Source organism: Nerophis lumbriciformis, linkage group LG29 (assembly GCF_033978685.3).
Source record: "Nerophis lumbriciformis linkage group LG29, RoL_Nlum_v2.1, whole genome shotgun sequence".
NCBI classification, from domain to species: domain Eukaryota; kingdom Metazoa; phylum Chordata; class Actinopteri; order Syngnathiformes; family Syngnathidae; genus Nerophis; species Nerophis lumbriciformis.
In genome coordinates, this window is record NC_084576.2 from 12,988,319 (window position 1) to 13,132,497 (window position 144,179).

General features: G+C 39.9%; 1 long non-coding RNA gene across 1 annotated transcript; it reads right to left on the bottom strand.

Moving 5' to 3' along the window:
* Nucleotides 1-57,482: 57,482 nt before the first annotated feature.
* LOC140676709 (uncharacterized) lies at nt 57,483-104,140 on the bottom strand. Its single transcript, XR_012048601.1, has 4 exons — nt 104,045-104,140; nt 103,642-103,765; nt 71,604-71,669; nt 57,483-57,530 (listed from the first exon to the last, which is right to left on the bottom strand). It is a non-coding gene; the product is annotated as an uncharacterized lncRNA (long non-coding RNA).
* Nucleotides 104,141-144,179: the final 40,039 nt, after the last annotated feature.

Consider the following 144,179-nt stretch of genomic DNA (forward strand, 5'->3'; position numbering starts at 1 on the left):
TTGGCGGCGTCCGTGCACTCAAAGGGCTCCTGGTGCTACGCTAATCACGGCGATCAGTGTTCTTTAAGGCTCGACCGGCCACAATAATCTGTTCACATCAACGATTGTGCCTAATGGCTCTTAAGTTCCCCCGCCAGCGTCCAGCTCTTCTAAACCCTGCGAAAGCTCCAGGGCTGATCAATTAAAACGACTACAACATTTAAAGGCCCATCAATAAACACTCCCCCATGACTCAACACAACCTGTTGACGTGTGGATGGGTTTGAGGCACACGCACGCACGCACGCACACACACACGCGGCCACTGCATCTCAATGCCGTAAATACCATTACGGACGATTGGTTCTTATTAAATGGGAAATTGATTTTATGTTGTTTGGAGAGAAATGTCACACGGGCAATTCAAATTAGAGTCATTTAAACACGTCAGTGGCCACAGAAGTTAGCACGCCTTCCAAATGCGGGAAATAATGCTCGTTTATAACACAGCATTAAATTACAGTAGAGCAAAAAGGCCATGAGAGGCGGATGCATAAACGCAATATCATACAAATCTGTCATCAACATTCACACGCAGGTGGTATGAAGGATCCCCATTAAATGAATCAAGTCAAGGGAGAGCTTGCACGCATAAAAGTTGCCTTAGACGGAGCGAGCTTTTATGGTCACCTCTCTGTTGTTGTTGCAGAGGAGATTGAAGTTGATGCTATAAATGTGCTGAGGAGCTCCCTCAGGGGAGCATCAGGTGACATGAGTTACTGAATCTTATGGAGATGCCATCTGCCGCCTGCGCTGGCTACTGGGAATACTGACCTCTGCAGACCTTCTCAGCTGATCGGACCCCCGAAAACAAGGTCAATGTCAGCTATACAATGGGGATCATGCAGCCTGACGGGTTTAATACGGTCGCGATCAAAAGTTTACATACACTTGTAAAGAACATAATGTCATGGCTGTCTTGAGTTTCCAATCATTTCTACAACTCTTATTTTTTTGTGATAGAGTGATTGGAGCACATACTTGTTGGTCACAAAAAACATTCATGAAGTTTGGTTCTTTTATGAATTTATTATGGGTATACTGAAAATGTGACCAAATCTGCTTATTATTTTTTTTAATGTTTTTTTTTTTTGGGAGGGGGGGGCTTTTATTTAAATGTTATTGACATCCCTATCCATTACATTATATTTGCATACATCATACATAGAGATGTCCGATAATGGCTTTTTTGCCGCTATCCGATATTCCTATATTGTCCAACTCTTAATTACCGATACCGATATCAACCGATACCGATATATACAGTTTTGGAATTAACACATTATTATGCCTAATTTTGTTGTGATGCCCCTCTGGATGCATTAAACAATGTAACAAGGATTTCCAAAATAAGAGAACAACTTCAACTAAAGTTATGGAAAAAGTGCCAACATGGCACTGCCATATTTATTATTGAAGTCACAAATTGCATTATTTGTTTTAACATGCCTCAAAACAGCAGCTTGGAATTTGGGACATGCTCTCCCTGAGAGAGCATTAGGATGTTGAGGTGGGCGGGGTTTGGGGGGCGTGGTTGAGGTGGGGGGGGTGGGGGAGGGGGTAGCTGCAAAAGGTTCTGGGTATTTGTTCTGTTGTGTTTATGTTGTGTTACGGTGCGGATGTTCTCCCAAAATGTGTTTGTCAATCTTGTTTGGTGTGGGTTCACAGTGTGGCGCATATTTGTAACAGTGTTAAAGTTGTTTATACGGCCACCCTCAGTGTGACCTGTTTGGCTGTTGACCAAGTATACATGGTATTACCTTATGAGTGTGTCAAAAGCCGTAGATATTATGTGACTGGGCCGGCAGGCAAAAGCAGTGCCTTCAAGGTTTATTGGCGCTCTGTACTTCTTCCTACGTCCGTGTACACAGCGGCGTTTTAAAAACTCATAAATGTTACTTTTTGAAACCGATACCGATAATTTTGAAACCGATACCGAAAATTTCTGATATTATATTTTAAAGCATTTATCGGCCGATAATATCGGCAGTCCGATAATATCGGCAGTCCGATATTATCGGCGGTCTGATATTATCGGACATCCCTAATCATACATCTATTGTCTGCCCTAACTGTCAAAATATGTTTTTTGTCTATATCCCAACATGTTTTTGGAGGTGGGAGGAACTAACCCCTGTTCCACCGTGCTGCCCCAAAACAAACCAACAAAAAAAATATGATATTAGCAATACTAATACTAAAAAAGAATAAAAGAATATAAACAGATAGTAAATAAATTAATAGAAAAAAAAAAGTATTGTTTTTTTTAACCTTTTTTTCACGAGAAAGTTGCACTGAGATTAGGAATCCATTCTTAAATTGCTGGCCATCTGAGCCACACCGCCACCTTGCAATTTTGTACAAATGTTGTTAGGATTGTACTGAAAGATTCTTTCGAAAGGGATGTGCACGCTCAAGGAGACAAAATAACATTTCCATATTCCTTGTTACACAGGTGCAAGAGTTGCAAGAATTCCAGGATGGAAGGGTACGTGTCTTGCCAGAACACCGGCTCGAATTTGAGAGCCAACTGCGACGTGTCGTCTATCCACAGTGCGGATCCACTTCTAAGTTACTACTCCTCGCCTCCATGGCGTAAAATAAACTTGTATCACAAGTACATTATCAGTGGAGGACTACGGGACATGCTACACTATACACCATAGGAGGATACAAGAAGCATGGCTAACCGCTAAGCTGGAGCTCTCAATTGTAAACAGGGTGGGCGGGGAATACAAGCATTGACAGTGAAAATGATGTATTGGTACCAAAACCCAGGACGGGTGCTGACGTAAACGGGAGTAACCATACCATAAAAGAAGAATTGTAGCTACCGGTGACGCATTTTGGTGCTCAATGAGTGCTTGGCGGTGACAATGTTAAATTTGTTGACATTCTGTGTTTTTGGGGACTAAAGTTACAAAGAACGTTAACATGTAGGGATGTCCGATAATGGCTTTTTGCCGATATCCGATATTCCGATATTGTCCAACTGTTTAATTACAGATACCGATATCAACCGATATATACAGTCGTGGAATTCACACATTATTATGCCTAATTTGGACAACCAGGTATGGTGAAGATAAGGTACTTTTAAAAAAAAATTATAAAATAAAATAAGATAAATAAATTAAAAACATTTTCTTGAATAAAAAAGAAAGTAAAACAATATAAAAACAGTTCAAAACTAGTAATTAATGAAAATTAGTAAAATTGATTGTATTGATATATATTGATATATAATGTAGGAACCAGAATATTAATAACAGAAATAAATAACCCTTTTGTGTGAATGGGTGTAAATGGGGGAGTGAGGTTTATTGGGAGTGGTGCACTAATTGTAAGTGTATCTTGTGTTTTTTATGTTGATTTAACAAAAAATTAAAACAAATTAAAAAAATTAAAAAAAAACGATACCAATAATTAAAAAAACGATACCGATAATTTCCGATATTACATTTTAACGCATTTATTGGCCGATAATATCAGCAGGCCGATATTATCGGACATCTCTATTAACATGTTGATAAAATCACAAGCTAATGCAATGAAATAAAAAACATATAACTAGCACAACTTTATATAAACATTACAAAATCAAGCATTGTAGGCCGGAACGATCACAGAAAAATCAAGCAAAGCCCTTGAGAGACATTGAGCTGATCCCACTAAACAAACCAAAGACACAGACCAGCGTTACATTACAGCAAAGAGCATGAAGAAATGACAAATACATAAGCGAAAATCAAAGTAGGAATGCCTACTGGCACTAGCACAGTTTTGGAAAAGTGGAGCCTAACTTAACTTGCGTTGGAGCGTTTTTTTTGAGTCAATTTATTTGTTTGCATTTTAAAAATTGCATCATTACCCAGAGGTAGTCTGGCTGGGTCGGCTCTCAGTGCTTCTGGAGTAGTGCTGTCCAATATACCTATATTTTAGTCCCGGTACCAAAATGTATTTCGGTACTTTTTGGTACTTTTCTAAATAAGGGGGACCACAAAATGGCATTATTGGCATTATTTTAGCAATACATTTTAGTGTACATTAAACATACGTTTCTTATTGCAATCAAATAACAATTTTGGCCCTAAATAAAATACTGAACATACTAGACAACAAGTAAACAAACAAACAAACACTCCTAATTTGTCTGCTGACATATGCAGTCATTTCTCATTCTATTTTGTCAAAATCATGGGGTACAAGCTGTAAAAATTGAATATGAATCCATTCTTCCATTCCATCCATACTTTCTGTTTTAACATGTTCTATCTACACTTCTGTTAAAATGTAATAATCACTTACTCTTCTGTTGTTTGGATGCTTTACATTAGTTTTGGATGATACCACTAATTTCGGTATCGATCCGATACCAAGGAGTTACAGGATCATACATTGGTCATATTCAAAGTCCTCATGTGTCCTGGGACGTATTTCCTGAGTTTATAAACATAATATGAATTTTAAAAAAAAGGAAAAAAGATTCTCTGACGATAAAAAATATCGATGTAATTATAGTAGTATCGACTAAATACGCTCTTATACTTGGTATCATTACAGTGGCTGTCAGGTGTAGATCCACCTACGGCATTTGTTTACATTCAGGGTGCTAGCTTGCTGTTAGCGGTTAGCTATCGTATCCTCCTACGGTGTGTAGTTAATCATGTTTAGCTATTCCTCATCCTGCAGGGATGATACTTGTAAGAAACTTACTTTATTTGTCGCCATGGAGGCGAGGATTAGTGATTTAAAAGTAGCTAAAACACTGCCGACTGCAGATGGACGTTCGCCGCTAGCTAGCTAGCCATGTCTTAAAGCACCTCTTCCTGAGGGCGTTTCAGTGTTATAACTTCACCTTTATCTTTAGTTTTTAGACCAAAATGCGTCTGTTCTCCCTTTTTTTTTATTCCGGCAGACAGACATATGTCGCGATCAAAAGTAAATGAATTACTTTGAATGAAGTAATTTATTCAAATTACTTCATCACTCTTTGTAATTTGACAGATATGCAACGGCACCCACCGAAAAGGGATATGGGAAAAGAGCAAGAATGCTTATCCATGTCCCGCCCCAAATATACAATCAACTTATATGTTGGTTATATAGTCCAAGTTTCAACAGCAGATTTGATGGATACGTGACAATTTCAGAACAAGTATAACATATGATAATGGACGATAATGACACGTTGTTTTGTTAGTTTTTTGTTGGTTTCTTAGTCCACATGATGTCCAATTCAGGTTTCTTCTTGTTCCAGCCGTCCATCGTGTAGCCGGCCAAAGGTCCCATCAGGACAGGTCGGCTCACCCGGGCCCACACGCCTGCTGGAAAACACTTTGTCAATAGCATTGAGCGACCATGAGATTGCCTGGGTATCTTTCGTCTTCTGAAGCCTTGTCTGGTGTGTTATGTCCCTTATTCCACAGTGAGTTCTTTTGCACCTGTGTCCCACAGTTGAGATAGTCCAAACAACTAGTCATGTTTTTGATAGTTTCCCAACAACACATTTCTTACCGCAAGGTTGAACACTCTTAGGCTAGAAGACAGTTTAATTGTTCTGTCTACACACTGTGTCTGTTTGTAAAAACTCCGTGATTGTGCGCTGTCGAACATGATCTTCTGCTCGCAAAACCAGCAATGACACGACATGACGACGCGCCGCCATGCCCGGGGACCGGTACTTTTCAAACAGAGTATAGTACCGTTTTTGATTCATTAGTACCGTGATACTATACCAGTACCGGAATACCATACAACCCTATTCTGGAGTAGGGTTGTACGGTATACCGGTATTAGTATAGTACCGCGATACTAATTAATCATTTTCGTTACTATATCGACTCTGAAACGTACCGGTCCCGCACCCCCCTTCGCGCCCGCGTCGTTGTCACGTCATGACATTGCTGGTTTTATGAGCACAGGAGCATATTCGGTAGCACACAATCACGGAGTACTTACAAGCAGACACAGTGTGTAGACAGAAAAGGGAGAACGGACGCATGTTGGCCTAAAAACTAAAGATAAAGGTGAAGTTATAACACTGAAACGCCCTCGGGAAGAGGTGCTTTAAGACATGGCTAGCTAGTCGGTAGTGTTTTAGCGACTTCTAAATCACTAATGCTGGTCTCCATGGCGACAAATAAAGTAAGTTTCTTACAAGTATCATCCCTGCAGGACGAGGAATAGCTAAACATGTTTCACTACACACCGTAGCTCACCGGCATCAAAATGTATGGGTGGATCGACACCTGACATCCACTGTAATGATATCAAGTACAGGCACATATCTAGTTGATACTACTATGATTACGTCGATATTTTTTGGCATCACAACATTTTCTTTTATTTTTTTTAAATGTATATTATGTTTAAAAACTCAGGAAATATGTCCCTGGACACATGAAGATTTTGAATATGACCAATGTATGATCCTGTAACGACTTGGTATCGGAGTGATACCCAAATTTGTGGTATCATCCAAAACTAATGTAAAGTATCAAACAACAGAAGAATAAGTGATTATTACATTTTAACAGAAGTGTCGACAGAACATGTTAGAAGAGAAAGTAAGAAGATATTAACAGTAAATGAACAAGTAAATTAATAATTATTTTTTTACCACTTGTCCTTAATAATGTTGACTAAATAATAGAATGATAAATGACGAAATATGTTATGGCATACGTCAGCAGACTAATTAGGAGCCTTTGTTTGCTTACTTACTAATAAAAGACAAGTTGTCTAGTATGTTCACTATTTTATTTCAGGACTTAAAGGCCTACTGAAACCCACTACTACCGACCACGCAGTCTAATAGTTTATATATCAATGATGAAATCTTAACATTGCAACACATGCCAATACGGCCGGGTTAGCTTATTAAAGTGCAATTTTAAATTTCGCGCAAAATATCCTGCTGAAAACATCTCGGTATGATGACGCCTGCGCGTGACGTCACGGACTGTAGAGGACATTTTGAGACAGCATGGTGGCCAGCTATTAAGTCGCCTGTTTTCATCGCAAAATTCGACAGTATTCTGGACATCTGTGTTGGTGAATCTTTTGCAATTTGTTCAATGAACAATGGAGACAGCAAAGAAGAAAGCTGTAGGTGGGAAGCAGTGTATCGCGGCAGGTGTTGTGCTGGATAACGCACCCCCGCCGTAGAATGCACCCCCTGACTGTTGTGCCGGAAAACACAGCCAGTGTTTCATTGTTTACATTCCCGAAAGATGACAGTCAAGCTTTACCATTGGCCTGTGGAGAACTGGGACAACAGAGACTCTTACCAGGAGGACTTTGAGTTGGATGCGCAGACGCGGTACCGTGAGTACGCATGCAGCTGCGGCTTCCAAACATTTGATCGCTTGCCCGTACGTGCGTGCCGCTATGTGCATGTCACGTACGTAACTTTGGGGACTTTGGGGAAATATATGTGCTTTATTAACTTTGTGGAGGTGAACTGCACTTTGGGCTGTGGGATTGAGTGTGTTGTGCAGGTGTTTGAGTTGTATTGGTGGGTTATATGGACGGGAGGGGGGAGGTGTTTGTTATGCGGTATTAATTTGTGGCATATTAAATATAAGCCTGGTTGTGTTGTGGCTAATAGAGTATATATATGTCTTGTGTTTATTTACTGTTTTAGTCATTTCCAGCTGAATATCAGGTCCCACCCGCCTCTCACAGCATCTTCCCTATCTGAATCGCTCCCACTGCCCTCTAGTCCTTCACTCTCACTTTCCTCATCCACGAATCTTTCATCCTCCCTCAAATTAATGGGGAAATCGTTGCTTTCTCGGTCCGAATCGCTCTCGCTGCTGGTGGCCATGATTGTAAACAATGTGCAGATGTGAGGAGCTCCACAACCTGTGACTTCACGCGCATATCGTCTGCTACTTCCGGTACAGGCAGAGCTTTTTTATCAGCGACCAAAAGTTGCGAACTTTATCGTCGATGTTCTCTACTAAATCCGTTCAGCAAAAATATCGCGAAATGATCAAGTATGTCACATAGAATGGACCTGTTATCCCCGTTTAAATAAGAAAATCGCATTTCAGTAGGCTTTTAACTGCAATAAGAAACATGTTTAAATGTACCCTAAGATTTTTTGTTAAAATAAAGCCAATTATGCAATTTTTTTTAGGTCCCCTTTACTTAGAAAAGTACCGAAAAGTATCGAAATAATTTTAGTACCGATACCAAAATATCAGTATTGTTACAACACTATTCTGGAGTGATGGCCAACCAGGTGTGAAGTCCTGGATTCAGTCTGTGCCAAAAACGTACCGGATTTGGTACCAATCCCTAATCAGGCCACATTTGTACGCACATTCAGCCAGAGTCAATGTCAGCCGTAAAAAGTGTGCTTCTGTTTCTGTTTGCCACTTGAAGCGGCTCCAGCTACTAAAGTTGACATGGGACCAGATATGAACTTCCCTTCTCACACTTGATGAGCGTATTCACAGCCCACAGTGCTGGCTTGTGCACGGCGATCCCTGTCCAGACCGCGTAGCCGACACTACGGAGTCGGCCGTGGGCGGACACGCTGGCCTGCGGCGTGAGGTCGTGACACTACTCCCGCTCTGTCCTTAGCAGCGAGCGACACGAGGAGGCGAGCTCACGGATTGCCTTTCACGTGGGAATCGCAGCTTGGAGCAATATTGAAAACAAACCCGGCTGGCGAGACTTTGTGGGAACATTCAATTGTGAGTTTTAAAATCCCTTAATGTTTCTTCTAAAGTAAACTGCGAGTCCAAAGTTTATTAGTTCAGACTGCATTTCTGTCCAAAGAAAGGAGCAGCTGTGTTTTTGAGTCCTGCCCACGGGGGTCACGCAATACAGGCCAACTAAAAATAACTTTTTCCCAAAAACTCTTGTTGGAACAATTGATTATTTGACTTCTACAGTTGGTGTGACAGGAGCTAATTAGAGAGTAAATTCCGTATTAGTGCTGACTTTTGGTTAAAGGGGAACATTATCACCAGACCTATGTAAGCGTCAATATATACCTTGATGTTGCAGAAAAAAGACCATATATTTCTTTAACCGATTTTCGAATTCTAAATGGGTGAATTTTGGCGAATTAAACGCCTTTCTATTATTCGCTCTCGGAGCGATGACGTCACAACGTGACGTCACATCGGGAAGCAATCCGCCATTTTCTCAAACACATTACAAACACCGAGTCAAATCAGCTCTGTTATTTTCCGTTTTTTCGACTGTTTTCCGTACCTTGGAGACATCATGCCTCGTCGGTGTGTTGTCGGAGGGTGTAACAACACGAACAGGGACGGATTCAAGTTGCACCAGTGGCCCAAAGATGCGAAAGTGGCAAGAAATTGGACGTTTGTTCCGCACACTTTACCGACGAAAGCTATGCTACGACAGAGATGGCAAGAATGTGTGGATATCCTGCGACACTCAAAGCAGATGCATTTCCAACTGGACTGGACAGATCAGCTTTCAGGAAAAGAGAGCGGATGAGGGTATGTCTACAGAATATATTAATTGATGAAAACTGGGCTGTCTGCACTCTCAAAGTACATGTTGTTGCCAAATGTATTTCATAAGCTGTAAACCTAGTTCATAGTTGTTAGTTTCCTTTAATGCCAAACAAACACATACCAATCGTTGGTTAGAAGGCGATCGCCGAATTCGTCCTCGCTTTCTCCCGTGTCGCTGGCTGTCGTGTCGTTTTCGTCGGTTCAAACCGATATGGCTCAATAGTTTCAGTTTCTTCTTCAATTTCGTTTTCGCTACCTGCCTCCACACTACAACCATCCGTTTCAATACATGCGTAATCTGTTGAATCGCTTAAGCCACTGAAATCCGAGTCTGAATCCGAGCTAATGTCGCTATACCTTGCTGTTCTAACCGCCATGTTTGTTTGTGTTGGCATCACTGTGTGACGTCACAGGAAAATGGACGGGTGTATATAACGATGGTTAAAATCAGGCACTTTGAAGCTTTTTTTAGGGATATTGCGTGATGAGTAAAATTTTGAAAAAAACTTTGAAAAATAAAATAAGCCACTGGGAACTGATTTTTAATGGTTTTAACCCTTCGGAAATTGTGATAATGTTCCCCTTTAAATATCTTTGACTGCAAAGGTGCGAGCAGCGCTAATCAGTTTGTGAGCTTCTCCTGACGACACGCCTCAAAGACGCCGCTCCTATAGAACAGCGGGGGGGCTGCTCGCTGAAGTTTTTGCAGGCTTTTTACTCAAGCGGGGGTCTTTGCTGCGTTTTTTTTTTATTTGTTCTTTCTCGCATGTCCCATGGGTGTCTTTTCCAGCTGTAATGAGGCCTCCTGGACCAAAAAGCTCCCTTTTTTAAAAGCAGGGAGTAATGAGTCCATGTTGGCAGGGAGAATGAGGATTTGCAAGGAGGGTCAGAGAGAGGAGTTTTATTTTGGGAAACTGTCTTGTTTCACAACTAAAACAACGCTCAAAGGGAAACACTACAAAGTCCCAGTCCAGGAAACCGATTGTCACGGTCTAACGGCGACGCAACGCCGTCTGATGCGCGCAGGTAGACGTGACAGCTGACGTCCTGTACCTGACGGTGCTTGGATTAAATGTATGTAGAGTGAATCCGGAAAGTAGTCACATAGCGTCACTTTTTCTACATTTTCTAATGTTACTGCCTTCATTAATTTTTATCCTCAAAATTCAATAGACCAGTGGTTCTCAAATGGGGGTACGCGTACCCCTGGGGGTACTTGAAGGTATGCCAAGGGGTATGTGAGATTTTTTTTAAATGTCTGTCAAAAAGAATTGTGAAAAGAAATGCAACAATGCAATATTCAGTGATGACAGAGATTTTTTTGTGGACATGTTCCATAAATATTGATGTTAAAGATTTCTTTTTTTGTGAAGAAATGTTTAGAATTAAGTTAATGAATCCAGGTGGATCTCTATTACAATCCCCAAAGAGGGCACTTTAAGTTGATGATTACTTCTGTGTGTAGAAATCTTTATTTATAATTGAATCACTTGTTTATTTTTCAACAATGTTTTTGTTATTTTTATATCTTTTTTTCCAAAAAGTTCAAGAAAGACCACAACAAATGAGCAATATTTTGCACAGTTATACAATTTAATAAATCAGAAACTGATGACATAGTGCTGTATTTTACTTATTTATCTCTTTTTTTCAACCAAAAAGGCTTTGCTCTGATTAGGGGGTGCTTAAATTAAATGTTCACAGGGGGTACATCACTGAAAAAAGGGTTGAGAACCACTGCAATAGACAATACCCCATAATGACAATGTGAAATTAGTATCATTTTTATTTACAAATTTATTAAACTTTTTTTTTTTAAACTATTAAAAACACATGTACCGTATTTTTCGGACTATAAGTCGCAGTTTTTTTCATTGTTTGGCCGGGGGTGCGACTTATACTCAGGAGCGACTTATGTGTGAAATTATTAACACATTAGCGTAAAATATCAAATAATATTATTTAGCTCATTCACGTAAGAGACTAGACGTATAAGATTTCATGGGATTTAGCGATTAGGAGTGACAGATTGTTTGGTAAACGTATAGCATGTTCTATATGTTATAGTTATTTGAATGACTCTTACCATAATAGGTTACGTTAACATACCAGACACGTTCTCAGTTGGTCATTTATGCCTCATATAACGTACACTTATTCAGCCTGTTGTTCACTATTCTTTATTTATTTTAAATTGCCTTTCAAATGTCTATTCTTGGTGTTGGGTTTTATCAAATAAATTTCCCCCAAAAATGTGACTTATACTCCAGTGCGACTTTATATGTTTTTTTCCTTCTTTATTATGCATTTTCAGCCGGTGCGACTTATACTTCGAAAAATACAGTACATAAAACTTTGTTGATGCACCTTTGGCAGCAATTACCGCCTCCAGTCATTTTGAATATGATGCCACAAGCTTGGTGTGATGATCCATTGACCGGATCATATTCTGTTTAGTCTTCGATTTCCTCAGTTCCTGTTTCAGCACCCCTGGGTTTGTGTTTCTTGGTTGTCATGGGTGCTGATTATTTTCACCTCCCTCTGATCAGTGTTCGGGACGCTCACCTGCTCCCGGGCACTAATCAGAGAGCTATTTATTCCTGCCTTTTGCCACAATCAGTCTGGCTGTTTTGTTTGCTCCCATGCAACAAAGTTACGTTCTCGTTCATGCTCCTAGGCCGTGTTTTGACTAGCATCCTTTTGGCTAACCATTCTTGTTTTCCGGGCCATGAGCACCGTTCAGCATATTTTTGTCTGCATTTAAGAATAAATCATTCTTCTAACCTGCAAGCCGCTTCCTGACGTTCCTCTGCATCTTGGAAAGACAACCTCTGGCATCACAATGCCACAAAACCATAACACTTGGCACGCCAATCTATGGGCAGTTTTTCACAGTCCTCTTTGCAGCATATCTTAAGCTACGTCAGGTTGGATAGGAAGTGTTGGGTTTCATCCAGGATGTTTCTGTAAATTGCTGCATTCATCTTTCCCTCTATCCTGACTACACTGTTAAAAGTCATTTTGGCTTTTGGTCAGAAGGACTATTACTGTCAAGTTGACAGAACAGGTTGCCCATCACAACTAAGTAAGAAGAGTTATGACAGCTTAAGTTATAAAAAATAACATGATACCGATACAAATTGTAGTATCACTCCACTCTAAATGGGAGGCATGGCTCAGTGGGTAGAGTGGCTGTCTTATAGGGGGGCATGTTGTTAGAATAGGGTTAATGGTTAAATCCCAGCTTGGTCAAGCTCATATCGAGGCTGTGGTAATGTATATACTGAATGTGTGCATATCAGAACATATAGTGATACAGACCATTTACCATGTTAAGCCAAATTGACTTACAGTGGTATGAACTTGATCAAATATATTGAACCTACTTATTTTAAAATAATCTCAACGAATATAATGTAAAATGTAAGTTCATCTTACATTTTAGACTGAATGTTAACTCATGTTTTGAAGTGTAATGTCTGTAAATTGACTCAGTCAAAGCAACAAGATGATCTGACTGACTTAAGTCGGGTCAACATTTTTTTCTTTTACAAAGTGGTCTCCCATTTCCTGCCGCTGAAAACCATCCCCACAGCATGATGCTGCCACCACCATGCTTCACTGTAGGGAGCGCTGCCTGGTGTCCTTTGAACATTCACGTCAAAAAGTTCAATCTTTGTCTCATCAGACCAGAGAATTTTGTTTCTCAAATTCTGAGAGTCTTTCAGGTGCATTTTGGCACTCTACCATAGAGGCAATTTGGTGAATTTTTACAGAGATTCTGGAAGGTTCTCCTCTCTCCATAGAGGAATGCTGTAGCTCTGACAGAGTGACCATCGGGTTCTTGGTCACTTCCCTGACTAGACTAAGATAAATGCAGCAATGTACAGATAAATCCTGGATGAAAACCAACACTTCATCCAACCTGATGGAGGGAAAGATGAATGCAGCAATGTACAGAGACATCCTGGATTAAAACCCACACTTCATCCAACCTGATGGAGGGAAAGATCAATACAGCAATGTACAGAGCCATCCTGGATGAAAACCAACACTTTATCCAACCTGATGGAGGGAAAGATCAATACAGCAATGTACAGAGACATCCTAGATGAAAACCAACACTTCATCCAACCTGATGGAGGGAAAGATGAATGCAGCAATGTACAGAGACATCCTGGATGAAAACCAACACTTCATCCAACCTGATGGAGGTAAAGATGAATGCAGCAAAGTACAGAGACATCCTGGATGAAAACCAACAATTAATCCAACCTGATGGAGGGACAGATGAATACAGCAATGTACAGAGACATCCTGGATGAAAACTAATAATGAATCCAACCTGATGGAGGGAAAGATGAATACAGCAATGTACAGAGATATCCTGGATGAAAACCAACAATTCATCCAACCTGATGGAGGGAAAGATGAATACAGCAATGTACAGAGACATCCTATATGAAAACTAACACTTCATCCAACTTGATGGAGGGAAAGATGAATACAGCAATTTACAGAGACATCCTGGATGAAAATCAACAATTCATCCAACCTGATGGAGGGGAAAATGAATACAGCAATGTACAGAGACATCCTATATGAAAACCAACACTCCATCCAACCTGATGGAGGGAAAGATGAATACAGCAATGTACAGAGACATCCTGGATGAAAACCAACACTTCATCCAACCTGATGGAGGGAAAGGTCAATACAGCAATGTACAGAGACATCCTAGATGAAAACCAACACTTCATCCAACCTGATGGAGGGCGAGATGAATGCAGCAATGTACAGAGACATCCTGGATGAAAACCAACACTTCATCTAACTTGATGGAGGGAAAGATGAATACAGCAATGTACAGAGACATCCTGGATGAAAACCAACACTTCATCCAACCTGATGGAGGTAAAGATAAATACAGCAATGTACAGAGACATCCTGGATGAAAACCAACACTTCATCCAACCTGATGGAGGGCAAGATGAATGCAGCAATGTACAGAGACATCCTGGATGAAAACAAACAATTCATCCAACCTGATGGAGGGAAAGATGAATACAGCAATGTACAGAGACATCCTATATGAAAACTAACACTTCATCCAACCTGATGGAGAGAAAGATGAATACAGCAATTTACAGAGACATCCTGGATGAAAATCAACAATTCATCCAACCAGATGGAGGGAAAAATGAATACAGCAATGTACAGAGACATCCTATATGAAAACCAACACTTCATCCAACCTGATGGAGGGAAAAATGAATACAGCAATGTACAGACACATCCTGGATGAAAACCAACACTTGCTATCCAAATTGATGGAGGTGTTGCAAAGAGGAATGGGCGAATCTGCCCAAAGATAGGTGTGCCAAGTTTGTGGCATCGTATTCAAAAAGACTTGAGGCTGTAATTACTGCCAAAGGTGCATCAACAAAGTATTATGTACAAGTGATTTTTTTTTTTTTTTAAATAAACCTACAAAATAAAAAATACAAAAATCAACGTAAGCTGACCAACAAAATACTGAGAAGAGAAGATGCAAATGTAATCATTTAGCACACACTGCGGCCCCATGTTTGCATCCATTGTTAGTATGTATAGTGCATCTGGATAGTCCTCACAACGCTTCACTTTTTCCACATTTTGTTATGTTACAGCCTTATTCCAAAATGGAATAAATTCATTGGTGTCCTCAAAATTCTACAAACAATACCCCAAAATGACAATATGAAAAGTTTTTTTTTTTTACTTTAGCAAATTTATTTAAAAATCAAAAACTGACAAATTCACACAAGTCGATGAAAACCAACACGTCCCATCCAACCTGATGGAGCTTGAGAGGTGCTGCAAAGAGGAATGGGTAACACTGCCCAAAGATAGGTGTGCCAACCTTGTGGCATCGTATTCAAAAAGACTTGAGGCTGTAATTGCTGCCAATGGTGCATCAAAAAAATATTGAGCAAAGGCTGTGAATACTTTTCTTAATACTATTTTATTGTATTATAATTTTTTTAATTAATATGCAAATTAAAAAACATTATCATTATGGGGTATTGTGTGAAACATAAAAAAAAAATTGGAATAAAACTGTAACATAACAAAATGTGGAAAAGGTGAGGCACTGTGAATACTTTCCAGATGCACTGCATGGTAGCCTTGGGTAATAGGCCGATAAAAAACAAGGACAAAAATGGCAGGCAGGAGTGACTTAAGTCAAATATTGGTTAAATATCATGACATGCTAAAAAAAAAGAGAAGATATTTAAATGGGTTTTTTATAGGTAATGCATACCAAGTGCAATAAAAGCTACACGGTACCATGAGACCCAATACAAATACTGACATTTACAATTGTCAATGTTAAGCAATCCCATAAAGGATGTGGCACTACATGCATACTTTAACCTGCAAATAGGTGACTTTGACCCCCAGTAGAGGAGAGTGTAAGCACTAACCTGACCGCTGTGGTGGCAGCCTCACGTCATCCCTTCCAGTAATAGCAGCCCGGCTCGCCTGTCGCCGCGACGCATCCGAGCATAATTGGCCCCGACAAGAGGGCAAATCATCAACGCGGGCCTGATAAGCATTACAGCTCGATGACAGCGCGCAGAAGTGTATTAGCAACAGTGTGACATATCGCATTACCGCAGTGAATACAATAAAGGAGATACTAAACATTATGGCAGCTTCAATGACCGTCCATTTCTTCCCTCTTCTGCCAGGCTATTACGCTCTAGTTTCCATTGCTAATTCGTTGCACGGATTTGTGTCACCTTAAAGCTCTAAATGGGTATTATAGCGTACATCAGGGTGATACTGTAGATAAGCAATTAATTCATCAACCTTTAAGCCATTTGTTTTGTCACACTTTCCATTTTACTTGACTAGTGCAAGGAACATACATTTGGCGGGTTTTTAAATGACACTAAGCTCTACGCCAGAGGTGTCAAACGTAAGGGCCACAAGACGAGTTTGCTATGTATAAAAATGAGCTGCAATTATTTTAGTGAAAACAACTGCTGTTCTATATTTGTCGCAATAGCAATTCGAGTGTAACCAATGTCACACATGACGCCGTTTTAAAGATGTTGTGTCAGCTGACTTTGAGCGCGACTCCGATAAGCGCAGGTGCAAACACTCAGCTGCTCCTGTTTTGGCTGGCAGCAGATGGCGGCAGACCGATGCGGTATCGACGCATAATACCTTCTCGCAGATAAAATAGCAAAAACGATAAGATGCAAAAGACTTACCGGTAAGTCAACATGACCATCATCTTTGCAGTTAGAGTTCCATGCAGCGCTCGCAATTGGTTGACGGCACGATGCGCACCCTGGACTCCATTGTAAAAATGAGTGCTTCTACATTTGTTGTTTGTTCTATTTTATTTTATGCTAAAATCTAACATGTTCATATTGGTTAAGTTTGTAGTTATGTACCTTGATTTCGGCTATGGTGTCATTTTGATGATTGTTTTATTTATATTATAAGTATAATGATGATAAGTTGTTGATGGCAAGAAATCTGCGTTCAAAGAACTCCGGCTTATTAGTGATTCCCTGCAGGCTATAGAGCGTTTTCTATTCGGGCTCCAGTACTCTGGAATGAACCCCGGAATAAACCCTCCCGGTAACAGTTAGAGATGCTACCTCAGTAGAAGCATTGAAGTCCCATCATAAAACTAATTTGTATACTTTAGCCTTTAAATAGACCCCCGTTTAGACCAGTTGATCTGCCGTTTCTTTACTGCTCTGCCCCTCTATCCTTCGTGGAGAGGGGGGGCACAGATTCGGTGACCGCAGATGACGCGCTAGCTGTCCAAAGTTGGGACGCAGGGTGGACCCCTCACCTGTGCATCAGTTGGGGACGTCTCTGCGCTGCTGACCTGTCTCCGTTCAAGATGATCTCCTGCTGGCCCCACTGTGGACTGGACTCTCACACTATCATGTTAGATCCACTATGGACTGGACTCTCACACTATTATGCTCGACCCACTATGGACTAGACTCTCACAATATTATGTTAGATCCACTATGGACTGGACTCTCACACTATTATGTTAGATCCACAATGGACTGGACTCTCACTATTATGTTGATCCACTATGGACTGGACTCTCACACTATTATGCTAGATCCACAATGAACTGGACTCTCACTATTATGTTAGATCCACTATGGACTGGACTCTCACACTATTATGCTAGATCCACAATGGACTGGACTCTCACTATTATGTTAGATCCACTATGGACTGGACTCTCACACTATTATGCTAGATCCACTCGATGTCCATTGCACCGGTCGCCTCCAAGGTTTCTCATTGTCCCATTGGGTTGAGTTTTTTCTTGCCCTGATGTGGGATCTGAGCCCAGGATGTCGTTGTGGCTTGTGCAGCCCTTTGAGACACTGGTGATTTAGGGCCATATAAGTAAACTTTGATTGATTGATTGATAAGTGAATGTGCTGTGGCAGTTGCGGATGTCACCAATACAGCGGTTTTGGGAAAAACTTGGTTGCTTTTCCAAACACGTCATTAATGGTGAACTGCCAACATGTGAATGCTAAACAGAAAGTGCTCAAAGTTTAATGGCTTTTTTAAATACACTGAGACAAAGTATAGGTTATTTGTGTTCTTCATGGTGTTTTTGAAAATGCACCATTTTTTCCCCTCAGATTTTTCAACTAACTTGAAGTGTTTTGCAAGAGGATTATTTGTAATGTGTACATTCTCAGAATGTGCTTGTTCTATTTTCGTCAAAGTAAAACAAAGAAAACAATCTGAAGTCCTCTTTATTTTTAAGTGATGATGCCATGATTTTACCAGTCCGGCCCACGTGGAAATAGATTTTCTTCCATGCGGCCCCTGAGCTAAAATTTATTTGACACCCCTGCTCTACGCCATTATCACCTTTCAGTCTGGACCTCGGTTTTAAGGTCACAACTTGGTTCATTTTCAGTACAGTATTTTGTATGTTTTCTATTGGGATCCTCCCTTTTAGGAAGGAAGATATTTTTATTCTAAGGCTGTCAAATATAATATAATAGAATTTGAAGCTTAACAATTTACTTGACAAAAAATAAGTATGTACAAACAATAGCAATACCAGCACAGTGAGAGAGAGCCGAGTTATCTAAAGATTGGAGCAATCTCTAAAATGGTTGCCCGTCTCTCATGCTTTTGTCCATCCAGGCTTCCTTGCCTTGGAAGGAACCAAAACTGAAAATTAACTTGAGGTGTCTGCCGAGCGCAAACACATTCTTCTCCACTCTCCCTCCAGGCTGGTACTTCATGACACCATTAATCCAGGGAGAATAATATATGTGTGTGTGAGTGCATTGATAACAAAACAGGGTGATTTTATCGTGTGGGTATCTCTTTTTGCAGTTTGAAGTCTGAAATCAGTCATTTCTAAGGTGTTCTAATTCTGCCAAAAGGAGGAAAAATATTCTTCTAACAAGGCGGTGAGTTCCCAAACAGGAGTCTTTAACGACGGAAGCATTACAAAAATAACGAAATAAAGAAAAGCATGATGACAATTGAAAAATATGCTAAAATCATGGCTACTTGAGAATCAAAGTTGTGTACATAATCACTGATGGATTTTATTTTCTGCAGCTTTGTGCTACCTGCCTGCCTGCTGCCAGTGTAACTATAGTACGGTCTGCCTGTGTATAATTGTTTATGGTGCTGTTGAAGCGCAAGTGCAGTGCTTGTGCTGAATGCTGCTGTAAGTGCGTGCGAGATATAAATTATTTTTTTTACTGTTTGAAGTAGGCTATTAATGATTGTTGTTGTTGTTATTGTACCGTATTCTCCGGACTACAAGGCGCACTTAAAATCTTTTTATTTTCTCAAAAATCGACAGTGCGCCCCATAACCCGGTGCGCCTAATGTACGGCATAATACTGGTTGTGCTTACCGACCTTGAAGCTATTTTATTTGGTACATGGTGTAATGATAAGTGTGACCAGTAGATGGCAGTCACACAGAAGAGATACATGTAAACTACAAGATGACGCCAGTAAACAACACCAAAACTTTAAATGTTCCATTGAGAGTATAGAACATTGCACACGGCACTCAAAAATCTGTCAAAAAGTTTTTAGTACGACTTTGGGTAAACTATGAAGCCGCACCGTTTAAAAACTCACATTAAACATACGATTATTATTATGGTGCGTGTTTAAGGACCGCAAAATGGCACGTTTGTCTGGTGTTTTGTTTCGCAATATCATGCAAAACCAACTTTTCTTACCTTCTGGTACCTGCTGATCTGTATTTGGGTTCTGCATAAGTACTGAACATTTGAGCGCCTCCGCCATTGTAGTCGATAAGCTTCTTCTTTTTCTCTACCTTCTTATGTGGCATTCATCTTCCGCTGCTGCCATTACTAATAAAAAGTAGTGTAAAGTTCTTACTTATATCTGTCAGTGGACGAGCTATCAAAGCACTAAAAACTGTAGTGAGTTTACATAATTCACCCACGAAAATGTAGTTATTAGAAGTTTCACACATTTCCGGCGTTGTAGTTGCATTAAGGTCTTGATCAACAGCCATACAAGTCACACTGAGGGTGGCCGTATAAACAACTTTTAACACTGTTACAAATATGCGCCACACTGTGAACCCACACCAAACATGAATGACAAACACATTTCGGGAGAACATCCGCACCGTAACACAACATAAACACAACAGAACAAATACCCAGAACCCCTTGCAGCACTAACTCTTCCGGGACGCTACAATATACTCCCCCCTGCTAACCCTCTCGCCCCCACCTCAACCCCGCCCACCTCAACATCCTAATGCTCTCTCAGGGAGAGCATGTCCCAAATTCCAAGCTGCTGTTTTGAGGCATGTTAAAAAAAATAATGCACTTTGTGACTTCAATAATAAATATGGCAGTGCCATGTTGGCACTTTTTTCCATAACTTGAGTTGAAGTTGTTCTCTTATTTTGGAAAACCTTGTTACCGGTACATTGTTTAATGCATCCAGCGGGGCATCACAACAAAATTAGGCATAATAATGTGTTAATTCCACGACTGTATATATCGGTATCGGTTGATATCGGTATCGGTAATTAAGAGTTGGACAATATCGGAATATCGGATATCGTCAAAAAAGCCATTATCGGACATTTCTATCTGAATGTCATTAAAACAGTTAGCTTTATCTTTTGACACGTCTTCCATGCCCGTCCTTGCACGCTCACCGCTGTCGAAGGTGAGCCACGTAGGTAAGACCGCCCACAAAACGGCGCATCCGGAAGCGACTGTCAGAAAGCGGCTTGAAGACATAATCATAATCTATGCAACATTTTGAACAAAGAACCACCATTACATGTTATGTAGACCACAAGATTGTTTTACATTTAGAAAAAAATTATAATATGACCCCTTTAATGCGCCTTTTGTATGAAAATAGACCTGAATAGACCCGCTCATCGGCAGTGTGCATTTTAATCCGGTGCGCCCTATGGTCCGAAAAATACGGATATTGTTTGCTGCTGGCAATCTACATCTTGTCCAAGATGGAAGTTGGAAACTAGCTTCGTAGCTAAAACTGGCACATTTACAGCAATGTTGATTAACATGCGTTGTACATGTCCAAATAAACGAATAAGAATACAATAAAATAAAGATAGTTTTCAAGATATGGCTTTTTTCCATTGGCTGTGCTTTATTTCCCACGTGACACGTGAATATATCGTATAGTTGTTACACTCCCTGTTCCTCACTATATGTGCTCCACGTGGGAACTCGGTACACCTCTGTACAGTACCAAGTGTTCCAAGATTGAAACAATCTGATTAGGAATACATGAACAGTAACAACACTCCTACTATGCTCAAAAGTCCAAAGTCTGTCCAGAGTCGGGACCAGGGGTGGACCGCCCGCCTGTGCATCGGTTGGGAACATCTCTGCGCTGCTGAACCGTCTCCGCTCGAGATGGTCTCCTGCTGGCCCCACTATGGACTGGACTCTCACTATTATGTTAGGTCCACTATGGACTGGACTTTCACAATATTATGTCAGACCCACTCGACGTCCATTGCATCCGGTCTCCCCTAGGGGGGGGGGGGGGGGGGGGGGGGGGGTTACCCACATATGCGGTCCTCTCCAAAGTTTTTCATAGTCATTCACATCGACGTCCCATTGGGGTTGTGAGTTTTTCCTTGCCCTTATGTGGGCTCTGTACCGCAGATGTCGCTGTGGCTTCTGCAGCCCTTTGAGATACTTGTGATTTAGGGCTATATAAATAAACATTGATTGATTGATTGATGAAAAGTGCATTCAAACATGATGTCCCCTCATAATGGGTGTTTTTATCAGTGGATTTGGTTTATTAAAAAAAAAAAAAAAAAAAAAAAAAAAATGCCGTATGAATCTTTAGGATGTATTGTAGAGGAGCGGAAAATGGGCCATGGAGAATTTAGTAAACAATGTTATGTATGAAAAACATTGACTTAATGCGTCTTTAAGTTTTCACACATTAGGTATTGGACACTTTTTACGCATGTCTACCTTGTGTGTTATTGTGTGCTTGGCTGTTGTGTAGCTGCTCGATCCTAGTAGCCTACAGCCTACCACGTTTTTTGCTTTTGTAAATTCACTAAAATACAGAACATTCAGATGCTTGTCCACCTTTGCAGAAGTAAACATGCTGCAGGACTGCTTGTATCGCCGTAATATCAGACGATACAAGAGAATATAATCCGATACTTGTTTTTTGCTGATATTGGACCCATATAAATATTGGATCGGGACACTCTTATTTAATATAGACCTAAAAGTGAAGACAAAAAAACTAATGAAAGAACAGTTTTTCTTTTGTAGCGTTGACAGCACTGTAATTATACTGTACAAGCTGTTTGAGGGCAACCTTGATTCTGATGTAACGCATGATATGAATATTTTAATTCAATTTCTAAAATAGTCCTCAACAAGTGGTCTTTTGCTTTTTATTCATCCATACAACTTCTATGGAAGTAGTCATAGCATACAGTAAGTCAACAATACCTACCTACTCAGTGGCCTAGATCGGTAGGTTGTGAGTTCAAACCTTGGTCGAGTCATACCAAAGACTATAAAAATGGGACCCATTACCTCCCTGCTTGGCACTCAGCATCAAGGATTGGAATTGGGGGTTAAATCACCAAAAATTATTCCCGGGCACAGCCACCGCTGCTGCTCACTGCTCCCCTCACCTCCCAGGGGGTGATCAAGGGTGATGGGTTAAATGCAGATAATAATTTTGCCACACCTCGTGTGTGTGGGACAATCATTGGCACTTTAACTTTAACTTTAATAACTTACTGTAGAATGTAGCTAAGAACGTATGGTATATGGCACAGTATACTGTAGCAAGGTACTCTATGGGTTATGTGTTTCGGACATGCTTCACAAGTAGTGCTTCTCAATTATTTTCTGTAACGCCGCCCTTCGGAAAAAGCTAATGTTTTCGCCCCCCAACCCCACACATTCTATAAAACTGTTATAAGTACTCCTCTGCATAACATTGTATCCTTATTAACAATATAGAAAATAAAGTAAATTTAGATCAACTTACAACAAGGAACATTAATAACATTGTTTTTTAGCCTTAAACTGAAAAGATTTAGAGTGAATACATTTGCCCAAGATGAAAAAAAAAAAAAGGAATACTTATTTATACTATAATTTTTTTTAACCGTTTTATACTGAAAAATATAATTAATAAACTCAATAGATCAGGGATGTCAAACTCGTTTTCATTGAGGGCCACATCGCAGTTATTAGAGGGCCGCTTGTAACAGTGAATAATGTATGAATTTGCCTCTGGATTTCATTATTAATTATATAAGTTGTTTTAAGTAGACTGTCGATTTTACATTAAAACTTTACATTTACAAAATGTTACTGTAAAATAGTGTTGTTGTTGTTTTTTTAAAACATTTTACAGTAAATGGAAAAACAGTACCACTGTTTTTTTGTGGGGGGTTCACGGAAAAAGCTGGCAGCTTAGTTGCCAGAATTTTACTATTAAATTTACATTGGTTTTACAACATTATATTGTTAATGGAAAAACAGTACAAGTTCTTTTTTTATTCTGCCAACTTAGCTGCCAGTTTTTCTACCGTAAAAACATAAGTATCGTCTTACCATTTACAGCAATACACCGTTAAAAACAACAACCGTAGATTTTACAGTCAAAAACTGGCAGCTCAGTCAACAGAACTTTGACGCAAAAAACAGTAGTAGTTTTTTTCAATTCACAGTAATATGCTGTAAAGAACAATGTAAAATGTATTGTCATTTTTATTAATTTGATGGGTAGTTTGCTGTAAAGTTAAGTGTTTTTATTTAGACAAAAACATGTTTGGAAAGTAATATTTGTTGCAATATTGGTTGCTATTAAAGTATAAAAGGTATGCAATTTCAAGCAGTACATATATTTTTTCTGTCAAAATGAAAACAAATCCATTACATTTAGTGAAAAAATATTAAGTACTTTATTGACACATGTCATTTCCAGGTGTTTGCGGGCCAGAATAAAATAATGTCACGGGCCAGATCTGGCCCCTAGGCCTTGAGTTTGACACCTGTTCAACAGATAATGATAAATTGACACATTAACATGTACCACTACTGGTACACAGGCTTTATCTTGTGGTACAACAACTAATCACTTAATTAAATCTTGTAATGATGTGACTGGAGCTGTTATCAAATGTTTATCAGCCTTCAATGAAAATCAGACTACTGTAGGCCGTAGTCGATGCCAAAATAAACAATTAAGACACAAACAGAATCGTTTAAATCCGACATTTCTATCACTCAACACCTGTGTTCCTCACATTCTACGCTTACGTCCCACCTTTCCCAGCCTCCCAGCCAACCAACAAACACAAACATTGGCAGAGAAATCTGCACTTAACAATGAAACATTAAAATAAATGTATTTTGATATTTATTTTAGTACAATTTTTTACTTTAGTGTCATTTGATCCATTATTTAAGTACAGTGTTTTATTTTCCAATGTCACTGTTCAAACTGTGTGTTACTGTGGCCAAAAATATGAAACTGCTTTAACCTACAAAACAAAAATAAATAAAATATTTTTTGCAGATTTTTGCATTTTTTTTAAACGAAAATGAGGAAGTCAAGATGAATGCCTACAATGAGCTCACTTTGTAGTGCACATGGTTTCCGGTTTGAAGCATGACACTGCAGGATACTGATTAAGTACAAAAATGGTTACATTTGCACAATTTAACATGTCTAAAAAGAAGTAGATTTCTGCGCGTTTATTATTGATTATATAGTCAATCAATCAATCAAACTTTATTTATAAAGCGCTTTTCATGCATAAAAGAAATGCGACACAAAGTGCTCTACAAAGTTACAAACAATACACATATCTCCCATTATCACATATGTACGCACGGACACAACCACACACACACAACATACACACATATGCAACTATATGAACAAATGATTGCATGACTGAGTACAGAGGAGACATGTGAGTAAACACTATCACAGGAGCCATCTGCACCAGGAGGTCACCAGACCATGGCCACCAGGACGCTGACATCAAAGCGCCCCCACATGCATGGCCGATAACCCCTGAGGCAGATGGCTCATCTGAGGAGCGTTGGAAAATAAAAATAATAAAACTTGTAAAATAGTAAGAACCATGAGTAGAGATGAATAATAAAATACAAGTAAGACATATGAAGATTAATATATATATATATAAAAAAGAATATACAGTAAGTAAATAATAAATAATTAGAACTAAATAAAATCTTGCATAACTAATAGGATAAAAAGTAAAATACAATATATTAACATCATCCGTCGACATTTACAATATTTGTTTTGCGTATATTTTGTCATTTAAAGTTGATTCGCTCCACGTGTTTACGTGTGTACTTTTAAAAAGGGTATTATAATGGCAACAGTACAGATTTCTTACATTATTCTCCATGGGAAAATGTGTTTGGAGGTTTTGAACAAATTGAAAGTCATATTGCTACTACAAGTATTGTGCTTTCGATTACAATATGAGGAGCTAATTTCTCCCCTGCCGACAGTGGAAAATCCATTTGAGCAAAGCAAGCAGTGTAACAGGAGCCCGTAGGGTACGGCGACAGGTCCTGAACTTGATAACTTGTACATGTTTTATAGCTGTTACATTATAAATTATTTCCACAGGCCTCTGTCTAAGGGGGATTGTGTTCTCTCAGCTTCGGTTTCTGCATGGTAACATCTTTTAACGACATTAACAAATTTGCCGCTCTAGAGTTACGCCGCTGTCGAGGAAATCTTAAACGTCTCCCTGGTGCAAATCGGAGGTTATGATATTATCTGGCACTGGGTGGATCGTATGGCTGTTAAAAGTGGGGCAGCAGTGGTAACAATTACGCCCGTGTCGCCGCCACCTAACAGCCGGTTTGCACTTTCTCCTGTAACGCTGAGATGTAGGCCAGGAAACACTCTTTTTTTTTTTTTTTTTTCCTGCTCGCAACTTTTTTTTTAATGATAGACCTCTTATTAAGTCTTCTTTAACTTCTTCTGCTGGTTTAAAAAAAACAAACCATATTACATTAAGGAACATCACAATACATTTGCATTTTTCAACATCTCCAAAATTAGCGACACCTGTGTTTAAATGTTAACATGAATCCTGTTCAGTGTTGATACAAAGGCCGGACGAAAGATAACAATAATTAAGTAAATAAATTCATAAATTAATTTAAAATACAATACATATAAATATTAAAGACAGATTCATACAAATTAAATACAGAATTAAAATAACGATTGAAGAATTCTAGATTAGCAATGAAAAATAGCAACAAAACTTTGTAAATTCCAGAGACATTAGGCACTGATTTAATTTCTTTTTACTTCTTTTTAGAAGTATTTGTATACGTGTGTCTATGTTTTATGTTTTTATGCTAAGGCAAACAAATGTCCTCTTTTTTTAGAACATTAATTACATTTATCGATCAATCTAATAATGTATAAATGTAAAGCTATCTACAAAAGGATAATATTTGAATATTGTTTTTAATATTGTTGTGCAGCACTTTGGAAACATTTATGTTGTTTAAATGTGCTATACAAATAAAGTGGATTGGATTGGATTTTGGCACAGAACTGAAGCCCCAGCCGTCAGAAAAAAGGTGAACCTTCTCATCGCTGTGCTAAAAGACGGTAGATTAGCTACGAGCTACTATCTGATAGCTGCCATTACAAGATCAATGTATCTTCGGTTTGCTTCATCAAGTCGGAAGAAAAGGATATAAGGAAGACAGTAGGGATGGGCGATATGGCCTAAAACAGGGGTTCTAAATCTTTTTGACCTCAGGGACCCAACTTTTCCACTACAGACGGGCCTGGGACCCACTCCAATATTAACACTGAATTAGTAATCTTACTCTTGATTTAAATCATATTCAATTATTATATTCAACATACTTATAAAAGTAATATCCACCTGCTAAATAATAAAATACAATTAATACAATAGATTAATCATTAATATTTAAATAAATGAATGATTTATTATGTTTTATCTAAACTGTCAAAAAAAATTAAGTTCAGATGACAATACAGCTTGACTACTTTAGTCATATTTTTTGCGCTTCCAGACTTCTTCTGTTTGTTTGAGTTTGTCATTATTGCCACAAGTGGTGGGAAAGTGTATTACAAGCGAGACCAGTAATACATAAGAAATACGTGTAGACTGCAATATGATGGCAGTAAACAACACCACAACTTTAAATGTTCCATTGAGAATATAGAACATTACAGACGGCACTCAAAAATCTGTCAAAATGTTTTTAGAACAACTTCGGTAAGCTATGAAGCCGCACCGCTTGATGGATTGTCGGCGCACTAAACATACAAGTATTATCAAAATGGTACCTATTAGCAGACATATTATGTGGCGTTTTGTTTCGCAATGTTATGCAAAAGCAACTTTTCTTAACGTCTGGTACCTGCTGATGTGTATTTGGGATCTGCATAAATCCTAAAAATGTGCGCGCGTCCGCCTTTGTAGTCCGTGGCGACTCCGTAGTCATCAGCTTCTTCTTTTTCTCTGTCTTCTTATGTGACGTTCATCTTCCGCTATTGCTATTTCTAATAAAAAATAGCATAAAGTTATTTATCATATCTGTCAGTAGACTAGCTATCAAAGCACTAAAAACTTTAGTTATTTGAGGTTTCCGGTCAGACGTTTTTTCACGGGACACATTTACGGCGTTGATGTTGCATTATTGATTTAAGTCAAGTCTGAATGTCATTAAAACAGCTAGCTCCATCTTATGACACTTCTTCCCACCCGTCCTTGCACGCTACACCGCTACAATAAAGATGACGGGGAGAAGACGCTGTCGAAGGTGAGCCACGTAGGTAAGACCGCCCACAAAACGGCACATCCTGAAGAGACGCTTAAAAAGCGACTTGAAGATGATCTGCAACATTTTGACCAAAGGTGTCACACCGCGGTGAGGGAAGTCTTGTCTTGGTTTCTTCTGTCTTGTGATTTACATGTTTTATTTTGAAAAGCAACTCTTCTTGTTTCAGATCACAGGTCCTTCCTCTTGTGTCACCAGTCTGACGTCATTCCTGACCCTTGATTGTTTCCACCTGTTTCCCATTACCCTCATGTTCTTTATAAGCCCATGCCTCCCCTTGTTCTGTGCCAGATTGTCTCGAGCTTTCGTGCCTGTCTTGCGTTCCATGTTCATGTTCATGTCCATGCCTTGCCTTGTCCCACGTCTACATCCTTGTTTCCAGAATATCCCACGCTGTAATTTTGAATTAACTTTTTCTCCTCCCTCAGAGCCCGGAAAAGGGTGGAGTGCCATCTCCGGATTGGGGAGGAGATCTTGCCCCAAGTGGAGGAGTTCAAGTACCTCGGAGTTTTGTTCACGAGTGAGGGAAGAGTGGATCGTGAGATCGACAGGCGGATCGGTGCGGCGTCTTCAGTAATGCGGGCGCTGTATCGATCCGTTGTGGTGAAGAAGGAGCTGAGCTGGAAGGCAAAGCTCTCAATTTACCGGTCGATCTACGTTCCCATCCTCACCTATGGTCATGAGCTTTGGGTTATGACCAAAAGGACAAGATCACGGGTACAAGCGGCCGAAATGAGTTTCCTCCGCCGGGTGGCGGGGCTCTCCCTTAGAGATAGGGTGAGAAGCTCTGTCATCCGGGAGGAGCTCAAAGTAAAGCCGCTGCTCCTCCACATCGAGAGGAGCCAGATGAGGTGGTTCGGGCATCTGGTCAGGATGCCACCCGAACGCCTCCCTAGGGAGGTGTTTAGGGCACGTCCGACCGGTAGGAGGCCGCGGGGAAGACCCAGGACACGCTGGGAAGACTATGTCTCCCGGCTGGCCTGGGAACGCCTCGGGGTCCCACAGGAAGAGCTGGACGAAGTGGCTGGGGAGAGGGAAGTCTGGGCTTCCCTGCCTAGGCTGCTGCCCCCGCGACCCGACCTCGGATAAGCGGAAGAAGATGGATGGATGGATGGATCCTCCCTCAGAGCGACTATTGTTATTCAGCCTTTTTTCTACCGCAGTGGTGAGTTATAATTTTTCCCTAATGATCTTTCCTCAAAGTTTTTGAGTGATTTTTTGTTTACATTTATTAGAGTAGTAAGTTTTATAGTCTTTATTTTCTTCCTTCTGTTGGAGCGTTTTTTGTTAAAGTTTTTTGATAACAGATACGGTGCTAATTATAATTGTCCTTACTTTTGTATTTCCTCCTTTTGGAGTGATTTTCGGTTTTTCCCTTTTGGAACATTTTTTCGATATCTATTTTGTGATTTCATAGTATTTGAATTTACTCTGCTCTGGAGGCTTAAAGAGTTTTTCAAAATAAAAGCTTTATTTAGAATCACATCTCTGCATCTGAGTCCCTTCCTTCGTCCAAGCCTGACAAAAGGACCACCATTACATGTTATGTAGACCACAAGATAGTATTTTAAATTTAGAAAAAAATCATAACACCTCTTTAAGGCACTTTTTAATCCGGTGCGCCTTTTAAATGAAAATAGACCTGAATAGACCCGCTCATCGGCAGTGCGCCTTATAATCCGGTGCGCCCTATGGTCCGAAAAATACGGTATGTTTAATATTTTTGGCCGCTATTGAACAGTAACACTGTGTTTGAACATTTAACTAAGTAATTCTTTGGCGTACCACTAGATGGAGCCTGTGTAGCGCAGTTTGAGAATCACTGCCATAAAGTAATAAAAGCCAACTGGCCTATAAACCTGTCCCGGCTCTGCCCTTGCCATTAGTCAATGTATGAGCGCAGGCAAAAACTAATGACCTGATAAGAAATTATTTCATCATCACGTAATGTAATGGTGTTCTTTTTAAAGTTTGTCTGACATTGTAATCTAGACAAAATATGAAATGAGTTCATTCTTATCTCGTCTCCATCTAACAGCGATAAAAATGCCCCAAGAATAATGAACTGCCAGATATGATCCCAAAAAGCCTTGAAGACTTATTGTACCTGTGCGGCCACACCAGACTTGACAACTTTTAATCTCCTTGTGGAACTGTGCCAAAGCCAATCTTATCCTGAAGACGGGGGGAGGGGATCTAATTCCACTAATGGAGTTCAAAGATTGGAGCGTTGTCAGATAAGGAGTCGCGGCAAGTGACTGACAGCTGTGGTTTCATCCCTTTTTTTATTTGCAACCATGCAGAATCATCGTCGACTAAACGAGTGTGAGGAGATGTTGCGCCTCGAGTCTCCCGGAATTAGAGAAGCGCGAGGCGCCACAGTCGGATATTCATGGGCAATGACAGTTAGCAAATATCTCAATCTGGCGAGAGCCGCTCGGGGTGACAATGAGGAGTGCCGTGAAATTGGAGGAGTCAGCAGCCAGCGTTTATTTCATCAGGCCTTTCCCAACGAGGTGCGATTGCCTGACAGCTGGGGGTGATTGGTGCATATGTCAAGACTCCCACAGGCCTCTTGTCACTGCTATTTCTTGTCATGACAATGAGTGGCGAGTAGAAAACAGCCAGGGAAGTAGATTATAGCAAATTTGAAGTCGTTAGGGACCAGAAATGATCTGGATTTGTACTGTTGCCAGAACTATAAACAAACGAGCACAGGTCATATCACAAAGGTACTTTTATAGGTCCCGACCAAATTGTGTCGGTACTACTGGGTGGTACTGATTCACATTTAATCAAACGGTGCCATATTTTGGTACTTCAGTTGCACCTGATGTCACGTCCGGTCGCAGACTCCACACCGGCTCAAGCACTTGACCAAGAAACAAGAAGTTGACTCTAGATGATTTTAATTTTTTCTAAAGCCAACGAAGCGAGAACAAGGCGCTCAAAAGTACAGTGAGGCTCCACTTTTCAAAATGTGCTAGCTCGAGGCTAATTTCATTGGATATGCCATAGACATGCTAGTAAAGAATAGAATAGAATAGAATGGACTTTATTGTCATTATATTTGCATATAACGAGATTAAGGACTCCAATTTAAGGTGCGGTAATGGAAACAAATATGGAATAAAAATAAATCACATAAGTAATAAAGATAAAAAAATAACTACTAATATCCAATAAAAATAATAAGCAATCCTGTACAATATACAAAACAATATACAAACCCCGTTTCCATATGAGTTGGGAAATTGTGTTAGATGTAAATAAAAACAGAATACAATGATTTGCAAATCCTTTTCAACCCATATTCAATTGAATGCACTACAAAGACAACATATTTGATGTTCAAACTCATAAACTTTTTTTTTTTTTTTTGCAAATAATCACTAACTTAGAATTTCATGGCTGCAACACATGCCAAAGTAGTTGGGAAAGGGCATGTTCACCACTGTGTTACATGGCCTTTCCTTTTAACAACACTCAGTAAACGATTGGGAACTGAGGAGACACATTTTTTAAGCTTCTCAGGTGGAATTATTTCCCATTCTTGCTTGATGTACAGCTTAAGTTGTTCAACAGTCCGGGGGTCTCCATTATGGTATTTTAGGCTCCATAATGCGGCACACATTTTCAATGGGAGACAGGTCTGGACTACAGGCAGGCCAGTCTAGTACCCACACTCTTTTACTATGAAGCCACGTTGATGTAACACGTGGCTTGGCATTGTCTTGCTGAAATAAGCAGTGGTGTCCATGGTAGCATTGCCTGGATGTGTTGCTCCAAAACCTGTATGCACCTTTCAGCATTAATGGCGCCTTCACAGATGTGTAAGTTACCCATGTCTTGGGCACTAATACACCCCAATACCATCACAGATGCTGGCTTTTCAACTTTGCGCCTATAACAATCCGGATGGTTCTTTTCCTCTTTGGTTCGGAGGACACGACGTCTACAGTTTTCAAAAACAATTTGAAATGTGGACTCGTCAGACCACAGAACACTTTTCCACTTTGTATCAGTCCATCTTAGATGAGCTCAGGCCCAGCAAAGCCGACGGCATTTCTGGGTGTTGATAAACGGTTTTCGCCTTGCATAGGAGAGTTTTAACTTGCACTAACAGATGGAGCGACCAACTGTAGTTACTGACAGTGGGTTTCTGAAGTGTTCCTGAGCCCATGTGGTGATATCCTTTACACACTGATGTCGCTTGTTGATGCAGTACAGCCTGAGGGATCGAAGGTCACAGGCTTAGCTGCTTACGTGCAGTGATTTCTCCAGATTTTCTGAACCCTTTGATGATATTACGGACCGTAGATGGTAAAATTCCTTGCAATAGCTGGTTGAGAAAGGTTTTTCTTAAACTGTTCAACAATTTGCTCACGCATTTGTTGACAAAGTGGTGACCCTCTCCCCATCCTTGTTTGTGAATGACTGACCATTTCATGGAATCTACTTTTATACCCAATTATGGCACCCACCTGTTCCCAATTTGCCTGTTCACCTGTGGGATGTTCCAAGTACGTGTTTGATGAGCATTCCTCAACTTTATCAGTATTTATTGCCACCTTTCCCAACTTCTTTGTCACGTGTTGCTGGCATCAAATTCTAAAGTTAATGATTATTTGCAAAAAAAAAAAAATGTTTATCAGTTTGAACATCAAATATGATGTCTTTGTAGCATATTCAACTGAATATGAGTTGTAAAGGATTTGCAAATCATTGTATTCCGTTTATATTTACATCCAACACAATTTCCCAACTCATATTGAAACGAGGTTTGTACATCAAATAAAGATGAGTCAATAATCAATTTTTAATCGAACCGGAGCTCCTGAATCGGAATCGGAATCGGAATCGAATCGTAAGGTGCCCAAATATTGCCACCTCTAGTCAATAGGGCCATTTTTGGTTTGAATGAGTAGTCTTCTTCTACTCACCCCATTCACACATGTGCCTCGCTGCTTCCCCCTCCAGGGTGGCGGGAGTACTGCACTCATTGGCAACCCTAGTTTGAATGGTTTCATCAAGCCTATTTGGGTGAAGCTTTGGCAGGCCGGAATATGGCCCGTGGGCCGCCAGTTGAATAGACCTGGTCTAAATTCTAACATTAAAGCTCGATTTTGGACAACACACTTCCAATACACTCACCTCTGCGACTTATTTCAAAATAACACACACCACAAAATAACTACACCAATCACCGGACTGTGAACAACCCAATACAAACGTTGTCTCCGGGACGTGTCAGGGCCAATGACTCTCTCCTGCTCCTTTATTTGAGCAGAAGGAAAACCAGTTCGCTAGCAAGCATGCACAAACAGCTGTGCAAACAATATTTGGAATTATTTTGAAAGGGAAACGGCTCATTCGCCGTGAAATCAAGAGCAAGGTGAGAACGGGATTGCTAGCATCCAGCCCGTGACCCACATCACTTCCAACTTGTTCCCCAGATTGAAACAAAGACAGTTTGGTTCTTACTCTGCTCAAGAGACTCTTGCAAAGGTAAATATGAACCTCAAACCCTCCCATCAAAAAGCAATTAAGCTAAGTGCAGACATATGTTGACTCGCAGTCCTGGTGGCGTGCAATTGTCTTTTTAGTCAACTCTGACCTTTCAATGAGCTCTGGAACTAACTGATTTCATCGGCAACAGCTGCAATGTTTTTTTAGGACTTCTGCAAAGAGGCTCAGGTTTCTGTCCACTTGCTCATGTCAAGACCTTTTCTCCACACTTTTGGTTTCAACTTTGTGCAGACCTGGATTTATTCCAGTGTGGCAGTGCGTGCAAGGATCTGCACGGACTGGGCATGTGCGACTATAGCCTTAATAAATGGTGTCCAATGTATTTATTTCAGCTGTGGACAAATACTACAACTCATTATCCTAATATAAAACTAACTAAGCCAGGGATACTCAAACTGGGCTCCAGCTAGTGCGGGGGTCAGCAACCTGCGGCTCTTTAGCGCCGCCCTAGTAGCTCCCTGGACCTCTTTCAGAGATGTGTGAAAATGGAAAAATATATTAATATATTTTCTGTAGGAGAACAAACATGACACAAACCTTCCTAATTGTTAGAAATCCCACTGTTTATATTAAACATACTTCACTGATGAGAGTATTTGGCAAGCACCGGTTTGTTCTTCTAATTTCAGCGATCATTGAACTCATCGTGGTTTGTTTACATGTACAACCTTCTCCAATGCTGCCACAGAAGGTTTTATGCCACTCCGTCTTTATCTCTTTTTGTCCACCAAACATTGTGTGCTGTGCGTGAATGCACAAAGGTGAGCTTTGTTGATTTTATTGATTCGCTGGAGTGCTTATCAGGCATATTTGGTCAATCCATGACTGCAAGCTAATCAATGCTAACAGGCTATTTAGGCTAGCTGTATGTACATATTGCATCATTATGCCTTGTTTGTAGGTATATTTGAGCTCATTTAATTTCCTCTACTTATGTCCTCTGTGTATTTAATTTATATTTGCATGTCTCATGACACATTATATGTATGTAATATTGGCTGCTTTTCTCATAGTTGTTTGTGTGCCATGTTGTTCCAGACCACAGCAAACTTTAACCAGCTTGCAAAGATTGTAATAAATCCATTGGAAAAAGACAGCCTGCTGTTTCCTTTAACTTGGACACACACATCTATGCCTTTGACCATTCTGATCCAGTAATTTCCAAGAGTTATCTCATCCCGTGAGAAGCCGCCATTTTACTAATGATTTTCAATGTTGCAAAAATTTGTAGAATAACAATTTAAATACAACATTTCTGTCAACGAATATTTGCGTCAGCCTTTGATAGTAGGCTAATATAGCTACCATAGTCACTTACATCATGTGCTGCCTTCATTATAAAACTTATATAAGACTTTTAATTGTTTGCTGCTCCAGACAGATTTTATTTTTGGTCCAATATCGATGGCTCTTTCAACATTTTGGGTTGCCAACCCGTGATCTAGTGGTACGCCAAAGAATCACTTGATAAAGTGTAGTGTTTTATTTTCCTATATTCAAACACAGTGTTACTGTTCAAACTGTGTGTAATGATACAGTGCCCCAAAATTGTAAATATACCTCTACCTTGTTTTTAATGCTTACTTCATACTTGCCAACCTTGAGACCTCCGATTTCGGGAGGTGGGGGGGGCGTGGTTGGGGGCGGGGCGGGGGCGTGATTGGGGGCGTGGTTAAGAGGGGAGGAGTATATTTACAGCTAGAATTCACCAAGTCAAGTATTTCATATATATATACATATATATATATATATATATATATATATATATATATATATATATATATATATATATATAAGAAATACTTGACTTTCAGTGAATTCTAGCTATATATATATATATATATATTTATTTTATTATATATATATATATATATATATATATATATATATATATATATATATATATATATATATATATATATATATATATATATATATATATATGAGAAATACTTGAATTTCAGTGTTCATTTATTTACACATATACACACACATAACACTCATCTACTCATTGTTGAGTTAAGGGTTGAATTGTCCATCCTTGTTCTATTCTCTGTCACTAATGTTCTAACCATGCTGAACACCCTCTCTGATGATGCATTCTGCTTCGTCTCCTTGTTGTGTGCGCAGTTGTGCACTGCACTCTTTAAAAGCCGTAGATGTTATTGTCACATATGCATGTACAGTAGATGGCAGTATTGTGCTGTTTAAGAGTGTCACAACATTGCTGTTTACGGCAGACGAACTGCTTTACGGTAGACGAAAACGTGACTGCTGTTGTTCAATCAATCAATCAATCAATCTTTATTTATATAGCCCTAAATCACAAGTGTCTCAAAGGGCTGCACAAGCCACAACGACATCCTCGGTACAAAGCCCACATACGGGCAAGGAAAAACTCACCCCAGTGGGACGTCGATGTGAATGACTATGAGAAACCTTGGAGAGGACCGCATATGTGTTGTGTGTTGTTGCCGCGCTGGGATGACGTTAATGAAACTGCCTAACAATAAACCCACATAAGAAACCAAGAACTCGCCCTAGATCATTCTACAGTTGTAACGTGATTGGGCAGGCACGCTGTTTATATTGTGGGAAAGCGGACGTAAAAACAAGCTGTCGACACGTCACTCAGGTCCGCCTGAATTTCGGGAGATTTTCGGGAGAAAATTTGTCCCGGGAGGTTTTCGGGAGAGGCGCTGAATTTCGGGAGTCTCCCGGAAAATCCGGGAGGGTTGGCAAGTATGGCTTACTTAAGCCTACTACGCAGCTGTATTTTAATGTTGGTCATTGGCACTCGGTGAAAAAGTTTGAGAACCACCGAACTTCGCATTACATTTACAAATTCTGTCTTCTTCCACAAAATATTCAGTTAAGACAACATTACTGTTGTCAAAGGTGAAAAAATTGGATACAAATGATGAGAAATAAAACATTTTTTTAACAGAAGTGTAAATAGAACATGTTGAAACAGAAAATAAGCAGATATTAACAGTAAATGAACAAGTGGATTAATAATTAATTTTTACAGTTTGTCCCTCATAATTCGGAGAAAATAATAGAATGATAAATGACACAATATGTTACTGCATATGTCAGCAGACTAATTAGGAGTCTTTGTTTGCTTACTTACTACTAAAAGACAAGTTGTCTAGTATGTTCACTATTTTATTTAAGGACACAATTGCAATAAGAAACATATGTTTAATGTACCCTAAGATTTGGTGTTAAAATAAAGACAATAATGAAATTTTTTTGTGGTGCCCTTTTTTTTTTTTTTAGAAAAGTATCGAAATACATTTTGGTACCGGTACCAACATATTGGTGTCAAGACAACCCTAGTCTGATGTTATTTATCCAATGAGCTACTGGAGCTGAAAAATCAACATCCAATATACTAATTAGCATGCTGGCGCTAATTTGTAAGACTATTACCTAACGACAACTTGACCTGCATTCCAAGTTAGTCAACTGACTGCTGTGACTTTTTATTCATTTCATATTCAAAATGACACATTTGGATATATTGAGCACTTTATGCACCTTGACAGGAAGCCAAACTTTCCCGGCAATTTCCAGGCCACCAAAGCAGAGCCAAGGACCCCTGGCCTATCCTTCATTTGTTGGCCTGAAGCATCGTCTTTGTATCATTAATCTTGCTCAAATTAAAATAAATAAAATAAATTGTTTACACAAATGGTTACAAACATTTATTCCCAGTTGTATATTTGAAGTCACTTTGTAATGCACTTTATAAATACTCATGTTTTAATTATTGTCTGGATTACCCAGATAATGTCTGAATGAATGCTAATGAAAACAAATAAAACAACACTCTATTTAGAGAGCAAAAAGCGATGAATCATTTCACGCCCGACGCACGGTTGAAAGCGAGGCCACGGCAGCGTGCGCTTTGCGGTCGCCAAGACAAAAAGCGGATGTTGAGCGCGCCGTTTAGAAGCGGCGGCGAGGTGATACTTTTTAATTGCTTCAGACAAATTTGTTTGGAGGCACGCATCAAATTCAAAAACATGAAAGTGGATTTGAGCGGGTGAATACATGAAAAGGTGCGTCCTTGGGGAGCGCTGCGATGTGCTGGTAATGAGTGTTGGTAATGAAAGCCTTCACGTGGACAGATGTATCCATTTAAAAAAGTAATAGCTGCATTTAGGGACGCGCACGCAGCAAATTGCGAGCAACTTTCGCTGAAGCACGTGTTTGTTTACGCTCTGTGGGGACGCAACGTGCTGGTGGAGTCTTGCAGGAAGTTAAACAACAACACTACCTTTTAGACTCACCGCATAATAATAGGCAAGGATTTGGACTGACTGGAGCTCGGACAGTGTACTTCCCTTGAGCAAGGCACAGAACCCCCTCAGTTGACTGGTGCACTGGTTTGTGTGCAGCAAGTCCATAACTTCAAAATGTTTCTATATTGTACTATTTGTCAACACTTTTAAACACACATATGTTGTTGTTGGGGCAGCACGGTGCAGGAGGGGTTTGTGCGTCTGCCTCACAATACTAAGGTCCTGGGTTTGCTCCTGCGCTCGGGATCTTTCTGTGTGGAGTTTGCATGTCCTCTCCATGACTGCGTGGGTTCCCTCCGGGTACTCCGGCTTCCTCCCACTTCCAAAGTCATGCACCTGGGGATAGGTTGATTGGCAACACTAAATTGGCCCTAGTGTGTGAATGTGAGTGTGAATGTTGTCTGTCTATCTGTGTTGGCCCTTTGATGAGGTGGCGACTTGTCCAGGGTGTACCCCGCCTTCCACCTGATTGTAGCTGAGATAGGCTCCAGCGCCCAGCAAGACAATGCCAAGCCACATTCTGCACATTTTACAACTGTGTGGCTTCGTAGTAAAAGAGTGCCAGTACTAGCTAGACTGGCCTGCCTGTAGTCCAGACCTGTCTCCCATTGAAAATGTGTGGCGCTTTATAAAGCGTCAAATTCCACAACGGAGACCCCGGACTGACTAACAAGTTAAGCTGTAAATCAAGCAAGAATGGGAAAGAATTCCACCTGAAAATCTTCAAAAATGTGTCTCTTCAGTTCCCAAACATTTACCAAGTGTTGTTAAAAGGAAAGGCCATGTAACATAGTGGCAAAAATGCCAACTTTTTTTGCAATGTGTTGATGCCATTAAATTCTAAGTTAATAATTATTTGCCCCTCAGTTTGAACATTAAATATATTGTCTTTGCAGTCTATTAAATTAAATATAAGTTGGAAAGGATTGATAAATCATTGCATTCTGTTTTTATTTATGATTTATACAGCGTGCCTACTTCACTGGTTTTGGGTTTTGTAAGATTCAAACTTGGTGAGAAAACATTGAGGATGAACGGGTAGCCCAAAGTGATTCAACAACCAATGGTTGGCTGTTGAGCGAAAGCCAATAGAGAAGAGTCGAGCAGTAGTTAGTTAGGTAAGTAGGTAGGTAGGTATGTAAGTAGTAGGTAAGTTTGAGTCTGATAGTTTATACATCAATGATGAAATCTTAACATTGCAACACATGCCAATACGGCCGGGTTAGCTTACTAAAGTGCAATTTAAAATTTTGCGCCAAATATCCTGCTGAAAACGTCTCGGTATGATGACGCCGGCACGTGACATCACGGATTGTAGAGGACATTTTGGGACAGCATGGTGGCCAGCTATTAAGTCGTCTGTTATCATCGCAAAATTCCACAGTATTCTGGACATCTGTGTTGGTGAATCTTTTGCAATTTGTTCAATGAACAATGGAGACAGCAAAGTAGAAAGCTGTAGGTGGGAAGTGGTGTATTGCGGCCGACTGCAGGCAGCAACACAAACACAGCCGGTGTTTCATTGTTTACATTCCCGAAAGATGACAGTCAAGCTTTACCATTGGCCTGTGGAGAACTGGGACAACAGAAACTCTTACCAGGAGGACTTTGAGTTGGATGCGCAGACGCGGTACCGTGAGTACGCATGCAGCAGCGGCTTCCAAACATTTGATCGCTTGCCCGTACGTGCGTGCCGCTATGTGCATGTCACGTACGTAACTTTGGGGACTTTGGGGAAATATATGTGCTGTATGAACTTTGTGGAGGTGAACGGTACTTTGGGCTGTGGGATTGAGTGTGTTGTGCAGGTGTTTGAGTTGTATTGGCGGGTTATATGGACGGGAGGGGGGAGGTGTTTGTTATGCGGGATTAATTTGTGGCATATTAAATATAAGCCTGGTTGTGTTGTGGCTAATAGAGTATATATATGTCTTGTGTTTATTTTCTGTTTTAGTCATTTCCAGCTGAATATCAGGTCCCACCCGCCTCTCACAGCATCTTCCCTATCTGAATCGCTCCCACTGCCCTCTAGTCCTTCACTCTCACTTTCCTCATCCACAAATCTTTCATCCTCGCTCAAATTAATGGGGAAATCGTCGCTTTCTCGGTCCGAATCGCTCTCGCTGCTGGTGGCCATGATTGTAAACAATGTGCAGATGTGAGGAGCTCCACAACCTGTGACGTCACGCGCATATCGTCTGCTACTTCCGGTACAGGCAAGGCTTTTTAATCAGCGACCAAAAGTTGCGAACTTTATCGTCGATGTTTTCTACTAAATCCTTTCAGCAAAAATATGGCAATATCGCGAAATGATCAAGTATGACACATAGAATGGACCTGCTATCCCCCTTTAAATAAGAAAATCGCATTTCAGTAGGCCTTTAAGTCCCAACGATAGTCACACACACACTAGGTGTGGTGAAATTATCCTCTGCATTTGACCCATCCCCATGTTCACCCCCTGGGAGGTGAGGGGAGCAGTGAGCAGCAGTGGTGGCTGCGCTCGGGAATTACTTTGGTGATTTAACCCCCAATGCCATGCTGAGTGCCAAGCAGGGAGGCAATGGGTCCCATTTGTATAGTCTTTGGTATGACTAGGCCGAGGTTTGTACTCAGGACCTGCCAGTCTGAGGTCGGACACTCTAACCACAAGGCCACTGAGCAGGTTTAAGTTAAAGGCTCTTCTTCCTCTCCTTCCTACAGTTACTTGTGGCGTTCAATTCCCTCTGGAGTCTGTGACACAGATGCATGTCTTGTGCCTTTTTCAGCGTCTCAGTGGTGATGGATAGTGCTCTATTGAATGAAGATGAACCTTTTCCTGGCGGCGCGAAGGTGTGGACTCTGTGTGCTCTCGGCACTGCTGCACCTTCCTGCAGGGTGCATGAAGTCATTTATCCTGATTTAGTGCGGAGAGCTACATCAGTACTTCCCCTTAGCGTGGGACAGAGACTGATACGCCGCCGCTTTGGCGACAAATCTCTCAAGGATGGCGCGTTCGAGGGAGAAAGCTCATCGTTGCCAAGGCGCCTGCTTCCCACGCGGCTAATGGCGCCGACGTGGAAATGAGCGGCCGGCCAGGGCGGAGGATGCGCTAATTGAAAGTTAGGATCACTTTGCGGGCCATTAGGAGGAAACACGAGAGCGAGTTAGGCGGCACCTGCTGTCACCGGTTAATTGTGTCGGGATCGGGCATGTCTGTCACCAGTAGCGAGGTTTCCATCATGCCCCTGCATCCACTTACACGTGTATTACTGCTGCAGTTGACATTACCCAGGCAGCCACGGGGGACCCTTAGGCTGATGGATCCTCAAAAAAAAAAAAAAAAAAAATGCCAATTTAGATCCCAGTCGTGTCATTTTCCCACCGTATTTTATTCCCCTATATTGCGGAAGTTCCCTGTGATATGAAGTATTGACCGACTGGCAGCGCCTGGCAGCGGACTAATAAAAACAAGCTGTGTGTTTCCTCTTCATCCTCACTTACATATGCATCAGTGCCAGACCGGGGTGCCGTGAAGATGACTCACCCAGGAGCCGTACTGTGCTTTTGAGGGCCCGCAATGTATAATCTGATTTACAGCAGAGCTCGCTCCTATTTATTTTTAATTGTCCCACTTTAGCATTTAAGAACTATTGATTCACGCCCCCCTCCCGCACCGGGAAAAGCACAAAGTGACAGAATGACTTTTGTGCTCCCTGCTTGGCGAAGGAGCATCAAAGGACAGTTTAATGTCACCGGCTTTCCGAGGGAATTTTAGGCACCATTTTGTATAGGGCGGCATGCAATGGGTACCAGTGTGTTTTTGTCTCACCCTTCACGTAAAGCGTGAGTGAAGAATGCGTGAAGAATGCACTACCGACCGAAAGAGATGATACATTATTATCTACACACAGGTGGTTGTTTGTGCACACTGCAGATAGTCCTGGATAGTCTCCCGTAGGGCTGGGCGATATATCGAATATACTCGATTAGGGGTGTAGCGGTTAGGGTTGGGTATCGTTTGAATTTGAACGATTCCGATTCCGATTCTTTGTTTCGATTCCGATTCCTGACGATTCTCGATTCAGACTTGTACCATGCCGTGATCAATGTGTTTGACAGGTAGTCCCTGGAAGGTGGTAAGTATTTTGGGTTGAGAGTTTTCACCATATCCCTGCAAACATAAACAAACATGTAATGTTGCTGTTACTGTTTAGCCCAGTATCAATTAGCTTAGCTCTAACGTTATTGCTTAACTAACCTAAATGTTAGAGATTCCACCTCTGAAAAGGGATGCAGTCTTTTGACCATGTGTGCAGTGACCTTTCTGTGGCACTTTTCCGTCTGTGGCACCGACATCTTCCCCATTGCCGCTACGGTGAACGGAGTACGCTGAGCACACCGCGGAGCCTGGCTAGCAGGTTGTAAATTGTCTATGAAAAAATACGCGGGCTAATTTGTTAGCTGCCTCAACGTTGGCGCAAAACACATTATTTATTGCATATAAATTGTTTTACTTACCGGATTCGGACTGCAGTGCAGTCACCGAGGTGCCAGGCTGGGCGTCGGAGCCAGAGGAAGAGGCAGAGGAGGACGGTCGGCGCAGCGCGTCGAAGACGGGACACGCATTTATTTGTACTGCATGAACTCGGCGGTGCTTCATCATGTTCGACGTGCACCCTCCTAAGCACGAAACAGTCCTGTCGCACGTGTTACAATTCGCCAATAGTTCATTTTTTTAATTAAAATAAAGCCACACTTTCGACCGCTGACGCCCGCTATCCATGCTTGACTGACTCGCTCGGCTACATAGGCTCGGCTATGCTAACATTTCCGGCGGTGGGCGCTTCTTCGTTGTTGTTCAGCGGCTTCTTCTTCCGGTCGGCGGACTTATTCCTGTTTTCCGGTCGGCGGACTGGGTATCGAAACTAGGAATCGAAATTTAAACTTTTGAACGATTCCGGGAGAATCGGAAAGTTAGTCCCGGTTCCAATCGATACTCGATACTCGATACCCAACCCTAGTAACGGTACACACACATTTCGGTTCGGTACGTACCTCGGTTTAGATGTCACGGTTCGGTTCATTTTCGGTACATTAAGAAAACAACAAAATATAAATGTCTTGGTTATTTATTTACCAAATTTGTAAACAATGGCATAACATACATATACACACTGGGTCCATTGCCAGGGTTAATGTGGTCAACATATATAAAAGAAAAACTAAATAAGATAAGGCTCAGAATGGTTTCTTAACAAAACCTTTCTACATATAAAGTGCTTTTTTTGATTGATTGATTGAGACTTTTATTAGTAGATTGCACAGTACAGTACATATTCCGTACAATTGACCACTAAATGGTAACACCCCAATAAGTTGTTCAACTTGTTTAAGTCGTGGTCCACGTTAATCAACATTAAACTGCCTCAAGTTGTTGCTCAGATTAAATAAAATTACAAAACCTTTCTTCTACATATAAAAAGTGCAACATTAAACAGTTTCAAGTCAACTCAGCCTCAGATTAACTTTTATTTCCCCCCCAGCCTGGCTAACTTGGCAGTAAGAGGATGTATGGGCTTATTGTTCTTCCACCATAGAATTAGGTCAAAATCAAGTTTTTAAAGGGGAACATTATCACCAGACCTATGTAAGCGTCAATATATACCTTGATGTTGCAGAAAAAAGACCATATATTTTTTTAACCGATTTCCGAACTCTAAATGGGTGAATTTTGGCGAATTAAACGCCTTTCTATTATTCGCTCTCGGAGCGATGACGTCACAACGTGACGTCACATCGGGAAGCAATCCGCCAGTTTCTCAAACACATTACAAACACCGAGTCAAATCAGCTCTGTTATTTTTCGTTTTTTCGACTGCTTTCCGTACCTTGGAGACATCATGCCTCGTCAGTGTGTTGTCGGAGGGTGTAACAACACGAACAGGGACGGATTCAAGTTGCACCAGTGGCCCAAAGATGCAAAAGTGGCAAGAAATTGGACGTTTGTTCCGCACACTTTACCGACGAAAGCTATGCTATGACAGAGATGGCAATAATGTGTGGATATCCTGCGACACTCAAAGCAGATGCATTTCCAACGATAAAGTCAAAGAAATCTGCCGCCAGACCCCCAGGAAAAGAGAGCGGATGAGGGTATGTCTACAGAATATATTAATTGAGAGTGCAGACAGCCCAGTTTTCATCAAAGTGCATGTTGTTGCCAAATGTATTTCATATGCTGCAAACCTAGTTCATAGTTGTTAGTTTCCTTTAATGCCAAACAAACACATACCAATCGTTGGTTAGAAGGCGATCGCCAAATTTGTCCTCGCTTTCTCCCGTGTCGCTGGCTGTCGTGTCATTTTCGTCGGTTCAAACCGATATGGCTCAATAGCTTCAGTTTCTTCTTCAATTTCGTTTTCGCTACCTGCCTCCACACTACAACCATCCGTTTCAATACATGCGTAATCTGTTGAATCGCTTAAGCTGCTGAAATCCGAGTCTGAATCCGAGCTAATGTCGCTATAAACTTACTGTTCCATCCGCCATGTTTGTTTGTATTGGCATCACTATGTGACGTCACAGGAAAATGGACGGGTGTATATAACGATGGTTAAAATCAGCCACTTTGAAGCTTTTTTTTAGGGATATTGCGTGATGGGTAACATTTTGAAAAAAACTTCGAAAAATAAAATAAGCCACTGGGAACTGATTTTGAATGGTTTTAACCCTTCTGAAATTGTAATAATGTTCCCCTTTAATGCATTATGGACTTAAATCTGCTGCTATAGAAACATTTGTTATTGTTTTAGCCCTGCCTGACTCGCCGAGGAGAGGCTGCTTGAATGCGGTGGTGACGCTTCAAATGGGTTAGCATGTTTGACGAGTTGTCAGAAGCAGCTGCTGAACAATGTCGGCAAACCTCCGTCCTCCATTGTTGTATCGCGCAGCCAAAGTGTTCCCAAACGGGAGATCTTAACGAGGCAGGAGGGTCTTCCGGCTCTGGCTTTTTTACATGTTGTCATAGCCCGGTCGCTGCTAGCATGCCGTGTGTTGTGCCTCGGTGTGCATTGTTTACACAACGTGCACTACGCTACTTAATATGTCCGTGTAGAAACTCGTTCGGCACACCTACGAACCGAACCGAAACCCCCGTCCCGAAACGGTTCAATACAAATACACGTACCGTTACACCCCTATACTCAATATATCGCGGGTTTGTCTCTGTGCGATGTAGAAAATGACTATTTCGTTAATATTCGAGTATACGTTCTCACGCAGTTGTTTTTACCAATTGTTTCTACTTTTGTGTGCATTCGTGTGGTAACAAATGTTCATTACAGTAGGAAAGAGATTCATATGGTCCCATTCCAGGGTGGATTTCGCATGAGAGGAAGAGGGGAAGGGTTAATGATTTTGCAATGCAGTCTACTGAAAAAGATGGAAAGCGCCACTCTACATAGCAACTGTGGTCAAAGTTGGAAGTTTTTTAACATAATTAGAGCCCTCGAAACAGGAAATAACAACATTATAGTTAACTTTACACTTGTTTCACGCAATATGGCATTCTGGTAACACTTTAGTATGGGGAACATATTCACCATTAATTAGTTGCTTATTAACACGCAAATTAATAACATATTGGCTCTTAATTAGTCATTATTAAGTACTTATTAATGCCTTATTCTGCATGGCCTTATTATACAACCAGTAAGCCATTAACTAAGAGTCTTCCCTCAATAACCTCAGAATAATTGTTTATTAGTAACCTAACCCTAGCCCTAACCCTTATATGTTCCCCTAGTATCCAAATAACTCTAAATTAAGTCTTTGTTACTTTAATAGGCAACTAATTAATGGTGAATATGTCCCCCATGCTAAAGTGTTACCGCAGTTCTTACTCACAACGACATTCTTTTTGTATTGTTTCAGTTTTCGTAAATTCACCAAAACTACACCGTGGAGTTATTGAGTCTGTTTAGCTGATTGGAGAGCTAGCCTTCTGTTTTGTTTGATCAGCCGTTTGGAAACAACTAAGGTATGTAGATAAACATTTACAAAATGTATGTGTGGAAATAACTCATTTCACAACATATATATATCATACTTGCCAACCTTGAGACCTCCGAATTCGGGAGATGGTGGGCGGGGGGCGGGGGCGGGGGCGGGGGGTTGCGGGGGCGGGGTTGCGGGGTTGAGGTGCAGGCAGCATACCCCTTCCCCTTCTAGCTTTTCTGGATGACATTGACAATCATTTTGGAACTTGCAAGCGTATTTCTTCTTCTTACTCGTCATCGCCATGTCTCTTCTTCGTTCTTCTGCTTCGTCTCCTTCTTGTTGTGTGTGCAGTTGTGCACTGAGCTCCAAAAGCCATAGATGTTATTGTAGCGTCCCGGAAGAGTTAGTGCTGCAAGGGATTCTGGGTATTTGTTCTGTTGTTTTTATGTTGTGTTACGGTGCGGATGTTCTCCCGAAATGTGTTTGTCATTCTTGTTTGATGTGGGTTCACAGTGTGGCGCATATTAGTAACAGTGTTAAAGTTGTTTATACAGCCACCGTCAGTGTGACATGTATGGCTGTTGACCAAGTATGCCTTGCGTTATCATTAAACCAGTTAAATGATCAGCATGTCTTGGCATCTTCGAGTAAAGAACATTGTAAAACCCTTCCAACGCTACATTATTATGTGACTGGACCGTTACGCTGTTAAATGGAGGAAAAGAGGACGCCTGGACAGCATGCGGTTGTTAAGGGGTGAAGGTTTCAGGTGAGAGAGGACGTTAAAGGCAGTGTCTTTAAGGCACGCCCCCAATATTGTTGTCCGGGTGGAAATCGGGAGAAATTCGGGAGAATGGTTGCCCCAGGAGATTTTAGGGAGGGGCACTGAAATTCGGGAGTCTCCCGGGAAAATCGGGAGGGTTGGCAAGTATGATAAAAATGCGGCTTATATATGTAAAAAAAATAAAAAATAAATCCTAAAATTAAGTGGGTGTGGCTTGTTGGTGAACTCCGTAGTCCAGAAAATATGGTATTCCCTTTAAAAAGTGAGTATTTTTTCTGTTCTATCACCTTTTCATCCTCGATAAACACATTGACGTATTTTTTGTTTTTTGTTTACTAACCCGCCTCCCAAAATACACGGCTTTCAAGAGAGACCTCTCCCTCCTTCCTTTTTCCCGCCACCCCCAGATGTTTTGATTAGCAGCAAGTCGTATGCCGGTCAGATCCCGGGATTAATGATGGATAATTTGCCTAAGGTTGGCACAGCACATCACCACACTGCCAGACTTTGGATGCCATCTGGGCAGAAGCAGCTGTTTTCATTACTCTCCCTTGCCCAGATGTGTCAAACAGGATGGCGACTTCAATTGGCGGTCTTGCTGGCACTTGGTAGGGGGCTGCTTTCTACTAGCTTGGCAGCTAATTACTTTAATGTAAGCTAGGATGGAGGCGATGTACTTTTTTAAAGGCCTTTTTACCAACAGCTGAAAGCCAGCTGTCGCCTCTGTGCACAACGAGGGAAGATGGATAGGTCGTCGCCGCCGATGTGATGAGGTTACCCGCGGGCACAGGCCCAGCCCAGGCCCGGATCAGGGGCCCGCCTCCTCTCAGGAACAATGGGAAGGGCGCTGCAAATACAACGCCGCACAACCCGCATTTACCACGTGACTTTTATTTTGCAGCGGACGGAACGGAGCGTGGAATGTGGTAATCGGAGATGCGGGGGTGATGTGCCAAGTCACAGCGACGACCACACGCAGGCGAAAGCTGGCACAGGAACAGAGAGTGGCGAGTGAAAACAGAGACGATGCTGCTGCCAGCATGTCAGCTGGGTCTTTACATGAAATCGCACACACACCGTGGAACATGTGTTCAAGCCTGTTCCGTGTCCTGCTGAGCAGCTCGCTTTTTTTGTTTGACCATAAATCCCCAGATTTGTCACAAATGCCACATTTTTTTATGCTGCTCAACAAGGCTTTTTGTAGCACTGAACAATACTTTGTGTGTCCATCTATTTCAGTCTTTAATGCTCCTGGTACAGCACACTATAGGGGCTGACTGCAGACTAGGGAGTCTCCTGCCACATTGAAAAGGTATTATGTCATGTTTAGGGGACTTTTGTCATGTTTTAAAAAAAGTATTTAGAAAATCATAAACAGGGTTTTTATGTTCCTGCTATAAAAATATTTAATTCATAATCAAAAATGTCTACCTAGCGCGGGCGTCAGCAACCCGCGGCTCTAGAGCCGCATGCAGCTCTTTAGCGCCGCCCTAGTGGCTCCCAGGAGCTTTTTCAAAAATGGAAAAAGATGGGGGAAAATATATATTTGTTGTTTTAATAATGTTTCTGTAGGAGGACAAACATGACACAAACTTTCCTAATTGTTAGAAAGCCCACTATTTAATATGCTTGTGTTTATGCTTCACTGATGGCCAGCGCCGTTTTGTCCTACTAATTTTGGCGGTCCTAGAACTCACCGTAGTTGGTATACGTGTACAACTTTCTCCGATGCTGCCACAGAAAGATGTGTTTTATGCCAATCCTTCTTTGTCTCATTTTGTCCACCAAATGTCTTATGCTGTGCGCAAATCCACAAAGGTGAGCTTTGTTGACTTGTTGGAGTGCTGATAATCCATGCTAACATGCTATTTAGGCTAGCTGAATGTACATATTGCATCATTATGCCTCGTTTGTAGGTATATTTGATTTCATTTAGTTGTGGGATCTGAGCCGAGGATGTCGTTGTGGCTTGTGCAGCCCTTTGAGACACTCGTGAACTAGGGCTATATAAATAATATTTGAATGATTCATAGTTTCCTATACTTATGTCCTCTGTGTATTTAATTTTAATTTGCATGTCTCATGACACTTTATCTGTATGTAGTATTGGCTGCATTTCTGATTGTGTGCCATGTTGTTCCAGACCACAGCAAATGTCACCATGTTGTTCCGGGCCACAGCAAATGTTACCCAGCTTGCAAAGATTGCAATAAATCCATTAGAAGAAGACAGCCTGTCCTTTCCTGTAACTTGGACACACACATCTATACTTGTGGCAGTTTTAAGCAAGTCATTTCCAAGAGTTATCTCTAACTTAATGTGTTGCCTTCATTATAAGACTTATATAAGGCTTTTAACTTTTTGCGGCTCCAGACAGATTAGTTTTTTGTATTTTTGGTCCAATATGGCTCTTTCAACATGTTGGGTTGCCGAGCCCTGACCTAGCGCATATATTAATTTACCGCAGCCAGGCCTGGAACCAATTTACTGTAGTATTCTTGGCGACCACAGTAGATTTGACTATCCATCCATCCATTTTCTACCGCTTGTCCCTTTTGGGGTCGCGGGGGGTGCTGGAGCCTATCTCAGCTGCATTCGAGCGAAAGGCGGGGTACACCCTGGACAAGTCGCCACGGGGGCCTGAATGTGTGCATCAAAGACAACCACCAAAAATGCAGTTTAAGTATGTTTAAAATGAGGTATTAAGAAATACTGTATTATTATTTGACAAGTTATGTAAATATTTGCATTTACTATGACTAATCATGTATGAACAATAGACAAAAAGACGACATCGACAACTACAGTTCAGTTCAATCTAGGGTTGCACGGTATACCGGTACTAGTATAGTATCGCGGTACTAATGAATAAAAAACGGTACTATACTCTGTTTGAAAAATACCGGTTCCCGGGCATGACGTCGCGTCGTCGTCACGTAATGACATTGCTGGTTTTGCGGAAATATGAGCATGTTCGACAGCGCACAATCACAAAGTACTTACAAGCAGACACAGTGTGTAGACAGAAAAGGAAGAATGGACGCATTTTGGTCTAAAAACTAACGATAAAGGTGAGATTATAACACTGAAACACTTTAAGACATGGCTAGCTAGCTAGCGGCGGATGTCCATTCACAGTCGGCAGTGTTTTAGCTACTTCTAAATCACTAATCTTCGCCTCCATGGCGACGAATCAAGTAAGTCTCTTACAAGTATCATCCCTGCAGGACGAGGAATAGCTAAACATTCTTCACTACACACCGTAGGAGGATACAATAGCTAACTGCTAACAGCAAGCTCGCACCCTGAATGTAAACAAACGCCATGGGTGGATCTACACCTGACATTCACTGTAATGATACCAAGTACAATAGCACATCCAGTCGATACTACTATGATTACATCAATATTTTTTATCGTCACAAAATCTTTTTTAATTTAAAAAAAATTCATATTATGTTTATAAACTCGGAAAATTTGTCCCTGGACACATGAAGACTTTGAATATGACCAATGTATGATCCTGTAACTACTTGGTATCAGATCGATACCTACATTTTTGGTATCCTCCAAAACTAATGTAAAGTATCAAACAAAAGAAGAATAAGGGATTATTACATTTTAACAGAAGTGTAGATAGAACATGTCAAAAGAGAAAGTAAACAGATATTAACAGTAAATGAACAAGTGGATTAATAATCAATTTTTACAGCTTGTGCCTCATAATTTTGACAAAATAGAATATTAAATGACACAATATGTTACTGCATATGTCAGCAGATTAATTAGGAGCCTTTGTTTGTTTACTTAGACAAGTTGTCTAGTATGTTCACTATTTTATTTAAGGACAAAATTGTTCTTCGATTAGGAAAAGTACCGTATTTTTCGGATTATAAATCGCAGTTTATTTCATAGTTTGGCCGTGGGTGCGACTTATACTCCAGAGCACCTTATGTGTGAAATTTTTAACACATTAACGTAAATGATCAAATAATATTATTTATCTAATTCACGGAAGAGACGAAGCAAATGTCCGCTATCGTCACACACACATCAGCAATCGTCATACACACGTCAACCAATAAGAATTCGGCGGGGGAGGGTCATGGCATAAGTGCATTGTGGGTCATGGGATGCTAACTGCTATATGCTATATGCTACTGCCGTAGCTTTTAAAATGGCTACGGCGGTAACTTATAAAAACTGAGAAGGGACGAACAAAAATGGCACCGAAAAGGAAATCATATACTGCAGATTACAAGCTGGACGTAGTGAAATATGCAGCAGAAAACGGCGATCGAGCAGCAGAAAGCAAGGACGCTAGCGGCACATACCAGGAGCGACAACGAGGAAGAAGATTTCATTGGATTTAGCGATTAGGAGTGACAGATTGTTTGGTAAACGTATAGCATGTTCTATATGTTATAGTTATTTGAATGACTCTTACCATAATATGTTACGTTAACATACCAGGCACGTTCTCAGTTGGTAATTTATGCCTCATATAACGTACACTTATTCAGCCTGTTGTTCACTATTCTTTATTAATTTTAAATTGCCTTTCAAATGTCTATTCTTGGTGTTGGATTTTATCAAATAAATTTCCCCCAAAAATGCGACTTATACTCGACTGCGACGTATATATGTTTTTTTCCTTCTTTATTATGCATTTTTGGCCGGTGCGGCGTATACTCCGGAGCGACGTATAATCCGATAAATACGGTAAACAAAACACAATAAATGGATAAAAAAACAAAAAAACTATTTTTCTTTTAATTTGGCTACATTATAACAATAAATAATACACATTTTTTCACGATAACGGCGTAAAAAGAGATACAAAATGAGCAATTATCTCCGTGGGCACGGTTGCGATGCTGCTGAACCTAATTGAAGACATTACAAAGGACATATTGACTCACCGCTAGGGCTGGGCGATATATCGAGTTTGTAAGACATATCAATATATTTTTAAACAAGATATGAATTAAGAAAATATTGTAATATCAATATAATTTATTTCATGCTAAAATGACCAAATGCCACTTATTTGTTGTGTTCCTTGTTCTTCCCCTCCATGGGCTACTAAACCTCTCTCCTTCCTCCTTCCAAGAAGTGCTTGCACAAATAAGAACATCCATGATTGGTTGGTTGTTTACAATGCTGATTCACGATTGGTTAAGGACAGGCCAATCAGAGGCAAGATAGGGCGGGTCATCGAACCAGAAAGGGAAATCACAAAGTGCCCGCCTGCAAATGTATTTTTTTAAATCTGAGATTGATACATTTTGTATTATTTGCACAGCTATGTTATTTATTTCACGTAGAAATAATATGTTTCTATTTTTTTCATGTTACGTAATTCTGTGCTACTTAAACAGATTTTTTCCTGTGCTGTTAATACCCATCTTGACTAACTGGGTTAATAAAAGCGCCAACTAAAGTTGTCATTCACTTCAATTTCACTGAATATCGCTCAAAAATGTATATCTTTATATGTATACTTTCACCCACAAATATTTCGAGATATATATCGAATATCGAGTTTAAGTAAAAATATATCGAGATATACTTTTTCGTTCATATCGCCCAGCCCTACTCACCGCTGAATAAAAGTTAAGCATGAACAAAATATAATTGTATCCATGAGGCGATTTGTCCATTAAAGGAGAACAAGCAAACACCTGCAAAGCATGGCGACCACGTTGATGATCAGCTATTGAAGGAAACAGTTGGTTGTTGTGGCCATAAACAACCGCGTAGCCTCTTCCAGTGTGCGATCACGCTCCATGGAGGGGATTGACGCAGGTCGGATTAAACACTCCTTTTTTTCTGGGGCATTGACACGTGTCAAGCAGGCCGAATGATACAAATAATAGCTCGGTGCGTTCAATCGATTCCATCATTACAGCCTCACGGGGCATCAATAACTTTTCATTATGTTGAGATGCCATGTCTATATTCTCACTTAAGCAGTGCCCAGCAGCCCGAGTTTAGCGGTGACATCACCAGAAGGGGTCAGCGACGGCTTGTCTGGCGCCTCGATGTTTCCATCAATAAGACGTGATACCTTCACACCTGTGTGTCCTCGGTGCTGGCATGACCAACAAGAAGCGGCCATCAGTCAATAGAGCATCATCCATCCTTCCAAGGACGGACGATGAGGAGAACATCTCACCAGTGGTGATGTGTACTGATTCACTGTGTATTGTTGCTCTTGTGCTGGAGCCTATCCCAGTGAACATTCACATCATCATATCACATCATTTACATATATGCAGAGCCAACTCAAGGCTTAGTGTGGCCCGAAACAAGATTTTTATTTTAATATTGCTTATTTATTATGAATATTAGACTCCTGAAGGGGACCCACCCCACATACACAAAAAACTAGCTACTGACTTAATTTGGCTGAAACTACCTTTACAAAACACATTTAAAAACCTTTTTTTACACAATAGTGCCAACAGGTAGATAGTCACATAACCTGTTATTCACTAAAATATACCAACTCAAATCAAACTTTATTCATGAAGCTCTTTACATTTTAAAAATGAAGTGCCTTACAGACCTAAAAACAATGCCCCGATGACCCACCTCCCCCCATTATCAACTCCAAACACACACACACGAATGCATGTCTGAGTACAGAGTAGCCAGGTGAAGAAACACTATCACAAGATGTCAAGTTCCCCTTTAGAGTCGTGGTCAAAAGTTTACATACACTTGTAAAGAACATAATGTCATGGCTGTCTTGAGTTTCCAATTATTTCTACAACTCTCATTTTGTTGTGATAGAGTGATTGGAGCACATACTTGTTTGTCACAAAAAACATTCATGAAGTTTGGTTCTTTTATGAATGTATTATTGGTCTACTGAAAATGTGAGCAAATCTGCTGGGTCAAAAGTATACAAACAGCAATGTTAATATTTGCTTACATGTCCCTTGGCAAGTTTCACTGCAATAAGGCACTTTTGGTAGCCATCCACAAGTTTCTGGCTAGTTTCTGGTTGAGTTTCTGACCACTCCTCTTGACAAAATTGGTGCAGTTCAGCTTAATTTGTTGGTTTTCTGACATGGACTTGTTTCTTCTTCACATTTAAGTCAGGACTTTGGGAAGGCCATTTTAAAACCTTAATTCTAGCCTGATTCAGCCATTACTTTAAGTACTAATGATTGTCACACACACACTAGGTGTGGTGAAATTTGTCCTCTGCATTTACCACTTTTGACGTGTGTTTGGGGTCATTGTCCTGTTGGAACACCCAACTGCGCCCAAGACCCAACCTCCGGGGTGATGATTTTAGGTTGTCCTGAAGAATTTGAAGGTAAACCTTATTTTTTATTGTCCTATTTACATTTACCAGTTCCATTGGCAGAAAAACAGGCCAGAGCATAATACTACCACCCCCATGCTCAACGTTAGGCTTTTTTCCCGAGATTAAAGGCCTCACCTTTTCTCCTCCAAACATATTGCTGGGTATTGTGGCCAAACAGCTCAATGTGTGCTTCATCTGACCACATAACTGTCCTCCAGAAGGTCTTTTCTTTGTCCATGTGATGTCAGATGAAACAAAAATTGAGCTGTTTGGCCACAATACCCAGCAATATGTTTGGAAGAGAAAAGGTGAGGCCTTTAATCCCAGGAACACCATTCCTACCGTCAAGCATGGTGGTGGTAGTATTATGCGCTGGGCCTGTTTTGCTGCCAATGGAACTGGTGAATGTAACTGGGACAATAAAAAAGGAGGATGTTCCAACAGGACAATGACCCCAAACACATGTCAAATGTGGTGAAGGAATGGCTAAATCAGGCTGGAATTAAGGTTTTAGAGTGGCGTCCAAAGTCCTGACTTAAACGTGTTGACAATGCTGTAGAAACAAGTCCATGTCAGAAAACCAACAAATGTAGCTGAACTGCACCAATTTTGTCAAGAGGAGTGGTGGAAAAATTCAACCAGAAGCTTGCCAGAAGCGTGTGGATGGCTACCAAAAAGCGCCTTATTGCAGTGAAACTTGCCAAGGCACATGTAACCAAATATTAACATTGCTGTATGTATACTTTTGACCCAGCAGATTTGCTCACATTTTCATTAGGCCCATAATAAATTCATAAAAGAACCAAACTTCATGAATGTTTTTTGTGACCAACAAGTATGTGCTCCAATCACTCTATCACAAAAAAATGAGAGTTGTAGAAATTATTGGAAACTCAAGACAGCCATGACATTATGTTCTTTACAAGTGTATGTAAACTTTTAAACACGGCTGTATTTCAAAGGGGAAAGTAGTGTTTAGCGAATTTATGTAGGATTATCATTAGTGGGCAATAATAATCATAATAATACATCATTACAGCACTATTACTCTAAAAGTATTATTATTAGTGCATTTGCTAGGAGTCGAGCCTCCCATGTCATTAAAAACTAGCGATGCCTCTGTTTCAAATTTTATTTAAGGGTCCTTAGAAGCATGTGGTATGAGATGCAAAAGTAAAACTTAAATACTGTTTTGTTTTTTTATACAGCATTTTTTATCTAGATGTTTGTTTTCTCAATAAAAAGCATGCTACATGTTAAATTTGTGGTGTTTATTTCGGGGTGGGGGTGGCTTGTACAGATTAATTTAATTGTGATTATTTTATTTGGGAACCTATAGAGGTTAATTTGTGTCTTTATTACAAAAGCTTTTTTTGACACTGAATTTATGCAACTGAATTTTTTTTACATCAAATTATGCTGACAGCTTTGTTGAAAAAAAAAAACTGTTCTAAAATTTGTTATACACAAATTGAGTGTATACAAATTCAGTGTAAAAACATTTTGTGTAAAAAAAATAGTGTAAAAAAATTATTTCTATAGTTTGAAAATATCCAGCGGGCCGCATGAAAATGTTAATTATGTTGTATCATACCAAGGTAGCCCCGTTTTTTTTTTTTTTTTTTAATGCTGTTTTGCAAGACCTGTGTTACCTGACTTCAAACTTGACACCTCATTGGCTAGTTCTGAGACAGGATCGATCACCTCAGTCTTAATTTACTGGAAGTGAGTCCTGCTTTTTGAAGCAGCACATTTTTCGACACTTACTGAATTTTTTTTCACTGCCCTGCAATGAGGTGGGGACTTGTCCAGGGTGTACTCCGCCTTCCGCCCAAGTGCAGCAGAGATAGGTTCCAGCACCCCCCGCGACACCGAAAGGCACAAGCGGTAGAAAATGGATGGATGGATGATTTTTTTATACACTGAATTTTTAATACACTGAATTTTTTTTACATTGAATTTTTAAACACTGAATATTTTTTACACTGAATTTTTATACACTGAATTTTTTTTATGTAACATTTTTATACACTGAATATTTTTTACACTAAATTTGTATACACAGATTTTTTTTACATACATTTTTTATACAATTAATATTTTTTACACTGAATCTTTATACACAGATTTTTTTTATGCACTGAATTTTCTTTACATTTAATTTTTATACACTGAATATTTTTCACACTGAATTTTTACACACTGATTTTTTTTTACATTAATTTTTTATACCCTGAATATTTTTCACAATGAATTTTTATACACTGATTTTTTTATGCACTGAATTATATTTACATTGAATTTTTATACACTGAATTTTAAAACACTGAATATTTTTTTTAGGAAATTGTCAGCAAAATTTGATGTGAAAAAAATTCAGTTCACAAAATGTAAACGCAAAAAATTCAGTTACTAAAATTCAGTGCAAGAAAAAACAAATTTCCTAATAAAGATACAAACTAACCTCCACATTTTAAGGAAACAAGCGCCATTACGTCGGTACAACAGTAACGCAATAAAAATTGCCCAGTGTATCCTCTGGAGAACAAGCATTCTCTGCAGTGAACGTTTGCATGTTTATTTTTTCTGTCATGTTTAATCCTGACAAAAATGAATGTCCACTGCAGAGGATGTTGGTTCTCAGGAGACCTCGCTTTAAGCCTAAAGTCAGCAGTGTGTTGTTTTGTCTGCAGCTGTCTGCTGTTGTGTTACGTATTGATCTTAATGTTGCGCTTCATCTTTGCCGCCCATTGGGGGAAGGATGAGCATTTAGTGAATCAAACAATGTTTTTAGGCAACACTTTATTCTCCTTCCACCCCCTTCCTCCTTCCGCTCGTTTGTTTTTTTTGACTGACATTTTGCTGAAATTACCAACAGTGCCTGAGGGAAGGTGCATGTCAAACCTTTAAACTGTTATTATTCCACACACAAGCCTCCTGTTGTATTTCGCCAATGTAATATTTAAAGTGGTGTTTGTTCATGATGGGTTGGGTGGGGGCTCCCTCTACACTTCTCCGTGTAGTGTGCATCCCCTTCACAACACTTTTATAGCTGCGCTCACTTTTGGGCCCTAGTGGGTTCTCCCACAGGAGCCTATTATCCTTCTTAGCATATGCAAAAGCCCGCTGGATTGTGTATGGCACTCACTTAGGGACTTGACACACGTATTATGCGTTGCAGGGGCCGCGTCTCTTTTGGAAAACTCTCCTCACACTGAGGGGCTTTTCACAAAGAAAGTCATTTAGCGCTCTGAGCAAACATGAAGGGCCCCACAACAACAGAGGAGACGTGTCTTGTTCATGGTTTGATCCACTTATAGAACTCCGCACTTAAATGACAGGAGAATTGGAAGCTGGATGCCGAAATGCATTCACTTCGTGGAACCCCCAAACTGCGAGATGCCCTTTTACTCCCAAGTTGGAAGTATTATAAAATCATCAAAATCCTCTTAGTGGACATACAAATTACAGTTCTTCATTCCTAACTGTCATTAAGTGTCAGGAAAAGCGAACCACTACGCAATAAAACTCAAATAAAGGAAAACTACTCACTCTTTAAAGATGCCTGCAAGAGCCGGAACAGGAGGACCGATACTGTCACCCAGTGGTGTTTTATAGGTAATGCTGCCTGGAAAAAAAAGCAATTAAATAACCAACCCTGGAAAAAACTTAAGAAAAAAAGACTTAAAAATACTTAAGAAGCAGCTCATATTCAAGGTCTATGGATTTATACATGCAAACCAAGCGAGTCATAGCTTTTTTTCCTGTCATTTGCACACACCAGTGACCTGGAAATAACAGCCTATATTACTGTATTTTCCAGTAAGCTCGAAACTAGTTAATTACACAGAAGGACTGTGTAAATGTTTATTTAAATACCTTAATTGTTTCCAAACGATTTCTGTAACACGGCAGTAAAACTACTGATCAAACAAAACAGAAGTCATCGTCATGGACCCAGTAGCTGCGGAAGCTAGCTGTACAATCAGCGAAATGAACTCAATAATAATAATAATAATAATAATAACTGGGATTTATATAGCGCTTTTCTAAGTACCCAAAGTCGCTTTACATGTAGAACCCATCATTCATTCACATCTGGTGGTGGTAAGCTACTTTCATAGCCACAGCTGCCCTGGGGTAGACTGACGGAAGCGTGGCTGCAATTTGCGCCAACGGCCCCTCCGACCACCACCTATCATTCATCATTCAATTCACCGGTGTGAGTGGCACCGGGGGCAAAGGGTGAAGTGTCCCGCCCAAGGACACAACGGCAGCAATTTTTTGGATGGTAAGAGGCGGGGAGCGAACCTGCAACCCTCAGGTTTCTGGCACGGTTGCTCTACCCACTACGCCATGCCGCCCCTATAAGTCCACGGTGATGTCTTGGTGAGTTTACTGAGGAATTTGTGGAACTGAAACAATACAAAAAGAATGCCATTGTAAGTTATTAATACTAACACAGACACTCGTAAAAGTAATAGCAATTTAGCTATTGCTAACGACTTGTTTAGTAAGTATGAATTGATTGAGTTATATTGTAAAACTTACAAACATACATTAACATGGTTCCCCTAGGGGAAACTGGGCAAAACATGGCACACTGATAAAGCTTAACCTATTGTTACTACAAAAATCTACAAGGTTAATATAGTTTGCTTGTCTTTCTTCCCCTCCATTTATCTGCTTTCTTTTGCAATTCAAGTTATTAATATGTATCGTTGTTTTTGAGCTAATTATTATTATTATATTATTAATATTCATTATCAATAGTGCTATTTCTATTGGTATTTTTATATAGAATATAATTATAAGAAAAAAAACTATCCCACACTTTGAAATGTTTCCTTTTTCTTAGTTCAATTTAGACTTAAAACTTCAAAGATCCTTTAAGGCAGGGGTGTCAAACGTACGGCCTGAGGGCCGGATCAGGGCCGCAAACAGGTTTTATCCGGCCCGCGGGATGAGTTTGCTAAGTATAAAAATGTACCTGAAATTTTTGACTGAAAGAAACAGCTGTTCTAAATGTGTCCACTGGATGTCGCAATAGCAATTATTTGTAGATGATGCTACATATGTACAAAATAAACCACATGATGTTAGTACATCAGTCGAGGAAAATTATCAAACTACATAAATAACATACTGTAATTTGATTTTGATATTATTCTTTTATTTTGATAGATAGAAAATGAACACTAATTAGTTGACTGATGAACATTATCACATAAATTATTCATAAAGTATAAACAACGACAAATAAAGATATAATACTATTAACCGCAACATATATTGGTAATAAAAAAAAAAAATCAGAATGTGCTTGTTCTATTTTTAAACAAAAAAAACAATCTGAAGTTGTCTTTATTTTTAGGTTATCGTGCCGTGATGTTACCCCACTTGGGGGTAGATTTTTCTCCATGTGGCCCCCCATCTAAAATGAGTTTGACACCCCTGCTTTAATACAGGCATGACATACAGAATAATCTGGAATGAGACTGTCAGTGGCCACGAAAACCAATGTGAAAACGCTCTCACTTGAGTGATAATCACAGATCATGGCTTCACAGTCAAACGACACAGCAGTTGTTTTGGTCACATGTTCTTTCTTAGAGCGACACGACGACGTATTGGAGGTAAATGGCGGAGCCTGACTGCATTCTTCAGGTGGGTGAAGGAAATCAACAAGCAACTTTCCTCCTCATCACATCCGCACTTTGATTCCAGCTATGAAATGTTCATCTGCATAAAAAGAAGGGAACTTTTTGTGCTAACTTTGCCCCCCCCCCTTCCCCTGCACCCTAAACTGCAAGATTGGATTTTCTTAATTAAATTATCCCCCTTGCTCGCATACTCAAGGGGGCCATTGGCTCAAGGCAGTGAGAAAAATGTGTCTGGTTTCTTTTTATGCATAAAGCTGGTTTGTGCACAGAATGAAATGTTTTGTTCTGCTTGGACTCTTTTTTTATTTTTTTTTCCTCTCCACAATTCCATTTGGACCCCCCCCCCCCACCTCTGTCCTAACTGGCCGTCGCTGCTTTCTTGTGTGTTGTGCCAGCATCAGCCCTGAGCCTCTTGCCCAGAGAAAGCTTTGATGTGTGTCCCCCTGTGCCCCTGCCCCCCTCGCGCCCCGATTGACGGAGATGGGGCGGGGCTGGCGGGCCGACGTGGGAGTGGATGGGGGATGAAAGCGAGCGGGGCAGCGAGGGGGCACCTGCACACAGAGCCTTGCCTGTGTGCCTGCTTCATCTTCAACTGCTTCCCTTGACCGCGGGCTGAACTCCGGTGTCAGCGACCATCACACGGTCGCTGTGACCTCCCTCTCTCTCTATTTATTTCCCTTCCCTCTCCCTCCATAACCTCCTCTTTTCTCTCGCCGCCCTTTTTTGTCCGTCTGCTCGCCTTCTGGATGTGTCTTATGAGAGACCAGCACATGACAGGTGACTTGAAATAAAAGGAGATGCTCCGACTCCCCATTGAAATATTAGTCTTAAATTCAGAAATAAAATATGCTATCTCTCTTCTGTGGGAATTTCTTCAAACATAAAACAACGCTTTATGTCGCATTAGACTTCATGTCGCTTGTTTAGACTTTATGACGCTTTGTTTAGACAAGGGGTGTCCAAACTCCGAAAGCCGACTCACTGCATGCAAAGTAACAAAATATATCGCCTATAAATATAAACTACATTGTCAAAAGTATTTGGCCACCCACCCAAATGATCAGAATCAGGTGTCCTAATCACTTGGCCCGGCCACAGGTGTATAAAATCAAGCACTTAGGCATGGAGACTGTTTCTACAAAATTTTGTGAAACAATGGGCCGCACTCAGGAGCTCAGTGATTTCCAGCGCGGAACTGTCATAGGATGCCACCTGTGCAACAAATCCAGTTGTGAAATTTCCTCGCTCCTAAATATTCCAAAGTCAACTCTCTGTGAGGAACTCGCAAGGCTGCCGTTTGTGTGACCCCAAGATGCAAGAACCAGGAGAGCGATGAGTAGGTAAGATGAGTTTTAATCTCATGTAACAAAAAATAAAGCAGTCTTGCATAAATGTTCCAAACATAGAGTGTTATCATCGAGCACTGAGGAGTGCTCGAGACAAAGTATAAATAGGATACATGTTGATTGGTAGCAGGTGTGGACCGGCTGCCAATCAACGGCAGGTGAGGAAAAAACAGTGTTCAGCGGAACAAACAGGAAATCTAACAAAATAAGAGCACTGACAGGAAGTAAATACAAAAACAAGGAAATCGTCACAGGACCCCCCCTCAAGGAACAGATTCCAGATGTTCCCTGGAAACAAGAGCAGTCAGAAATCCAAAAGTTACGGGAGGGTGGAGGGAAAGTCAGGTGGCGGCGACGCATTGAACGCCGCTGGAACTGGCGAGGCGGGCGACCACAGAACGGCCACATTAGTGGCCAACAAGGAGGCGGAAGCGCGTGGTACCTGAGCACCAACAGCTGCGAAGGTCCACACACAGGTTCTGCAGATCGCTGCCGACAGCGTGGAGGAAGTCCATAACACCGCCGCATCTTTGGCGGATGAGGAGGTCGCGCAGCCGGCGGCGACGATGATGATGACAACAGCGCCATGGGAGGAGTTTTTGATGGCGGCACCGTGCAGAGTCCCGCCGGTGACGCTGAAGATGGCGGCGCCCTGCGAAAGCCCGCCAGAGATGATGTTGTCGTAAGAGAAGCCGATGACAACGGTAAATAAATAAATGATAAATGGGTTATACTTGTATAGCGCTTTTCTACCTTCAAGGTACTCAAAGCGCTTTGACAGTATTTCCACATTCACCCATTCACACACACATTCACACACTGATGGCGGGAGCTGCCATGCAAGGCGCTAACCAGCAGCCATCAGGAGCAAGGGGTGAAGTGTCTTGCCCAAGGACACAACGGACGTGACTAGGATGGTAGAAGGTGGGGATTGAACCCCAGTAACCAGCAACCCTCCGATTGCTGGCACGGCCACTCGACCAACTTCGCCACGCCGTCCCGTGAAGAATGCGGCCTGTGCTTCCCAGCACAGATGCCGGTAGTACCCCCCCCTCCACCAGGCGGCTGCCAGACGCCGTCCATTATTGGGAGAAGACGCGCCTGGTTGTCGGTGTCCCCTGGTGCAAAAACCAGGGACGGGCGGAAGGGGGCCAGGAGGAGGGAAAAAGACACGTCCCGCGCCGAGTCCCAACAGGAGGCCAGGAGGGACATCATGGAAGGCTCCACTGGAGCCTTCGCCGGACTAGCAGGACGAGCGGGTGCTGGCAGGAAGAGCAGCCGTGGTGCAGCTGCTGGAAGCTGCCTAGGAGCAGGAACAGTTGCTGGGGGTCCAGCCGGTGTTGGGCGTTGTGGCGCCGCGACCGGCGTAAGACGCGGGGCTGTGACCGGCGTGCGACGCGGTGTGGGAACCAGTGGTCGATGCGCCGGCACAGGCGATTGCTGTGGAGCCGGGATAGGATGCACAGCAGGCGAGGGGGAAGATGGCGGCGGTGGCCGCGCCGGTCGAGGCGGAGGGAGAAGGTCCTAGCCTGCTGTGGGCTGGGACCGCACAAACCTGGCTTTCAAGTCCTCGATGAATTGTGCGGTCCAGAACGTCGGCTGTGGATCGCCGACAGGGGTTCTCGCGAGGTAACGATATTCTGGCTCGATGATACTGTGAGGAACTCGCATGGCTGCCGTTTGTGTGACCCCAAGATGCAAGAACCAGGAGAGCGATGAGTAGGTAAGATGAGTTTTAATCTCATGTAACAAAAAATAAAGCAGTCTTGCATAAATGTTCCAAACATAGAGTGTTATCATCGAGCACTGAGGAGTGCTCGAGACAAAGTATAAATAGGATACATGTTGATTGGCAGCAGGTGTGGACCGGCTGCCAATCAACGGCAGGTGAGGAAAAAACAGTGCTCAGCAGAACAAACAGGAAATCTAATAAAATAAGAGCACTAACAGGAAGTAAATACAAAAACAAGGAAACAAACAGAAATGAAGTGACAGATCGTCACACTCTCGGCTTTATTATAAGAAAATGGAAGAGTTTGGGAACAACAGCAACTCAACCACGAAGTGGTAGGCCACGTAAACTGACAGAGAGGGGTCAGTGGATGCTAAAGCGCATAGGGCAAAGACTTTCTGCACAGTCAGTTGCTACAGAGCTCCAAACTTCATGTGACCTTCTAATTGGCCCAAGTACAGTACGGAGAGAGCCCAATGGAATGAGTTTCCATGGCCAATCAGCTGCATCTAAGCCATACATCACCAAGTCCAATGCAAAGCGTCGGATGCAGTGGTGTAAAGCTCTAGAGCAGTGGAGACGCGTTCTCTGGAGTGATGAATCACGCTTTTTCATCTGGCAATCTGATGGACGAGTCTGGGTTTGGAGGTTGCCAGGAGAACACTACATTTCGGACTGCATTGTGCCGAGTGTGAAATTTGGTGGAGGAGGAATTATAGTGTGGGGTTGTTTTGGCCCCTTTGTTCCAGTGACAGGAACTTTGAATACTCTAGGATACCAAAACATTTTGGACAAATCCATGCTCCCAACTAGGGCTGGGCGATATATCGAATATACTCGACATATCGCGGGTTTGTCTCTGTGCGATATAGAAAATGAAAAAAACTACGTTCTCACGCAGTTGCTTTTAACGGCGGGCATTACACGACAGGCTCTTCTCACTCTTTCTTGTCTCTCCTTCTCACAGAGAGATAAAACAAGTGCACTACATACGTCACATACTGTCGCACGTGCAACGTCATACGCCCTCGCGGAGCAGAGAGGTAGCGACATGGGTAACGTTAGCTGTAGCAGGTAGTGCTAGCGGAGCGGTGCGAGTGGTAATACGAGAGAGAGAAAGATTTAAATCTGGTAACAAATGGAGGAAGAATTAAATCCCAAAAAAAACAGCAGGGGGTCCATCGTCTGGCGGTGGTTTGGCTTCAAGCGGAAAGATATTGAACAGACAACCGTAAAATGTCAAGTATGCGGCAAAAGCGTTGCTACAAAAAGTAGCAGCACTATAGAGTGAAGAGTGCTTGAAACTCCGCATGTCAACATCTCGACTGGTGCCACACCCAACAAAATGCCGAATCAACCAGCACTGACCCAATTGAGCCTGGCGTCTTCCATTTCCACATCAACAAAAAATAGTCAACAACAGAAGGAGATAACGTCCGCAGGAATCTACAACATAGCGAAGGACATACACTATTTGATTTCCTATTATGCCGCTAATTTTGATTTTACACTTTTTGAAATATCTTGTGTGACATCATGCACAAAAGTGCACTTTATTTGTTTTAAACTATTGTAGTGGCGTTCTGTACAAAAAGTGCACTTTAACTTTGTGTTGTTTTGATATGTCATCTTAGTGACATCATGCACAAAAGTGCACTCATAGCTTGTTTTAAAATGTCTCTGACAATCTTGCACTTTCTGTTTTGGAAATGACATGAATGTTTGTGCCACTGCTTAATAACTGTTTAATAAATACAGTTTTGGTAAATTTAATTAGTTGTGATTTCCCTCTCTGCATGAAAGTTTAAAATGAGCATATATTAATGCAGTATGAACAAGAATGTTTTAATGTAGACACATAGAATCATCATACTGCTGTGATTGTATGCATCAAGTGTTCATTCAAGGCTAAGGCAAAATATTGAGATATATATTGTGGATCGTGGCATGGCCTAAAAATATTGAGATATTAATAAAAGACCATATCGCCCAGCCCTACTCCCAACCTTGTCATGTCATGTTCGGATGTACTTTGTGGACGCCGTCTTTGCTCCACAGTAAGTCTTTGCTGTCGTCCAGCATTCTGTTTTTGATTACTTTGTAGCCAGTTCAGTTTTAGTTTTGTTCTGCATAGCCTTCCCTAAACTTCAATGCCTTTTCTTAGGGGCACTCACCTTTTGTTTAATTTTGGTTTAAGCATTAGACACCTTTTTACCTGTGCACTGCCTGCCGCTGTTTTCGACATCTACAAAGCAATTAGCTACCGGCTGCCACCTACTGATATGGAAGAGTATTACGCCGTTACTCTGCCGAGCTCTAGACAGCACCGACACTCAACAACAACACATCATTTGCAGACTATAATTACAGGTTTGCAAAAAATATTTTTAACCCAAATAGATGAAATTAGATAATCTCCCGCGGCACACCAGACTGTATTTCACGGCACACTAGTGTGCTGCGGCACAGTGGTTGAAAAACACTGGTTTATACTTTATGTCGCTTTAGACTTTATTGCTTGTTTAGACTTTATGTTGGTTAAGACTTTTTGTCGCTTGTTTAGACTTTATGTCGCTTTAGATTGTGTTGTTGTTGAGGCTTTATGCCGCTTGTTTGGACTTTATGCCGCTTGTTTGGACTTTATGCCGCTTGTTTAGTCTTTGTTTAGACTATCTCGCGTAAGACCTTGTCACTTGTTTAGAATGTCGCTTTAGACTTCGTCGCTTGTTTAGACTTTATATCACTTAAGAATTTGTTGCTTGTTTAGACTTTATGTTGCTTAAGACTTAATGCTGTTTAAAACTTTATGTTGCTCTATACTTTGTTGCTTATTTAGACTTCATGTCGCTTTAAGATTTTTATGTTGCTTGTTTAGACTGTCACCTTAGACTTTGTCGCTTTAGACTTTGTTGCTTGTTTAGATTTCATGTCGTATTAGACATAATATCGCTTGTTAAGATTTTATGACACTTGTTAAGACTTTATGATGCTTGTTTAGATTGTATGTCGCTTTCGACTTTGTCTCGTTAGACTTTATGATGTATTAGACTTAATGTCGCTTGTTAAGACTTTGACACTTTAGACTTTATGATGCCTTAAACTTTACATCGCATTAGACTTTGTCGCTTCTTTAGATTGTATGTTGCTTTAGACTATATATATATATATATATATATATATATATATATATATATATATATATATATATATATATATATATATATATATATATATATATATATATATATATATATATATATATATATATATATATATAGTCAACACAACACAACACAAACAGCATAACTATCCATTAAAATAATACTTGTGTTTTATATTAAACCACTGTATGGGTGTATTTGGCATTAGACTTTGTCTCTTCTTTAGATTATATGTCGCCTTAGACTTTGTCGCTTTAGACTTTATATCGTATCAGACTTTGTCGCTTGTTTAGACCTTGTCGCTATAGACTTTATGTCGTTTAAGACTTTATGTTGCTTGAAAGTTTATGTTGCTTGAGACTTTGTCACTTTTTTTAGACTTTATGTTGCTTTAGACTTTGTTTAGACTTTAGGTCGCCTTAGAATTTATGGCGCTTGTTTAGACTTTATGTAGCTTTAGACTTTGTCACTTTGAACTTTATGTTGCTTGTTTAGATCTTATGTCACTTTGGACTTTATGTTGCTTTTTTAGACTTTATGTCGCCTTAAATTTTATGTTGCTTGTATAGACTTTATGTTGCTTTGGACTTTATGTCGCTTTTTTAAACTGTATGTTGCTTTGAACATGTCCAAAGGTCTCAGCAAAAGCTTCTCTTTAAAATAAATGAATGAAAAATAAAGAAAAGGGTTACAGTTCATGAGTCATGTGCATATAAATCAATAATTATTCATAAAGTGGCAAATTCTTACTAGGAACTGAATGTGGTTTTGGTGAATTGTTTTCAAGCTGAAAATCACACAAGAAAGTAACAATTAATTTTTCTTCTTTTTTTTAACTTTATTTTAAATTGCCTGTTGTAGAAGATTGATGATATTATTTATATATATATATATATATATATATATATATATATATATATATATATATATATATATATTATACAATGTGTAGTTTCAAACCTATTGATTTGAAGAATTGGAATTGAACATGCTCCATCCTACAGGATGTTGAATTGGAATTACAGGAAGTAGAATTCAATTCATTGCGATTCATTACAGCCAAGTCACAGGAAGAATGTGCCACTTCTAGCAAACAATTTGGCTTGTACACTGAAATTAAACAAACATTTCCTCCATTTTCAATACTTGGATAAAGTAAATCACTCTGGGAAATGACATTTTTCCACCATTTTCCATCTTTTCAAAGTTAATACTAGAAGAGTACCAATACACCTTTTTCACTTCCAATACGATACCGAGCCTTGAGTATAGGCCTATACCGAAATAACCCAATACAAGTTCAGAACAAATCATAGTAGATACTTTTATTTTGTAGCGTGGAATGCTAGAAAATGTGTAATGTAAGTAAGCGAAAACTGCCAGAAGATAGGTGTGCCAAGCCTGTGGCATTGATTTCAAAAATACTTGAGGCTGTAAAATATTGAGCAAAGGCTGTGAATACTTTTTTTTTTTACATAAAGTAGCTAAATCAAAAAAATACATTGTTATAATGGGGTAGACTTTTGAGGACAAAAAGGAATTTATTCCATTTTTTAACAAGGCTTTATGTAACAAAATGTGATGATACTGCACATCTCCCTATTGTTTCAGTAATATTTACTATGAGTTAAAGCAATAAACTGAACACCTACACTGCGACGGAAAGAAAACAGGACCAGATGTCTTATCAATCATAAAAGTTGCATCTTACTCTTACTATGTGATTTAAACACCAAAGCTGTGCATTATTGCAACATACAGCATAAACACGTGTCTATGGATGTACTCTGAATAGCTGGATAACATCTGTAAAATAAACAAATAAAGAAAGAAAAATTGTCTGTTAAACTTTCGGATCTACTTGTTATTGTCGTAGCTGACATTGGGATAGATTTGATTTTCTGGCACAATTCTTGTTTGTTATTCTTCAAGTAAAGGTCAAGGCAGCAGCCTTCAACAAGCACTCTTTCACTATACTCCTGTCACTCAACCACTTTTTGTTATGTTCCAAAATCCATACAATCGTGAGGGAACACTCATGTGCACGTTGTTGTGCCATAAATGAATGTTGTGACTTTTGTACATCTTTCATACGAGGCTCTATGTTCCTTACTATAGACTTCTGCGGATTATCAAAGGACAAATGTTTGGTTTCATTAAGTTCCAGCGTTACAGCTTCAAATCATACGAGACACGAGCACCAGATTGTAGGAGAATGAACATATATATATTGGTCCTTCCATTCACTTTTAAATGTTCAGTTTTCTGCATCAATTGTTCTTACTTTTAATCAAGCCATGCTCCTCATTCACCTTTAACGATTTCATTGGCTAATTTTGAGTGACATCCCCGTGCTTTTCCAAGCGTAACCGTAATAACTGTGCCAACAATATGTTGCTGTGATCACTGTCTGATCGCACTTGAATATTATTATATTATTTTTTCCTTGGAATTGAATTAGTCAAGGGTCCAGGGGGGGTCGTCACAGGATGTGGACTGAGGTCCTCCATTTGGTGATGGCTGCTGTCAAACATGATTCAGGAATACATCAAAATTATCAATTGGAATTTCAAAAGTTGCAATTCTACTTTATGTTTTATTTGGTTTGCAACTGAAAAATGACTAAAATCCCATTTCTACTTACCCTGACTAGGGATGGGTATGGTTCACATTTGGACCGATGCTGTACAAATTCCTGGTACCTGGGAATCGATACCGGTACCCAAAAAGAAGTAATTGTTGGTACTTTTGTATGTGTTAATGAATATTGTTTTTTGATGATAAAAATGTTTTTGTAAAATTATAAATGAGCTGGTTGTGATAACTGCTGTCCAGTTGTTATATCTTCCTTTATTATCACATTTTTGAGTTTTCATTACAGTTGCAAGTCCAAGAAGTTTGATGGTTATATAGTTTATGGTCTGTTGGTCAGTCCAGTTTTTGCTGTATAGTCTTTTGTTGCGCCCCAAAATGTGTTAATGCTATAAGTATTGTACTTATTACGAATTAGCTGTTTGAATGTAATGTGCATCTGAGTTGTAATTTTCATTGACAAATGTGGAGGTGTTGAAATCGCCATGTAAAATTGCTGATGCTAATCAGTAGCACGTCAATAGCGAAGCCAAAGTTTATTAACTTCATGTTAGTACATTTTTGGAAAAGTGGAGCCTTACTTAACTTACGTTGACACATTTTTGGGGTCAAATAACTTTGTTGTCATTGGAAATTGCAACATTACCAAGAGGTAGTTACGTCTGCAATTGTACACACACACACACACACACACACACACACATACATACATATATATATATATATATACATACTGTATATATATGAATATATGTGTGTGTGTATATATATATATATATATGAATATGTGTGTACATAAGTGTGTATATATATATATATATATATATATATATATATATATATATATATATATATATATATACACATATATATATATATGTATGTATATACATTTATATATATACATTTATATATGTATATATATATATATATATATATATATATATATATATATATATATATATATATATATATATATATATACATACACAGTATATATACATATATATACATATATATATATACGTATATATACATATATATACAAATATATATATATTCAAGTAAAACTGTTCACAATTTTAAACTAATAATTAGGAATTGATATTGCATAAAGCACTTAAAACATTAGCAGGTGCACCTATTGAAGTGGCCACATGTTCATTTCTGCTTTGTAACTACATATGCAATCAAATTTGACATATTAAAGAACAATCGGACAGTGCCTGCTGTATGAAAACATTTCATTATTCCTTAAAGAGAAGGCGTTGATGTCTTTCCACTTGCACAATTATACTTTTATCGACGCAAGGCCGTGCTGTGACCCCTGCGTCCATTGTTGCTGATGTGCATCGTGTTCCCGCTATCAAGGAAAAACACTGCATGATTAAGAACCGCTCTGCTTTTCGGGTGCTGTTGGTAAAGCGCCGAGATCTTAGCTGACCCTGTGTAAATGCAGTTGTTGCAGAGGTGACCTGCTTGTAAATGAGGGTCATGGTTCAGGTGCTGGAGGTCACCGGGGTTGCACGGGGGCACCTCGGTGGCCGCCGCTGTCGACCCCCGAATGCTGAACGTGCATTTGATTGCGTTAGGGCCAATAAGGCACGGAGCTGGGAGGCAGCAGTGAGGTCACCTCTGGGCCCATTGAGATGTGAAAGGTGACAGGCGGCGAGGTCTAAGCCAATCGAGCTCAAACGGCATCTGTCAAATATGGTGGACAGGAGTGTTTGCTCAGCACTCACGCCACATTCTTCTAAGGGGACAGCAGCACTTCGCATTGTCTACTTTTTCTTCTGAGGGGCAATAGCTGCAAGTCTAAGGTGAGGACATAATCAAAACCAATATAAAAGCATGAATAATAGCTTTCACTGTCACCGGGTTCATTGTTGCTCATGTTTTAGTGACTAAAGTCAACACAAAGAGCATAACTATCCATTAAAATAATACTTGTGTTTTATATTAAACCACTGTATGGGTTTCAATAAAGTATACCCCTTCACCTTCTCATGAATGTATGCACACATGCACAATTATCCAGCTGCGGTGTACAATACTAACTGCTGCGTATGATAAACAACAACATAAAAGTAGTCATTGTATCCAGTCAAGAAATTAATTATCGCTCACAAAGTGCACTAATTAGTCACAGCTCCTGCACGTAAGAAGACCAGCTCTCATTTAGCACACAAGACAAATGATATCTTCAAGATGAAACACTCTCAATGCCTTCATCATACAAACATATTTGTTTTTTATATTGCACACAATGAACAACTTTGCCTCCGTGCGGGTGCAGTTTAAATGAAGCGTTCAAGCGCAACGCGTAACTATGAGTGTTCAGACAGCAGTGTCATCACACAGTTTTTCTTTTCTTTTTTTTTCCCACATAATCTCATTGCAAATGGCGTTCCCCTAAGATTTATAGTAGTGTGCAACACTTTCAAAGTCCATATTTCTATTTAATAAAGAGCAGACCTGCCCTAAAAAGCTGTATTTTTTTTACAAAAGTAGAAAACTATTTGCATCCTGGATGATTGAAACTGTAAAAAAAAATACAAATCGATATCCGCACCCTTATCCAGATCTTCAGCAAAATCCTATGAGTTCTTCCTTGACCCGTGTGACACCATGGTATTACACCTGTGTGAAGCTGGCCCCCCTTGTTGTTTTAAATAATAAAATAAATTTGTGCTACGTTTGTGCCGTAAATAGTAAAATCTTTTTGGGATTATTTCAGTACCAATCCGCACATCACTATGAGTGTGAATAATAACAGAATGTTAGTGACATTATTTGGTGTGGTTTTTGCATGTAACTAGACCAGGGATATTCAAAGTGCGGGCCGGGGGCCATTTGCAGCCCGCAGACTGACATTTATTGGCCCGCAGCATCTTGTCGGGAAAAAAACCAACAGTGAAAATGTAAGACAAGAAGAGCAAAAAAATTGGAATCTAATGAGAAAAAGATGACATTTTCAAACTAATAATTTTTAAGAATATGCTTAGTCACCTACAACACAAAGCTGACACAAAGTTTGGGCTTTAAATATTAAATTAAATGTGTTTCTATAATTGTCTTTTTTAAATAAAAAATTCTGTCAAAATGGCCTCCGCATACTTTGACTTTTCACCATGCCACCCTTGGTGGAAAAGCTTGGACACTCTAGAACTAAACTATTAGGGGTTAAAGCACAAATACAGTACTGACCCGCATTGTTACGTGCTCTCATGGCAGTTGGCGGTGTGACCCCAGGATGCAGAGACGGGATGGGACCTGCAAGTAAAAAGGCATTTTATTAGGGACAACCAGCAAGCATCAGCGTGGTCGCAGCAGTTGAAAATAACAACACAAGGTAACTGTACCAACGTTAGGTGTACAGGTAAAACTCACAAGTGGTTAGATTAAGCACTATAAAACCACCACAGAATGCAATAAAACAGTAAATTACGGACTATAAACAGCTACTTTTTTCCTGCGCTTTGCACGCTGCGGCTTATAAAACGGTGCAGCTGATTTATGGATTTTACTTCACTGCCTGCCATAATGCAAAAGGTTTTCATTAAACACATAAAAAGACACTAAAATTGTGTGTTATTGTTTGAGTTATGGCGCCATCTTTTGAACAAATTTGCTCACTGCAGACACTGTTGGGTGAATGCCTGCAAGTGTTTCCTGCTGTTTAAAGCTTTCAACCGGAAGTACAAGTGCCATTCTGTCTTCTTACCATCCACAGCATTTCTACTTGTATGGAGTCTTCATTCATCATTCCAAGCAACATTTGTAAGTTTTACAGTATAATTACTTACTAAACCGTCTCATGTGTGATGTCTGGAGGAGTGTTTTCATGCAAATTTGTACGGGCTATCGTAATGTAATGAAGCTAGCGTAGTTAGCATTAGCTAATATGCTAAAACGATTATGAGAGTATGTATTTTAGTATTTTTAACTTACAATGGCATTCTTTTTGTATTGTTTCAGTTTCACAAGTTCCTCAGTAAATTCACCAAGACATTATCGTGGAGTTATTGGGTCTGTTAAGCTGATTAGGGAGCTCACTTACACAGTTAGTAGGTCCATGACGATTACTTCTGTTTTGTTTGATCAGCTGTTTTACTGCCGTGTTACCAGCACCATTTGGAAACAATTAAGGTATGTAAAAAAATATTTACAAAATCTTTCTGTGTAAATAACTCAGTTAACAGGGTATATATCTGCGGTTTATAGTCCGACGCGGCAAATATATGGACTTTTTTTTTCTTTCTCTAAAATTTAGTGGGTGCAGCCTATAAAAAGGTGTGCTCTATAGTCTGGAAATTGCGGTAGTAGTCAAGGACAGGTGAGTCTACTGACTACTAATCAGGAGCAGGTGGAGCACAGATTATGTGGCAGAAAATGGGCGTCACACAGGAAGTGTAAAAAAATAAAGAGCGCCGGAAGATAAGCAAAATCCAAAATCACGGAAACAGAAAATTATGACAAAAGGTGGAAATTTAAAAATAAGCACCAAACAAGACGACCATGAATAATAGACGACCGTTTGTTTGTATATTGTTTTAAATAAAATAACAGCTGGTAGATTCCAATAAAAAAATATATATCATACAGTTTTTCCTAGCTGCTTGGCAGTTTTTGCAGACCCTACTTCATTCATCACTATTATCTTAAAACTAGCTTCTGTTGGTCGCTAACATGCTAAGAACTTTCCAGACACGTTTTTCTAGCATTTTCTAGCATAGTTTTGGCTGCATCTCTCTGTGTCACTGGTGTGTGTGTGAGAGTGTGTGTGAGTGACAGGAAGAAAAGCTTTCACTTGCTTGGGAAGATTTCATTCGGCGCCTCATGCTGGTTTGCATATAAACATCTCTAAACGCCCAGTATAAGATGACTTGTCTTTGTGAAACGTTTTTCTAGACAAATGATGGTGATTTGTACCAAAACTGGTCATGTGTTCTTCAGAAAAACCCTCCACGCTAAGCAAAAAAAGTGGTCTATCACATTTGGAATGGAAGACAGCTATTTGTTGCTTCAGTGTACCTGTTACCATGACAACCAAGACCTAATTCTCCCCTAATCATAATAAAGGTATCTTTTGTGTGTAAATTGGATTATTCGTATGCCGGATTACTTCCAACTGAATGCACAGTTTGTCATTGATGATGTCATGGAACCTTGCAGAGTATCAGGAAAGGAGAGCTGCAGTGATGTCAGCCTTGTGTTTCCTGGAAGAAACTGCAAGGGGAAAAAGATGTGAAAGACTTTGAGGGTGGCCTGGAGAATGTGGGCGCACGGCATCACCACGCACATCACTTAGGCTGAGTCCCAAAGGCCGTGACTGACGCAGCACGTCCCGCATTAGCTGGACCACAGCTCGGTCAAATGCACTCGCCTGAGTGCAATGAGAGCCATAAGGCAGCGTGCACATCACCACCACGCCAGCGGCTTTGTCAGACACAGATCAATGAACGACAGCGTTCACTTGGAGCCACCGCCGCCTGGCTGCAAGGACAAATACAGTATCCTGAGGGAGGGGGGTCGGTCAGTCGTTAGTACGCCTCTGGTATTGCCGTGTTTGTCCCGCTGCCTTTAATCAACAGCCAACACTAGCCACCAAGTCATGCGTCTCAGGCAGAGAGGCCTCTTAGGCTGGACAAAAGAGTGGAAGAGGCAGCGGGACTCGGCCAGAGAATGGCTCTTAGATTTCCACTGGAGTTCAAAGGAAGTTTCCAGCTATAAACGTGGAATAAGGTAAGCACCACCAATGCAGCACAATGGACTTTGCATATTTTAGTCCAGGACCATCAAGTAAAATCAGGACATGTACTGGCATGACGGAACCATGCCAGGCCACTAGCTGGCACTGTCACTTTATTGAAAAGCATTTTGCGCATTGACTGCTTGTCCTTCCGAGTTGTCTGACACCACCTTCGTCTGCATCCAGTGCATATTTTATCATTTAGAATTTAACACTCCATTGGACATATTAGGGCATAGGGACTCTTGGAAGAAGTGGAGTGTTGTGTGCCTACTGATTATTTCCATGGAACTGTGATAAAGAGTCATCTGCTGATTGGATGCAGCATTGCTCTGGTCTATCGACAAAGTCGGAAGACGATGGCTACCGTTCAAGGAGCCCAAAGGCTGCCTGTCGTGATGGATGGGCTGGGCAGAGCTGTAGGAACTCAGACTTTGGCGATTTCTGAATTGAATCGCAAATTCAATAACATCTCAGAGAAGCTTTCCGCTCGGAAAGTCAAAATTATTAACAACTTGAGAGTCAGAACGGACAACTAGAGCACATAAACAATTAGAATGTGTTTGCTCTCCCTAACCGATCCTTCTCTCCTTATCTTATCTTGGCAGGGTCATGCAGTACCCCAGTGAGACCATTGCAGCAAAAGACACACTGAATCAGTTTTCCCTTCTTCAAAGACACCTAGCATGTTGACTCTGTTCCATGATGCCGAACAAAGCGACTTCCAGGCTTATGGATAAAACACGCACCCATTGACTACTACACAGATATGCACACATACACCCCCAACACCCATCCCAAGACTCCGCCGCTTCACCCCCCGGAGTATGATGGACGAGGGAGCAGCGCCCTAATGGCTGGGCTTCGGGTCCTCTGTTGCAAGTCTCGAGTTTTTGTGTGTCATAAATATGTGGTCATATGTGCTTATTGTTGCCCGAGGTTTTTTTCGGTCTCAAACTGACCTCCCTCCAGAGGATCTTAGCTTAAGACTTGATTTTCTTCTCCTCTTCCTCCTCCCGTCTTTGCCTTTTTGTCCTACCTTTTTATGGGGTGCCAACCTTGAGGCGAACCGTTAGTCATGTTCTGTCGAGCCCTGTAACTGTATATTGTACAGTATGTCTGTTCTTAGACGGATTGCACTGAAAACCTATCCTGTTTTACATTTTGAGTGCGATGAAAAATATATTTTATTCTATTCCATTCTCCTGAAAGTGTGGTACGAGTGTTCAATCAGGGTGTCATGCGGCCGATTCAGACACCGATCATCCGTGAGTAAGATTGGTTGATACAGATCACGCGTTATGTAATTTTTTACATGTATTTATGGTGAGTGCTATTGGCAGTGTAACAATATCATCATAACATTTAAACTAGTTACCGTATTTTTCGGACTATAAGTCGCAGTTTTTTTCATAGTTTGGCAGGGGCTGCGACTTATACTCAGGAGTGACTTATGTGTGAAATTATTAACACATTACCGTAAAATATCAAATAATATTATTTAGCTCATTCACGTAAGAGACTAGACGTATAAGATTTCATCGGATTCAGCAATTAGGAGGGACAGATTGTTTGGTAAACATGTTCTATATGTTATAGTTATTTGAATGACTCTTACCATAATATGTTACGTTAACATACCAGGCACGTTCTCAGTTGGTTATTTATGCCTCATATAACGTACACTTATTCAGCCTGTTGTTGACCATTCTTTAATTATTTTGAATTGCCTTTCAAATGTCTATTCTTGGTGTTGGGTTTTATCAAATACATTTCCCCAAAAAATGCAACTTATACTCCAGTGCGACTTATATATGTTTTTTTCCTTCTTTGTTATGCATTTTCGGCCGGTGCGACTTATACTCCGGAGAGACTTATAGTCCGAAAAATACGGTACATTAGTTACTATATTTACATTTGTTACGGCACAATAACTAAACAAAAGCAAAAACTACCACTCCTTTGCATCCTTCTCAATGTCTTTTTAAACATTTACTAAAGCTACAAAAAATGATATTATGACAATACAAATATCCATCTAATCATGCTCATATCAACTTTTTACTGATCCTACCCTTGGTATCGACCCTACTTTTACAGTTTGTACTCTAGCCGCTATACAATAACAGAACAGTTGTTGTTATAATATCTTCTGTCTCGACTCTTATTAAACATTTCCTGTCAATGTCTGCTTACTTTCGGCTATAAGGCAGTTCCATCGACACTTACTGAACTTTATTAAGCACTAATTTATTGTGTTGTTTATATAATTTCCATATTTAGTATGACAGTTATACTGTCATTTTGAGTAAAAAAATATATTTTTTGTCTTTGCAAACCTTACAAAAGATAATGTAATAAATTTGTAATGCTTTTTTCGCATTTATTTATTTATTTATTATTAATGCGCTTGCTAGCTGTAACTCAGTGTGTCACACTTTCAGCCCTGTCCTCCAGTGGTAATGATAATGATATTACAAAGGAGATAATGATTTTTAAGTTAGGGGAGCGGTTCCACACTGTGAATGTTCTGTGTATGCTGAGAGACCAAAAATAAAGTATCAGACAGAGAGTATCGGCTTTTGTGATCGGCACTGAAAGACATTAATTGGCAATGGTCAATTACTTTTTCACAAAAATCAGCCGATAGTGATTAGTGGTCATCGATAGGGCTGCAACGCTTAATTTATATGGTAGGTTAATTTGATTAGAAAAAAGCTTTGAATTATATTATGTTGCTTCGATGAAATGTTTAATGATTCTAAAAAAATTATAAAATGTGGAGCGCATAAAAGAAAGTAAAACAAAACAGAAGGTCAAATAAAGTAGAAGTTAAATAACAGGTAAAAGAAGGTAAATAAAAAGTACAATAAGGTAAATAGCAAGTAAGATAAGGTAAATAAAAGGTAAATAGAAGGTATAATAAGGTAAATAAAAGGTAGAAGGAGATTTAATGAATCTGACAAATAAAAATGTATCAAATCCAGAAGAGATAAATAAAAGAAGGTAAAATAAAATAGAAACTATAATGAAGTCGAAGTTAAATGAAAGGTAAAATAAGGTGGTAAAATAGGGTAAATAAAAGGTAAAAGAAAGTAAATGAAAGGTTAAAAAAAGTACAATAAGGTTAAAGAAGGTTTGTAGAAGGTAAATAAAAGGTCAAGGAACGTACATAGAAGATATAAGGTAAGATGGAATGCACAGTAAATTCCGTACTATCAGCCGCTACTTTTTTCTTTTCTTCGAATCCCACGACTTATAAAAACGTTGAGGCTAATTTATAGTTTTTTCTTCGCTTAAGACCATCATTTAAATAGTTTTCATAAAACTCATGAAAATACACTGAAAAGGTGTGTTACTGTTTGTGAACCCAGCTTGCAAAGATTGTACTAAATCCATTAGAAGAAGACGGCCTGACGTTTCCTTTAACTTGGACACACACATCTATACCTTTGGCCATTCTGAGCCAGTAATTTCCAGGAGCTATCTGAGAAGTTTAACTAATGGTTTCCAGTGTTGTAAAAATGTGGAGAATAAATATTACATTTCAACATTTCTGTCATCGAATATTTGCTTCAGCCTGCGACACATAGCCATTTTGATAGTAGGCAAATATAGACACTTACATCATGTGTTGTCTTCATTATGACACTTATATAAGACTTTTAAAGTCATTTTGATAGTAGGCTGATATAGCTAATTAGCCACTTACATCATGTGTTGCCATCATTATAACACTTATATAAGTCTTTAAATTTTTTGCGGCTCCAGACCAATTTTGTATTTGTGGTCCAATATGGCTCTTTCAACATTTTGTGTTGCCAACCCCTTCACTAGGCTAAAATTTTCAGCAATTAAACTCAATAACACCATTGACGACGCCAGTTTATAAGAAAAAAAACATTTTGAGTGAAAAACAAAGGAAATTGCATTGATAAAACACTTTCCTGATCAGTTTTGGGGTTCTGTTCCGAGCTTCACTGTCCGATAAAAGCTGCCACTCATTACAGGGGGGCAAACACAACTCTCTCTCTGCATCCGAGCGCTAAGTAGGGCATCACAACTGCAATGGAGCCACAAAGCTGCACGGAGGGACAATCATTTATTTATGAAGTGGCTTGTGACTTAAGTGCTCTTGAACTGGGGATCATGGATCTTATGAGAGGTTTACTGTGCACGCTGTAACTTAACTCATGCGCATTTAACACAGTGAAAGGTCGCCAACTTTGAGCCAAGCTGCTGTTAATAACACTCATTTTCTACACTTGACACCGCGTAGGTCTTCTTTTATGGCCAATCTGACCAGATCACTTTAGAGCGGTCATCAAATGTGGGTTTTGGCCCAACTTTTCAGGGGAAACGCGTCTAAAAATGTCAATCAAATATTAGGCAGAGGACAATAATCATAAATGACATCAGGATAGGGCAGCACGGTGGACAGGGGTTAGTGCATGTGCCTCACAATACGAAGGTCACGAGTTCAATCCCGGGCTCGGGATCTTTCTGTGTGGAGTTTGCATGTTCTCCCCGTGACTGCGTGGTTTCCAAAGACATGCACCTGGGGATAGGTTGATTGACAACACTAAATTGGCCCTAGTGTGTGAATGTTGTCTGTCTATCTGTGTTGGCCCTGTGATGAGGTGGCGACTTGTCCAGGGTGTACGCCGCCTTCCGCTCGAATGCAGCTGAGATAGGCTCCAGCACCCCCCGCGACCCCGAAAGGGACAAGCGGCAGAAAATGGATGGATGGACATCAGGATACACCTCTTGACCTGGATTCAAATACAATGTGACTGACATACACTTTATAGTTTGTAACGTACTAGAGAGGTACATCGGTTGAATTATTGAATAGGACTGCAAAATAAGCCACCAAGGGGCCAAATAAAGTTGTGAGTGCCAGCACTTTAATAAAGAAGGTGAAAAGCACATATACTATATGTCATAGCAAAGTAAAGCGTGAGTCTTCGATCAAAGTAAAAGTGATTTTGTTCTAAATGTATTTTACATTGTTTTCTGTACGTACAATTATTATTAACTGTAAAATGTTGTATTAATATCTTTGAAACAGATTCATTGGATTTATATTTTTGGGAAAAAGTTACTTCGGTTTTCATAAGATTTGATCTTCAAATTTTCCTGTGCGATCTGCCCACTTGTGTGAAGTGAAGTGAATTATATTTATATAGCGCTTTTTCTCTATTGACTTAAAGCGCTTTGCATAGTGAAACCCAATATCTAAGTTACATTTAAACCAGTATGTGTGGCACTGGGAGCAGGTGGGTAAAGTGTCTTGCCCAAGGACACAACGGCAGTGACTAGGATGGCGGAAGCGGGGATCGAACCTGGAACCCTCAAGTTGCTGGCACGGCCACTCTACCAACCGAGCTATACCGTGCTAGCATGCCGTTAGGGGTTAGCATATCCTCCCACAGTGGGTAGTGTAGCATGTTTAGCTATTCCTTGTCCTCCAGGAATTATATCTGTAAGAAAAGCTCTTTATTTTCCACCATGGGGGCAAGGATTGCCTATTTAGAAGTGGCTTTGCACCGTGGATGGGCGTTAGCCACTGGCGAGAATGCTACGTTGAGGACGTGTTCTTTCACATGGTGCAGGAAAATTTGCGGGACACAGCTAGAAAGTGTCATCAGCATGCATTATTATCACGATATAACCATAGTACTAAAAGCTCTATTGTTGGCCAAATCGTATTTTCCGGAACACCGAGCGCACTGGATTATAAACCGCAGACATATACGTTATGAAATGAGTTATTAACACAGAAACATTTTGTGAATGTTTATTTACATACCTTAATTGTTTCCAAACAATGTCTGAAACACGGCAGTAAAACGACCGATCAAACAAAACAGAAGTCATCTTCAAGGACTCACTAGCTAGTGGGTCAGCAAAACAGACTCAATAACTCCACAGTGACATTTTGGTGAATTTACAGAGGAATTTTTTAAACTGAAACAATACAAAAAGAATGCCATATTAAGTTAATAATACTAATACAGTCACTTGTAAACGTGTTAGCACATTAGCTAATCCTAGCACGTACAAATATGCAAAAAAAAAACACTCCTACAGACATAACACATGGGACGGTTTAGTAAGTATAAATTGTTTTAGCTATACTATAAAACTTACAAACGTTGCTTAGACTGATGATGGAAGAATCCATATGAATAGGAACGCTATGGATGGCTAGAAAACCGAACGGCACTTGTACTTCCGGTTGAAAGCTCAGTCTAAACAGAAGGGAAATGCAGTACCCGCAGTGAGCAAACTCGTCCAAAAGATGGCATCATAGCACAAACAATAACACACTTTTTTTAGTATGTTTCCTTGTTTATTTACATTATGGCCGGCCGTCAGCGAAGAAAAATCCATAAATTAGCCGCACCATTTTATAATTTGCAGGGTTCAAAGGCTAGGAAAAAAGTAGCGGCTTACAGTCCGGAATTTACGGTATATCATGTATATCGCATATTTATCACGTAACCCTGTTGCAAATAAGACTCAAATGTGTAAAAACTGGACCACACACTAGTGTTGTCTGGATACCAATATTTTGGTACCGGTACCAAAATGTATTTCAGTACTTTTCGGTACTTTTCTAAATAAACGGGACCACAAAAATGTCATTATTGGCTTTATTTTAACAACAATTCTTACGGTAGATCAAACATATGTTTCTTATTGCAAGTCTGTCCTTAAATAAATTAGTGAACATACTAAACAACTTGTCTTTTAGTCGTAAGTAAACAAACAAAGGCTCCTAATTTAGTCTGCTGACGTATGCAGTAACATATTGTGTCATTTAGCATTCTATTATTTTGTCAACATTATTAAGGACAAGTGGTAGAAAATGAATTATTAATCTACTTGTTCATTTACTGTTAATATCTGCTTATTTTCTGTTTAAACATGTTCTATCTACACTTCTGTTAAAATGTAATAATCACTTATTCTTCTATTGTTTGATACTTTACATTAGTTTTGGATGATACCACGAATTTGGGTATCGATCCGATACCAAGTAGTTACAGGATCATACATTGGTCATATTCAAAGTCTTCATGTGTCCAGGGACATATTTCCTGAGTTTATAAACATATTATAAATAAAAAATAAAAATAAAGATTTTGTGATGCTAAAATATATCGATGTAATCATAGTAGTATCGACTACATACGCTCCTGTACTTGGTATCATTACAGTGGATGTAAGGTGTAGATCCACCAATGGCATTTGTTTATATTGTAACGTCCTGGAAGAGTTGGTGCTGCAGGGAATTCTGGGAATTTGTTCTGTAGTGTTTATGTTGCGTTGCGGTGCAAATATTCTCCCAAAATGTGTTTGTCATTGTTGTTTAGTGGGGTTTCACTATATGGCACATGTTTATGACAGTGTTGGCCTTGTTCACACGGCCACCCTTAGTCCGACATGTATGGCTGTTGACTAAGTATGCCCTTCATTCCCATGTGATTAGTATGATCAAAGGTAAGATATTCGACTTAATGGTTAACGATCAGACATACTGGAATCTTGTTTTGACTTTGTCAACTATAGACAAGTTTTATCACGTCCTTTATCATGACTCTGGTAGGCTGTGGTGTGTAGTTAAGCAAGCATAACTATCACTCGTCTTACAGGGTTGATTCTTGAAATAAACGTACTTGATTTGTCTGCATGGAGACACCTTTCTCTTTAGTTATTAATCCAACATTTGTCTGTTGTCTCTTTTTCTGTTTACACACTGTGTCAATCATCAATCAATCAATGTTGACTTATATAGCCCTAAATCACGAGTGTCTCAAAGGGCTGCACAAGCCACAACGACATCCTCGGCTCAGATCTCACATAATAGTGTGAGAGTCCAGTCCATAGTGGATCTAGCATAATAGTGTGAGAGTCCAGTCCATAGTGGATCTAGCATAATAGTGTGAGAGTCCAGTCCATAGTGGATCTAGCATAATATTGTGAGAGTCCAGTCCATAGTGGATCTAACATAATAGTGTGAGAGTCCAGTCCATAGTGGATCTAGCATAATAGTGTGAGAGTCCAGTCCATAGTGGATCTAACATAATAATGTGAGAGTCCAGTCCATAGTGGATCTAAAGTTAAAGTTAAAGTTAAAGTACCAATGATTGTCACACACACACTAGGTGTGGTGAAATTATTCTCTGCATTTGACCCATCACCCTTGATCACCCCCTGGGAGGTGAGGGGAGCAGTGAGCAGCAGCGGTGGCCGCGCCCGGGAATCATTTTTGGTGATTTAACCCCCAATTCCAACCCTTGATGCTGAGTGCCAAGCAGGGAGGTAATGGGTAGCATAATAGTGTGAGAGTCTAGTCCATAGTGGATCTAACATAATAATGTGAGAGTCCAGTCCATAGTGGATCTAACATAATAGTGTGAGAGTCCAGTCCATAGCGGATCTAACATAATAGTGTGAGAGTCCAGTCCATAGTGGATCTAACATAATAGTGTGAGAGTCCAGTCCATAGTGGATCTAGCATAATAGTGTGAGAGTCCACTCCATAGCGGATCTAACATAATAGTTTGAGAGTCCAGTCCGTAGTGGATCTAACATAATAGTGTGAGAGTCCAGTCCATAGTGGATCTAGCATAATAGTGTGAGAGTCCAGTCCATAGTGGATCTAACATAATAATGTGAGAGTCAAGTCCATAGTGGATCTAGCATAATAGTGTGAGAGTCTAGTCCATAGTGGATCTAACATAATAGTGTGAGAGTCCAGTCCATAGTGGATCTAACATAATAGTGTGAGAGTCCAGTCCATAGCGGATCTAGCATAATAGTGTGAGAGTCCAGTCCATAGTGGATCTAGCATAATAGTGTGAGAGTCCAGTCCATAGTGGATCTAGCATAATAGTGTGAGAGTCCAGTCCATAGTGAATCTAGCATAATAGTGTGAGAGTCCAGTCCATAGTGAATCTAGCATAATAGTGTGAGAGTCCAGTCCATAGTGGGGCCAGCAGGGGATCATATTGAGCGGAGACAAGTCAGCAGTGCAGAGACGTCCCCAACTAATGCACAGATGACTGGTCCACCCTGGGTCTCAACTTCGGACAGCTAGCGCCTCATCTGTGGTCACCGAATCTGTGCCCCCACTCTCCACGAAGGAGAGCAGAAAAGAAACAGCAGATCAACTGGTCTAAAAGGGGGGTCTATTTAAAGGCTAGAGTATACAAATGAGTTTTAAGATGGGACTTAAATGCTTCTACTGAGGTAGCATCTCTGTGTCTACTTGTAAGTACTCCGTGATTGTGCGCTGCCGAACATGCTCGTCTGCATGACAGGACGTGACGACGGGTGGGGCACCGGTACTTTTTAGAGGCGGTATAGTACCGGATATGATTAATTAGTAGAGATGTAATATCGGAAATTATCGGTATCGGTTATTAAAAAAGTAAAATGTATGACTTTTTAAAATGCCGCTGTGTACACGGACGTAGGGAGAAGAACAGAGCGCCAATAAACTTTAAAGGCACTACCTTTGCGTGCCGGCCCAGTCACATAATATCTACGGCTTTTCACACACAACAGCCATACAGGTCACACTGAGGGTGGCCGTATAAACAACTTTAACACTGTTACAAATATGCGCCACACTGTGAACCCACACCAAACAAGAATGACAAACACATTTCGGGAGAACATCCGACCGTAACACAACATAAACACAACAGAACAAATACCCAGAACCCCTTGCAGCACTAACTCTTCTGGGACGCTACAATATACACCCCCGCTACCCCCCTCCCCCACACACACCTCAACCCCACCCTCCCAACCCTGCCCACCTCAACCTCCTCATGCTCTCTCAGCTGCTTTGAGGCATGTTAAAAAAAATAATGCACTTTGTGGCTTCAATAATAAATATGGCAGTGCCATGTTGGCATTTTTTTTCCATAACTTGAGTTGATTTATTTTGGAAAACTTTGTTACATTGTTTAATGCATCCAGCGGGGCATCACAACAAAATTAGGCATACTAATGTGTTAATTCCACGACTGTATATATCGGTATCGGTTGATATCGGTATCGGTAATTAAGAGTTGGACAATATCGGAATATCGGATAAAAGCCATTATCGGACATCTCTATTACCGTATTTTTCAGACTATAAGTCGCAGTTTTTTTCATAGTTTGGCCGGGGGTGCGACTTATGTGTGAAATTATTAACACATTACCATAAAATATCAAATAATATTATTTAGCTCATTCACGTAGAAGACTAGACGTATAAGATTTCATGGGATTTAGCGATTATGAGTGACAGATTGTTTGGTAAACGTATAGCATGTTCTATATGTTATAGTTATTTGAATGACTCTTACCATAATATGTTACGTTAACATACCAGGCACCTTCTCAGTTGGTTATTTACGCCTCATATAACGTACACTTATTCAGCCTGTTGTTCACTATTCTTTATTTATTTTAAATTGCCTTTCAAATGTCTATTATTGGTGTTGGGTTTTATCAAATACATTTCCCCAAAAAATGCGACTTATACTCCAGTACGACTTATATATGTTTTTTTCCTTCTTTATTATGCATTTTCGGCCGGTGTGACTTATACTCCGGAGCGACTTATACTCCGAAAAATACGGTAATTAATATCGCGGTACTATACTAATACTGGTATACCGTACAACCCTACCACACACTGTCACATGTTATATAAAATAAACAAACAATTAACATTTATTACCACAGGAATGCACACAGAAGTATCAAAAATTAGTACCAGTGAGATCTGGTATCAATTCCTAGGAATAAGAACCATATCAGGTGAATGGCTTCCCTATCATGAACTTTTTTAATAGTTAAGAATGTTCAAATATTACTTAAAAGCATTGACTTTATGACGGCAGCAGTTTGAAATGTAGTTTTAGAAAGCCACACGAGTATTAGTTGGACTAGCATCTAAGGGCAATTGCGTTAGACTTTGGTGGCTCTACTGTGCAATACTCGGGCCTTTAAATATGACGCGGACACTAATTAAGACAGCTTGGGTACATTTTAACCTTCGCAAATTGTATAAAAACGGCTAACGGCGAGTTCGCGCCTTGTAGGCAGTGGGGCTCTTTGAGGAGGCAGAGTTGAGGCGCAGTTGACACAGCGGACACGCAGTCAGGTCCCGGCCATGTTGTCTACATGATTCACAGCGCCGGCCGCTCATCACGGCCCCGAAATACTCGGTCGGGAAAAACCGGGGGGAAGGATTGTAACTTTGGCCCTATTGTTTAACAGCTCCCTAAGACGGAGGACACAGAAATTATTCTGAAGAGCAGGAGGCACACGCTGGAAAATGACCTTTAACTGCACTTCCTTAGCTGAATCTCATCCAATTAGAGGACTGTATATTTTCCCTAATAGTGGCTGATGAGCCAGGGCGTATGAGCGAGCACGCCCGGCCCACGTTGCTATGCAGCGAGATGGCTGCTTAGCACCGGAGGAGCGCTGGGGAATAAGTGAGCAGAGAGCTTTAATTTGATAGGGTTAGAATCCTGCAGGCTCCGGGGTCGCGGGTCACCAGGAGCTCGTCTCACACTGAATATGAAGAAATCAGAAGTAAATTGCTTACATCTGCTGCCAGTGGCTGTGAAGGCTGTGATTGGATCCCAGAGGTGAGGGCGCTATCTAAGGCGGGCTGCGGGAGGGGGGCCTGGGTGCAAAGACAGCCTTGTAATTGGAGTAATTCCGAATTAATTGATGTTAAAAATCCTCAGAGCAGCTGCTTTGAGCAAAGGGATGCGGCAGAGTGGCAGTTTTTTATTTATTTTAGTTTTAGTCAGTTAGCCCTACAAAAAAAATATAGCCAATGGATTTCTACCCTTGCATTTTTGTTCTTCTAATTACACAACCATACAGTCATATAACTTGGTATGTGACACATGCTAACTGTTAGCATGTTTACGTTAGCATGCTAACAGTAAAGTGATAGCTTTTTGAGCTCCTTTTGCAAATGTTTACCCTAGAGTCATATAACTTAGACTTAGACAAACTTAATTGATCCGCAAAGGAAATTGTTCCACACAGTAGCTCAGTTTCAAAGGATGGAAAGAATAAGGAAGGTATTAAGTAGGATGCAGGTAGTAAGTAGACTATAAATGTACCAAAGTAGCAATATAAAATATAACATATATGTAATATTTACATATTATGTATATAGTATATAATATTGTGGAGGGGGGCGTGGCCTGCGGACCTGCAGCAAAGCGGGGTGTGCCAGGACCGGCTTCGAGATCAGCGACAAGTGCGTAGATGGCCCATCTGGGCCTGCTTATCTAATCACCTGTTGCTCTGTTAAACGGCAGCAGCCGGGGAGGAGAGAGGAGTTGGTGGTGGAGCGAGAGCGAGAGCGTGAGCGAGAGACCAAGAGACACTTGCTGATAAGCACAAACAAAAAAGACTTATTGAAAAATAAAACAGTGTCCAAAACCTGAAACGGAGCAGTCATGTCGGTGATTGGTGGTTCGAGGAACCCGGAGAGAAGAAACCTCCACAAATATATACTGATATATTATATTATTATATTATATTATATAATAATATAATATATCAGTATATATTATATTAGGGCTTCACGGTGGCAGAGGGGTTAGTGCATCTGCCTCACAATACGAAGGTCCTGAGTAGTCTTGGGTTCAATCCCAGGCTCGGGATCTTTCTGTGTGGAGTTTGCATGTTCTCCCCGTGACTGCGTGGGTTCCCTCCGGGTACTCCGGCTTCCTCCCACCTCCAAAGACATGCACCTGGGGATAAGTTGATTGGCAACACTAAATTGGCCCTAGTGTGTGGATGTGAGTGTGAATGTTGTCTGTCTATCTGTGTTGGCCCTGCGATGAGGTGGCGACTTGTCCAGGGTGTACCCCGCCTTCCGCCCGATTGTAGCTGAGATAGGCTCCAGCGCCCCCCGCGACCCCAAAAGGGAATAAGCGGTAGAAAATGGATGGATGGATGGATATATTATATTATATTTTTATACAATATATACAATATATAACAAATCCCAATTACCATGTACAATATTACAGTATATGTAACAGCTACAACAACAAAAAAAGGGCAGCAAAAAACAAAAAGGTTGGTATTTGACACTTGTTAACTGATAGTGTGCTAACTTTAGCATGCTAGCACGCTAACATTTAAGTGCTAACTTTGTTTTTTCAAATGTTACACTTTTTTGTCTAATTCCGCAGCGATACACCTTCAGTCATATAACTTGGTATGTGAAACAAACTAACTGTTAGCATGTTTACCTTAGCTTGCTAGCATGCTAACATTAAAGTGCTAACTTTTTGAGCTATTTTTGCAACCGTTTACCCTAGAGTCATATAACTTGGTATGTGACACTTCTTAACTGTTAGCGTGCTAACTTTAGCATGCTCGGACACTAACATTAAAGTGCTAACTTTACGTTTTTTCTCTAATTACACAGCTATATACCTTACAGTCATATAACTTGGTACTAACATGTTAGCATTAAAGTGCTAACTTTATGTTTTTTCTCTAATTACACAACCATACACTTTACAGTCATATAACTTGGTGTGTGACACATGCTAACTGTTAGCATGTTTATGTTAGCATGCTAGCATGCTAACATTAAAGTGCTGGCTTTTTGAGCTAATTTTACAACCGTTTAACCTGGAGTCATATAACTTGGTATGTGACAGCTGTTAACTGTTAGTGTGCTAACGTTAGCATGCTAGCAAGCTAACTTAAGCATATTAACGTTTTCATCTAATTTTACACTTTTTTCTCTATTTCCGCAGCCATATACCTTACGGCCGTGTTACTTGAAATGTGAGACATGTTAACTGTTAGCATGCCGTCGCTAGCACACATCCTAAATGTTAGCATTTTAATGTAAGCATGCTAACATTTTAGGCTAGCTCTGTAGCTCTTTTTGTACAGTTACACCTAAAACTCACGGATTCTGACACTCGGGACCATCTTAAAAGTACGCCGGCTTCCGGCGATCCCTGGCCAGAGGTCCAGGGCACAGATAGCAGGCCCACCAAAATGTACGCGGGAATTTTCTAGCTTGTTATTATCTTGCAATGGAACCATCAACCTGAATGTTTAAGTCTCAGGCACACTAACTATTCAGAACACTTTCTCATACACTGTAAAGGCAAATAGTATACCTTACTAGAAATAACAAAGTAAGTTTCCTAGATTTTAACCAAAATGTTGAGTTTACTGTCAGTGGCTTAGTGTTGTGAACATCAAGGTGGCACTATCTCACAGAAATTATATTATTCAAGTTAACTTACTCAAGAGAGTCGAGTTGTTGTGAGGCACTACATAGGACCTGAGTGAAGTTTTTATACGGTCTTTTTGAAGTTATTTTTTGAAGTTTTTTGTAAATATGTTTTGTTAGTATTCATCTGTAATCAATACTTTATCAACTGAAGTAACCCAGTACTACTGCATTGAAACTTCTAGTCTAACAGTACCTGCATTTGATCATTTTTGTATAAAGAGCTTGGGGGGAAAAACTAACTATTCGTATGTTTTAACTACCTCACTGTTTTAACAGATTCATTGAGAGACAGTTATTACTTGTTTGATTTTTTTTTATTACTGTGATCGGACTTTCCTCCTGATGTACTGTACTGCACAGTTTGTTCACATATGCATTTGTTTTTACGCATATGGGTTTGTTAATAAACTCTTGTCAAAGTTCAAGGTTGTACTTTGTAACTGCTTACCCGCTGGAAGTTGAAGCGAATCGTGGCTACTTATTCTAACATTTTTAGTTTACTTGAAAAAACTTGGGAAACTGATTGCCTCACTTTCTCGAAGTAACCACGGATTGTCTTTAGTAAGATAAATGAAGGTCTAAGAGTAAATTTGCTTGTAGTCATTCACTAAGCTTACATGAAAATTACTTAAAGGGGAACATTATCACAATTTCAGAAGGGTTAAAACCATTAAAAATCAGTTTCCAGTGGCTTATTTTATTTTTCGAAGTTTTTTTCAAAATTTTACCCATCACGCAATATCCCTAAAAAAAGCTTCAAAGTGCCTGATTTCAACCATCGTTATATACACCTGTCCATTTTCCTGTGACGTCACATAGTGATGCCAACACAAACAAACATGGCGCATAGAACAGCAAGCTATAGCGACATTAGCTCGGATTCAGACTCGGATTACAGCGGCTTAAGCGATTCAACAGATTACGCATGTATTGAAACGGATGGTTGTAGTGTGGAGGCAGGTAGCGAAAATGAAATTGAAGAAGAAACTGAAGCTATTGAGCCATATCGGTTTGAACCGTATGCAAGCGAAACCGACGAAAACGACACGACAGCCAGCGGCACGGGAGAAAGCGAGGACGAATTCGGCGATCGCCTTCTAACCTACGATTGGTATGTGTTTGTTTGGCATTAAAGGAAACTAACAACTATGAACTAGGTTTACAGCATATGAAATACATTTGGCAACAACATGCACTTTGAGAGTGCAGACAGCCCAATTTTCATCAATTAATATATTCTGTAGACATACCCTCATGTCAGCAGGCCAGGGAAGCTAGGGTCGATATTCTTCTCTTGATCATCTTCGGTGGCATAAGGGACGGTGTGAGCCAAGACATCCAGGAGGTTTAGCTCGCTCGTCTGCGGGAACAAACTGCCGCCATTGCTTGCCGTGCTACGGAGGACCTTTGTCCCTGAATTGCTCACACACTCCGGCAGATTCACTGGGGGTGTGGCGGCAGATTTCTTTGACTTTACCGTTGGAAATGCATCTGCTTTGAGTGTCGCAGGATATCCACACATTCTTGCCATCTCTGTCGTAGCATAGCTTTCGTCGGTAAAGTGTGCGGAACAAACGTCCAATTTCTTGCCACTTTCGCATCTTTGGGCCACTGGTGCAACTTGAATCCGTCCCTGTTCGTGTTGTTACACCCTCCGACAACACACCGACGAGGCATGATGTCTCCAAGGTACGGAAAACAGTCGAAAAAACGGAAAACAACAGAGCTGATTTGACTCGGTGTTTGAGAAAATGGCGGATTGCTTCCCGATGTGACGTCACGTTGTGACGTCATCGCTCCGAGAGCGAATAATAGAAAGGCGTTTAATTCGCCAAAATTCACCCATTTGGAGTTCGGAAATCGGTTAAAAAAATATATGGTCTTTTTTCTGCAACATCAAGGTATATATTGACGCTTACATAGGTCTGGTGATAATGTTCCCCTTTAAAAAACAATCTTTTCACCTAACTTTTAGTTGTTTATTAGTTTACCTTTCTGCGATGAAGTGGCGACTTGTCCAGGGTGTACCCCGCCTTCCGCCCGATTGTAGCTGAGATAGGCTCCAGCGCCCCCCGCGACCCCAAAGGGAATAAGCGGTAGAAAATGGATGGATGGATGGATAGTTTACCTTTGATTTTGCTAGGAAGTTTACTTTTTTTTAAAATGAGGCAATCGGTGTCCCCGCTTTTTTTAAGTGAACTGAACTACTTAGAAATTACAGTGTATTTGCACATGCCCAACTCAAATTTATCCTCCTGCTAGGTATTAATGGTAACTGCCACCTTGCATAATAGAAACAGCCCGAGCGACGGAAAATAATCACAATAGTTCAATCACATGGTGCAGTTACTCATGCATGAGATCTAGTACTCAAAACTAATGCAATCATTCGTCACCCCACTAATTGATGATGGCAGCCACCAATCTCTCGAGTAGAAATAGCCAGGACAGCTCAAAATAATCCACAAATTCAAAAGCCGGTTTTGACGCCAAGTAATTTTATGGAGAAGTCATAAAATTATTGGGGCACTTCTTCTCGCTAGTAATTAATGATAACTTCTACTTCTACTGGCAGAAGGTAATATAGAACAACCACAAGAATTCAAAATAATCCACAAAGTCAAAATGTGGCTTTGACTCCATGTACTGTGGACAAGTCATGAAATTATCATGATCCTTCCTCTCGCTAGTAATTACTGATAACTTCTACTGGCAGCAAGTGTAACGGAATAACCACAAGAAGTCAAAATATTCCAGAGTCAAATCCAGGCTTTGACACCATGTACTGCGGACAAGTCATAAAATTATCATGATCCTTCTTCTAGCTAGTAATTAATGATAACTTCTACTTCTACAGGCAGAAGGTGTAATAGAATAACCGCAAGAATTCAAAATAATCCACAAAGTCAAAACCCGGCTTTGACGCCATGTACTGTGGACAAGTCATAAAATTCTCATGATCCTTCCTCTCGCTAGTAATTACTGATAACTTCTACTGGCAGCAAGTGTAACAGAATAAACACAAGAAGTCATAATATTCCACAAAGTCAAATCCAGGCTTTGACACCATGTACTGTGGACAAGTCATACAATTATTATGACAATTCCTCTAGTGTAACAGAATAACCACAAATAGTCAAAATAATCCACAAGGTCATAACCCAATTTTGAGGCCATGTACTGTGGGCAAGTCATAAAATTATGATGATCCTCCTTCTCGCTAGTAATTAATGATAAATTCTACTTCTACAGGCAGAAGGTGTATTAGAATAACCACAAGAATTAAAAATAATCAACAAAGTAGGAAGCCGGCTTTGACGCCATGTACTGTGGACAAGTCATATAATGATCATGATCCTTCCTCTCGCTAGTAATTACTGATAACTTCTACTGGCATCAAGTGCAACAGAATAACCGCAAAAAGCCAAAATATTCCACAAAGTCAAATCCAGGCTTTGACACCATGTACTGTGGACAAGTCATACAATCATTATATTAATTCCTCTCGCTAGTAATTAATGATAACTTCTATTTCTACTGGCAGCAAATGTAACAGAATAACCACAAATAGTCAAAATAATCCACAAAGTCAAAACCCAACTTTGACGCCATGTTCTGTGGACTACTCATAAAATGATCATGATCCTTCTTCTCGCTCATAATTAATGATAACTTCTACTTCTACAGGCAGCAGGTGTTTTAGAATAACCAAAACAGCTCAAAATAATGCACAAAGTCAAAACCAGGTTTTAATGACACACACTATAAACAAGTCATAAAATTCCTTGATCTTTCCTCTCGCTTGTTATGATTGATAACTTGAATTTCTACTGGTAGCAGGTGTAATAGAATAACCAAAAGTCAAAATGATTGACAAAGTCAAAAATCAGGCTTTTGACGAGACGTTCCATTGACAAGTCCTAAAATTACAAAGAGACTTCCTCTTGCTTGTTATTAATGATAACTTCTACTTCTACTGGCAGCAAGAGTAACAGATGAACCACAAGAAGTCAAAACTAGGCTTCGGCGACACCTACTGTAAACTAGGTTTGGCAAAATGTATTGTTATACTTTTTAAAATAAAGGGCACCACACTAAATGGTTATAATTGGCTTTATTCTAACAGAAAATCTTATGATACATAAACATGTATTTCTTAGTTCAATAAAATAACAATTTGACATTAATTAAGATAGTAAACATACTCGAAAACGTGTCTTTTAGTAGTAAGTAAGCAAACAAAGGCTCCTAATTTGTCTGCTGACGTATGCAGTAACACATTGTTTCATTTCCCATTCTATTATTTTGTCAAAATGATGAAGGACAAGCGGTAGAAAATGGACGGATGGATGGAGCTGCTTACTTTCTGTTTTAACATGTTTATCTACACTTCTGTTAAAATGCAATAATCACTTATTCTTCTGTTGTTTGGATACTTTACATGAGTTTTAGGTGATATGACACGTTTTGGTATCATCCATTACCAAGTAGCTACATGGTCATACATTGGTCATATTTAAAGTTCTCCCCTGTCCAGGAATGTATTTCCTGGGTTTATAAACAATCTAAAAAAACGACAAAAGGTTTTGTGATATGAACAATAACAATGTAATTAATCAGTCATGGAGTGATAAGTAGTATCGACGACATACGGGTCTCGTACTTGGTATCGTTACAGTCAATGTATGTGTAGATCCACCCCTGGCATTTGTTTACATCCAGTAGCGCTAGCTTGCTGTTAGCGGTGAGCTATTGCATCCTCCTACGTTGTGTAATAAAGCATGTCCTGCACGCATGATACTTGTGAGGAATGTACTTTATTTGTCGCCATTCATACTTACTGAACTGTCCCATGGGTGATGTCTGTTGGAATGTTGTCATGCATATTTTTACGTGCTATCGTAATGTAATCAAGCTAGTGTTGTTAGCATTAGCTAAAATGCTAACACGTTTATGAGTGTCTATATTAGTATTTGTTAGAATAATCATGTATATATTACCACACAACTTTATGCTTAAGGGCCGTTGCTATAGTTGCTATTATCAATTGTGCTGAAGCTGTATTTTTATATCTGTGCAAAGTTGGCAATCCAAAAGATTGCAAGTCGTCTCGTATCAGTGTTATGTCCAGACTTGGCCTGTTGACTGCCAAGGCCGAACATTGAGTACTGGGACGCAGACAAAGCAGAGATGGGGCGATATCACCAGCGTCAACACATTTGCATTTTATTAATAGTCATATATTGTGTCTAACTGGAGCTGTTGAGATTACCCCCCTTCCCTCAGTGACAGCTTCAGTGACGTAACCAGGGACCTCCCAAATAAATAGAGGAAGCACGTGGGCTGGACTTTTAGAACGTAGTTTGGATCTGTAACTACAGTACAGCCCAAAACACGTCTCTCCTCATATGAGCCAAATTGAACTCTGTCTCTGCATGATTCCTTGCTTCTCGTCTGTTTAATAGATGTCATCAGTGTTTAAACCTGACAGTATTATGAACTTACAATGGCATTCTGTTTGTATTGTTTCAGTTTCGCAAATTCCTCAGTAAATTCACCAAAACATCACCGTGGAGTCCATGAGTCTGTTTAGCTGAATGGAGAGCTAACTTCTGCAGCTAGTGTGTCCAGGACAATGACAAGTACCAGTATCTTTCAGAAGAAGTATAGTACTGTATTTTTCGGCGTATAAGTCGCACCGCAGTATAAGTCGCACCTGTCGAAAATGCATAATAAAAAAGGAAAAAAACATATATAAGTCGCACTGGAGCCCGGCCAAACTATGAAAAAAACTGTGACTTATAGTCCGAAAAATACGGTACCTATTTTAATTAAGTAGTACTACGGTGCCATATTAGTACTGGTATATCATACAACCATACAGTAGACAAGTCATAAAATTACCGTGGAATTACCTCTCACTCGTTATTAATGATAACTTCACTTCCAGTGGAATGCAGGTGTTAAAGAATAACCAGATCAAGTCAAAATAATCCACAAAGGCAGACAAAAAACCTGTAATGCACAAACATTTGTGTGTATCGTGGCTCAAGAACAGTGGAATGATCTGTCTTAATCCCTTCCATCTCTGTTCTTTGTCCTTTGGTTCTGTTGACGTAGTTTGTAACTTTTACTTATTGTATTGCTCTAACTTAGTTTTTATTTATTACATTTTATAAGGTTTTATTTTGGTTAATTTGGTTATGTTTATCAATGCTTTTGTGAGGAACTCGCATGGCTACCGGATTAGTGACCTCAAGATGCAGGACCCAGGAGAACAGAGAGCAGGTAAGAAGAGTTTAATTATACATAACAATACAAAACAAGGAAACAAATAGAAATGAAGTGACAGATCGTCCCAGCTTTTTTGTATTTTCATTTTATGTCAGGGTTTTTTAAATTTGTTTTACCTTTGGTGAGTTTCTGTGCTTTTTATTTATCCTATCTTTTATTAATTATTCTGTACAGCACTTTGGCCCACTGTTGTTTAAAAGTTTAAGTAACAATGATTGTCACACACACACTAGGTGTGGCCAAATTATTCTCTGCATTTGACCCATCACCCTTGATCATCCCCTGGGAGGTGAGGGGAGCAGTGGGCAGCAGCAGTGGCCGGGCCCGGGAATCATTTTTGGTGATTTAACCCCCAATTCCAACCCTTGATGCTGAGTGTCAAGCAGGTAGGTAATGGGTCCCATTTTTATAGTCTTTGGTATGACTCGGCCAGGGTTTGAACTCACAACCTACCGATCTCAGGGCGGACACTCTAACCACTAGGCCACTGAGTCGTTGAAAGTGCTGGACAAATAAAGTTGGATTGGGTATTTTAAACATGTCATGAAATGCATGCAGTCCATCCTCTCGCCAGTTATAAACGTCAGCAAAGAATCCACAAAGTCAGGTAAGTTGCATTAATGCATTGTGGGTATTACGTGATGACACTGGCGAACAAAGATGCACTCTGAATTAAAAATGTTTAGGAATATTTTGTGTCGCTAGGGACAATATTTCCGTTCAGGCCGAGGTCTGCGCCCTACCGAGTGTCTTTCTTGTCCAATCACAACAAGCAGCTGCAAAGTGTCTGATGAGGGTCGTAATGCTTTTGTCGGACTGCAGAGCAGATAAATAAGGTAGGAAAAGTGCCACGTGAAAATTACTATCCATCAACAATGTCCACAGCCTGCGATGGGAGCAACACGCCGGCAATAATACAGCCAATGAATAATGTTATATCAGGGTCAAAGTTGCAGACGCGCCATATTGCCTCCTCCACATTTCCATCCTACATGTCCGCCTTGTTTGCCTTCTATTCATTGCGATTATACCTCTGCTATTTCATACGCGCTGGAAAATCCACCACCAGTCCGCGCTTCTCATCACGGCGTCGGGCCGGTGTCCAACAGAAAATGGGACAGGCTGTGAATTACCACAAACGCTCTGGCAAATGCCACCTCATTGGAAGGTCTTTGTCACCAATTATGTGTCTATTAAGAAACAGTCAATCAGTCAATGTGCAAATAGCCGAGCCCTCGGAGGGTGCCGCTATTGACAGGATGCTGTCAATAGTCCATCTGATATGATTTAGCTGATGAGGATCTATGTGCTCAACACACATCGTTGACTTTATGCTGAGCTAACTTGTTTATTGATCAACAATTACTTTAATGGGCCTTTTTAATGGAAATGCATTATTATTCACAGTGGATTTGCAGCCTTTGCATTAGGAGTTTCATTATCTTCCTTAACTGATATTTCACTGCGTTTTTATTTCTGTTATGTGACATGAACGAGACATTTGTTCGGTGGCCCCCAGCATATTCCGAAGTGTGCCACATTTGACTACACGAAACCACAAATTGGATGTCTGGCTGGCTAATTTGATTTTCTTCCTCCTCCCTGAAAACCCTGAAAGGGAATCCCTGTTAGTAGCCTCCAATGATGGAGGCTAATATTGTGTTTTCAGCATGGAACTGCAACTCGGCACAGCATCCCATGCTAATCAAAACAGTTGCCGGGCAAATGTTATTGCATTATGTTGCCATTTTCACATAAATGGCTGTAAAAATGGTACGACTACTGCTGGCTGCCAGACTCTGTTTTCATGCTAAGACCATCACTGCTGCTTGCCTAAAAAACATGAAATGCTTTTGCATTATTTACATTTCCAAATATCGTGTGAAAAATGAGAAATTTAAGGATTGAGGTCTTTTTCTCTTTCCTTAGGTGGTTCTTGCTCTTTTTTTAATGTAACTACAGTAAAAATTGTGATGATAACCTGAGAACCGGAAATTACACTTGTAGGTCCTCTGCAGTGGACATTTGTGTTAGCAAAAAAAATAACAGGGCTATTTTTACCTCCAAAATAAGTAAATCTGACAAAATAAATACTCCAAAACATTTAAGTCTCACCTCAAAACTAATTTATATACTTTTAAATATACCAGTTGACCTGCCGCTTCTCTCTCTTCAAATATGAGCTCAACAATCGAGGCATAATGATGCAATATGTACATACAGCTAGCCTAAATAGCATGGTAGCATTGATTAGCTTGCAGTCATGCACTGACCAAATATACCTGATTAGCACTCCAACAAGTCAATAACATGAACAAAGCTCACGTTTGTGCATTCACGCATAGCATGAAAAATTAGACAAAAAAGGAGTGGCATAAATTACGTCTTTCTGTGGCAGCTTTGGAGAAAGAAAAACAAACTAGGGTGAGTTCAAGGACCGCCAAAATTAGTAGGACAAAACGGCGCTCACCAAATACTATCATCAGTGAAGCATGTTTAATACAAACAGCGGGCTTTCTGACAATTACAAAAGTTTGTGTCATGTTTGTTCTCCTACAGAAACCATATTAAAACAAAACAAAAAATCTGTTTCCCCTTATCTTTTTCCATTTTCATACATTTGTGAAAAAGCTCCAGGGAGCCACTAGGCTCTAAAGATCTAGAGCCGCGGGTTGCCGACCCCCGTCCTACACCCAAATGTATTTTACATCATGTTAAATAGGATTAAATACTACTAAAATTAAAACAACTCAGTAGTCTTTGAAGATTGATTCATTTAAAGTGGCAAAAATATTTTTCAAGCGTTTTTCGAAAATAAGTGAGGTATGTTAGGACTTTTTGTGGGATACACATGTTAAAACCAATCTAATGTAGGTCAATTGTACGTATATTAAGGAAAAAACAGCCTTGTAACATTGTAGATATATATTTTTAAATGACATATGTACTATAAATTCTGAACAATAAGCTGCAACTTTTTTTCCTACGCTTTACACTCTGTGGCTTATAAAAGAGTGGCTAATTTATTGATGTTTCTTCGCTAACAGCGATAATTGTTTATATTCAACCTATAGTTTTCTACAGACCCTGAAAGGTGTGTTATTGTTTGTGCTATATGGTAAATGGGTTGTACTTGTATAGCGCTTTTCTACCTTTTTAAGGAACTCAAAGCGCTTTGACACTATTTCCACATTCACCCATTCACACACACACACATTCATACATTCACACATCCTTTGGACGACGTTGCTCACTGCAAGTGTTGCAGGGTGAACGTCTACAGTATTTCCTTCCGTTTTGTGCTTTCAACCGGAAGTAAAAGTACCGTTCCGTCTCCTAATCGTCTAAAGCGTTTCTGCTCATATGGATTCTTCATCAATCACTCCAAGCAACGTTTGTAAGTTCTACAATATAACTAAAACTATTCATAATTACTGAACTGTCCCATGGGTGATGTCTGTTTTCATGCATATTTGCTATCGTAAATGTAACCAAGCTAGCGTTGTTGGCATTAGCTAAAATGCTAACACTTTTATGAGTGTCTGTGTTAGTGTTATTAACTTACAATGGCATTCTGTTTGTATTGTTTCAGTTTTGCAAATTCCTCAGTAAATTCACCAAAACATCAGCGTGGAGTTATTGAGTTGTTTAGCTGATTGGAGAGCTAGCTTCCGCAGCTAGTGTGTTCATGACAATGAATTTCAGTTTTTTCTGATCAGCCGTTTTACAGGCACTGTTTGGAAACAATTTAAAGTATGTAAATATAAACATTTACTAAATATTTATGTGTAAATAACTACAAACCCCAACGTTATCATGGACGCCCCTGCTTATTTCAGTGAAACAAGGCCAAGTCACATGCTACAACAGTGTGGCTTCGTAGTAAAAGAGTGCAGGTACTAGACTGGCCTGCCTGTAGTCCAGACCTAAAGCCTAAAATACCACAACGGAGACCCCGGACTGTTGAACAACTTAAGCTGTACATCAATCAAGAATGGGAAATAATTCCACCTGAAAAGCTTCAAAAATTGGTCTCCACAGTTCCCAAACATTTACTGGGTGTTGTTAAAAGGAAAGGCCATGTAACACAGTGGTAAAAATGCCAACTTGTTTGCAATGTGTTGCTGCTTTTAAATTCTAAGTTAATGATTATTTGCAACAACAAAAAAAAGTTTCTCAATTCGAGTATTAAATCTCTTGTTTTTGCAGTCTATTCAATTGAATATAAGTTGAAAAGGATTTGCAAATCATTGTATTCTATTTTTTTTTATGGATTACACAATGTGCCAACTTCACTGGTTTTGGGTTTTGTAATTTCACAACAGACATATATGTGGCGTATAGTCCTCTGCGGCTAAAATGTTTACTAATATTTTTTTCCCTATAAAATTTAGTGAGCAGGGCTTATGTACTGGTGCACTCTGTAGCCCGGAAAATACAGTAATATTTACTTTTCTATTCCAAACTGTATTTTTAGAATGTGCCACGGGTCAATAGAAATCAGGCTGTGGGCTAGAAATGGCCCCTGGAACGCACTTTGGACACGCTAGAAGACTTCATCAGCATTCACTGCCACTGTAGACTAGAATAATCACAAGGTGTGCGCTGATACGGAGTTATATCAGCATAAAATGTATGTGATTTGGCCAAACGATGGCCATTAGAGTAAAGTGTGTCTTTTCAATCTACCCGGCGGCACACAGGAGACTCTTTATGTCCGCAATGGATCCGACTGGCGGCGAGTGAGCGCGCCGAGGGTCTGATAGTCCTCAACTATCACTACATAATCACCGTGACAGACTCACTTAGGCTTCTCTTCCATCTCGTGACGTGCGTACATCTGCACATTCTGAACATTGCGCCCGTTCAGATTTGACAAGACGACGCAGGATAGGAGTTGAAATAAATAAATATCCCCTCTCCTCGAGGGACCGCCATTAAAATACCCCTAAAAATCCTGTGAGTCACCGTTTCAACTTCCTGTTTCCTTATTTCCGGACATGACTTGTGTGGGAAATAATAAACAGCCGGCCGCTAAAAGTACAGTGGCGCCCCGCCTCAAAGCCGGGGCTGCATATTCCAGCTTAGCTAGCTCAATAAGCGCAGCCTTAAACATGGTCCCATGCTAATGGGAATGTATCTGAGGGTCAATCGGGGTTAGGCCTTCCTCCTCAACAGGAAATGAGCTTTTGGCGGGCTGTGTTCCCAAGGTAATGACAATGTGTGTACGTGTTTAATCTGAGCTAATGCTGTTATAATAACTGGATAAATTATTCAAAACAAAGCACATGGAGACACTCCAAAAGACCACCAATGCAACTTTATTTTGTTGCATTGTCTTATTTTTAATAGCATGTTTGTCTTCAAATGTTACCAGGATGTTCGTGTGCGTGTTTGTTTGTGTGCGTTAGCTGATCACGGATCAACGATGTAAATATTCTCACAATGGGCGAGGCATGGCCTAAGGGAAGACTTAATCGGCTCTTGCAGAGTATCCTCTACATTCGGTATTATTTGGAGGCCTCATGACGTCATATATAAGGTAATCAAGGATGCTCTTTAACCATCCATTATGTTGTTATTTGTGTGTGACTGCTGTCCTCCTCCCTCCTTCATGTGTCCGCACTAAACCAGCTCACACATTACGTTGAAAGAATGTAAACTAATGAGTCTCATATGGTTAGTTTGGAGAACAATAGCAAAAATGCCGCATTTTAAAATTGTCTATATAGAATAGAATAGAATAGAAAGTACTTTATCGATCCCTGGGGGAAATTCAGCATATCAGGCGTGTCCAAACTACGGCCCGCTGCCCAAATGCGGCCTGCTGGCGTCTTCAATTTGACCCGCGAGATGGCACGAGTTTAATAAACAATTTGACCGGAGCAGTGAATCCATAATAAATATAGATATCTAGTAGTCTGATTGCTCCCATTTTGACGCCAAAAATAACTATGCCATTAATTGTACTTTGAAGCACAACATTTACTTGTATGACCCAAACCAAAGAACCTTCCCTAGTCACAGTGCAGAAAAAAAAAAAATCAACCAGTACAAAAATTCAACAAACATGATCACACATAACTCCACCAGCTCATTGAACTTTGTGGATATTATAGAAAAAAACGTCCAATAAACATAATAATAAATAAAAATTACACCCATAAATCCATTACAAGGGATGATGTGAAAAATGCTAAACACTCACCCCACACTTCTCCATATTTGCCGCATTTTAGCTGCTTGATATTTCTGATTGATTAAAAAACCTTAAGGAGGTTGTCACGGAAGTAAACAAGGTAGGAGTTGAACTTTTACATACTCTTAATAACCTATTTTTAATTGTAAATCCATTATAATATATATATATATATATATATATATGTATATATATATATATATATATATATATATATATATATATATATATATATATATATATATACGTTAGATTTTTATTTCAAAATCCCCTGACGGGTAGGGAAACCTGCAAAACAGGCTTGTAGGGATGAAATAGCCTCTGTGTTTTTTCCTGACCTAACGTATATTCCGCTCTACCCCCGTATTGAGCACTGCATAACGGATAAACCACAGAAACCTTGACTATATATACTGTATATATATATATATATATATATATATATATATATATATATATATATATATATATATATATATATATATATATATATATATACATACACATATATACATGTATATATATATATATATATATATATAAAATTGGCCCTAGTGTGAATGTGAGTGTGAATGTTGTCTGTCTATCTGTGTTGGCCCTGCGATGAGGTGGCGACTTGTCCAGGGTGTACCCCGCCTTCCGCCCGATTGTAGCTGAGATAGGCTCCAGCGCCCCCTGCGACCCCGAAGGGAATAAGCGGTAGAAAATGGGTGGATGGATATACATTATATATATATATATATATATATATATATATATATATATATATATATATATATATATGGTTATTTTGCATGCAGTCCGCTTTTGGGCCCCAGCCATACTTTTTCAAAACCAATGCGGCCCCCCCAGTCAGAAAGTTTGGACATCCCAGGTTTATATTACAGTGGGTCGGGTTAGTTGCATTACCACTAATTTTCTTTCCAAGTAAAAGTCAGGCTGGTATCTGTATTGCCGATACTTTGTCCAAATACTTAATGTGTCAGGTAAAATATAAAAAGCAGTGTATAAAAATATATATATATCATGTATGGATGTTCATAGTTTTCGAAACAAGGTCAAAACTTTAAAATAAAATATTAAAAACAAAACAAGGGTCATAATATATCAATTTGTAGAAATACATATCTGCAGAGTTTGCAAGTAGTTGCTATAGTAATTATATTTGATCACTACCCAGTGTAACATGTACAAAGTGTGCCCTTTATCTGTATGGTAAACAACCAGTTTGGAATATTCACTACCGCCATCTTCAGGACTGGATTGGAACATTGTTGACAATCCTAATTGTTTGTATTTTTAATTAGGTACACTGGTACCTTATGATATGACTAACTTAAGAGTGTTTTGGGGATACGAGCTGCCTGTCGGCTTTAGGTTACAAGCAAACATTTACCGTATTTTTCGGACTATAAGTCGCTCCGGAGTATAAGTCGCACCAGCCGAAAATGCATAATAAAGAAGGAAAAAAACATATATAAGTCGCACTGGAGTATAAGTCGCATTTTTGGGGGAAATTTATTTGATAAAACTCAACACCAAGAATGGACGTTTGAAAGGCAATTTAAAATAAATAGAGAATAGTGAACAACAGGCTGAATAAGTGTACGTTATATGAGGCATAAATAACCAACTGAGAACGTGTCTGGTATGTTAACGTAACATATTATGGTAAGAGTCATTCAAATAACTATAACATATAGAACATGCTATACGTTTACCAAACAATCTTTCACTCATAATCGCTAAATCCCATGAAATCTTATACGTCTAGTCTCTTACGTGAATGAGCTAAATAATATTATTTGATATTTTACGGTAATGTGTTAATAATTTCACACATAAGTCACTCCTGAGTATAAGTCGCACCCCCGGCCAAACTATGAAAAAAACTGCGACTTATAGTCCGAAAAATACGGTAAGTGACGAGCATCACCCACGAATAGTTGGCGCAGCGAATGTCACAGTGAACCCCGTAAGATTTGACCAAAACATCCGGTCCTGAGAAGAACAAGTGGCTGATATTCATTGAATTAAAGAAAAAAAATCATCAAAAACATGACAAGCGTGTAGCCGACTTACTGAAGCAGTCGTGGCATATCACTGCTACTCTCCACCGTACTGAGGCCGAATGAGTCGATGAGGAGAGACGAAGATGTTAACATAATATCTAAACAACGAACAATCATCCATGGAAATATGGAGAAGCTGCTGATGGTGTGTTTGACAGAGAAGCAGCTGGAAGGCGATGCCATAGAAGTCTGCTCTCGAAGATACATGTTGTACATTATTATTCCATTACCTCATAAAACTGCTGTTGTTGTTTGTAGTAAATTAAATTGTACTGTTTTCATACAGTATTTCTTAGTCTTAGTTTTTCTTTGTAAAAGACACGTTACATGTGAGCGCAGAGTAAATGTATTTATTTAAAAAAAATTTTGGATTCAATAATTTTGCTACAATAATACTTCCATAATGATCCAGCGCTGACAGAAGGGCAGGGCCTGACTGGCAACTTGGAACAGGTGTGCTCAGATTGCCAATCAGAGACAGGTGAACCAATTGATCAATTAAATCATCGCCATGGAAAAAAATTAATCCATCCATCCCCGTTTCGCAATACAATTACTTTTTCAAGCATCACACAACCAATTCGACTCTTATCACGAGGTAAGACTGTACTTACATTTCCTACCGCTTGTCCCTTTTGGGGTCGCGGGGGTTGTTTCATTATTAGTCATCATTATTCTGCTTGCTTGGGTCTATTCTTGCTTAGCAGTCACCAAACACTCCACTTGAGGTCGTTTTACCTAAAGCACAAGAACAACTGGTCATACAAATACAAAGTATGTCGGTATAACTTACATGAGACACAAAATACATTTTCTGTGAAGTTACAACATGAAATATATAGATTGTAACAAAGGCGCTAGCTTAATGCTAATTTACATTGGATATGCCATATACATGCTACTAGTTAGCATTGGCGATTTCGTAGGGCCATTTCCACTCCTCTAATCATGCCAATGAAATAACACAACTAATATGAACGTTACAATCAAACAGCTGATGTTTAATACGATACTTACAAAATAAATACTCCATAAAGGACTAGCCTTAATGGCCGTACTCTCTGACTACGGCAACTCACTTAAGACAAACTGAACCGAATGCATACTTTCAAATGAGACTCGGGTGCAAGAATAAAGCTGCAGTTTTTTATTTATATAATTTTTTTTTTCCTTCCCATTTATTTTACAGATATGTTTTGCCAGAATATTTGTATTTGTATTTCAGCTCTTGCACTGTTTGTTGTGTACTGCAGCCTATACATTTAAATAGGGATGTCCGATAAAGGCTTTTTGCCGATATCCTATATATATATTCTGATATTGTCCAACTCTTTAATTACCGATACCAATATCAACCGATACCGATATCAACCGATATATGCAGTCGTGGGATTAACACAAGTGACATTATTATGCCTAATTTGGACAACCAGGTATGGTGAAAATAAGGTACTTTTTAAAAAAATTAATAAAATAAGATAAATAAATAAATAAAAAATCTTGAATAAAAAAGAAAGTAAAACAATATAAAAACAGTTACATAGAAACTAGTAAGTATTGAAAATGAGTCAAATTAACTGTTAAAGGTTAGTACTATTAGTGGACCAGCAGCACGCACAATCATGTGTGCTTACGGACTGTATCCCTTGCAGACTGTATTGATATATATTGATATATAATGTAGGAACCAGAATATTAATAACAGAAAGAAACAACCTTTTTGTGTGAATAAAGGAGGTTTTTTGGGTTGGTGCACTAATTGTAAGTGTATTTGTGTTTTTTATGTTGATTTAATAAAAAAAAATTAAAAAAAACCATACCGATAATAAAAAAACGATACCGATAATTTCCGATATTACATTTTAACGCATTTATCGGCCGATATTATCGCACATCTCTACATTTAAAGTTAAAGTTAAAGTACCAATGACTGTCACACTGAAATTTGTCCTCTGCATTTTGACCTTCTCCCCTTGTTCACCCCCTGGGAGGTGAGGGGAGCAGTAAGCAGCAGCGGTGGCCGCGCCCGGGAATCATTTTTGGTGATTTAACCCCCAATTCCAACCCTTGATGCTGAGTGCCAAGCAGGGAGGAAATGGGTCCCATTTTTATAGTCTTTGGTTTGACTCAGCCGGGGTTTGAACTCACGACCTACCGATCTCAGGGCGGACACTCTAACCACAAGGCCACTGAGCAGGTGTTTTCGCTGTCCTCGTATGGAAATGGCGGCGCGTGTCTGGCACAACTGTGCTGTGTTGGACAAATTGTCCTCAGCTTCCTGCCACTCAGCAAAAGCTAACGTTGACGAGTGTTTCGCAATTACCGCGATAAAAGTGAGAGTAAACGGTGAAATTAGGGAGCGTGTGCTGCCAAACGGTGCTCCTATAAATACAATAAAGCCTCCGTCCAGAAATCGGAGAGCGAATGCATCAAATAAATACTTTATCCACGTGCGGCTTTTGATCACGTCATTCCCTCTGGAAAATTGCAATTAAGTTTGTAGAGATAAAACATGCCAACTACTCTGCATTTCAAGGCTTGATTGGCCTATCAGCTAGTCAGCGCGCCGCCATGGTTTTCATCACTGTTAATTGATCCTTTCTTTAATTAATCTGGAAAGCAAAGGCTGTATCTGCCCGTGTCTGTCCGTCATAACACAATAAAAGGCCTTCTCCTCGTCGCGAGTAAGTCGGCGTCGCCTTCTTTCCTCTCCTGGCTGGCGGCCAAATGGGCTATTTATGGCGTATAACCTATCTTGCCACAAGCCGGCTGCGAAGAGTTCAATGGCGCAGCTTCTGTAACGTCGCTTTAGCCGGCGACTTCTAATTTGCATGCGGTGGCACCTTGCTTTTAATATGCATGTGAAGGTTAGTGGTAGAGGCCAAGCCGCTCTTTCTACCACTATTGTTCCTCTGCCTCCAACGTCACCAACTCTGATTCAATTAGACCGCCTCCTTTTTTATTTTTTTCGTCTTCCTTCTCATGAATACCCTCAAACTGTGTAAAAAAAAACAACAACAAAAACGACACATAATTTCAGTAACTCAGATCAGAAACGTTATGTTTAATAAGCCACAGTGATTGTTATGCTGTGTCTCATAACAAAAATATATGTTTCTCAGCTGTGGTCCGTATGACCCACAGTGCTACTCAGTTGTAATACATTTTTGCACCACTTGTGGCAGTAATGACAACATCAAACAAACATAAATTGTCTGGAGCTAAAGTCATAGAGAAGTTTTAAGTGCAAAAATTATGACTAAAGTGGTGAAGCTGTATTTTCATTTGTACTTTATTTTATTGACCATTTACTAAAAGGGGTAGTGTATTTTTTTTTTTATGGTGCCTATCATTCACAATCCCTACGAGAGAAAATAACATGTCTTTTTTTATGCATTGTAACTCTCAGATAAACATACATAAAAGTTTGATTTTATTTCCTTGGCCCCAGTCTTGACCACTGCCCAAAAGCCCAGTCTGAAACTGTTTTTTTTTTTACTCGCCCCCCTAGCGTTCACCTTTTTCCTACCTGTTCCGTCTCCCTGTTCATTGTTTGTCTAATCTTGAACAGAATTGTACTGTAAACCGGAATTTCCCATGGGGGATCAATAAAGTATCTATCTATCTAACGATGGAACTAACGGGAACCATGATGTCAATGTGTCTATTGCGCCCATAAAACGGACTAAAAAGCATCGTCTTTGAGCTGGTGAAAGTTAATACTAGATTATAAATCACGCTTCTCACCTGGATTGTAGAAGGATTTAGACATAAACCGAGAAATTGGTCAACTTTCATGTCTTATACTCGCAGATAGCAAGGAAGACACCAAAGGAGGCTCCTATGCACCCACTTTTGTTTTACTTTTCGCAAGGATTATGATTATTTCTTAATCTATACGGGAAGATACAGACGTCCCATAAATCGGCATCCCAGTGAGGGCAGACATTGTACAGTAAGCGACTGTTTTATTATGCTTGTTGTCTTTCACAAAGTCTGCCGTGATTTGCAGGATTTGTTATTGTTGAAGGAAAAAGAGAATGTTGTGATGCATTTGGGAAATCAATGCGCCCCATATGCTTAAAATGAGTAAAATACGTAAATATTACATGTTATAATGAATGTGCCTGTTATTACATTACATATATACTTACAGCGTGTATACAAAATACTGATGGATGTTTTTTAGAGCGTCTTATAAACGGAATAGAGCGACTCCATTAGCCTCCTTCGTTAGCTGACTTTTGCTAGTGTTTATCTACGAGTTAGAATGCATAAAAAATAAAATTATACCATATGTGTGCTTGTCTTACATAAGGATTGTGAATAATAGGCACAATTCCAAAAATAAGTTCAGTTTCCCTCTCAATGCAAAAATGTTGACTAAAGTGGTGAATATACACACTTTACAGTAGTGTCATTGACAATTTAGTAAACAAACACATTTATTATTAATTTAGTTCATTTTAGCAAAACTTAATTGTATTTACATTTATTTTGTGTCAGCTATTTATGAGTCCCTTCTGTTTTCTAATCAGTCGGACCTAAGCCCAAATAATTGCGTTAACTGATTAAATAATAATACTAGTGATTGACGCACTGTTTCATATCATTAGAGAAGGTTGTAAACTGTAAGTAAGTTAAATATAACTATGGAATATGATTAAAATCAAGAGTAGGATGATTAATGGTAATATTTGAGTGGGCCCCAAGCCCCTCTGTAGTGGTAAAGTTGGGCCCTGTGGACAAAATGTTAAGAAACCCTCTTGTAGGGGATGTGACACATTCAAGACACACATCATATGAAATGAATGCCACACTCAAGTTAAATGCCCCAAAATTAGGGATTACAACCTGACAAATGTATGAAAAATATGACTCAAACGTCAAACAAAACAGATTTAGAATGCAGGACATTAGCGGACCTTGTTAAACATCATCTCATTGGGCATCTAAAGGATTAAATTCATACATTTGCTTTAACTTTGTTTTTGTTTTTACAAACTATGGAGAAAAATGTGTCAATCAATCAATGACAATGTATTCAATTGTATTTACATAGCAGAACCAGAGACGCATCAGCATTATTGCAGCAGTAGATGACGGCTGAGCAAAAGATGCGACAGAAACAAAGCAAGGCAGGACAAGATAGGTTCTAAGGCCAAAACCCAAACAGCACAAGACAAGGCATTGGACAATGAACAAAATAAGGCGACACTGGCAGATAAACTTTCCTGATTGGCAATCAGGGACAGGTGAGCCTCCTAGTTTCCAACCGCTAAACAAGTGAGGAGAACAGTGCTCAGCAACAGTAGTAAAGTCACAACAAGAAAAACCGTAAGAGGAACCAAAATAAAAAAAGACCGGAGAGAATCACAATTTGATACCAACTTTTTTGATACCAACTTTTTAAACAGACGATGGTATCGTTATGCAAACTTCTTACTGTTCATTCTCGATTATTGTCTATTTCAAGAGTAAGCAATTTGACATTGTTTTAGTTTTAGAGTGTTATTATACATACTCGTTAACTCTTTTGTCTATTTAAGGTCAGTACTTGAAGATGGAGACCAACAGATGGCTCCTGTATGATAATAGTAGTTTAAAGGCCTACTGAAATACGATTTTCTTATTTAAACGGGGATAGCAGGTCCATTCTATGTGTCATACTTGATCATTTCGCGATATTGCCATATTTTTGCTGAAAGGAATTAGTAGAGAACATCGACGATAAAGTTCGCAACTTTTGGTCACTGATAAAAAAGCCTTGCCTGTACCGGAAGTAGCAGACGAGTAGCGTGACGTCACAGGTTGTGGAGCTCCTCACATCTGCACATTGTTTACAATCATGGCCACCAGCAGCGAGAGCTATTCGGACCGAGAAAGCGACGATTTCCCCATTAATTTGAGCAAGGATGAAAGATTCATGGATGAGGAAAGTGAGAGTGAAGGACTAGAGGACAGTGGGAGCGATTCAGATAGGGAAGATGCTGTGAGAGGCGGGTGGGACCTGATATTCAGCTGGGAATGACTAAAACAGTAAATAAACACAAGACATATACATACTCTATTAACCACAACACAACCAGGCTTATATTTAATATGCCACAAATTAATCCCGTAGAACAAACACCTCCCCCCTCCCGTCCATATAACCCGCCAATACAACTCAAACACCTGCACAACACACTCAATCCCACAGCCCAAAGTACCGTTCACCTCCCCAAAGTTCATACAGCACATATATTTCCCCAAAGTCCCCAAAGTTACGTACGTGACATGCACATAGCGGCACGCACGTACGGGCAAGCGATCAAATGTTTGGAAGCCGCAGCTGCATGCGTACTCACGGTACCGCGTCTGCGCATCCAACTCAAAGTCCTCCTGGTAAGAGTCTCTGTTGTCCCAGTTCTCCACAGGCCAATGGTAAAGCTTGACTGTCATCTTCCGGGAATGTAAACAATGAAACACCGGCTGTGTTTTCCGGCACAACAGTCAAGGGGTGCATTCTACAGCAGGGGTGCGTTATCCGGCACAACACCTGCCGCAATACACCGCTTCCCACCTACAGCTTTCTTCTTTGCTGTCTCCATTGTTCATTGAACAAATTGCAAAATATTCACCACCACAGATGTCCAGAATACTGTGGAATTTTGCGATGAAAATAGACGACTTAATAGCTGGCCACCATGCTGTCCCAAAATGTCCTCTACAATTCGTGACGTCACGCGCAAGCGTCATCATACCAAGACGTTTTCAGCAGGATATTTCGCGCAAGATTTAAAATTGCACTTTAGTAAGCTAACCCGGCCATTGCATTGTTAAGATTTCATCATTGATATATAAACTATCAGACTGCGTGGTCGGTAATAGTGGGTTTCAGTAGGCCTTTAATGCTCATTCGAACACGGGCGTCCTGGTTTTTTTATTTGCAAAACTTTTGATTCTTGTCTAAATTGTCTTCTTACTTGAAAAAATAACTGCAGCTCTTCAGTATGTGTGTTTGGTAGTCATGACACCTGTGCTTTGTTCCGACTCACAGTAGTACATAGGAACGGGTGCCGATTTCGAGTCTTTAATAAGAACCATTCGAAATCAGTCTGTACTACCGGGTATTTCTTCACGTAAAATAAAACGGTGTCATATTTCGATACCTTTGTTGTTGTTGCAGACTTTACACCGGCTTAAAAACATGGCCGGCAAACAAGCACTTCAACAGTACTCAGAGAAAACTCAGTCAGACTGTCTCTAGGTAATGTTGCAATATTCCACACCGACAAAGCACATCTTCTTCATAGATAAAACTCAAAACATACAATAGGTAAGATTGTATTTTTGCCTCATTCCTGTGAGAATCCTGCGTGTGACGGAAACATTGAGGAGTGGAACTATCCAGGACTAGCTCAAAGAAAGACCAGTTAGCATCTGTGAGCAGATAATAGTAAAGTGAAGTGAAGTGAATTACATTTATATAGCGCTTTTTCTCAAGTGACTCAAAACGCTTTACTGTGTGAAACCCAATATCTAAGTTACATTTAAACCAGTGTGGGTGGCACTGGGAGCAGGTGGGTAAAGTGTCTTGCCCAAGGACACAACGGCAGTGACAAGGATGGCAGAAACGGGGATCGAACCTGCAACCCTCAAGTTGCTGGCACGGCCGCTCTACCAACTGAGCTATACAGCCCCAACAGCAGCTGGAAGGCGGTATAGCTCGGTAAAAGATAAAAAGATGATAATACTGTATCATCTTTTTCTCTTTCGATCTCATGAGGTCGGTAGTGCATTCGAAACTAAAACTAAAACTAAGATACAGTCAAACAGCGTGTGTGTAGTAAGTACAATACTTGCAGTATAAACACTTTTAGGGCGCAACAAAAGACAAGAGTCAGCTCCATGGCAAAGCTACTCCATGGCTAGGCAACACATTGCAGCCTTTACACTACTGCCATCTCACATCATGGAAATGGAACTACATGCAAAGTCTGCTGTACTGACTCCAAAATGTATCATCATTCTAGAGCAGGGGTGTCAAACTCATTTTAGCTCAGGGGCCGCTTGGAGGAAAATCTGTGCACACGGACTATTAAAATCATGGCATTAAAACTAAAAAAATAAAGACAACATTAGATTGTTTTCTTTGTATTACTTTGGCCAAAAATAGAACAAACCTATTCTGAAAATATTACAATAAAAGATATAGGAAGAAAAACCGGCAGCGGTAAAGTTTATATCTATGAAGAAAAGAAGAAAGTGAATGAATGTTTATAACTGAATAAATTGACGTATGCATAAAAATGTGTTTTCTTTTGTATTATTTTCTTTAATGAATTAAGTAACGTTTATGACAACCTTTTTACAAAACACAATATAGAATGTGAGATATAACAGGATAATGCATACATTTATCATTGGTTATCAAAACAGTTGCAAAAAAGTAGGACCCCAAAAATGTACTGTGGGACCCCATTTTTATGAATTGATGGGGTCCCTGGGACCCTATTTTGAAAATTCCTAGCTCCAACACTGATGGAGTATTGCTGCATGCAAAACAGCAGCAGGCTGCGGGCTGGTTAAAGTTAAAGTTAAAGTTAAAGTACCAATGATTGTCACACACACACTAGGTGTGGCGAAATTATTCACTGCATTTGACCCATCACCCTTGTTCACCCCCTGGGAGGTGAGGGGAGCAGTGGGCAGCAGCGGTGGCCGCGCCCGGGAATCATTTTTGGTGATGTAACCCCCAATTCCAAGCCTTGATGCTGAGTGCCAAGCAGGGAGGTAATGCGTCCCATTTTTATAGTCTTTGGTATGACTCGGTTTGAACTCACAATTTACCGATCTCAGGGCGGACACTCTAACCACTAGGCCACTGAGTAGGTTCTAATACTAATCAAATATCATCCTGGGGGCCACAGGATGATATTTGACTTTGACACCCCTGTTGTATGCAAAAATTTGATTTTATTAGTGATCAAATGAACATTTATTAACACATGAACACACGCAGACCTACCAAAAATTGGTACTGTTATCGATGATCCGGTAGCAGGATTTCAACTCAATTTGAGACGCAAGGGAGGATGAAACAATCATAAACGACGCAAATTGTTGGTGCATTTCAAAGCAATAAAACCAAAAGGTCGTTAAATATCAGTTAGACGTGAAAGAAAATTGGCGTTATTGATTATAATGCGCCTTGAAGTGATGCATCACCAATCTCCGTTCCTGATGCATTTCTTTGTTAAAGATGCACGGGCGTTTTGCAGACTTTAATAAAGAAAAAAAACTACTTTTTCGGAGTGTTTCACCAGTTGGCCTTCTCTTGCATGCTGTCAGCTCTCCACCTGCAGGGAAGTGCCAAACAGGGTCTTAACACTTGGCTTTTCGCTCTGCATGTCTGCTTCTCCCCGCTCGCTCACGGTTAAAGTCGCAATTGGACCGTAAAGTGTGTGTGTGTGTGTTTTTTTTTTCTTTTTCAAAGTGAGGGAGAGGCTGCAGAGAAATGAACATGTGAGTATCTGTTTCTGTCTAATTAAATCCACTGAACAGCCTCCAGCCATCCTCTGCCAAGACTGAGCTGGGCCACAACATGGTTGCATTGTGTGGGTGCACACTGCCACCTATTGTCCACACAGCAGGCCTCCACGCCGGGGACACCTTTTGTCTTGTCCCTGTGCCTTCCTCCATCGCCACACACACACACACACACACACACACACACACACACACACACACACACACACACACACACACACACACACACACACACACACACACAAGTTAGCTTGCTAAGCGCTGATGGCGGCATCAAAACCCTCTTTTAAGATCACATATCTCTTTTGAAGGCTTCTTTATGACTATTTGTACAACACGCGGGGCTGCCTCTAATGGCGCAAATCACCCCCGAGCGAGGGCCGTAAATGCAAGCGCCGCTCTTATGTGTTATCATTGTCGGGAAATGTGTTTGGTGTCGCCGGGTTTGTGCAAAAGGCCCTCCCAATTTCATGTTGTTGGTGTTGCTTTTGAGAACAAAGCAAAAGAAGAAAAAGAAGTGGCGGCCGGAGGAGCAATTTTTGTCCATCAAGGGCTTGTTGAGAGTTCAATTATTTAGCTTGTGAAGTATTCCGAGGATGTGGTCAGCTCATCCTGGGATGTAGTGCACATAAGGAGAGGACGAAGAAGCGGAAGAGTTGTACTCCTTCTATGCAGTGTGTTGTGTCACATTGAATAGACACGTTACTTGAAAGTACTACAAGTATTAAACTTAGGGCTGAAAACCGTATCACAAAGTAAGTGTTTTATATCGGTTGATATCGATATATTTTTAGGACCTGTCAAAAAAAAGGACCATGAAAATATAAGGTAACACTTTAGTATGGGGAACATATTCACCATTAATTAGTTGCTTATTAACATGCAAATTAGTAACATATTGGCTCTTGATTTGTCATTAGGTATTTATTTATGCCTTATTCTGCATGGCCTTATTTGATTTTTGATTTTTATTAAGGATCCCCATTAGCTGGTTGCCTCAACAACCCACTAGTCTTCCTGGGGTCCACAATTCAATACAATTACAAGTAAAAGCATATAACTATAACTACACAATACAGAAAAAAATAATAAATAAAAGCATCAATAAGAAAACATGCAAACAATTTACAGTCACAGAATAATAATTACCATATAAATATAACTACACAATATAAAACCAAACAAATCATCAACAAGCAAACTAATTTATTAGAATATTAAAATTAATATTATTTATTAATTTATTTATTATACAACCAGTAAGCCATTAACTAAGAGTCTTCCCTCAATAACCTCAGAATTATTGCTTATTAGTCACCCTAACCCTAACCGTAACCCTTGTATGTTCCCCAGAGTGTCCAAATAACTCTAAATTAAGTCTTTGTTACTTAGAATATGTTCCCCATACTAAAGTGTTACCAAATATATTAAATGAAAATATTTTCATTTAAAATATATTGCTTTTTAAAACTGCCATAAAATAAGTTAAGTTAAAGTTAAAGTACCAATGATTGTCACACACACACTAGATGTGGTGAAATTGTTCTCTGCATTTGACCCATCACCCTTGATCACTCCCTGGGAGGTGAGGGGAGCAGTGGCAGCAGCGGTGGCCGCGCCCGGGAATCATTTTTGGTGATTTAACCCCCAACTCCAAGCCTTGATGCTGAGTGCCAAGCAGGGAGGTCATGGCTCCCATTTTTAGTCTTTGGTATGACTCGGCCGGGGTTTGAACTCACAACCTACCAATCTCAGGGCGGACTCTATAACCACTCATGGCTCAGCTCAACCTCTACCTGATCTGAACCAAAATTGATCCCCAGCAACTTTCCGAAGCATCAAACAGGTTTATATGTGGTCATAGTGTATATATATTTTCTCATTCTGTTTTGCACACTCTTGGAGTCAACATGTGTTGACTCCAACCCCCGCTTCCATTTTTTGTATATATTGTTTTTCAAATCACCTGACATGTATACTGTGTATATGTACATAATTTATTCATTTGTTTACGTAATTTTTTTATATACATGTTACAGGTTATATATATTTTATTATTGAATGTATCAAATGTGATGCATATTTAATGGACCACAATGGAAACAATTCTTTTGGCTTTTTGTGCCATCCATTTGCCTTTTTAAAGCATTACATGGATTCAATTCTTTAAGATGTCAATAAACTTCTCAATCAGTCAATCAAAACCTTGTTTAGCGACTTCCGCTTTTATCGGGCGCATTTTTTTATTGATATCGATTACGTTTGTATCGCGATCAGTGTTAAAAAATAATTAATTATAGTTACTCGTTACTAAACCCCAAAATGTTGTTATTACTAGCGTAATTACAGTACTATATAATAAATGTAATTTATTACTAGGGAAAGTAATTAATACGTTACTTAAAGAAAAGAAAACTTCAAATATCTGGCATATGCAGTTGAGAGAGGTTTCATATGAGGGACAAAGTGTGCGGTGTATGTGCTTTTAAAAGGCGGGGCCTGTTTCTTTGTGACATGCGACATCATTGAGGGTTTGCTAGCTTCAGCAGTTAGAACAGTGGTTCTTAACCTAGGTTCGATCGAACCCTAGGGGTTCGGCGGAGCCTCCGCCGCGGAGGTCAAGACACACTCGACTCATCGTGTAAATAAAAACTTCTCCCTATCGGCGTATTATGGATACCCCCAAACAATGTTCCCTCTAATTTTCCATATGTGTGGACCTACTCAGTGGCCTAGTGGTTAGAGTGTCCGCCTTGAGATCGGTAGGTTGTGAGTTCAAACCCCGGCCGAGTCATACCAAAGACTATAAAAATGGGACCCATTACCTCCCTGCTTGGCACTCAGCATCAAGGGTTGGAATTGGGGGGTTAAATCACCAAAAATGATTCCCGGGCATGGCACCGCTGCTGCTCACTGCTCCCCTCACCTCCCAGGGGGTGAACAAGGGTGATGGGTCAAATGCATTGGACAAATTTCACCACACCTAGTGTGTGACAATCATTGGTACTTTAACTTAGATGTGCACACTGTGGCCACACCAGCAGCACACCTATCCCAAACCTGACTAAATACCAGGTTAATGACCCCAAAAGGGACAAGCGGTAAAAAATGGATGGATGTTTTATTATTATAATCAAATGACAGCAGTCATTTCCATGGGATTATTTTCTAAAATAAGTGTTTTGGCCCACTTACAATGACAATAACAAAAAATATAGTTTTTCATGAGCTGTGTACTAGTATTGTATGTCTGGGTGGGGGTCCTGCTTTGGAAATAATTTGTACCCCTTTCCGATATCGCATTTAGTTCCCACTAAAACATTCACATGTTGCACAATGAGATGTAAACATGGGATCATGTGTACATTCCTGTAACGTTGTGTTTGTAAAATATATCTTTATTAGTATTTCTTTAATATAATATTAATCATTTCATGATTAATATTTATAAATTAAGAATAAATTAAGAAAAAAACATTTTATTTTTCACTAATGAAGGGTTCGGTGAATGCGCATATGGAACTGGTGGGGTTCAGTACCTCCAACAAGGTCAAGAACCACTGAGTTAGAAGCTGCAATGTGTCGGCTCTGACGCCAGCTCTTTTGAATCTTTTCACCGGATTGCGTTACCTCTGGTTAATAAATAGATTGGATGTGCTTCGATGGCTGTCATATCTTCTTGTCAACAAACGGCGTATTGTTTGGATGGCAAGTTTGTCAGTAGCATAATTGATCTGTTGTTGATTATTCCCATTGTGTACGTCTGCGTATGTTGTTGTCCGCTGTGTCACGTGTGATGCTGCCTCTTCCTATTTGATATCGAGTCCATTTTAGTGTGATACTGGCGATACTAGTTATAAGATATATCCTCCATTGAACTTGCTGCACTTATGACGCTGTCTTGTTGACTTAAAACCCACATCAAAAGTAGCATGTCACGTTGCATCAAGCTATCACTAACGGCGTTGTAACGGACCTGAAAGTATTTAAGTAGATTACTCGTTACTAACACCGTTACTACATAACGCCGTTATTACGAACACTGATCATGATACATATTTATATCTTTTTATCGGCCAGCTCTATTTGCACTATAGTCATTATTAAGGCTGTAGTGTTACTATTATTATACATATTCAACTGGTTTAAGTGCTACAAAACTAACACAAATAATTGTCCTTTTCTTTGCTGTAAGCGTAATAAAATTTGTAATAATTTGACACCCACGACAATTTGACTAAAGCAAATTAAATGATTTCTAGTACTGAGAAGTTTTGTCGACTTTTATTGCGCAGTCATAAAATGTTCCTCAATAATATTAAAGGGGAACTGCACTTTTTTTTTTTTTTTTTATGTTGCCTATCATTCACAATAATTTTTGTGAAACCAGTACATGTATGTTTTTCTTTTTTTATGTAGATAAACGCTAGCAAAATAAGCTAACAATGTAGGTAATAGGAGTCGCTCTATGCCGCCTCTAAAAAACAAACAAACACCTCCATCAACGTTTTATATACACACTTTAAGTATATATGTAATGTAGTAACAGGCACATTAATTTCCCAAACGCATCACAATGTTTGCTTTTCCTTCAACATAAACTAATAGTAATCATGGCAGACTTCATGAAAGACAACAAAAATAATAAAATAAGCGTACGGCGACGTATTCATTTCACAGACGCATAAACAACAACAAAACTACTACTCGTGGCAGACTTTGTGAGAGACGACTAAGACTACATTGGGACAAATGATGATCTAGAACCTTATATTTTTGAGCGTGAATATAAGGAGGATGATCTGCAAGTTTTAGAAGCTGAGAGTTAAACGGATTAAACGTTAGTGAAACACTAAGCATCACGTAGCAGTATTGCTAAGTGCGAAACAAAAAGCACAAACTACGGCTGTAATAAAAGAGTCACTTACTGTTCAATGTCTGCTCTCACTGGAATGTGTATATCTTACTGTTTAGATTAAGAATGAATCATAATATATTTTTTTTAAAAGATGGCCGCAAACGAGCGTCTTTTCATGTATTTCTCGCCATTTCCAGATATAAATTGAATGTCAAAGTTGACCATCTTCTCGGATTATGTCCACATCCTTCTACTATCAAGGATCCAAGTGAGAGCAGCTCACCGGCTCAATATGTCTGCATTTGTGCTAATAATACCAATATCGCTAATACTTGGTTATCATTCAGGTCATGATATGTAAACGGAGTATTGTTGGCGGTTTTTTTGGATGTTTTTTAAAGGCATTTATGGGCGCTATAGTGTACTCCTGTGAGCTGGATTGTTAGCCTACAATGCCATACTTGCCAACCCTCCCCGATTTTCCGGGAGACTCCCGAAATTCAGCGCCTCTCCCGAAAACCTCCCGGGACAAATTTTCTCCCGAAAATCTCCCGAAATTCAGGCGGAGCTGGAGGCCACGCCCCCTCCAGCTCCATGCGGACCTGAGTGACGTGTTGACAGCCTGTTCACACGTCCGCTTTCCCACAACATAAACAGCTAATGATGGAGGGCGAGTTCTTGGTTTCTTATGTGGGTTTATTGTTAGGCAGTTTCATTAACGTCCTCCCAGCGCGGTAACAACACACAACAACAGCAGTCAAGTCTTCGTCTACCGTAAAGCAGTTGGTCTGCCGTAAACAGCAATGTTGTGACACTTTTAAACAGGACAATACTGCCATCTACTGTACATGCATATGTGACCCACCCATAATGTGTCACATTTTTGTGTTGATTTATTTATTTTATTTTGTGGTTTGAATTCGTTTTTGGAGCTGTCATTACACATTTATCAGTATTCACATTGGTCAGTAGGGGGCAGTAGGGCGTTTCTTCCCAATTGAATGCTATCACCTGCAGACCGGAAGTGTCTTGTCATTCTGATGAGAGCGACCAGTCTGTGAACAGTTGAAACGTCCTGTTTGCTTTTTCCTCCTGTATAACAGGTTAGTTTTGGTGAATCAACTCACTGAAGAATATCCATGTGATCTTTATAAGTTTAAGTACACATTCTGATGGTGGAGCCTAACTCTAAAGTGTTTGTGAGTTGTAGTTTGTATTTGTGAATGAATCCAGTGCACAGCTGCAGTAATCAATACAAAAAGGCGACGTGAGTGCGCAATGTTTATATAGGAACTTCTGATCCTAATTCAGACTCCCAAATTAGAGCTCCCGTTTTCTTATTAATTTTATAATGTATATTTGTATAATGTGTGTGTTCTGAAATAGTGACAGAGAATAGAACAAGGATGGACAATTCAACCCTTAACTCAACAATGAGTAGATGAGTGTTATGTGTGTGTATATGTGTAAATAAATGAACACTGAAATTCAAGTGTTTCTTTTATTTATATATATATATATATATATATATATATATATATATATATATATATATATATATATATATATATATATATATATATATATAAGAACATTCCCATACCCGCGCAGAATGACTACAAGCTAAGGCTCATAGAAAAGACGGAACACTTCCTAAGAAGGATGCGGTGGAAAGCAAATTTTTTCCTCCACCCTGAAACAAAAGGAATGCAAAAGGAAACTTACAGATTCAAATCTACCAAGAACCCACCCACAGTTGAGGAACTAAAGGATTTTGAGAACGACATGCTCAAAATGATACAATCAGTCAAATTCAAGCCAATCCGCAACCCACTCCTCACCAAGCTGAAAAATTACAAGGAGCGCATCAAGAAAGTAAACAACCTCATCATAGCTGCCGATAAAACCACAAACTTCTACAGAATGGACATACCAGAACACCACACCTTACTGGACAGAAGCATCACCAAATCATACAAAAAAGCGCAACCCAACACCTTACAGAACATCCACCTGGAAAATAAAAGGATCGCGGCTGAACTGGACATTGAGGACAGGGTGGACGCCACAGCCAACAAGGAAGCCTTCATCACATTGAAGGACCACAAACCCAACTTCGCAAATAACCCAACATGCCGACTAATAAACCCAACTAAATCTGAAATAGGAAAAATCAGCAAAATAATCCTGGACAGAGTCAACACAAAAATCAAGGACAAAACACCACTCAACCAATGGAGAAATACAGCAGCAGTAATCAAATGGTTCAACAACATCCAAGACAAACAACAGCACAACTTTATCTCCTTTGATATCGAGGAATTTTACCCTTCCATCACGCAAGACCTACTGACTCAAGCACTAGACTTCGCCTCAGACTACGACTCAATCACAGGCAACGAAAGAAACATCATCATCCACGCAAAAAACTCCATTCTCATCCACAACAGTACACCATGGCAAAAAAAGAACAATGCAACATTTGACGTCACTATGGGAAGTTTTGACGGAGCAGAAACGTGTGAACTCGTTGGGAGTTTCCTCCTCTCCCAGCTCGCTAGCCTCAATCTGAACCTTGGTATTTACCGTGATGACGGACTGGCAGTGTGTCGCGCCTCGCCAAGGAGCAGCGAGAATACCAAGAAGCGCATATGCCAAATTTTCAAAGAGAACGGCCTACGGATCACGATTGAAGCCAACAAGCAAACCGTCAACTTCCTTGACGTCACTTTCAACCTGAGAAATAACAGCTACCAACCATTCACGAAACCCAACACAACACTCCAATACGTGCACCATGACAGCAACCACCCACCCACCACCACGAAAAGAATACCTACCGGAATCAATAAAAGGCTATCGATGCTGTCATCTAGCAAAGCTGAATTTGACCAAGCAACCCCCCCGTACCAAAAAGCCCTTGATGAAAGCGGATACAATTTCACCCTCACCTATGAACCCACGCCAGGAAACCAGCCAAAAAAGAACAGAAAACGAAACGACATCATCTGGTACAACCCCCCATACAGCAAAAACGTCTCAACGAACATTGGACACAAATTCCTCAATCTGATTGACAAACACTTTCCCAAAGACAACACCCTAAGAAAAGTATTCAACAAGAACAACATTAAATTGAGCTACAGCTGCATGAACAATATACGACAAATCATCTCAAACCACAACAAAACAATTGCAAATGAGCCGTCGACCCCCAGACAGAGCGACTCCAAAACCAATAAAGGATGTAACTGTCGAAAGAAACCTGATTGCCCTCTCAACGGGGGGTGCTTACAAACATCAGTTGTCTACCAATCTAAGGTAATACGCAAGGACATTAACACATCCGACACATATGTAGGATTAACCGAGGGAGAATTCAAAACCAGATGGAACAATCACAAGGCTTCTTTCAGGAACAAAAACCTGCGAAATACCACAAACACATTTGGGACCTCAAAGACAATAATGTTGAATATTCAATAACATGGCAAATTCTTGCATCCAGCACACCTTACAATAGTGGTAATAAAAGATGCAACCTATGCTTGAAAGAGAAACTGTTTATTATTTACCGTCCAGACCTGTCATCCCTCAACAAGCGCAGCGAAATTGTAACAACATGCCGCCATAGACGGAAACACCTCCTAGGTAACACATGAGCCAATCACCACGCCCCTAGGCCAGCCTGTACCCACCCACTCTGTGCCCTATATAAACCATGGTATGCGAATGCTCCCATTAAAATCTCCTGATGATTGAGGGTACCCCCCCTCATGAAACAGGCCTGTAGAGATGAAATAGTCTTGTGATTTTTTTCCCACACATACATATATACAGGTAAAAGCCAGTAAATTAGAATATTTTGAAAAACTTGATTTATTTCAGTAATTGCATTCAAAAGGTGTAACTTGTACATTATATTTATTCATTGCACACAGACTGATGCATTCAAATGTTTATTCCATTTAATTTTGATGATTTGAAGTGGCAACAAATGAAAATCCAAAATTCCGTGTGTCACAAAATTAGAATATTGTGTAAGGCTAATACAAAAAAGGGATTTTTAGAAATGTTGGCCAACTGAAAAGTATGAAAATGAAAAATATGAGCATGTACAATACTCAATACTTGGTTGGAGCTCCTTTTGCCTCAATTACTGCGTTAATGCGGCGTGGCATGGAGTCGATGAGTTTCTGGCACTGCTCAGGTGTTATGAGAGCCCAGGTTGCTCTGATAGCGGCCTTCAACTCTTCTGCGTTTTTGGGTCTGGCATTCTGCATCTTCCTTTTCACAATACCCCACAGATTTTCTATGGGGCTAAGGTCAGGGGAGTTGGCGGGCCAATTTAGAACAGAAATACCATGGTCCGTAAACCAGGCACGGGTAGATTTTGCGCTGTGTGCAGGCGCCAAGTCCTGTTGGAACTTGAAATCTCCATCTCCATAGAGCAGGTCAGCAGCAGGAAGCATGAAGTGCTCTAAAACTTGCTGGTAGACGGCTGCGTTGACCCTGGATCTCAGGAAACAGAGTGGACCGACACCAGCAGATGACATGGCACCCCAAACCATCACCCAACCATGCAAATTTTGCATTTCCTTTGGAAATCGAGGTCCCAGAGTCTGGAGGAAGACAGGAGAGGCACAGGATCCACGTTGCCTGAAGTCTAGTGTAAAGTTTCCACCATCAGTGATGGTTTGGGGTGCCATGTCATCTGCTGGTGTCGGTCCACTCTGTTTCCTGAGATCCAGGGTCAACGCAGCCGTCTACCAGCCAGTTTTAGAGCACTTCATGCTTCCTGCTGCTGACCTGCTCTATGGAGATGGAGATTTCAAGTTCCAACAGGACTTGGCGCCTGCACACAGCGCAAAATCTACCTGTGCCTGGTTTACGGACCATGGTATTTCTGTTCTAAATTGGCCCGCCAACTCCCCTGACCTTAGCCCCATAGAAAATCTGTGGGGTATTGTGAAAAGGAAGATGCAGAATGCCAGACCCAAAAACGCAGAAGAGTTGAAGGCCACTATCAGAGCAACCTGGGCTCTCATAACACTTGAGCAGTGCCAGAAACTCATCGACTCCATGCCACGCCGCATTAACGCAGTAATTGAGGCAAAAGGAGCTCCAACCAAGTATTGAGTATTGTACATGCTCATATTTTTCATTTTCATACTTTTCAGTTGGCCAACATTTCTAAAAATCCCTTTTTTGTATTAGCCTTAAGTAATATTCTAATTTTGTGACACACGGAATTTTGGATTTTCATTTGTTGCCACTTCAAATCATCAAAATTAAATGAAATAAACATTTGAATGCATCAGTCTGTGTGCAATGAATAAATATAATGTACAAGTTACACCTTTTGAATGCAATTACTGAAATAAATCAAGTTTTTCAAAATATTCTAATTTACTGGCTTTTACCTGTGTATATATATATATATATAGCTAGAATTCACTGAAAGTCAAGTATTTCTTGTATATATATATATATATATATATATATATATATATATATATATATCTTAACCACGCCCCCGACCACGCCCCCCACCCCCCACCCCCCGAAATCGGAGGTCTCAAGGTTGGCAAGTATGACAATGCATACAATGCATAAAAACAATGTAATGGAGTAAATCTGCCATAGACAAATTATTTGTAGCTTAACTTGCAAACCTAATAAAAAAAAAATAAAAACTTACCTGCTCAGTGTCCTTGTGGTTATAGTGCAGTGGTTCTTAACCTGGGTTCGATCGAACCCTAGGGGTTCGGTGAGTCGGCCTCAGCGGTTCGGCGGAGCCTCTGCCACGGAGGTAAAGAGACATCCGACTTATCGTGTAAATAAAAACTTCTCCCTATCAGCGTATTATGGATACCCCCAAACAATGTTCCCTCTAATTTTCCATCTGATTTGCAGGTTTTTTGATTGATTGATTGAAACTTTTACTAGCAGACTACAAAGGAAGACAATACACAGTACAGTTTACACAGTACAGTACATATTCCGTACAATTGACCACTAAATGGTAACAACCGAATACGTTTTTCAACTTGTTTAAGTCGGGGTCCACGTTAATCAATTCATGGTAATGTGTGTAAGGTGTGTAATTTGTTGTGAGTTCATGCACTGTGTTGGTTTTGTTCTTTGAACAAGGTGATGTTCATGCACGGTTCATTTTGTGCACTAGTAAAAAAACAATATATATATATATATATATATATATATTGTTCACTAAAGAAGGGTTCGGTGACTGCGCAAATGAAACTGGTGGGGTTCGGTACCTCCAACAAGGTTAAGAACCACTGTTATAGTGTCCGCCCTAAGACTGGAAGGTCGTGAGTTCAAACCCCGGCCGAGTCATACCAAAGACTATAAAAATGGGACCCATTACCTCCCTGCTTTGCACTCAGCATCAAGGGTTGGAATTGGGGGTTAAATCACCAAAATTATTCCCGAGCGCGGCCACCGCTGCTGCTCACTGCTCCCCTCACCTCCCAGGGAGTGAACATGGGGATGGGTCAAATGCAGAGGATAATTTCACCACACCTAGTGTGTGTGTGACTATCGTTGAGACTTTAACTTTAACTTAAAGCATCAACCTCCTCATTGTTGGTACATTTCTGTAAGTTACCGTATTTTTCGGAGTATATAATTCGCACCGGAGTATAAGTCGCACCTGCCAAAAATGCATAATAAAGAAGGAAAAAAACATATATAAGTCACACTGGAGCCCGGCCAAACTATGAAAAAAACTGCAACTTATAGTCCGAAAAATACGGTACACATTTTCGAAGAAATGTAAATGGCCCTTTTATGCAAGAAAGAAATGTCCACTGCAGAGGACTTTGGCTCTCTCATTCCACATACGTATTCTCCTATGCTATCATTTTCCTACAGCCTACAATATAAATGATGCTACTTTGCAGAACTTTTGTCACTTTTTGATTGCCTCTGATTGGCTCGCAATCAAGCGGCGCAATCGCCGGCTGCATTACAGCAGCAAAATCGCTCGCCGTCCGACAACCCTAACTTCAGCCGAGCACATTTGAGGCGAGACCGAGCGGAATTGAGATCCAGTGAAGTTAAAGTGGTTCTTAAAAGAGCGCCTGAAGTGAAATCCATCAGGAGTTGGCCTGAAAACGGATCACTTTCAGAATCCCTGATAATGTCCATCCATTTCTGGCAGTCAAACAGACTCTGCAGCAAGTGACTGATTTTACGGCCAACTCAATAATCAAAAAGCCTGTGTAGCTTAAGCCACGCCGCTCCAGTGTGCGCGTGTTAACACCATTAAATCACCTCAAATGTCTTCATGATTCAATCTTTGCTCACAGCGGACCGCCGGCCAATTGAATTTGCTCAAAGTGGCTGTCCATTTCCTGTCTGTGTGTGACGAGTGGCTGTGCTGCTCAACGCCTCCACACCGCCCCGACATATCACGTGCAGCGTCAAGCCTGCGCCTGACTATTTTTGTCCAAATCAAGAGTAATGCTTAGACTTAGACTTAGAAAATCTTTATTGTCCCCGAGGGGCAATTTGGTTTGCAGCAGTAGTCATTAAAAACAAGGTAAAACAGTAAAAACAGGGTACAAATACATAAAATACATACAACATACAAACCATCATGAAGGCATTGAGCTAAAAACTAAAAAACATTTGTAATAGTGAAGTGAATTATATTTATATAGCGCTTTTCTCTAGTGACTCAAAGCCCTTTTACATAGTGAAACCCCAGTATGTAAGTTGGGTGGCATTGGGAGCAAGTGGGTAAAGTGTCTTGCCCAAGGACACAACGGCAGTGACTAGGATGGCGGAAGCGGGGATCGAACCTGGAACCCTCAAGTTGCTGGCACGGCCACTCTACCAACCGAGCTCCACCGCCCCAATACTTTGCTTTGATTTTCCAAAATTATCACTTTTAAGTATAACAATGACTTTTTTTTTAAACCTGTTTTGCGTCTCATTACTCGAGCTCGTTGCAACACACTGAATGTTACGCGCACATAATCTGTTATTAAATTGTGTTTATTGTACACGGTTCTGAAACTGGGGTACGCGGGCTCCATCTAGTGGTACGCCAAAGAATCACTTGATTAAATATCCACACGCAGTGTTGCTGTTCAAACTGTGTGCAATGTGCCCAAAAACAATACAGTATTTTCCGGACCATAGGGCGCACCGGATTATAAGGCGCACTGCCGATGAATGGTCTATTTTTGATCTTTTTTCATATATAAGGCGCACCTGATTATAGGGCGCATTAAAGGAGTCATTTTATTAATTTTTTTTTCTAAATATAAAAACTTCCTTGTGGTCTACATAAAATGTGTTGTTGTTTTTTTGGTCAAAATGTTGCAATGATCAGTGTTTTCCAACCACTGTGCCGCGGCACACTAGTGTGTGCCGTGAGATATTGTCTGGAGTGCCGTGGGAAATTGGTCCAAAAAAATCCATCCATTTCCTACCGCTTGTCCCTTTTTGGGGAAGCGGGGGGTGCTGGAGCCTGCATCCGGGCGGAAGGCGGGGTACACCCTGGACAAGTCGCTACCTCATCGCAGGGCCAAATATTTTTTGCAAATCAATAATTATAATAATGTGCCATTCCCTAGTGCAGTGTTTTTCAACTAGGAAAAGGCACTGAAGCATGGCTATGCAAAACAAAAGTAAAACTGAGCTGGCTACAAAGTAAACAAAAACAGAATGCTGGACGACAGCAAAAACTTACAGCGTGTGGAGCAGGGAGACGGCGTCCACAAAGTACATCCGTACATGACATGACAATCAACAATGTTCCCACAAAGAAGGATAAAAACAACTGAAATATTCTTGATTGCTAAAACAAAGTAGATGCGGAAAATATCGCTCAAAGGAAGACATGACACTGCTACAGGAAAATACCAAAAAAAGAGAAAAAGCCACCAAAATAGGAGCGCAAGGCAAGAACTAAAACATTACACACAGGAAAACGGCAAACAACTCAAAATAAGTCAGGGTGTGATGTGACAGGCGGTGACAGTACAACTACTTTGAGACAAGAGCTATATTGACGCATGCTTAGTTATGCTTTAAAGTCATACCCAACAATTGCAACGACTTTTTACTGTCAATATCGGCTACTGAGTTTCAGTTTTTAATGATTTCTGCTGGTGGTGTGCCTCCGTATTTTTTTTTTATGAAAAAAATGTGCCTTGGCTCAAAAAAGGTTGAAAAACACTGGCATAGATGATGTTTTACAGATCACCTTCAAGCCGCTTTCTGACAGTCGCTTCAGGATGCGCCGTTTTGTGGACGGTCTTATTTACGTGGCTCACCTTCGACAGCGTCTTTTCTCCGTCATCTTTGTTGTAGCGGTGTAGCGTGCAAGAAAGAGAGTTGAAGAAGTGTCCAAAGATGGAGCTAACTGTTTTAATGACATTCAGACTTTACTTAAATCAACAACGGAGCAGCATCTCCTCATCAGGAAACAACCACACGTTGTCCGACCGGAAGTCTAATAACTAAAGTTCCTCGGGTGAATAATGTAAACTCACTACACCGGTATGTTTTAGCGCTTTCATGGCGAGTTTAATGACAGATATAAGTAAGAACTTTACACTACTTTATATTAGAAATGGTAACAGCAGAGGATGAATGTTCCATAATGAATGCCTTGCCGCCCCAAATTATGGGGCGGCATGGCGTAGTGGGTAGAGCGGCCGTGCCAGAAACCTGAGGGTTGCAGGTTCGCTCCCCGCCTCTTGACATCCAAATCGCTGCCGTTATGTCCTTGGGCAGGACACTTCACCCTTGCCCCCGGTGCCGCTCACACTGGTGAATGAATGATGAATGAATGATAGGTGGTGGACGGAAACTGACAGCCTCGCTTCCGTCAGTCTACCCCAGGGCAGCTGTGGCTACAAATGTAGCTTACCACCACCAGGTGTGAATGAAGGATGGGTTCTCACTTCTCTGTGAGCGCTTTGAGTATCTAATAATAGAAAAGCGCTATATAAATCTAATCCATTATTATTATTATTATTATTACTATTATTATTATAACAAGAAGATAGAGGAAAAATAAGAAGTTTTTCAGGACTTATGCAGATCCCAAATACAGATCAGCAGGTACCAGAAGGTAAGAAAAGTTTCTTTTGCATAATATTGCGAAACAAAACGCCAGATAATATGTCTTACCTTATACACACACACCATAATAATACTTGCATGTTTAATGCGCCGACAATCCTTCAAGCGGTGCGGCTTCATAGCTTACCAAAGTCGTACTAAAACATTTTGATAGATTTTTGAGCACCGTGTGTAATGTTTTATATTTTTAATGGAACATTTAAAATGTTGGTGTTGTTTACTTGAGACATATTGCCATCATAGTGCAGCCTACACTTATCTCTTATGTTTGACTGCCATCTACTGGTCACACTTATCATTACACCATAGCTTCGAGGTGAGTAAGCTCAGACACACTTACTCTTTACATTAGGCGCACCGGGTTATAAGGCGCACTGTCGAGTTTTGAGGAAAAAAAAGGATTTTAAGTGCGCGTTATAGTCCGGAAAATACGATAAATATACTTGTTAAAAACCTCTGCCATGTTTTAATGAATACACAAGCCTACTATGCTACTCTAATTTAATGTTGGTCTTTATGGTGGTACTTACAGAACCAAGTGTTTCCTGAGGTGGCATTTGGTGAAAAATGTCCTCTGCTGTGGACATTTGTATTTTGTATAGCAGTGTAACTTTTTTTTAATTTTTTTACAAATAACATGAAAACATGTTATAAAATAAAAAGGAAAGAGAGAGGTTAACTCTACGAAAACAAATCCAGTGGTACCTTGACCTAAGAGTGTTTTGAGATAAGAGCGGTTTTTGGGATAATTGTTACGCTTTAAGTTGCTCGCAAAAATTTGCCATTATTTGGAGTAGCAAATTCCACAGTGAACCCCGTAGAAAACATCCAGTCTTATTTGCCTGCATTAGCTTATAGCTAGAGATGGACTTTGTTTTTCCAAGCATGAGAAGGAAAGGAGTGAGTGTATTATTAGGTCCATCAGTGCTAAATATTATAAACGTATCACTTTCCTCTGGCACTGTTCCCCTAGCATTCAAGAAAGCGGTTATTCATCCTCTGCTCAAAAGACCTAACCTTGATCCTGACCTCATGGTAAACTACCGACCGGTGTCCCACCTTCCCTTTATTTCGAAAATCCTTGAAAAAATTGTCGCACAGCAGCTAAATGAACACTTAGTGTCTAACAATCTCTGTGAACCTTTTCAATCCGGTTTCAGGGCAAATCACTCTACGAAGACAGCCCTCGCAAAAATGACTAATGATCTACTGCTAACGATGGATTCTGATGCGTCATCTATGTTGCTGCTTCTTGATCTTAGCGCTGCTTTCGATACCGTCGATCATAATATTTTATTAGAGCGTATCAAAACACGTATTGGTATGTCAGACTTAGCCTTGTCGTGGTTTAACTCTTATCTTACTGACAGGATGCAGTGCGTCTCCCATAACAATGTGACCTCGGACTATGTTAAGGTAACGTGCGGAGTTCCTCAGGGTTCGGTTCTTGGCCCTGCACTCTTTAGCATGTACATGCTGCCGCTAGGCGACATCATACGCAAATACGGTGTTAGCTTTCATTGCTATGCTGATGACACCCAACTCTACGTGCCCCTAAAGCTGACCAACACGCCGGATTGTAGTCAGCTGGAGGCGTGTCTTAATGAAATTAAACAATGGATGTCCGCTAACTTCTTGCAACTCAACGCCAAGAAAACGGAAATGCTGATTATCGGTCCTGCTAAACACCGACATTTATTCAATAATACCACCTTAACATTTGACAACCAAACAATTACACAAGGCGACTCAGTAAAGAATCTGGGTATTATCTTTGACCCAACTCTCTCCTTTGAGTCACACATTAAGAGTGTTACTTAAACAGCCTTCTTTCATCTCCGTAATATCGCTAAAATTCATTCTATTTTATCCACTAGCGACGCTGAGATCATTATTCATGCGTTCGTTACGTCTCGTCTCGACTACTGTAACATATTATTTTCGGGTCTCCCTATGTCTAGCATTAAAAGATTACAATTGGTACAAAATGCGGCTGCTAGACTTTTGACAAGAACAAGAAAGTTTGATCATATTACGCCTATAGTGGCTCACCTGCACTGGCTTCCTGTGCACTTAAGATGTGACTTTAAGGTTTTACTACTTACGTATAAAATACTACACGGTCTAGCTCCGTCCTATCTTGTCGATTGTATTGTACCATATGTCCCGGCAAGAAATCTGCGTTCAAAGAACTCCGGCTTATTAGTGATTCCCAGAGCCCAAAAAAAGTCTGCGGGCTATAGAGCGTTTTCTATTCGGGCTCCAGTACTATGGAATGAAAAAAAAAAAAGTAAAACATGACTGATTTCACAGGACATTAAAATAATATCTAAACAACAAATTTATCCATGAAAATATGGAAAAGCTGCTGAGATAACGAGATAGTGGAAAGAGATAAGGTTAGAAGTCCGCTCTCCGAGGTAAATGATGTACATTACTACCGTATTTTTCGGAGTATAAGTCGCACCGGAGTATAAGTCGCACCTGCCGAAAATGCATAATAAAAAAGGAAAAAAACATAAATAAGTCGCACTGGAGCCCGGCCAAACTATGAAAAAAAACTGCGACTCATAGTCCGAAAAATACGGTACTACTGTTTTTGTTGTTTTTCATACAACATTTCTTATCGAAAAGTGTTTTGTTTTTTCGAAAAGGCATGTTACGTGTTAAAATTGTGCTGTTTTACGGGCCAAGCTCCAGTTGAATTGAATTGATTTCAATGGGAGACAATGATTTGAGAGACGAGTGTTTTGAGTTAGGAGCTCCGTCACAAGAACCAATCAAGCTTGTAAGTTGAGATACTACTGTACTACTGTCCCGGTTTTAAGGACAATCTTCTCATTTGTGCATGTTGTTTAGTATACATACAGTATAACCTTTGACATCTATTCATTTTATTTGGATTAATTTTTTATTCTAACAAAATTTGGGTATGTGTTTTTCTTTTGTATCTGAGTTGCCAACAACTCTGAAATACTGCGATCACAGGCATCATTTTTTGTTCTTATGATAAATATTTTGTGCCACAATTGTTGTTTCATGTTTTTATAGCTCTTCTGTGACAAATAAACATTAGGAAAACAAATATTCATAGCACATCTGACACTTATAGACTGATAGACACTTAACTATTATGTTGGTTAATATTTTTTTACATTATCCACAGTGAAGTGAAACGCTCCAAAAGTGGGACAATTCGGAGTTCAGCTGAAATGTATGTGAAAAACATTCCACAAAATTAGGGCTGCAGCTATCGATTATTTTAGTAATCGAATAATCTATTGATTAATTTGTTCGATTAATCGCATAATCGGATAAAACACACGTTATAGCAGGTTTGTCAAACTCATTTTCATTGAGGGCCACATTGTAGTTATGGCTGCTTGTAACAACGAATTATATATGAATTTGCCTATGCATTTGATTATTATATTTTTCTTATTTTTTTACAATAAAAAGCTAGCAACTCAATCACCAGAATTTTACTATAAAATATACAGTGTCTTTTGCAACATATTACGGTAAATGGAAAACCTTTACCATCGTTTTTATTTATTCTGGCAACTGAGCTGCAATTTTTTTTACCGTTAAAAAACTGTGATACTGTTTTATCATTAACAGTAAAAATAACAACAATAGTAATAACACTGGCAGCTGAGTCGACAGAATTTCCCGTAAAAAAACAGTGGTAGAGTTTTTTTTCAATTTACAGTAACATGCTGTAAAAAACATCGCACATTTTACAGTAAAATGTAATTTTTACAGTGTATAATTTGATGGATAATTTGCTCTAAAACCAAAAGTCAAGCAGAAATTTAAGTATTTTAACAAAATAAAATGTTTGGAAAGTATGATAATATATTTTTTGCTATATTGGATAATATTAAAGTTTAAAAGGTATGCAATGTCATGCGGTACCTGCATTTTTTTCTGTTAAAATGGAAAGAACAAATAAATTTAGTAAGAAAAGAAAAAGTACTTGATTGACACATATTATTTACAGGCCTTTGTGGGCCACATAAAATGATGTGGCGGGCCAGATCTGGCCCCCGGGCCTTGAGTTTGACATCCCTGTGTTACAGCCTCACTGTGTATTTTGGGGAAACAAGTTGAAATAAAAATGCTTCCGCTTGCCATAGCCTTCATTGTTTAATTCTAATAAATGCACTTTTTTAACAATAAAAGTGCACGTTTAAAAATGTGTGCATTAATAAAAATACAAATAAAAACACAGATATCAGCACCTGTACAACACCACTCTTATGTGCGCTGTATTGCAGCGGCCGTGCGGAAACTATGTTTTACGTATTTAACGTATTTAACGGTTATAAAAGTTATATTAAACGATTAATCGAAACAACAGATTAAAAACCAATAAGCTTCTTTTAATCAAATGATTTGATTAGTTGTTGCAGCCCTACTCGAACTGCAAACAAATCTTGGATGTCAAACCATCATCATGTAAGACGCCAAGTGAGCCACTTTTATGTTCCCTCTTTTTTAGGTGTCTTCAAAGCGTTACTTGATTTTAGTTTTATTTAGTTTTATTCAGGGTCATACTATGATTTTTTTTTCCATATTAAAATCCCTTCCTTGTGGTCTACATAACATGTAATGGTGGTTCTTTGGTCAAAATGTTGCATGGATTATTTTTTACAGATCATCTTCATGCCTCTTTTTGACCGTCTCTTCAGGATGTGCCTCCACTTCGACAGCATCTTTTCCCTCCCAATCTAGTTTTTAGCGCTTCCATGGCGAGTCTACTGACAGACATAAGTTCAAACTATACACTACTTTGTATTAGAAATGGCATGTGCATGTACGAGCCCGTCTGTCACACAACAAAAGGATAGAAAGAAAAAGAAGGAGCCTATTAAAGTGAGTGAGTGAGACTACAAAAGCAGACTCATGCAAAGCGTTTTGGGTAAATGTATACCATAAATCAGTGATTCTCAGACTGTGGTATGCGTACATCTAATGGTACGCGAGCTCCATCAAGTGGTACGCCAAATAATCACTTAATTAAATTACATTAATTGTATTTTAATAATCATTTAAGTACAGTGTTTTATGTTCCTATATTCCAACACAGTGTTACTGTTCAAACTGTGTGTAATCTAACAGTGGCCAAAAATATCACATATAAATTGTTAAATAAAACGTTTGCCTTGTTTTTAATGAATACTTAGGCCTACTACGTAACTATATTTTATTGTTGGTCATTATGGTGGTACTTAGAGAGCCAAGTGTTTTCTAAAGGGGTACTTGGTGAAAAGAGTTTCAGAACCGCTACCATATATATATACTTCACACTTGGGGAAAAACATCACCAAACGAAGCAAATTCCAACGGCTCATTTCTCGGAAGTATGAAGAAAGGCAAGATTATTTTATAAATATCTCCGCAATGCCTTCAGGGTTTGATTTCATATTTTCAGGACTTTTGCGGATCCCTGTTACAATAACAGCAGGTGCCCACAGGTAGGAAAAGTCCCTTGAACTCAATGCTCCTGGAAATTTAGTTTTACAAAATCCAAAACCAGTGAAGTTGGCACGTTGTGTAATTCGTAAATAAAAATAGAATACAATCATTTGAAAATCCTTTTTAACTTATATTCAATTACATAGACTGCAAAGACAAAATATTTAATGTTCGAACTGAGAAACTTTTTTTTTTTTTTTTGCAAATAATCATTAACTTAGAATTTAATGGCAGCAATACATTGCAAAAAAGTTGGCACAGGGGCATTTTTACCACCGTGTTACATGGCCTTTCCTTTTAACAACACTCAGTAAACGTTTGGGAAGGAGACCAATTTTTGAAGCTTTTCAGGTGGAATTCTTTCCCATTCTTGCTTGATGTACAGCTTAAGTTGTTCAACAGTCCGGGGTCTTTGTTGTGGTATTTTAGGCTTCATATTACACCACACATTTTTAATGGGAGACAAGTCTGGACTACAGGCAGGCCAATCTAGTACCCGCACTCTTTTACTATGAAGCCACGCTGTTGTAACACGTGGCTCGGCATTGTCCTGCTGAAATAAGCAGGGGCGTCCATGATAACGTTGCTTGGATGGCAACATATGTTGCTCCAAAACCTGTATGTACCTTTCCGCATTAATGGTGCCTTCACAGATGTGTAAGTTACCCATGTCTTGGGCACTAATACATCCCCATACCATCACAGATGCTGGCTTTTCAACTTTGCACCTACAACAATCTGGATGGTTCTCGTCCTCTTTTTTTCCGGAGGACACGACGTCCACAGTATACAACAACAATTTGAAATGTGGACTCGTCAAACCACAGAACACTTTTACACTTTGCATCAGTCCATCTTAGACGAGCTCGGGCCCAGCGAAGCCGGCGGCGTTTCCGGGTGTTGTTGATAAATGGCTTTCGCTTTGCATAGTAGAGTTTTAACATGCACTTACAGATGTAGCGCCGAACCGTAGTTACTGACAGTGGTTTTCTGAAGTGTTCCTGAGCCCATGTGGTGATATCCTTTACACACTGATGTCACTTTTTGATGCAGTACCGCCTGAGGGATCCAAGGTCACGGGCATTCAATGTTACGTGCAGTGATTTCTCCAGATTCTCGGAACATTTTGATGATATTACGGACCGTAGATGGTGAAACTCCTAAATTCCTTGCAATAGCTTGTTGAGAAATGTTGTTCTTAAACTGTTCGACAATTTGCTCACGCATTTGTTCACAAAGTGGTGACCCTCGCCCCATCCTTGTTTGTGAATGACTGAGCATTTATACCCAATCATGGCACCCGCCTGTTCCCAATTAGCCTGTTCAGTATTTTTTTTTGTTGAGCATTCCTCAAATTTCTCAGTCTTTTTTGCCACTTGTGCCAGCTTTTTTGAAACATGTTGCAGGCATCAAATTCCACATGAGCTAATATTTGCAAAAAATAACAAAGTTGTCCAGTTTGAACGTTAAGTATCTTGTCTTCGCAGTCTAATCAATTGAATATAGGTTGAAAAGGATTAGCAAATCATTGTATTCTGTTTTTATCTACCATTTACACAACGTGCCAACTTTACCGGTTTTGGGGTTTGTAAAATTAGAACAACTCGAGTTCAGTCCATGACTGTGCTAAGAAAATTAGTGATTTTTTACACGTGCAATTAATAGTGACGCTGAATTCAAGCCTGGAAGGTTTCATTCAATCTCATTCTTTTCTGCTATGACAACATCAGTGAAAGCGTGTCCTCCCAGAAGTCTTCCACTTTAGCCATTCCGCCGCCAAAGATATCACATTTTTAATGACTACACTTAATACTTGATTTCAAACCCTGAAGCTGTAAATGAAGATTCCAAGACCAAAGCCACGAAACGTTAACTTACATTAAATTGTCCAATGTACATTTTCCACTGATGTTTCATATTGTTTGTTACATTCTCCAAGGTTGGATGAGTCCTCTTTTATCGTGTGCTATATGGCAACACAGTGGTCCATTTGAGTGCCCAAATTTTGGGTCTGTTTGAGCCAGATGAGACCGTGGCCTTGTGGAAGGCTGTCAGTGGCGCTCTATAGCACGGCGGCTCTTAGCGGCCGTGACTCGCTGACCTGTTTTCCCTGCTCTCTGCTTGAATAGCTGCCGGCACCTCTCCCCGGCCTGTCTACTAGATGAGACACAAGTTTAAAGAGATAGCCCGCCCAATTTTTGTTAGCCACACACACACACACACACACACACACACACACACACACACACACACACACACACACACACACACACACACACACACACCGGTGCCATTCCATTTTGTCCTTGATGATGTTATTATCCTTCGTGTGACGCCTGTGTGTGGATCTGCACTGCAGGTCATGGCAAACTCTGTATTTATGAAAATATAATGCAACATATATTTATCATTATGGCCTTTCCAACAAATCTGCATTTGCTTGTTAGAAAAATAACTTCAAATGTGGACTTTTATTAAATGTGATAGTACAATAATATTGAGCCCTCTTAGGCAACTTTAAACATTTTTTGACAAAGATTATTATTTGAGTAACAGGGCTGAAAGTAAAATGAGTGAGATTTGAACATACACAAATACACAAACTGTAAAACAACTGCAGACAGTAGATCGCCGCCAGAATCCAGACGGTGATCTGGCGCATACCCAAAAGGTATTCACTTGTTGGTTTTTTTCCTATCCCATTTTATCCCAAGTTTACGGAGCCCCTAAAGCAGGGGTCGGCAACCCGCGGCTAAAGAGCCGCATTCGGCTCTTTAGCGCCGCCCTCGTGGCTCTCTGGAGCTTTTTCAAAAATGTATGAAAAAATGGAAAAATTTGAGGGGTGAAAAATATATTTTTTGTTTTAATATGGTTTCTGTAGGAGGACAAACATGACACAAACCTCCCTAATTGTTATAAAGCACACTGTTTATATTAAACATGCTTCACTCATTCGAGTACTTGGCGAGCGCCGTTTTGTCCTACAAATTTTGGCAGTCTTTGAATTCACCGTAGTTTGTTTTCATGTATATCTTTCTGCGACTTTCTAGGACGTGTTTTATGCCACTTCTTTTTCTGTCTCATGTTGTCCACCAAACTTTTAACGTTGTGCATGAATCCACAAAGGTGAGTTTTGTTGATGTTATTGACTTGTGTGGACTGCTAATCAGACATATTTGGTCACTGCATGACTGCGAGCTAATCGATGCTAACATTTAGGCTAGCTATATGTACATATTGCATCATTATGCCTCATTTGTAGCTATATTTGAGGTCATTTAGTTTCCTTTAAGTCATCTTAATTCAATTTATATCTCATGACACACTATCTGTATGTAATATGGCTTTTAATTTTGTGCGGCTCCAGACAGATTTGTTTTTGTATTTTTGGTCCAATATGGCTCTTTCAACATTTTGGGTTGCCGACCCCTGCCCTAATATTGTTTTAGATATGTTTCTCGTGCGCACGAGAAACATATCTAAAACAATATTTTCCCAATGTCCCTTTAGGGGCTCCGTACAAGTTTAACCAAAATGTTGTCACAAAATGTTTATGTTATCTATAGCGGAAGGAAACAAATCCAGGGTTTCCGAGGTTCATTAAAAAGTAGGGATGTCCGATAATGGCTTTTTGTCGATATCCGATATTCCGATATTGTCCAACTCTTTAATTACCGATACCGATATCAACCGATATATACAGTCGTGGAATTAACACATTATTATGCCTAATTTGGACAACCAGGTATGGTGAAGATAAGGTACTTTTTAAAAAAATTAATAAAATAAAACAAGATAAATAAATTAAAAACATTTTCTTAAATAAAAAAGAAAGTAAAACAATATAAAAACAGTTACATAGAAACTAGTAATTAATGAAAATTAGTAAAATTAACTGTTAAAGGTTAGTACTATTAGTGGACCAGCAGCACGCACAATCATGTGTGCTTACGGACTGTATCCCTTGCAGACTGTATTGATATATATTGATATATAATGTAGGAACCAGAATATTAATAACAGAAATAAACAACCCTTTTGTGTGAATGAGTGTAAATGGGGGAGGGAGGTTTTTTGTGTTGGTGCACTAATTGTAAGTGTATCTTGTGTTTTTTATGTTGATTTAATAAAAAAACAACAAAAAAACGATACCGATAATAAAAAAAAAACGATACCGATAATTTCCGATATTACATTTTAACGCATTTATCGGCCGATAATATCGGCCTGCCGATATTATCGTACATCTGTATTAAAAAGCATTAAAAGTCATTATATGGATCTTGCGAAATTAAGACATTAAAAAGCATTAAATACGATGCCCAGAGTCATTAAAAAAATCATACAAATGCAATTGGCAACAAAAAGACAACAGAACAAACCACCTGACTCGGTTTTTTCAAGTCGGGGGAAAACTGCACTTCAAGATATTTAATATTTTTTTAAGTGCAATTTTTGTGAACACATTTTGAGAGTCCATTTTATGTTTGCTTGTTTACCTACTTAGGATACCATATTTTTCTGATTATAAGGCGCACTTAAAATCCTTTACTTTTCTCAAAAATTGACAGTGCGCCTTATAACCCGGTGGCCTAATGTACGTATTAATTCTGGTTGTGCTTACCGACCTCGAAGCAACTTTATGTGGTACATGTAATGATAAGTGTGACCAGTAGATGGCAGTCACACATAAGAGATACATGTGGACTGCAGGTTGAGGCTGTTCAATAAATGACGCTAGCAAGTACCCATAAGAAAGCAAGCCCAAAAGTTTGATGTTTCATTGAGAATATAGAATATAACGGTGTTCAAAAATCTGTCAAAATGTATTAGTATGACTTTGGTAAGCTATAAATGGAACGCGGAGCATTACGGCTACCATAGTCAGACGTACTGCGCTTCAACATACAGGTATTATTACGGTGTGTGTCTAAGGACCTCAATATGGCACCTATTAGGAGACAATATTTGGTGGGGTTTTTTCGTAATATTATGCAAAACCAACTTTTCTTTCCTATTGGTACCTGTTGATGTGTATTTGGGATCTGCATAAGTCCCGAAAATTTGCACATGTCCCCCATTGTAGTCCGCACTTCAGTCAATAAGCTCCTTTTTTTCCCTTAAACCTCTTGTTGTGGGCCATTCATCCTCCGCCGTTGTCATTTCTAATATAAAGTAGCGTATATCTGTCAGTAGACTCGCCATGGAAGCGCTAAAAATGACCAGTGCAACAAAGGTGACGGCAGGGTTTCTTGGGACTGCCAAGATACCTGTGCGGTGGGGGTGTGGTCACTATGACATCAAATAATTTGCCTAATCTGTTATGATGATACAATTTTCTTCGAAAATGTATTTTCACTAGTGTTTTTTTTACAATTGACTCTCCTTAGTTTTAACGTGTTTTAACTCCTATGCAGCACTTTGTGAAACTTTTACTGTTTTCTAACATGTGCTATATAAATAAAGCTGATTGGATTGGATAAAAAAGCTAAACAAATGTATACATACATTTAAAAACAAATATGTTATTAATAATTAGTATTAAGATATATTTTTGTATAGTTTTTCCATATTTTGACTTGTTGTTGCTTATTGTAAAATGTACTTTAAAATGTTTCCAGTATTATTCTAGAGACTTTTATTGATTCAAAAATTTTTTTTTTAATAAAAACCAGTACCAACAAATGTAATCTTCTTCTGATGTTGTTATAAAATGTAGTCGTGTTTAGATACTCTTAACTTTTGTCCCTTGATGTCCTTGACAAAAGTGGTGAGCTGTAGCTAACATGATGTCACACTTGCTTCACGCTGTTACTCCAGTTGGACTTTCTCTTCTTAAAAGCCGCCACTGTCCTCTTAATATTTGCACATTTTATATCTGGTTATGTCCACATCACAGACATGCTGACAACGCTCCAGACAATGGCGTGCGTTTTGTTTACATCCGGGTTCGGCAGCACTCTTTACAGTAATCAAAGTCTTTTTTCTGTGGTCGCGTTTTCATCACTTGTCAATAGTGTGCAAATAATAGTCTATATATATACATTCATACTGTAACGACCTGCTGGTGGTAATGTTTTATGTTTGTGTGGTTTGGATTTGATGTTAGTTTTTCCCATGTTTACAAACACACCGTCCGTGCCTGAAAGGTGATTGGCGGAGAATGAGGAAGCGTTGTTGTGTGTCCGGAGAAGCACGCAATCACAGCGACGGGAGGTAAAACCTGTAGTATTGTGCCATTTGTTATCACAAGATTAGTAATAAAAGTTAAAAATAGCATCGGACTCTGTGATTTCTTCTGGGGTCTACAATATATTATATTACTTTAGTTTTGAAGTACAAAAAAAATAAACATTTTCAAGGTCTGGCAGTAATAAAAATGCCGTGGCGGTCCGCCACATTCAATTACATTAAGGGGAAAGTCTGGACAGGGGGGAGAGGCTGTCAAAGTGGAGGCTTGTAAATTAGATCCGCCCACAGAACGGCGCATCTTAAAGAGATTATCAGAAAGCGGCTTGAAGATGGTCTGTAAAACCTGATCATTGCAACATTTTGACCAAAGAACCACCTTAAGAAAGTGTCTTAAATGTAGAAAAAAACAATCATAATATGACCCCTTTAGTGCGCCTCATAATCGGGTGCGCCTTTTGTACGAAAATATACCTGAATAGAACCGCTCATCGGCAGTGCGCCCGATGGTCCGAAAAATACGGTAATGGATTTATTCACTTTCCGGTTACATCCATTTTCTACCACTTGTCCCTCCTGGGGTTGTGGGGGGGCTGGAGCCTATACCAGCTGTACTCGGCCACCTCATCGCAGCCTTCCAATTACAATGGTACAAAATACTGCTGTAATGAAAATTATGTTAATTGCGTTTGAAAGGGTTACTTGCATTTTTATTATTATATATTATGACTACATTAGTGCCTAAATTGGCCACGGTTAATGTCAACTTTTCAACTATTCCACATTATTATTGTCAAATGCTCACAACGTTGCAGACAATTGTACGCTTTTAACTACATATAAACACGATCTGCAGTCAGACATGAGCATTAAATTTGTTTTAAGTGCACATTGAAAAGCATTCAAATTAGATTTGCTGATACCTGCAGAGACCTTAAAACAGAGTGAAACTTCTTGTCAGTCAGAGCCTGTATTTGCAATTACTCCTTTTTGTAGAATAAATTGTTAATCCTCAACTCTCGTCACGTCTCTTTATTACGACAGCTTCAGAATAAAACAATCTGGGAGGAACTTGCTCTTAATAGGGAGGATCCCATTATTTCCTTACAACTATAGGAGACAGGATGTTTTCTGAAAGTTAGAGGATTATCCACCAGTGACTTTTTGAGCCATCAGCAGAAAAAGTAATGGAGTGAACCCTCTTGTCAGTCAGTCATCCACTCTCTTTGTCCCTGTTGGTGGTGGCGGGGCCCCACGCATGAAACTTGTTCCATAAACTTAAGGTAGCATAGAATAAATGATCCGGATCAGCACTAAAATGTAATCACGTGTTCCTTAGCCCATTTCGAACATTTCCTAAAAGTCCGCCTGTAACTTCTTGAGGTATTTATGACAGAATGAAAGAAACCGGGTGAACCCTTCTTTTGCGAGCCATCCACTATCTTTGTCCACAGAAACATAAGTAACGTAGAAGAAATGATCCGGATAAATTGTTTTGTAGCTAAAAACTACAACATGGATGATGGGGAGATGACGCTGTCGAAGTGGAGGCACGTAAATAAGACCGCCCACAAAACGAAAGCGGCTTAAAGATGGTCTGTAAAACATAATCTATGCAACATTTTGACCAAAGAACTACCATTACATGTTATGTAGACCACAAGGAAGTGTTTTAAATGTAGGAAAAAACAATATATGTCACCTTGTGTGGTCATTGTTGTTGTATTAACTTGTACTTACTTGTCATTCAAAAGAAGCATTATGTCCGAATTAACAAAAATACTAAGAGTTGAAGCTAATATTATTCCACCCATTGTTTCATCATCAGTATGACATAGCTAACCTGTCATCTATTTCCACTGGGAAGTAAGGCTGGGCATCGTTTGAGTTTGAAGGAATCTGGTTCCAATTCCAGTTCCTTGTGTGGAGACGATTACCGATTCTGATTATTTTAAGAGGCGTGGTCAAAAATGTAGGTAATGAAGGTACTATCTCTTTAATAACAAGTAAAAATAACAACGGCAAACTGAACTGACCTCTGTAGCCGCTGCTCTGCCAACAGGCTCACACACGGAAGTCCCTGTGGTTCCCTCACAAACCATCAGAAATCCCCAAACTCCTTAACTTTAAACAACCATGTTGCGACAATGATGAACATTTAAAACACAAAAATCCACCCACCTTCACGTCGGCAGAAGAGCTGAGAAGAGAGCAGCAGACAGGGAGAGAAAAGAAGGGCTCTTAAAGGAGAGGTGGTCTTTTCCTCCCTGTGAAATAAGTCTGCTCTGGCATGTTTTCCACAAAAGTGTTCGTACACAGAAACATGGGTCGCACACGGAGGCACATTTGGCTTGATCTAAAAGTTTCTACTAAGGTATTCAAATAATACAACATAGTGCCGCTAATTGCTAGCAGGCAATTAAAGCGCTAATTGCTATCTATTTTAAATGCCAACTTGAATATAATTGTCATGATCTGGCAGTCTGTCTGCCTTGTTTGGGCAACGGGGCGAAGCCGTGCACCTGTGCGCACGCACACCTGATACCCATTTCCTACCTGGCTAATTAAGCTATCCAGTTCACTCACTCGGTGCCAGTAGATTCCAGATGGTTCACCCTTCCAGTTGAGTTCATCTCCTCTGCTTTGGCTCCACTCAGGCTTCTTGTTCCTGTGACTCTGCAGTGTAGTGTTAACTGTTTCCTCTCCACACCTTTTGTGTGTGTTTCCTGTCTCTCCACACCTTTTGTGTACATCCTTAAATATTTATTCCTCACTGCTTGTTGAGTACTTTATTTGTTATTGAGTGAATGCCCAAGCATTCACTCATATACAATTCTACAACAGAAAAGTATCTATTTATTATTATCCCACTGCAAAAGTTTGCCACAGGCCAGAGCCCGCAGTTTTCATCTGATCAGAACCGTTCGAGTATCAAAACGTCGGCTCGACCGGGAATTGTGAGCTCACCAAAAAATGATTCAAAAAATATCCCAGATTACCCAGAATACAAAGTTATTTTTCCAATTGAAAATGATTGGGACGTTTTTCGAACTGGCACGATCCCCACATTTCTCACCCAATTTGAACTGTTCCACCATCCACATACCCCACTCACCTTGGACAATCAAACTGCCATTTTACAAGTTCAGAAACATTCCAGGAATTTACAGAATTCCCGGTTTTTTAAAGCCTTGTTTTCGCCTCTTGCTGGAAAGTTTTCTCAGACCGCATTTTTCAACCGTTTTTGATCCTTCTACCTTCAAAACATTTCTCTCAATTGGGACAAAAACTTCACCGTTTTTCTTTTTCCCGAGATTCCGAAATACGTATTCTCCATTCAAACCGTTGCTACGTCAACATTTTTCAACCGATTGCGAAAATCCCAACACCAACCCATTCATATCATTTAAGACAATTGGGCTAGTATTAATATTTTCAAAAACTCCCGCTTTTCCCGAAATTCCCAGGAAATTCCCATTCTAATGACTGGTCATATTCATAGTTCTACAATGCCCTAAATTCTCAAAATCTTTCGCAGTTTTTGTACTTGATTCCTATCTTTCAACCATACACCCACACTCTTCTGATGTATGAAACACAAAACATGTTTTCTGTTTCCCGAGAGTCCCATTTCCCCCGGAATTTTTCTCCCCATTGACAATGAACGGGAAATTTACAATCCACTACATATCCCAGATTTCTCGTCTGATTTGAACCGTTCCAACATCCAACATTTATTTTATATTCCATCCATCCATCCATCCATCTTCTTCCGCTTATCCGAGGTCGGGTCGCGGGGGCAGCAGCCTAAGCAGGGAAGCCCAGACTTCTCTCTCCCCAGCCACTTCGTCCAGCTCTTCCTGTGGGACCCCGAGGCGTTCCCAGGCCAGCCGGGAGACATAGTCTTCCCAACGTGTCCTGGGTCTTCCCCGAGGCCTCCTACCGGTCGGACGTGCCCTAAACACCTCCCTAGGGAGGCGTTCGGGTGGCATCCTGACCAGATGCCCGAACCACCTCATCTGGCTCCTCTCGATGTGGAGGAGCAGCGGCTTTACTTTGAGCTCCTACCGGATGGCAGAGCTTCTCACCCTATCTCTAAGGGAGAGCCCCGCCACCCGGCGGAGGAAACTCATTTCGGCCGCTTGTACCCGTGATCTTGTCCTTTCGGTCCTAACCCAAAGCTCATGACCATAGGTGAGGATGGGAACGTAGATCGACCGGTAAATTGAGAGCTTTGCCTTCCGGCTCAGCTCCTTCTTCAAATCAACTTTATTTATAGAGCACATTTAAAATTTACCACAGGGGTAGCCAAAGTGCTGTACAATGAACAGGTTAAAAGATAAAACGAGTACCGAGCAAACACAACACAACACAAACAGAACACGATAAAAAAATAAATAATTAAAATAGAATTAATAAAAACATAAAAACAGGATCACAGCAGGTGTATTATGGGGCGCCATTGCAGGATGGATATCACTCAGTGTTAAAAGCCATGGAATAAAAGTATGTTTTTAAGAGAGATTTAAAAACAGGAAGAGAGGAGGCTTGTCTAACACTCAGGGGTAGGTCGTTCCAGAGCTTGGGATCAGCAACGGCGAAAGCTCTGTCACCTCTAAGCTTCAGCCTTGTGTCAGGGACCGTCAACAGCAGCTGATCGGCTGATCTTAAGGATCGGGTGGGGCAGTAAGGCTGAAGGAGGTCGGAGAGATAGGTTGGCGCGAGGTTGTTTAGACATTTAAAAACAAATAAAAGGAGTTTAAAATGTATTCGGTATCGCACAGGGAGCCAGTGAAGGGACGCTAAAATAGGGGTGATGTGCTCACGTCTGCGGGTCTGTGTTAGCAGACGAGCAGCAGAGTTCTGCACGAGCTGCAGGCGGGCGAGGGAGGCCTGGCTAATGCCAACATACAAGGCATTGCAGTAGTCAAGACGAGTCGAGATAAAAGCGTGGATTAATTTCTC